Source organism: Acipenser ruthenus, chromosome 2 (assembly GCF_902713425.1).
Source record: "Acipenser ruthenus chromosome 2, fAciRut3.2 maternal haplotype, whole genome shotgun sequence".
NCBI classification, from domain to species: domain Eukaryota; kingdom Metazoa; phylum Chordata; class Actinopteri; order Acipenseriformes; family Acipenseridae; genus Acipenser; species Acipenser ruthenus.
In genome coordinates, this window is record NC_081190.1 from 55,257,476 (window position 1) to 55,389,784 (window position 132,309).

The window sequence follows — 132,309 nt, forward strand, 5'->3', positions numbered from 1 at the left end:
ACAGGAATTTCTGTTGCCAGAGCCCAAGAAGAGGGAGCCGTTGGCTACAGAGAAGGGGTGGGTGTGATGTGGAAACCACTGCCACCACAGCCCGGACCACCACCCCTGTGCCACAGTCCAGCGCCTGGGGGTTGGATCCCTCAACCTGGGCTCCTAGACACCCGACCTTCGTGTCTGGACCTATGGTCACTGGGCCTGACTCCCAGGTCACTGCGCCACCAGGCACAGTTGGTCCTTCCATAAAGGCACCAGACTGTGAGCCAACCCTCCCTCAAGAATGGGAAAAGAAGGACAATATGGGACTTGAGGGAGGGAGGTGGCCGTTGGGGCCATGTGTGCTGCACACAAGGGGGGGATATGTAATATTTGGTTTGGCAGGGGCGATGTTAGCAGCTCGCCTCTGCCAGACTACATTCCGTGGGAATGCGTGGTCGGCAGCTAATGAATTAATGACCACACATAGCAAAAATTTCATGAAGAATGTGGCCATCTCCAGATTGATTAATTTATTGCTAATTTGGAGATGGTCACGTATTAAAACCCACAGCTTTGGCTGAACGGGGTGGGTGATCAGAGAGGAGAACGAGAGAGAGAGAGAGTGAAGGAGGTACAGATTTTAAAACAAGAAAATAACGATTGCTACTCGTGCTGGAAGGACCAGCATGGTACTTGTTGGTGTCAGTGTTGTTTGTGTGCGAGACTTGTTTTGTTCAGACTGTTTATTTTTGGCTCTGTGAGCTTTGTTTTTGTTTGTCCTTTTGATTTATTTTTGAATAAATCCGTGCAGCAACGCATCAACCCGCAGTACTTGCGTATGTCTGTCTGTCAACTTCCTGGTCTGGGGACGTCATCCACGAAGCCGTCCTGTCACAGGGGTCCAATTGCCTTTTATCATTAACAAGAAATAATAAACAAATGGATCTGAGTTGGGGCGTAAAATGGGCAACAAATACCCCAATCCCAGGTGTTCAGCATTTATTTATCTGCCCCAGATCAGGGTAATTGATGTATGTTATATTTTATATACTTAAATATAGTATAGTACTAGTTCAGCTCCCCAGCGCAATACATTGGGTTCCACTAATTTGGGTCACAATCAAAAGCAGATTTCAGGTAGGCTTGAATAAAGAAACATGAACAGAACATTACAGCAGCAAAAAAACAAAACCTGTACAGCTTTATTATATTCTAAGAAACATAATAACATCTACAACCTCGGGTCAGAGGCCTTCATGAAAATTACAGAGTTATGATTCAAGTGAGAATCCACTTGTGAGTAATATAGGTTCTCATAACATGTAACATGTTTTTTTTTTTTCATGTCAATGACATTCAGTCCATGGACATAGAATAAATATAGTTATACAACTGAATGATTGAAGTGGATTCTTTTGTTTTCAGCAGAGTTTGCTGATCTGAGCTTTGGTGCAGCCCCACTTGCAACACATCCCCGCCACGCCCATGGAGAAGTCCCGTTTCTTCCGTGGGGACTTGATCCAGGGGGTGCCAGGGGATGCAGCACGGGCATTGCCGCTGTAACTTAGGGCCATCTGCTGCTTCCTCATGGCTTCAGCGACCTGCCGGACGTACTCGTTGAAGTCGTTGGACATGGGCTCGTAATCGCTGTAGTCGTCATTAAGGTTAAATAGCTCCTTCATGGATCCCTGTTCATAGGGCAAGTCAGCCTTCTGTAGCAGTGACCCTTGCAAGATGGGCCACAGTTTAGCAAAGTCGTCATTGTCTTTGGAGTAATCTTTGAAAGTACCACCCATAATAGGATCTGTGAAAAAATAAAAATAACATGGAGATGTGTTTGACAAGACTTTTTGATATAAGAAAAATGTTCAACATTATTATCAAACAGTCATATATAGTAGCCACTCATTGAATCCTCGTATTAGCATATGAGAAGTAATATTAAATATTAGCATCAATTGGCAGTAATGAAGATTTTAGAAGGTTTTTTGTTTGTTTTCATGATATTGTTTCAGAAAACACTGATGACAGTAAGTACAACTATTTTCAGACTTTTAAATGTATAGATGGCACTTATGTTTGTCTTTAGTATCTACAGAAACAGTCATCAAAATGTGACAAAACACTGCATCTATTTGTGGCTCCTAGTACTTGCCATATATATATATATATATATATATATATATATATATATATATATATATATATATATATATATATGTATGTGTGTACCTAAATGTAACCTAATGCTGCATGCATTGTATGTTAGATGCATGAGAAGTATCTAATTATGCCAAGTTTTGTGCTCTTGGACTGAGATGTTTCCACGCAACCGCTCCATGAAAATATGGACATTTTCCCATTTTTGGAAGGCATAGTTATATTTTTCCATTTGTTTTGTTGATGACATCCATAAACCAACAGCAGCAGTGTTATTGTTTGGCTTCCAGGGTGACAAAGGCAAGCAGGTTTTAATGGGAAGCTTAAAAAATATATGCCTTGTTGACAGAATGTTGAGCTTTGGACTAATGTAGACATCAAGCCCCAAAGAATAATATATTCACTGCTGGCAGCTGGGCAGAACCATGATGTGCATGCTTATGCACAACACAACTGACAGTGGAATGTAAAGAATAAACAAGAAGCAGACATGGAGGAAAACAAGTCTGTTATATCATTTTTTAGATAAATGTGATGGGCAGAGAAAGGTCCGGCGACTTCCTGGCACTAGTGGGTGCTGAGCAGCCCGAGTGACACTATTTGGGAGGGCTGAACAGGGACTGATTCAGTAGTACTGGAAGTCGGCCATCTTAGGTAGTGGCAGACAGTGATTTGTGTACAGAGAACTTTCCTATGTAAAGCAGCCATTTTGAACACGGGACAATTTACTATTGGTGTTTGGTGATTACAGGGGCGGTGCCCCAGACATAAATAGGGAAGTCTCTGTCTTATAAGGGTTGGCTGGAGAACAGAAACAAGGAGAACAGAAACAAGAGTAAGTGCGGTGCGGTATTTTGTTTGTTTGTTGTTCTGTATTAATGTGTTTTGTTTATCGTTTAACAACCTTTCTAAAGGGAGATACAAGGTAGATGCCGGACAATATTCTGAATTAACAGAATACTTTTATCAGCGCTAAAGCACGACCAGCACATCTGCACAGAACACTTCACAAAAGGACCAGCATTTTCTTCACTTTGTTGTTGTGATCGTTTGCACTATTTTGATTTTACTAAAAAGACTCTAAATCAGTGTGCCAAGAGTGTTTCTGACCCATCACAATAAACTAGGCAAAATATACAGAAGCTCTCAATTACAAGAGAACGTAGCACGCACATAAATACACATTCCTCACACTTCAGGAAACGCCCTGCTAGATCATCTTCTCACACTAAAAAGCAGAGCAAATTGACTAAACTTTTTTTCATGGCAAAAAGTTTGAAAGCCTTAACACATGTTCACAAGACCTCAGCTGTGACGATCCCGTTTGTGACGTAACCTCACACAACTTTCTACTTGAGCGAAAGTGCCCGTCGATGAAGGCTCTACTGTGTGGGTAGTTGACTGTTATGCATCCCAAGACTTTGTCAAGAGGGCACTATTGCTATTAGAAAATTAGTCAGACTCAGTCGCATTTTTTGCAACTCGAGGCACGGCCGCAAAAGACTTGGACTCGAACATTCGGACCGTGACTTGGAGATATTAAGGACGAGCCTTTTTTTATTTTATATTATACAAGTAATATTAGTTACCAGGAAACTGCATAATAAAAACCCACCAAACAAAACATTATCCAATCAGTGGTTAGCCCTGTTCTCTTTGTAGCCAATCATAGTAAGAATAAGAAATTGGAAGCGTGTTAGGTTGTAGCGTAAACACCGCAGACCAAGTTTTTTTTTTTTTTCTCTCTCTTTTGCATTACGTTTTATAAGGAATAAATAATGTAATAATTTGGCTTTTAACAAGCCGTTGTCTTTACTACTTTAAACCGTTTAAGCACTGTGGATATACATTTCTAAAACTGCATTCTTGAAAAATATGTAATTTGATTTTGCTGAGCTCCCTGAATCTCTGGACTATAATTTATTTGTTTGCACTGGAAAAAATAGAACAGGAACTCGCTGTGTGATTTGCTTCTAATCTCCACTCGTTCCCAGCTCACGCCATCACTGTTTGCATGCAATGTCAATTAATTCACCTGGCAAATTCAGTGTAAAGCTAGGCACTAAAGTCTCAAATTGAAAATTGCCTACCGTCAAACAGGCAAATATATCAGACTGATATGACAGAAGGACTGATTGACAGCAAAAAAGAACGGCAGAATAACTTAATACCACTTCATTTACCAAAATGAAAATAATTTACTAAGGATGTGGGGAAAACACATTAACAATATGCTGTGCAGCGTCAACCTAGAAATCTCTGTCTGTGTGTTACTTCATGTTTTCATTCCATTATGAACCTACACAAAGGAGAAATACAGAAATAAAACGTGTTTGTGTAAAAGAGAAAAGATACAAAATACATGATCTGAAATCAAATGAACTGAAGCACAGTCTCGTAAATGCATCATTGTATTACAGACTTAATAAAAGTGCAAATGCAATGAAAGTGAAACATAATGTTTCTGTCCTGCAAAACAAATAATAACATAATACTAAATGTACTATTTAAGGACATAAATTTAAGTCAAAGTAGATGCTATAGTCAAGAGGTGAAAGAAACTTTCATTTCTTACGGGTGTAGTGTTTTCTTCAGGTACCCGTTAAAAAGTTGTACTCAGCGCACTTTGCTTGCTCGCGCTTGTCTAAACAACTTCTGCTAAGAAAGCAGGGAAGCACCCATTCAAATCAGGAGCGTTATGCTGTTTTAGGTCTTTTATATATTTCTAAATTGAATGCATCATATTATCCAGTCTTTTACATCGTTTTTACTCTATCATATTTTTCCACCATTATGAAAATACAGTGGTATGCAAATATTTATCATATGCAATAAATACATTGGGTCTTGTGTATTTTTTTTACTTGTGCAACTTTGCGATGGACTTCTCCAGAATTGTTTTTTTTTCTTTTTAGAGAAATTGATTGTATGCTTTTCAGTTTAAGTTTGCAAAAAAATAATGGCTAATTAATGATAAATGTACCTCTTTTTGACAATAGGAAAACACCCCATCCACCAATCTTAAAACTATTAGACTAACTTTCAAGGACATCGTTCTTAATTAAACAAATAAACTAACAATACCATGTATCCAAATGGATCGTGAACGTTATTGTAAGTATGCATCAAGACAGTGGGCTATCAGTCACAGAGGAAAATGATTAATCTAATATTTTCTTTGCAAACAATGTAAACAAATTGGCGAGATGTGGTGGTTAAAACTACTTGTAGGTATTTTATTATTTATTTATTGGTTGATGTTGTGTCATCAATAAACCAATATAAATATTTTGATTCAATCAATTAACACTTGGAACTATTTACATTTTGCAATTAATGGATCCAATCAATTTAAACTGGCAAAAAAAACATGAGAAATTAAAGTCAAGTTTTTTGACAACGTTTATTGTGTTCGTTTCTGTAACATATACGACTAATATCAGAGTGCATTCAAGCACATATTGTAACTGTTATCGACCACACACATACACGACATAAATAAATCTGTATGTATTTATAGTTTCTTTTAAATTGAAATATATGTAATACAGACATTTTGTAATATTTGTAATTTGAATGTTTTTGATGAAAAACTTTAAAGCACTATATATGTAAATAAATAAATATATGTAGGCCTAATATTAATTGCAACTTTTACAAACTTACCAAATAGGTTGAATATAGAAGCTCTGAATAGTGGGCATATGTTTTAGAAATAAATAAATCCAATAAGAAAATGTTTATCCTCTAAAAAACAAACAGTGGCACTATTAGTTTATAATGTCACGTTGTAGCCTACATAAACACCCTCCTAAATGTAAACAAGGTATCATTTGTTTAAACATATTATGGTTTAACAAACATGAAACTACGTTTAACTTTGAATAACTATAAAGTAAACACTTACTGTTCACGTTTTGATAGGGATCCACGTCCAAAGACAACCGTTTCCATCGGGACCCTCCACAGGTGAATATCACAGCTCTAATAAACTCCCTGCCACAAAGCTTCACCCCATATTCACCTGCTTTGCCTTTGTTCCCGCCCTGAGCCATGGCACATAGGCACATGCTGCCAACACACACCAGAATCATTGAAAAAAACCTCAGCATTCTGCACAATGTTTACGAACCTCTGTGTTTTGGTTAAAACTAAAGTTTCCCTTTCTACTGTTACTGCACTCTTACGTAATGCGAAGGTTGTCTTAACGGACTGAGCGGAATGTTCAGAACACCTGTATAGATTTGAATATAACTTTGTGTTCTCCTCCAACTCCTTGCAGTAGCCGCTGCAAAACAAACGATCAATCAGTCTACCAATTATTGTTTTTCTAATATACCTATTTTTTTTACACTGCGTCACCCCCTTTAAAGTTTCCCTATTTTTACTATAGAAGTGTCCCTACCTCTGTTTCTCACCAATCTGCTTTCCATGATCTCTTCCTTTTTATAGGACTCAGTCACTTATGCTCTGACTCACACCAGCCCACTTTTGCTCTGTGATTTTTCCCTTGTACTTGTTTCTCCTAATGACCTCACTGATTTCCTCCTGTGGAAGTTTGAGTAGAGATCAAAGATCTACTCCCAGCAGCAATACAAAGTTATTATATTTTTTTATTACGTTTTTAAAACAGATCAATAATAATACAACATCTATTCTCCCCAGTAAGAATTTTTACCGACATACATTTTTTTATGTTTAATGTGTTTTTTAAAGTTCTATATTATGGTACTTTAATGTAATGTATTGGTAACATTTCAAATGTAATTATGTTCCGATGACCGATTAATTTGTATCTATATATTTATTGTTATTCATAACATTAAACGCTACAAACCAGCTGTAATCAATGAATCATGAACATGCCTCCAGGCTATAGGAACAGGTTTCATCATGAAATGGACTGCAATGTGATTTATAACTCACACGTTTTTGTTTATGTATTTGATAAGACAAATATAAAGCATATAATAGTATGCCAGTACAGTTCCCTTGGACTCACTATATCGTTGTACAGACGTTTCAGCTTTAAAAACTCATCATGGCTTTAAAACTAAGTATTTTTTTGAAGTGTAGTATTCGACACTGTTTTTTGCTACTTCCTAAATTAAATTGGTTATAAAAAGTACATATCAAGAATGTGTCATTTTATCAACATTTGTGTAAAAAGTGATTGCTTCCTGAGGTTTAACAATTGAATGTTCTGCCTTCAACTGCCAGCAGCAGCAGTATGGATATTATTTGGCTCTGGGGTGTATACAAACTGTACTGCCAACAAAGTATGTTTTCTGTCAAAGGGCCCACAGAGATCTTAATGTGCTTGAATGTATTAAACACATACCAATTAATTCTATTTTAGTGTGCAATTGAGGGGCACTGCAGCTTAATAATCGTTTTATTTAAAAACATATATATTTTGTTCTGAAGGGTCATGTATTAAGATATGCCTAAAATGTGGAATTAAATCTTCAAATACATGTAAATAAATATACAGTATAATGAAAGGTTTATACAAATGTCATAGCCAGATCAAATTGTGATGCTCCTACACTGTCAGCCCTTCAAAGATAAATTATAACTATGCAATTGTTGTCATAAGTGGCACTATTGCCATCATTTATCATTGTAAAAAAGAGACCCCAGCAACCGCAGTGGGCCACAGTGAGAGATGCGTTAATGTGAACCTCATCACCAATTCACCCTAGCATAATGAAGGATTTTGAATTCAATTCTAAATGTTTTCATCTGGATATTTCTCTAAAACAGGCTTTAGCCCAATATACCACAGGTTGTTCTTTGCTTTTATGAGCAGCAGGGTACAATAGCATATGACCTTTTTTATTAAGATCATATCCAAATTTATCAAGGGCTATGGCTCAATAAAATGTGAAATATATATATATATATATAGATATATATTGTCTATTGTCTATGTCATTATCCATTTCTCCAGTTTCTCTGAGATACGAAAGTACCAACTTTACATCTTTTAAACTTATTCTCATTTTGTTGATCATTAGTGAACATTTCTGTACTGTGAGTGTTGTCGAGTGATTGAAAATGAGACATTTTGTGTTTGAATGAAAGTGATGTTCTCGAGGAGTCGAATGGGTCAAAGTTCAAGTATATTTTCCTCTAGAGGCATTATCACTTTTTGACGTCATTACTGTGGTATTATGCCTTTTTTTTTTTAGAATGGCTCAGGATGCAAATATAGCCTTCATCCATGTAATATAGCCTTCATCCATGTAATATAGCCTTCATCCACATACATATATATTATAACCATTCTAGACTGGTTGTTGCTTTTCAATTTCTGCTTCTCAGGGCTGTAGCCAGCCATGAAAAATCACTGAGGCACTTGCCCATGCACTGTGCATCTGATTTTAAATGTAGTTTGCCAATCTTCTTGTGACCATTGGCATCAAATTTCTGCAAAATTTCTGTTCTGGAGAGATCAATCTCATCACTGTGCAGCAATGCAAGACCACAAAGCTGATCTTCAGACATGGAAGATCTTGTCCAGTCCTTCAAATAATTAATAATAATTGCGATGATTCATTCTTTGTTTGCATTATAAGAGCACTATGTAAAATGCAGAGCAATTAATTTTATTCCACCGGCTTCATTCTGTTCATTATTCGCTGGAGTAGTAAGAAGTCTTAGTTAATCGGCTCGTTTAACTTTTTAATAAAAACCGTCGAAAAAAAAAACATATTTAAAGGCAGGTATATTCATAAAACACAAGAAAATACTGATATTAAACTGAAATACAGACAGTTCTAAACACATCAATCAAAGCAACTGTCTACATACCTGCCATGAAAGAAGCAAAGTGGGGGCTATATACAGAGACTTGACATACAGTACTGTGCAAAAGTTTTAGGCAGGTGTGAAAAAATGCTGTAAAGTACGAATGCTTTCAAAAATAGACATGTTAATAGATTATATTTATCAATTAACTAAATGCAAAGTGAGTGAACAGAAGTAAAATCTAAATCAAATCCATATTTGGTGTGACCACCCTTTGCCTTCAAAACAGCATCAATTCTTCTAGGTACACTTGCACAAAGTCAGGGATTTTGTAGGCATATAGTCAGGTGTATGATTAAACAATTATACCAAACAGGTGCTAATGATCATCAATTCAATATGTAGGTTGAAACACAATCATTAACTGAAACAGAGACAGCTGTGTAGGAGGAATAAAACTGGGTGAGGAACAGCCAAACTCAGCTAACAAGGTGAGGTTGCTGAAGACAGTTTACTGTCAAAAGTCATACACCATGGCAAGACTGAGCACAGCAACAAGACACAAGGTAGTTATACTGCATCAGCAAGGTCTCTCCCAGGCAGAAATTTCAAGGCAGACAGAGGTTTCCAGATGTGCTGTCCAAGCTCTTTTGAAGAAGCACAAGAAACGGGCAACGTTGAGGACCGTAGACGCAGTGGTCGGCCAAGAAAACTTACTGCAGCAGATGAAAGACACATCATGCTTACTTCCCTTCGCAATCGGAAGATGTCCAGCAGTGTCATCAGCTCAGAATTGGCAGAAAACAGTGGGACCCTGGTACACCCATCTACTGTCCGGAGAAGTCTGGTCAGAAGTGGCCTTCATGGAAGACTTGCGGCCAAAAAGCCATACCACCGATGTGGAAACAAGGCCAAGCGACTCAACTATGCACGAAAACACAGGAACTGGGGTGCAGAAAAATGGCAGTAGGTGCTCTGGACTGATGAGTCAAAATTTGAAATATTTGGCTGTAGCAGAAGGCAGTTTGTTTGCCGAAGGGCTGGAGAGCGGTACACGAATGAGTGTCTGCAGGCAACAGTGAAGCATGGTGGAGGTTCCTTGCAAGTTTGGGGCTGCATTTCTAGAAATGGAGTTGGGGATTTGGTCCGAATTAATGGTCTCCTCAATGCTGAGAAGTGCAGGCAGATACTTATCCATCATGCAATACCATCTGGGAGGCATCTGATTGGCCCCAAATTTATTCTGCAGCATGACAACGACCCCAAACATACAGCGAAAGTCATTAAGAACTATCTTCAGCGTAAAGAAGAACAAGGAGTCCTGGAAGTGATGGTATGGCCCCCACAGAGCCCTGATTTCAACATCATCGAGTCTGTCTGGGATTACATGAAGAGAGAGAAGCAACTGAGGCTGCCTAAATCCACAGAAGAACTATGGTTAGTTCTTCAAGATGTTTGGGCCAACCTACCTGCCGAGTTCCTTCAAAAACTGTGTGCAAGTGTACGCAGAAGAATTGATGCTGTTTTGAAGGCAAAGGGTGGTCACACCAAATATTGATTTGATGTACATTTTTCTTCTGTTCACTCACTTTGCATTTTGTTAATTGATAAATATAAACTATTAACATGTCTATTTTTGAAAGCATTCTTACTTTACAGCATTTTTTCACACCTGCCTAAAACTTTTGCACCCTTGGTGCCACGCTGCTCCAGAGCCTTGGGACCTCGGTGCTTCGGTATCCTCGGTGCCTCAAGAGCTACACGCCTAGGAGCTTTGACGCCTCGAGGCCTTTCGAGCCCCACGCTTCGGCACCCTCGGTGACCTCGGTGCCCCGATGCTCCACAACTTCGGTGCCTCGGTGCTTCGGCATCCTCTGTACCTCGAGGGCTACACACCTCGGCGTCTCAATGCCTCAAGGTTTTTCAAGTCTGTACAGTGGTGCCTTCGGTGGCACGCGGCCCCAGAGCCTTGGTACCTCAGTGCTTCGACGCCCTCGGTGCCTCGAGAACTCTACCCCTCGGCGCTTCGACGCCTTGAGGTTTTTTGAGCTCTGCACATTGTGCTCTCAGTGGCCTCGGACCCCTTGCGCTCCATAGCCTCGGTGCCTCAGTGCTTCGACACCCTCAGCACCTCAAGGACTGTACCCCTCAGCGCTTTGACAGTTCGAGGTCTTTGTAGTCTTGTGCCCCAGTACCCTCGAGACCCTTGGGCCCCTGATGCTCTATAGCCTTGGTACTTCGACAACCTCAGTGCCTAAAGGACTCGAGGAACCTCGGTGCCTAGAGGAGTGACCATGGGTGCTTCGACGCCCATGGCGTTTCACCAGCACACTCATTTCCCGGGGGGGGGGGGGGGGGGGGGGGGTTCTGTGTCTCAGCCTTGATGCCTCGGTGCTTTGGATCCATTGACGTTCAAGAGCTGCACTCGGATGTCTAATTTCCTTGACTCGAATGTCTAATTTCCACCCATGTGTGTCCTGCAGGCGGAAATTGCCTCCGCAGGACAAACACTGGACAAATCTCCCTCGAGGGACAGAAAGAGAGCCAGAAACACGGACCAGGCAAGGGATATTTCCGAGTTAAAGGGCCAAATGGCCCAGATACTCGAGCACTTAAGCAGGCAGCAGGTCCCCCCAGCGCCTGCCCCAGCTCCACCAGCGCCTGCCCCAGAGCATACCCCGGCTTCACCAGTGGTTGCTACAGAGGTTGAGCAACAGGACGTGGTGATGAGCGAGGAGGAACAGGATCCTGGTCAGGCTGCTGGATGTCCCTGCACATAAATGCGCTAGAGCTGACAGCAGTCCACCTCACGCTACAACATTTTCTCCCTGTGCTCCGCAAACAAACATTTCCTTGTCCGCATGGACAATGTGTCAGTGTTTGCGTGCGTGAACCACCAGGGAGGGCTTCGGCTACTAATCTGGGTGCAGAGGCACCTACTGTCCCTCCGGGCTGTACATCTTCCGGGAGTGGTGAACTGGGCAGCGGACCTCTTCTCCAGGGAGGATGCTCACCTGTCAGACTGGTGACTCACCCTCAGGTGGTGCAACGCATTTGGGAACGCTTCAGGGAAGCCCAGGTTGACCTCTTTGCCACTGCAGAGATGACCCATTGCCCCCTGTGGTTCTCCCTCTGCAGCTGTGGAGGTCCACTAGGCGTCAACGCCCTAGCACACGAATGGCCCAAAGCGCTTTTGTACGCTTTCCCGTCTATACCGCTGCTCCCTGCCTTCCTCGAGAAGGTCAGGAAAGAGTAAGCAACTGTTCTCCTGGTGGCCCCCAGATGGCCCAGGAGAACCTGGTTTTCAAACCTCTGCCAGCTGCTGCAGGGCCAGCCCTGGGAGATCCCGCTGTGCATGGATCTCCTCAGCCAGGCAAAAAGCACCCTCTGGCACCCAGAACCGGGCAGACTCCAGTTGTGGGTCTAGCCCCTGAATGGGACCATCTGTCCGCCCTAGGGCTTCTTCCATAAGAGTGTTGTACGTCTATAAGTGGAAATATTTTCAAAACTGGTGCATGACCAGAGGCCATGATCCGGTGTATTGCCCTATCGCAGTTATTTTACAGTTTCTGCAAGATCTACTAGAGGCAGGTAAATCCCCCTCTACATTGAAAGTGTACCTAGCAGTCATATCTGCTTGCCATGTTCCCATCAACTCAGCGCTCATATTCTGGCGACCCATTTTCTAAAGGGTGCTCGGTGGTTACGACCTCCTTTAAAGTACGTCCTCCCCAAATGGAGTCTAGATGTGGTACTAGATGCTCTCATAAACACCCCGTTTGAGCCCATAGGTACTATAGAACTGAAATATCTCTCTATGAAGACAGCCTTTCTGTTAGCTATCACCTCCGCTAAGTGGGTCAGTGAGCTACAGGCACTGTCTGTGCACAGTTCCTTTATGCACATTTGGGAGGCTGGAAACAGGGTATCGTTGCGCAGGAATCCTGCTTTCCTCCCGAAGGTGATTACGGCATTTCACTTGAATCAATCAGTGGAACTAGAGGCTTTCCATCCCCCTCCCTTCACGGAGGAGTTGGACAGGAGATTAAATTCCCTCTGCCCGATTCGGGCATTGAGATGCTGTGTGAATAGAACAAGAGCACTTTTGTCATGGTGAACGGACCCGAGGTCAAGCCCTCTCTAAGCAGCGACTATCCCATTGTATTGTGGACACGGTTTTGACTGCATATACTAATGCCAGCCTACCCCCCACCTGGGAGGGTGGCCGCACACTCAACCAGAGGTGTGGCTACGTCGTGGGCCCTCTTCAGAGGTGCCTTGTTGACTGATATATGTACTGCGGCTAGCTGGACTACCCCGCATATGTTTACCAGGTTCTACTGACTTAATGTCGTAGATCCGTCTATGCCTTTAATAGGCACTAGGGTCCTTGAGGTTGCACGCTCACACCACCAACACTAGATGGCAGTAGCGAGATGTCCCTCAGATGCTGTCCACTCATTCTTTCTCACAACGGCTCTGGTATACTTTCCCAAAAGCATTCAATTTGGCGGTCATCTTCGAATTGAAAGGGAACGATAGGTTACGGATGTAACCCCGGTTCCCTGAAAGAGAAGATGACTGACAACCTTGTGAGGTTGCATCACTCGCATTCGCAGGTTCAATGACTATTTATTACCTCGGTGAGGCAGGACCGAGGACATCATTCCGTGGAGGGGCCTATCGGCAGCGTTGATATAAAATGCTCTGCGAATACCTGACAAGAAGGCATATCCCAAAAGTATTCAATTTGGCGGTCATCTTCGCTTTCAGGGAACCAGGGTTATATCCAACCCTGGTCCTGGGGACCCCGTGTCTTCTGGTTTTCATTCCAGCTGAGCTCTGTTACTTAACTAGACCCTTAATCAAACTGGTAGTTTGCTCAGTTAGACCTTTTTAATAGTTTACAGCTCCTAAAAATATGCAGAGTTCAAGTAACTTCAATAGTTCAGCTAATTTGAAATCTGCAACTGGTTGAGCTGCAACCAAGTAAAAAGTTCTAATTAAGTAAATTATTAGTTTAATTAAAAGTCTAGTTAAGTAATTGAGAGCTCATTTGGAATGAAAACCAGAAGTCACAGGGGATCCCCCAGGATCAGGGTTGGGAACCACTGCACTAAACTATGTATAGTATTGTTAATGTGCATAAACTGGGTCCGCTAAACTGCAGTTTACAAGCCGCTTCCACTGGCGGTTTAGAATTGGAATATTAATAAGCTGGGTTCGCTAAACTGTGGACTATCAAAGGAAATGTTTTATTCCTTATTAGGCAGATGTATACTTCTTTGTAATCAACATTATTACTTTGCCTCAACTTGTAACAAAATCGCTAATAAGACTTGGTCGTTTCGAGGCAATTCGAACACGTCTAACTAACAGCTGTGGTGGTATGAATTGAGCTGTATGTTTTGCTTTGATTTGAGCCTACTGGTGCTAAATTATCAAACCACACCCTAATCAAGCCCCCCTCCCCCTCAATTTCAATTCATTTTTTTCTTTATGTGGATGAGTGAAGGTAGATTATGTGAGTAGTCCAGACCCAGTGAGAAACTATCATCATCTATGGTTGCTAAGGAATACAAAAAAATTAAACAAGTCTACTGGCGTCAGAATTTAATGTAGAATCTAGTGCCATAGCTCCTAATTTGCACCCGAGTGGGATGGGAATTCATGTATGCACACAACGAGGGATGACATGCATTTTATTTTATGGCAAAGCAACATGTAAGAGAGCCTTAATAAATAATTATTAGTATGATTTTTACCGAGGCCCGTGCCTCATAGCTCACTACAGCCTTGTTTCTGCTATTCAAAAGTGCAGCATTTGCAGAGACCAAACTCCTGAATTAGGAAGAGTTTGCATGGGAAGTAATAGTGAAACCCATGTCCTTCAGATGTTATAGTTAAACCATCCTTTAGAATACACAATTGACACAACTGATCCAAAGATACGTGGATCTTAACAGTGGGGGTTTGTGATCAAAGCATTCCCTCAAGAGGATAAGCCCCTTACTGACCCTGATCAAACCTTACATGCAGTTTTTAACTTTCCCTTTGGTTCTGTGCAGAAGAGCATACATCTTTCCCGGAACAAGATGAAAGCAGTTTTAATGTGGGATCGTCAGGATTAGAAAAATCTGTGCTTCCTAGAAATCCAGGGTAAAACCGTTATCTCAAATGATTACCCTCTGCAGTACAAGGAAAGGCCTAGTTTGAAATGAAACTACCAGAGTTCATTTATGTTTCAATTATATAATTCTTATTTAGTAATCATGAATTTTACCCCTTTTCTCAAATTTGAATGTTGTCATATTGCTGCAACCCACCTACCTTGCCAATCGCCTCTTTTCACCTTGCACCTGGCTAAGAGGATTTTGTCAAGCTGAGCTCAGAGGCAAGAGCTTGCCACCTGGTCTGCTGTTTGACCTGTAGCGGTTTGTGTGCCACTGTGAGGTAAACCAATCCAGCTCTCCCTATAGGTTTCCAGCCCAGATTAGCAATTCTGCATGACCGATCGTGGCAGTACAGGATATGCCACTCGGGACCCACCCTTCATTCAAACCACTTGGCGCAAAACAATGTTCCTAAGGTTTCATTGTTATTTGGATCCTTGTGAATAGATGCTAAAAAAAATCACTTTGTATAATTATACCAGTTCTTGTAAAAGAATGTTACATGTGCAGTTAAGAAATGTTAATCCTGCAGGGTAGCAGCCTCTCAGATGTGTCTGTGTATTTGTTTGCTGGTGAGATGTCAGTAGATGTCTGTTTATAGATTTTCCATGTGTTTAACACATCTTGTATCACTTACTATAAAACACTCAATGGTAGAATATGAAGTGAAACTAGAAGAAGCTTAGTAAACGTATTGGACAAACATTTCTACTTTAAGTCTTGTGAAAGATATTGAGAATCACTTGCAGTTGAAACATTTGTCAAATCATTTTACTAACCTTCTTTAAGCATTACTACATCAACACATTTTTTGTCAATGACATTTGGATTGTGATTATTCTTTGCAAAATTGTAAGCGTAAGCGTGGTTATTTTGGGGATATTAATTCAAAGGCAACTAGTTCTTCAGCGATGACATTGTAACTAGTGTGCATTAAATATACTGCCTTGCTTTATTGTTACAATGTTGCAGTAATGTAGCTTCGATCACGACTACCCATTTTCTCAAATCCCTTCACTTCTATAAAGTGAGTGGTGAACTCAGGAAATGAAAGGTAGGTTTTCACATTAATGGCAAGTTTTTGTTGAAGTCCTCACCCCCAAAAAGTTATTCTTTCTCGCACTCTCCTTTTCCCCCAAATGTCAATGAAGAGAAGGCTGCAATATGGTGTTTGCCTTTTTATGGTGCCTATCTTCTTCCTTTCCAAGCTCAGAGGCCTGGGCTACGGTTTGTTTATGAATAGGGTGGAGTGTGTATCAGTCTGTTATAGTAAGGCCTGACTCTGCTTGTGTGTTGAAGGTTGTTTAGGACATTCTGTCATCACCAGGTTGTTTGCTATAAAGAATTAATACCTATAAAGAACAGCGTGTGGTAAAAGGACTAAGAGAACAGTTTTGAAACTGTGAGTGAGCATCTGTAAAAAACAATAAAGATTAGGTGTGATTCATGTGCTTTCTTGTTATTACGAGAATATCTAATATTTATTCCAAAGAAGGAGAAACAATGCCTATGTAAAAGCTTACAATCTTGAAGGTTTCAGTATCGACAGTTTCATTAGATCAGCCAAGGTCTCTTTCATCAAGGTCACTCTACACCCCATCATCCTTGTAATTTCTCCTCATAAACCACTGTAATCGTGGGCACAATCCGTCATGACCTACTTGTGATCAGCGTTGTATTTTCTGTTGGTACTAGGTGATTGCGTGGGCGCCCACTATTATGCCTCTTGTGAAGTCACTGCTTTCCCATAATTATTCCAATAAAAGTCTATTGGGTCATGTGACATACTTACTGCATATTTCCGATTTCTATGGCCTGACCATATAGGTTGAAACTGAATGATGTGGGCAATAAGAGCTCACTAAGAATGCCTTAATGGTTATAAATGATGAGGAGGTGCAGGTGTTATTTTTGGGGTTTCATATGTTCAGTTGGGAAATAGCAGTTACGTCTTTAAAGACTGTTGTGATATTCAAGACACTGCCGTAAGACGAGTTGTTCGTTTTTTCAGTCTTGACGGCTTGTGGTAAAAGGACTAAGAGAACAGTTTTGAAAGAGTAACTGAGCACCTGTAGAAAACAATAAAGAGCAGCTAACATTTACGGTTACGACTGAGCCCTGCATCTCTATTATTATTTGTTTATTTAGCAGACGCCTTTATCCAAGGCGACTTACAGAGACTAGGGTGTGTGAACTATGCATCAACTGCAAAGTCACATACAATTACGTCTCACCTGAAAGACAGAGCACAAGGAGGTTAAGTGACTTGCTCAGGGTCACACAATGAGTCAGTGGCTGAGGGGGGATTTGAACCGGGGACCGCCTGGTTACAAGCCCTTTTCTTTAACCACTGGACCACACAGCCTCCTATGGCCTCTATAGTACAGCAGGCAGAATGGAGTCAACCAAAACAATCAGAGTCTCACTGTCTCATTTGAAATATATCAGAATGTGAGGCGAGTGCTCAGGTTAGAACATCTTTATTTCAGTGAGTAATACAAACATGAGGTTCAACACAATCCATCTCAAGTATTTACAAGTCAGAATAATACCTTTGTAGACCACTCAAGACATTTCATTATTATAGTCTTTTTTTAAATTGGTATAACAATTTATTATTTTTTTTCCCAATTAAAAAGACACAAATTATAAGCCACACGGTAAAAGATTACACTGAGAAATTATTGTGTTGTTACGGCAGCTATTTTTCAATAAAAAATGTGCTTTGGGCTCGTCTAGCTTTCTCAATGCTCTCAAAGGTGGGGGGTCCGTATGGCAGCGCCAGCCTCTCGCTCTCATTCTCCAGTATGGTCTCTGCCTCAGCTGGAAAATACAAAATAAAAAGTTAGGACATTGTTTGGTCTATTCATTTTTCTAAACAAGAGCAAATATAACTATAGCCACACCGTATTGGTATTGTGTTGCCATTGCACATTAACTCAATGGCATGCGGGTGCATTATTAACAACCTTGGTTTTCTCTAAGGTGGGTTGTACATATTATTCTTTATATATTCACTGTGCCACTTACAGCGTATATACGTGCCTCTGAAACTACAGCCTCCACAATGAACAATACAAAACCCGTACCCATATCCAGATCGTGTATTTTTAAAAATCTTTTTTTCTTGTGTTGGGTTTGAAAAGTTTTATTTATTTTTTTTAAATACATTAAACAAAAACACATTCTTTTTAATTTTTTTAAAAAATAAATATATAAATAAATGTGCAATTGCAATGTGTAGCCCACCATTTTTGTGAAAGGAAAGATGGCAAATAACTATTCGTATGAGTTGTTCCTAATTATGCAATATTATTGCTTTAATTTATTTTTCCTTTAATCACCATTCTGTTAATGTTAAAGTTAATTAGAAACATAAACAAAACTTGTTAAACAAACGTACATATAATTAAATACAGCTATTGTACAAAGAGCCAAACATGGGCATGTGGTGCAGAATGAAATAATGGATATCAAAATATAATGGCAGCACAGCTCAAATATTTATTGTTCATTATTATTTGACTTCTCAAAATCTTCATAGTCTATAACAATGTTTTGCAACCGTAAAGGAATACCCCTGTGTTTTAACAGTATCAAGACTGTTCTTGTTTAAAACAGCTAAAGGGAGAAGAATAATGCGGATCACATGAGGGAAGTATGACATAATCCTCATGGCGTTGTTTTTTGTTTTTGCCTTCTACTGATTCTCTGCAAATAATTTTTCACCTTCATATGTGCACAGGAGCTGTGTTTAATGTAAACACTACAGGGTGGTCTGTAACATTTTAAGTAATTGAAAGCATCATGTACTGCTGAGTAGTAAATATAAAGTACTTTAAAATGCCCAATTGTAAGGTTATGCACTTATTATTACTATTACTATTATTGTTATTATTATTATACCAATAATTTGTATGTTCAGTTTACCACTGGTGGTTTTTTGTAAACGTTTACACGTTACCAAAAAACAAAATGTAAATGTGGCCCAAAAATGGGAAAAAGACAAAGACAATGTTTCTTTGGGCACTTAGATCAGTTAAATATACTCCCTTATACAGGAACATGTCATGGTTTATTGTGATAAAAGTCTCAATATGGAATAAAATTACCTTTCATTCTGGTTGCTAACGTTCCATAGCCCAGGTCCAGCTGGTATACTAAAACAATGCTTAGCGGAACTATAGGCAGGAAGATTTGAGGTTTTCTCTTTTTCATAGCACTAGAAGAAAATAAAATGTCACACTGTAAGCACTAGAATTGAAATATGCATGTATATAGTCCCTTTGCTTTCACCCCCTGTTGCAGTTACATGAGGAGCAGCTGGACCCGGTAATAAATATTCAGGTAATCAAAATATTAATAGCCAGTTTAATACAGTATACTATCGTTTTTTAGACAATTGAATATTACTGTAATATACAACTGTGGATTTTGTTGCTTTTTTTGGTCTGAATTGGTCTGAACTGTCTCAATACTATTTGGTGCCACTGTATATTACTTGTGAGGCAGGTTACTTATTTAAATGTTTTATCTGACGAGGAGACAATTGGAGATTAATTCAGGTATACCAGGGTATTTAGCAAAAGGGGGGTTGAGCGGTTCTACATTTATTCATCTGTCAGCAGAGCGTGTGTGTATATACAGTGCCTTGCGAAAGTATTCGGCCCCCTTGAACTTTGCGACCTTTTGCCACATTTCAGGCTTCAAACATAAAGATATGAAACTGTAATTTTTTGTGAAGAATCAACAACAAGTGGGACACAATCATGAAGTGGAACGAAATTTATTGGATATTTCAAACTTTTTTAACAAATAAAAAACTGAAAAATTGGGCGTGCAAAATTATTCAGCCCCTTTACTTTCAGTGCAGCAAACTCTCTCCAGAAGTTCAGTGAGGATCTCTGAATGATCCAATGTTGACCTAAATGACTAATGATGATAAATAGAATCCACCTGTGTGTAATCAAGTCTCCATATAAATGCACCTGCACTGTGATAGTCTCAGAGGTCCGTTTAAAGCGCAGAGAGCATCATGAAGAACAAGGAACACACCAGGCAGGTCCGAGATACTGTTGTGGAGAAGTTTAAAGCCGGATTTGGATACAAAAAGATTTCCCAAGCTTTAAACATCCCAAGGAGCACTGTGCAAGCGATAATATTGAAATGGAAGGAGTATCAGACCACTGCAAATCTACCAAGACCTGGCCGTCCCTCTAAACTTTCAGCTCATACAAGGAGAAGACTGATCAGAGATGCAGCCAAGAGGCCCATGATCACTCTGGATGAACTGCAGAGATCTACAGCTGAGGTGGGAGACTCTGTCCATAGGACAACAATCAGTCGTATACTGCACAAATCTGGCCTTTATGGAAGAGTGGCAAGAAGAAAGCCATTTCTTAAAGATATCCATAAAAAGTGTCGTTTGCAGTTTGCCACAAGCCACCTGGGAGACACACCAAACATGTGGAAGAAGGTGCTCTGGTCAGATGAAACCAAAATCAATCTTTTTGGCAACAATGCAAAACGTTATGTTTGGCGTAAAAGCAACACAGCTCATCACCCTGAACACACCATCCCCACTGTCAAACATGGTGGTGGCAGCATCATGGTTTGGGCCTGCTTTTCTTCAGCAGCGACAGGGAAGATGGTTAAAATTGATGGGAAGATGGATGGAGCCAAATACAGGACCATTCTGGAAGAAAACCTGATGGAGTCTGCAAAAGACCTGAGACTGGGACGGAGATTTGTCTTCCAACAAGACAATGATCCAAAACATAAAGCAAAATCTACAATGGAATGGTTCACAAATAAACATATCCAGGTGTTAGAATGGCCAAGTCAAAGTCCAGACCTGAATCCAATCGAGAATATGTGGAAAGAACTGAAAACTGCTGTTCACAAATGCTCTCCATCCAACCTCACTGAGCTCGAGCTGTTTTGCAAGGAGGAATGGGCAAAAATTTCAGTCTCTCGATGTGCAAAACTGATAGAGACATACCCCAAGCGACTTACAGCTGTAATCGCAGTAAAAGGTGGCGCTACAAAGTATTAACTTAAGGGGGCTGAATAATTTTGCACGCCCAATTTTTCAGTTTTTTATTTGTTAAAAAAGTTTGAAATATCCAATAAATTTCGTTCCACTTCATGATTGTGTCCCACTTGTTGTTGATTCTTCACAAAAAATTACAGTTTCATATCTTTGTTTGAAGCCTGAAATGTGGCAAAAGGTCGCAAAGTTCAAGGGGGCCGAATACTTTCGCAAGGCACTGTATATATATATATATATTTTTCTTCTGTGCAAGCTTACCCTACAATACATCCAGCAGCTGCGATTCCAAAAAAAGCCCCATAGTACTTCAGGAATTCTCTGGACCATGCAATCTGCATTGCCACCTGTCTCTCTCGCATCTGATTCTGCATCAGGATCTGTCTTTCCAGCTGAGGAGCACAGAAAAACATAAATAAAATCATTACAAATCAATACAATTATTCGAATATCTTATTATTCAAAATTCCCACCCCTAGAATATACCAGTATTGCAAATGAAAGTACTAATAAGCATGTCCAACTTGTACTATTCTGAATCTTGACACTGACCTTGAACGAACCAGACATAAGCTCACCATAGACAATCGCAATATTATGGAGGCAATTAGACATAATCCAAAAAAAAAGCTAATATTAAAATGCTAATATTAAAGAAGATGAGGTTCAGTAGTTTTTTTTTTAAAACAGTGTTTCAGTGCTGTACAGACGTTCTATATCATTATCCATTCGTGCTTCAGCTTTATTTTGATGATTGCCTTTACCTTGTTTCAATTTCCTGTTCCTCTCCAGTTTCTCTGAGATACGAATGTACCAGCTTTACATACATTTTTTTTTTTTTTTTTTAAGTATTCTCATTTTGTTGATCATTAATTAACATTTCTCTACTGCGGGTGTTGTCGAGTGATTGAAAACGAGGGATTTTGAGTTTTGAATTGAAAGTGATGGTCTTGAGAAGTTGAATGGGTCAAAGTTCAAGTATATTTTCCTCTAGAGGAATTATTACTTTTTGACGTCACTACTGTGGTATTATGTTTTTTTTTTTTTCTAATGGCTCAGGATGCAAATCTAGCCATCATCTGTTGTGTCCCTGACAACAAGTTTCTTCTTTCATTAACTGGTGATGAAGTGCTCCCCGCCTATTACTCTCAACAGTATAATGCCTGCTCATATTGTCAGACAATGTGCAATTTGGACGTAATTGTTTCTCACTGAACTTTCAGCTGCACGGTCCTATTCTGGACAAGATTCATAGGAAAGAGGAAATGCTTCATTTAACAAACAGCACAATTCAAAAGGTTTTGTCCATTTACATATAATTCAACAAGGTAGAAAATTATATTCTACATGAAATCTCAAACAAAACTGACACCTATTTTTTCTCTCCGTTCCTCTTCTGATGAATTTATGCTTGGTAATTATTTTTTTAAGAGACAACCTTCATGTTACAAGCTATTAATTTGTCATAATTATGTGGCCTACAAACCTCTTACTAAAATATCCATTCTGACACCTATTATTCATGTGCAAACTATAAAGTGCATGATGACGCTGCTTACTAATTGCACCCATTGTGGTCCTTTATTTGAAGGGTTTGGTAATACAGAGGTTGGAGTAGGAGATGTGACACAATGGAAATCAATTTGCCATAATGACCTATTTAGTTTGAATTGATTTGATATGAGTGAATGAAGTAATGTGATTGACTGAGAAGGCATTCTCACTTCATTCCTCTGTTGAACATCTGTGTTCATCATTGCTGCCAATCGGCCTCTAGGGTACAACACCTTCAATGCATCAATAAGCTACTATCATTTCTGTGTTGTAGTTTGCTTGGGCTAAGCTATAAATGAATTTCCCCTTTATCTTCCTGTAAATGTTATTTCTTGTAAACCACTTTGAGCAACAACACAGGTTTCTGTTTTTACTGATAATATAAACAACATGATCAGTTTTTTTAGGTTTTCTTTCTGAATTTGACGGAGAAGGAAAGGAGCCACAGCTGCAATTTATCTGGGTGTCCTTGTTCCACAGGGGACATAATTTAGACAATAAAATGGAATCTGGATCTGTTGACATGTTTATGTAGCCTAAATTAGACAATAACATACAAGATTTTTTTAATAATTTTCTGCCCCCCGTGTTAGAGTGAAGGATCTAGGATTCTCAGCAGCTTTACATGATTAGGCAAAGTCAAAGGCTCTGAAGGTAATTCATAGTAAGTTAGTAATTTTGTTAGTTGTATTGATTTCTTTATATTTAAAACATTTCTGTGATGTCACCCTTTGATCTTTTGATTGATTAATTCTACAAATCTTCTAACTAAAAGTAGCTGCGTGGCTTTGAGAAGAGCACTGCAGGGCAGATATATTGTTGATTAATGAATCCACAGTTTGTGCTATGAATCAATAAAACCACTGTCAGAACAATTCAACAGAAAAGCGAATACCATTTTATTACTAAACAATCACTTCAACAATTACTGTAAAAAAACTTTGTATAAGTCTATTTTCTAGGTATTTTAGGGGGTCCTAAAAGGGGGGAGCAACTTATACACCGGTGTGACCTATAGGCTTTTTCCTGAAATTGTTATCTCAAAAAGGAGGGGACGGGGGGACGGGGACAGGGGGACAGGGGGACAGGGGGACAGGGGGGTGGGGGGGGGGGACTTCTACACCTTTGAGACTTATACACTGGTTTTTACAGTAGGCCAGTTAATAATTCTAGTATTACAAATTTCGAAAAGGGTTTGCAATTTCAGTTTAGCATTTCATATTGTTTGCTAAAGTTACATCGAACACAGTTCTGGGTTCCTAACAATGTCTTTGGTGGATAAACCACTCTCGACAACAAAGGATGGATTTAAAACAGGGTGGTACCTGTATGTTTTTTTTGTTCTGCTGTGTCCCTTTTCCAGTAGGAACACGGATTCTTTTAACAAACAATATAAAACAAAAATAAATCCTAGCTCCTGTTTTGGAGTGCTAACTAAACTTAACAGGATCCATAATTTAAGTCAGACCGCTAATCCTTGAAATATATTATTCACAAATCACAGATTTAATATACTTTGTTTTAACATACACCATATTCAGGTCTATAAACAGTTCATTACCTTCACACAGAGCTATTGTCTTTGAAACCTGTCCTTTTATACCTGCCAGGCTTGTTAAATTACAAACAGGTGTATTAGCTTAACTGATTGCCAGTCTGTTCTTGGATAGCTATGGCACTATGGGAGATGTAGTTTTTCATTTCTCATTTAAAAAGCAAGAACTTTGTTTCCACCCACATTTACATTCCAGGATAAAGACTGCATACTAACCAGGGTCCTATGTATCTCCCTTCTACAATATTACCCCATATTTTACAACAAAATTCATTTCCACATAAACACCCCCCTTATAATTTTTAATTCTATATATCTTCTGGACAGGTTCAGGAACAACAATCTCATCACCACTTTGTAAATCTCCATAAATTACACAGACGTTAGATTTATCCTCAGCTTTTGCATTTCTTTCCTGGCTTTAACCACTGTTCAAACTAGCTTACAGCCCACTTACTTACTTCTCGAAAACCGATCACTGGCAGTGATATTTAGGTCTTTATCTGTTTTAAGTTTGGCAAAACTATCAATAACTTTACTCTCCGTGTTCACATTCCTTAGTTTTTTGCATTTTTATTTTTCTAATGCCACTTTCATATTCTACATCTCAAACAGTCCTCGCTACTATCTGCATTTAAAAGCCCTGTCATCCAGCACACACTTTATTTTTACACCTTTTATTTACAAACCCCACCAAACTATATTTTATTTATAAACCCAACACAAATATATTATTTTACAGGGGCAGGCCTCAATCCTGCCACAGCATGCAGTAATGTTACCAACTTCGTAGACATTTAATTTAGGCGCTTTCAAGTGCAGTAGTATGAAGTTCTTTCTTACATATTTTAGAATAGCATTTTATTTTTTCTCCAGTTTGAAAATCTAGCTTGGTGTTCTCCTTCCCTTTTTTTTTTTTTACTTACCCTGATTGTTTCTTAGTATTCTGTTTACTATTTAGAAGGATACTTTCTAGACAGCTTTCTATATTATCTGCACCAGTGGTACTCAACCCCGGCCCTCAAGATCCAATCCAGTCCTGGTTTTTACTCCAAGCAAGTGCTAATGAAGCTGCTAAGAGGCAATTAACTAATTTAGGACCTGGTTGGAATAAAGACCAGGACATGAATTGATCTCGAAGGCCAGAGCTGAGTTCCACTGATCTACACAATGCCATCTTTTCGCTAATGAATATATATATTAATTTATTTCTGTATACTATACCAGTGCTACTGCTTATATTATTTCCCCTGTATTAGTAGTATAACTACTACAAATTCCAAATTCTCTGTTATTCATCCAACCAGCCTTCTCTGTTGCATGGTTTGCAAGCTTTTTATGTCCATTTTGTTGTTATTTTATATCATATAATCCTTGCTTTAAATGTAATAGTATTATAAGATGGCTGGTTTTTAAATAGCCCAGTTCATTGACAAGTTTTGTTTTATCTATCATTAGGAATACAACACTTAACTGTATTGCTGTGGATAATATAAATGTTACAAAAAAGCAATAAGATAAACCATTGTGCAATGACGTCTGCTGTTGAATCTTCTAAACAAATTGCAGATGATTTATGGGGTTAAGGAATGTTTATACAAAAATATATTGAATGACAAAACCGCATGATGAGATCGTTTTTGTGTTTCATTTTTTCATTATTTAGCTATGAGGGATCATAAATCTTAAAAATGAGGCATCGATTTTACACTCCATTCAGAGCACAGCACCTTAACATTCTGGATTTTGTTTTCGAGTAGCTATACTGTAGGTTAGGGTTAATATTGGGAAGAAAAGATCTAACTTTGTTTCCAAGGCAAGTTGATGTTAACGAGGATACAAAACAGTTTTTTGTGTCTACTAACAAATTGATTATTTGAGTTCTTCCGTGAAGAACCATTGTGTTTTCTTTTTATACCAAGCATTAACCATTTACTCATTATGAAGCACTGTCGTGGCATCACTGGTAGTTAGTCATTGACATATAAAAAATAAATACCCTTTGGAACACTGTGGCAGCATGGCAGGTTGAAAGCCCTGCCAGAGCATGGTATCTGTTGTGTGGGGAGTATTGGGTGGCAGGGAGGGAGTTAAAAGCCTGCCTGCAAACACACGTGGGAATGTGGCTAGAGCCTTCAATTGAATAAATGTTTAAATAATTAAATAATTAATTAAGGCTCCAGCCACAAGTGTATACACAGAGTGATCACAGGTGTTAGTATAGAATTGTGTTGGTGAAGGACTGTGGGCTAGTGTGCAGTTTGTTGTTTTGTTTGTAAATAAATAAATTAATACATACATACATACATACATACATACATACATACATACATATATGCGTATGAGTGCTTAACTGCAGTTGTATGGTCTCTGAGTCTCCTTGGCAACACGCATCTTGTCACAAACTTCCACACAGATACTATAAAAAGTGGTGTCTACAGAGATATAATTTCCTGTTACTACAGACACTGGTGCACTTTACCTGTAGTGCACTAGACCAGTAAATTTCATATTAGCGGAATAAACCAAATTTAGTCATAACCTCAATGGGGCCAGAAGAGGCCAATTTGAATGACTATACCAGACAGGGTGTGTTGTCCAGTGAATCTATAATATTCACATCACATTCACAACACCCGATTTTATAAAAGATCACAACATTGCTATTGTTTTGGTGTAGTTTCAAACTTTTATTTTAGACAAAGGGGTGCTGCAGCATGTTATCCAAGAGTCAAAATGGAGCTGTTTTCCAAAGACAGTTAAAGGGATTGGTTGTGAAATGGCTGTTGGAACAGGAAGACGTGTTGGAAAGCAGTTCTCGTCGTCAGGCTCGTCTCCTATACCGAGATAACTGCCACATTTATATACAGATTCATTTAGGGGAATTTTAACCCCACCACAGTTTATTTAGTTCATGTTAGGATGAAGGTTCCTGGTGCGGGACCTCCCTGTGTAGCGCACAGTCCGAACTTGGCCACCTTTTAAAACAGCTACCATTATCACAGTAGCTGTCCATCTCTATGAACGTCCTTATTCCCACCCTCCCAAACCATTGATTTGTCAACATTCAGACTGAACCCGCCCATAGGATCCGTAGCAAACTGCTATTGGTTAAAAAGCTGACTAAACTTATCAAGTCATCCTTTCGTTGTAACTGCAATGCAATATTATGTGTGTTCTTGAATTTGCCAAAATGCATGGCAATCGCAATGCTGTAAAAACAGTATGTGACTGGAGATGAAACAAAGGCAAATTTAAATATGTCAAAAGAAATATGGCGAAAGAAAATAGGTTAATACTGGTGCACTATTAATTATTACTTTTTAAATCCATTCAAGTTCCACTTGTCAGTGGTTTACACTGTTACTACTGGAATTTACAGTAGTAGTGTTATATCTTTAAGTTGATGTATTTTGACATTGCACTTACATTTACTTGAACCAATTATTTTGAAATGCTGAAAAACTGAATAGAGTTTCTATTAGCAGGTTAACTAAAAACGAAAAACAACACTGTCAAATTATTAATGGAATAAAATGTTGGAGATGGTGGTTCTCATTTTGCATTGTGGAGCACCACATCAGTCTCATAAGAACATAAGAAAGTTTAAAACGAGGGGCCATTTGGCCCATCTTGCTCGTTTGGTTGTTAGTAGCTTATTGATCCCAGAATCTCACCAAGCAGCTTCTTGGAAGGATCCCAGGGTGTCAGCCTCAACAACAGTTGGTTCTAGACCCTCACAATTCTAAGTGTAAAAAAATGCCCCTTTATCTAAGCTCCATTTGTGACCCCTGTCTTACTATACTCTGGCAATGTAAGACTCTCAACCCAGTTAATGTTGTTCAAGCAATTCATGCTTCATCACCACATTATGGTAAAAGACCCCTTGACATCAAGACATTTCGCTTGCATTGATGGCACTTTCTCTCATTCAACTGGAAGATTTGTGGCTATTCATGAATGGAACAGAAAGCCCTTTACAGTGAAGAAAAGGTCAAGTTTGCTATTGTCAATCCAGTTTCCTGTTTAGTGCCATCTGACAGAAATAAAATATTCCTCCAGAATATTTGAGTGATCTCATGTCCTGCAAAGAGAAGGTAGATTTTTTTTTTTTTACTGACTGTTGTTTCCTTTGCTTTGTTGTGTAAGTGACTAATATACCATATATCAGTAATCAGTAGTGGCATTTGAGGAGGAATAATCATGTACAAATGCAACCCCTGGGTTACAAAATATTACAATTAAAAAGACAGAAATTTGGATTTTAATACATTTTTATGGAAATATAACACAGTTAACATAATCAGCGACCGAAATTCATTACAATGGTTTTTATATTTTACATAAAGAAAAGAAAAACAAGATAGTGAATCTCTGCAGCCCTACTGGACCAACATTTGAATTGCTAGTTTAATTGTTTTTGTTTTCAACTTTGCAAAGTCTACATACATGAGCATATGAAGACCCATTAGACAGTTAGTTATAAAACAGATCTAAGTGGATGGTTGCACTTTGAGTCCTTAAATTAATTTTGTGAGTTGCTTATAGAATACATAGTTGTACATTATATATTAATAGTTACGCCCTGCTTACCTTATAATGGCATTTGCAGTTGTGATGAATAGTACTGAGTGTAATTATGATTTTTCTAGATGTTTTTTTATCATCCTGAATGTATCAGTTGGAAAGCAATTACACTGCTCACATTCAGTCAGAGAATCAGAGTTTGCTTAGAATTCAGAATTCAGTCAAAACAAATAGCTCAACAGAACACATACCCTTTTTAAAATATTTTAAACAAACCACTTTGCACTTATCAAACACTAATTAATTATAACAATGGATCCTTGCTATATCAAATGAATACAGTATAACGCTTGCAGTGTTAAAAAAAGAACCCTCATCAGAAACCTTCCCATTAAAATAAACACATTTCAATAATACTAAATGTTAGCTGGTCATGGATTTGATTAGTCACATTTACAAAGAGCACATTTGTATATCGTCGATCAAACCCCGTTATTGCATTTTAGTTTACATCAGCTTGGCCTTTCCATTATTAAAAAAGGAGTATAAATGTTTGCTCCTCTGTTATTTTGCTCCAAACTAAAACAAAACAGTAAATTAGTGAAGGGGGAATGTACAATCCCAAGCTGAAATAACCATTTAGTATTTATTTTTTAATAGCTGAAGGACTGCTGTTGACCTCACACCTAATGGGTCAGCCTTGCCTTGTCCTTTGCCACAGTAATGACCTGGAGTTGGTGTGGTAGAGACTACTCCACAAGATGTCTGAAGGTGTCTAGCAGGATCGTGGCCCATTCCTCCAGAATATATGTCCCACAGCTGGGCAAATTAGGTATAGCAGGCAGAGGATTTGGACAAAATCCTATAAGACACCTTTTAAATGGAACAGCTGCAGAAGTTTGGCCTTATATCCATCTAACTACTCTGTAACCAAAAATAATCTATGCATAAATTGGCGGCAATATGATACCACCCATTGAAATGCATGACCCTTCTATAATTAACATCTGTAATGATCTTATTTTTGTGACACCAGTGGTCAACCAGTTAACTTCTTTTTATTGTTATAATTATCAATACTCTCAATTGTCACTGTGTTGAATTCATTCACATTTAATAAGGAAGAACAGACCACACTGACCTACCAGCAAAACTACTAATAGGACTGCTTATGCTTTCAACATCACACTTCCCATTTTGAATGATCTCAGTTCTTTTACACACACACACACACAAGGACAGATGAAGAAACAAGGATACTGTGCAAGCAGTACAGCACTGATTCACAGTGACAAGTCTGCAATGTTCTAGAAGGGATTGACACCTCTAAATGATGGTGGAAATATCTATCCAAGTCTGTTATCTAGACTGAATGAAAGGAAAAAAATAGAATAATGAACTTAGAGGAGAGATACCACATTGCACTGCGAGACTTTGAAAATAATGACATTAGCGATCAAGTTCCCCTGTCTTCCTTCCTGGAGTTGTGTATATATATAGCGTTGATTCAGTAGTATCTGCTAACCTCCACGGCAAGTCTAAGCTATACTATTGTTCCATTTTGCAATTCTTAGCCCGCAGGGATGTGAGATATTTAGGTCCTACTGCACTGCAGGGATTAGGAGATGGATGCTTACAATCTGCACCTGTAACACCTGATACTACAGCAGCTTAAAAGCTTCTACCCAATATCCGTTCTTCAAAGAAAAAAGACCATGGCCTAAATTCAGGCCATCCTCTAATTACATATTGTAACATAGCCTTACAGCTGAGGATTGTTTTGCCCTTTTGAAACACAGACCCAGACACCAGGGGCTGGTTGTACTGACAAGATCAGATCCCAGATCCGGGCTCCGATCTTGATCTTGATCTTGCGTTGTACTAAACGGATCGCAGCTCAAACTGAGCTCAATTCTGGCTCAAATTCTGATCCTGCTTTTAGGCAGGATTGTTTCTTGATCCTATTTTTTTTTAAATGGAGGAATTAACAATCCACTTGAAGTTTTTGATGAGGAGGAGGGCGAAAGTGGTACCGCCTCACAACCATGTAGGGTATTTAAAGTTACTGACATGATTGATCCTGTAGTGGGGCCAACGACTGAGCGCACCATGCCCTGCCCACACTTTTAAAAGTGTGTTTAGCACTGCGATTTTTTGCCGCAGGTAGTAGGAGACATCATCGGTGTTGACAAATCCACTGCAAGCCGTATAACCCACTCCGTCTCCGCTGCTATTGTTTCTCTTATAAACAAGTTTATTCACTTTCCGTCAGCAAACCTCAATCAAATTAAAGAGGGATTCTTCAGAAAAGCTGGTATGAGAACCTATATTTAAATAGTCATTGGATCATTTTGTAACGAGTGCTGTGCACCGTATTTTAGGGCAAGTCAGAATAAGTATGTATTTTAAATAATACATTATTAAGAAAACGATTGAGTGTGAACAGACAATCAGCTTCCAGATCTAGTGGGCTTCTATTTTGCATAGGTGCCCGCTGGAACGTTGAAGTGCTTAACTGTGAATTCAATTTTAAATCAATCTGTGCATAAATACCGGCTTTTTCCCTTAACATTCTAATCTACAACTAATCTGATAACATAAAAAGCTACTTAAACATTGATACTTTCTGATGCTGGTCTAGAGACAAGGGAAATCATTTTTGTGACAGGACACCGTAATGAAGGCTCAATTCGCAGCTACTGGACAGCAAATCAACAGGAAAGACACGATTGGTCCACAATTCTGTCATCAGCTGGATCCAAAAAGTGTGTTTAAAAATACATATTTCAAAGAGCGTTTGCTTCAAAGCTTTTAAGGCATGAAACAAAACCACTAAGGAAACAGTGACCACTAAGGAAACAAAAATCCAACAGATAAAAAGAGGATTAAAAGAAAGAGTGTCTATATGAAACTGACAATTAGAGAGTGGTACACCCATTCCCTTATCGCTTTCATTGATTATTCTTCAGCCAGTGATGTCAAAGCACGAAAGACTGCACGAAAGACTTGAATGTTATTGATTAGCATCTGGCTGGCCAAAATTGATCATCTGCAGTAATTTAATTGACTTTGACAACTACCAGGCATTGGATTTTAGTGACTTTTTGAAAGGTTGTATCATGCTCTCAAAAGATAGATTTTGGCAAATAAAAAAAAAAAAAATGCATGGTTACAACTGCACCATACTGTAAACAAAGTGAAAATAACTTTACAGGTTTAAAAAATGTAGTAATGTGTAACTTTAGTAATGTGTTTAATCTCACTGTTTGTGTTCACTCAGGCAAGAAAGTGTTTTTTGTGTAATAACCTGATCAATATGGCAACTGATTTCACAGTCTCCAAGGGTCATTTGTAACCTTATGCATAAGAAATCTGACTGGGAACACAACATTAAAATCTTTTTTTTTTTTTTTTTTTACTGCTGCACCCTGATAATACATGTGGATTCTCATGTACGATGTAAAATATCTGTAACTATTTAGATGAAAATGTAAGATTAAAAATACATTTTATATTGGACTTTTTGCATGACAATTTATTTCACGTAATGTTTTTTTTTTTTTTTTGGTTTGTTTGTTTATTTTTTCCTAGGAATACATTAGGAAAACAAACTTTAAATTTCACATTAAATCTGGTTGTATAAAACATTTAGGGCCAAATTCACAAAAAGATTTTGTTGCTGTTATTTCTGACTTAATATCAGTGCTAATATCCTTCTTCAGCAAATGATCTAACTCACAAGGTCAGTCTGTGTGCCTGAATTAGTGCTATTAACAAATTTTCTTAATAGCACTTTGTGAATGCATCTGGGGCGTTCCCGTGTTAATTAGATAATCCATAAAAGATGCAATATCTGTTGAGTCATCTTTTATTATGGTTATAACCTCCCTCCTGGTAACGCTGCCTAGCGATACGCTTAAGCATAGGTGAGTGGGCTGTGAGTGGGCTGTGTTCACCAGGATAGAGCCTGCAGACAGTACTGAGATACTGTCAGCAGATGGCCACGATTCAATACAGGCTGAAAAACCCTGCTGTTGAATCAGCCTTGGAGATGGCACATGTGTAGAAGACCCAAAGAAAGGGTCTGGGAAGCAGTTTCAAACTTTTATTTTAGACAAAGGGGTGCTGCAGCATGTTATCCAAGGGTCAAAATGGAGCTGTTCTCCAAAGACAGTTAAAGGGATTGGTTGTGAAATGGCTCCTGGAACAGGGAGATGTGTTGGAAAGCAGTTCTCCTCATCAGGCTCGTCTCCTGCTAGCGCCAAGGCATTATCTTGATTATTATTTTTTTTCTTTTTTTTTTTTACTGATAACAAGGATTTTATCAGTTGTGCCCTTTAGTCCACAATCTACTAAAAATGATTCTCTGTTTCGATTATTTTCTTACTGATTTCAGCACTTCAAGTGGTTTATGCCATGTAAAATATTTCTTCGTAATTTGATACTTCTCGTTCTATAACGAGATTCAATTAATTGTTAACTTGGTAACTGGATTAGGTTTTCACTCCTATGTTAGCTTAGTTCAAATGTCTCTCACATTGTGGGAATGTTGTCTGCTAAATAATTAAATAATAATACATAATGATGTCATGAGTTCCTCAGAACTTGAGTTTGAACTCCGACTTACACAGAGAAAAGTGTCTTTTGGGAGGCTAGACCTCCCTGCCTGCTTAATTGAAATCCAATGTGCAGCAGGTGGCCAGGTGTCAATTGCATATTTGATGACCAATTAACACTGGTCACATACCATTAAAAAGAGGCTGAAAAGTCTGTCTTTAGTTTTCTATTTGTTCTGTGCTTTGTTACAAGCTGAAGGCCTCATGACTGCGTGTAAATCCAGGGTGAGCAACCAAAAGAACCAGGGTTCTGGTGGATGGAGATCCCTCACCACTGTGTGTCCAACCAGGGTGAGCTGCAGGCATCAAGCCCAGGGGCCTCTGAAACGTCACTACTGTGAGCTTTCTGTTGGGCTGAAAAAGCTTCAGATAAGCGGCTATTCTCCGCACTCTGTCTTCTGACAGAGTGGACAACATGGTCTTGGAATCCAGATGCACTCCTAAATAGAAGGCTGTCTGTGAAGGTGCAAGCTGGCTCTTGCATTGTTCACTGACAGACCTGACCAAAGCAGGTGGTCTGTGACGAGTTTCGTGTAAGCCCTTGCCTGCGCTGGAGACTGAGCACAAATGAGCCAATCGTCCAGGTAATTGAGCACTCTGATGCCCGAGTCTCAATGGGGCCAGAATAGCTTCCATGCACTTTGAAAAGGCAAGGGGGGCTAAGAGAGGCCGAACAGCAACACCTGAAACTCGTATGCTATCCCCTGGAAAGCGAACCTGAGATACTTCCTGTGCCCTGCTCTTATGGGGATATGGAAATAAGCGTCTTTTAAATCCACCGTAGTGAACCAATCGCCTGGCCTTATTGACTGCAACAGCTGCTGCATGGTTAACATTTTGAACCTCCGTCGACTCAGATATGGATTTACCTGTCTGAGATCGAGGATTGGTCTGAGGCCACCATCCCGTTAGGGCACCAGAAAGTACCTGGAGTAAAAACTTTCTTCTAAGTGAAGAGGATGAACTGTGCAAATAGCCCGTTTCTGCAGCAGGGCTGTCACCTCCTGAGACAACACCAATGCGTCTCGAACGTTGTAGTCATGCCCTGATATGGAGGGAGACCGTGTCTGAATTGCAGAGAATAGCCGGTCTGTACAGTATTAAGCACCCAGGTGTCCGAGGTGCATTGACACCAGTACTCCAGGTGACTCCCTGAAAAGGGGCCCTGGGCCTGTGGCAGCAAAATGCTAGGGCGGCTGCTTTGTCTGAGGCTTAGCCTGAGGCTTTTGCCTATGTGCTTGACGGCAGAACTTATTGAAGTTCCCCTTTGTGCAGCCATGGGTTGGTTGTGAAAACCCCCTCTGGCTTTAGCAGGCGCTGGCTGTGCCGGTCCTTGAGGCTACTGGAACCTAGGTTTCCAGTTTTGTACCTGTCTACATATTATTGGAGGTGGCCTCTTTGGCATCAGGCGCACCAGTTCCTTAGTAGACTCAAGCGCCTGATGAGAGCGCTGCAGCATGTCATCTACTGCAGGATCAAAAGTGTGTCCTGGAATAATGGGAGCTAGCGCAGCCAGGTTCCTACCCACTGCCTGCCCGTTGAATTAAGATATACGGAGCAGGTTTCTATTCACTAGCCGCAGTTCTTCGAGCTGCTGTGGTGTGGATCTGTGACTGTAAAATAGACTTTAATAACCAGCTCTGGTAAGCCACCAAGATGCTGTTATAATTTCCCAGCCATGCAGTAAAGGCACCAGCTGAATAAGGCTTTTTAAGCATGATCTCCGAAACCCGGCACTGTTTATTCGGGCAGGTAGCAGCCTTGTTTAAAAACGCTAGCTTAGCGGCTTGCACCAATGATGCAATAGCGGCACCTACTGGTGGAAAATCAGTCAAGCCAAGTTTATGCAGGCTGTACAGCGCTCCCAAGGAATGTGAAGCAGCAGGCGCTGTAGCCGGGTGACCCCAAGATGAATGCACCTCAAAGAGGAAATCCGGGTGTACCGGAGGAGACACTTGAGAGAGAGCGGGACCATCCTCAAAAATTGAGTGTTTCCACTTGTCAAGGCCATGGAACATTCAAAACGTCTGTGGTCATCTTAAATCAGGGGGAAAAGCTCTGCTGATAGTGACACCTGCGCTACTGGTGTTGCGCTATCCGAGTCACCTTCTTCAGAGGGGAACTCTCAATCAACTGCATCATCAGATGCAGGGATAGACAGCAGATCCTCTTGTTGCCATTCCGCCTGTACTACTCCCTGTGACTGTAATGGTGCAGAGGGAGCAGGTGTAACAGTCCGTTACAAACAGTACGGTATAGTGCTAATAATATTATAATGACCAATGTACAGTATATACAGACAGTGCTGTGCATGGTACCCTTGGTACGGTACGGTACGGTAACCTTGTTCACTAGGAACGGTGGTAGATCAGTGACCTACAGTTACCGAAGAAGCAATGTGCAGGGATCCCCACCTGTATAGCTTCTGGCTTAACACAACACAGCCCTAAGACTGGGGGAAGCCTGCTGTCAGCCGTGACAGCCTTCGCAATGGTACTGCAAGCAGAGACCAGAGCGGCAACGAAACACTGCGGGAAGGATTGCGAAGAGTCAGACCCGACGCACAGCTGAGCCCAGCCCAGAACAACAATAATACAATCAAATATAACACTATGTATCACTTATCTGTTCGCATATCTCTCTCTCTCTCTCTATGTCAGGTCAGTGAAAGGAAAAATTGTGAAGTTTTGAGTGTCAACAGTTTCTTTTATGCCCTTGGGGGCAGGGCGCGTCACTGGCACTGGCACTATGTGCAGCTCTGGAATATCTATTCAGGTTAGACGGTATCAAAGGATTAATACCCATGAGGTAATGGTTACATTTCGTACTTGAAAGAGAACCAACCTGATTTAAATTTGTGATCCGGATATCAGATCGGTCTGTCACATAAATGACTCTGTTTATGTTGTAGTGAGAGATTAATTTGGTAATGTTTGAAACAATGACCAAACAATTTATGGATTGGTTGATTACCCTGTTAAGTTGGCTACACAAGTAAAAAAATAGGCTACATTATGATGCCCAGTGCGTCATTTATTACATTTTAATTTCATATACATGTACTTGTGGACAACCCTGTAGGCACCAGAACAAGAATAGTTTTAAACTTTGTAGGAAAGGAAAAGTGTGCTTGTATTACATAGCCTATTTAAATAAATCTGGAGACACAGTACATACCATTAGTGACTGTCTGAGGACTGAATGCTATATCTGTTCCCCCAACTCTATCGATGCTTTTCCATGTTCACAATTGAATGGACTTTTATTTCTAGAGGGGGTAAGACGGCCCACCACCCAAGCAGATTTTTTTGCTAATGAAATCAGTTTTTTTTTTTGTTCACTCACAGTTCTTTTTGTTTGACCGCCAGCATTTATTTTCTGCCATACTGCTTTGCAAATGATGTCTCTACTTGATTGGCCGTGTTTTGTTCCTTGTATTCCAAATCAAATGTTAAAATTATGAATAATCTCTTGCACTAAAAGCAATTCAGCTGTAGCAGCACTTATGTTTTAAATGTGAGTGACTAAAAACCAGACCAAGACACACCTGCCTGGACAGGGCACCAAAACAATGCAAAACACCTTAAAAACTATACTACTTGATTAGTCTATATTATTAAAAATAATTATCATTATATGAGTTTTTAGTGCCCCGTCTGGGCAATTATGTCTTGGTAATTTATTAAAAAATCTGAAAAATCATATAATGGTAATTATTTTTAATATGTGGAACATGTGGTATAGTTTTCAAGAAAACCATCTGCATTTGTGCCCCCATCCAGGCAGCTTTGTCTTGGTCCAGGTTTCACCCACTCCTTCTTTTAATATACAGGTAGTACAATCATACAGTTGAGTGTAAAGGATATTGGGAAATATATTACTTGCATCCACATTAGTGCCTTTGTACTGTGTTTTAGTGCTGTTTAGGGACTACAGATTGTATGATGCATTTTCAGTTGCCACAGTGCTCATGCAAAAACGTGCACTATCATTGCAGATAAAACGTGTTGAAAGCGATGGAAAATGCACCACTCTACAAGAAAAAGAAAGATGTTGCTGCAGATTTCAACATTCCCACAAACACTTTGTCAACCATTCTAAAAAATCGGGGTCTTATGAACAGCACACTGTGGGTGCAAGTCGTCAATGTTTCTGATTTGCTCAATACCCTGATGTTGAGGACGCCTTGCTTTTGTTGTTTAAAAATGCCTGTCATCAGAATGGGACATGCAGGTTTCAAGTGTAGTTCATTTGCAACGTATACTTTTAAAAGTTCACTTACAGCCGTATTTTCAATAAAACTCACAGTACTTTTAAATATACTTGTCATTGTTCTGCAATTGAAATTTGATTTAAGTGTTACTGTAACTTCAATACAAACTGACAGGATGCATTTGGCTTTTTTTTTTTGACTCCCGATAATAAGAATTACTGATGACACATTTATTTTTTTGCTGGTCCCTTGAAATTTGTATTAACAAGAATTGACTGTAATTGGTGCACTAATGACAAGATGAAGTAAACTGCTTATACATATAAAGTATCTGGAAAACCAATTGTCATGAAAGTTGGTATTAACATTATTTAGTTATTGAGAATATCCTGGGATATAGAGGAGTGTCTCTGTCTGTAGATCAGTCCATCTGTATGTCACACTTACAGTGATCCACATAATGGGAAAACCAATAGCCAATTGTCATGGACCTTGGTATAAATATTATTTTGCATAAGTTACAATAAGAGTTTTTTAAACATAAGTTAAGAGTATCTGTATCTACTGTGTGTAACATTGTGGCAGGGCTGAGGTCCTGCACTTGTAAATAATTTGTTTTTTGTTATAAAGTTTATTTATTTTGAAAAGTAAAATTAGGCAGGGATGGGGTTAAAATCCCATTCCTGCCAAATATGTGCAGAATGTGGCCAGGCTCTGATTGATGATTGATTGATTGACGGATTGTCAATCAGCTCTTGCCACATGGTATATACAAGCATTCAGATCCATTGTTCTGGGCTCATTTAGTTTAGACTGAGCAGCAGGTTGTGCTCCCTGTTTCTGCACTGTGCTAGCTCTGCTTGGGTGAATTGACTTATTTCGTTTTTTTATTTGTTTGTTTGTTTGTTTAAATTTAGTGATGGTAAAAGTGAAGCCTCGTGAATCACTGAACCCTTTGAACCATTGCTTCACCAAAAGGTTCACTGATCATGGGGCGTTGGAACTAGGGGTGCTGGGGGTGTGGCAGCTTTGCATGGCTTGCATATGCAGGGGTTACAGTTTTGTTCAATGGCTTTCAGTAACCCCACTTTAAAAATTGTTCCAGTGCCTCTGCACTGATCCAAATCACATGCAGCGCTTCATGCTCTTTAGTGCCATCTAATGGTAGCTCTGCACAACCCAATGTCTTTAAAGTCAAGGCAGTCATTTAAAAATGTGAAATGAATACAGTATATATAAAATATACACACCCCCTTGCTGGATTTGAACCAGAATGTGGACCAAGCTTTGCACCAACATGCAATACACTACCATTAAAAGCAGTCATGCTACAAGGTTCCCAATACTTTGCATATGTTTTTCCCCTTCATGCATTTGCACATAAAACAATTCATATAAGATTGTACAGCCTTCAAAAGTGAGCAATGCCACATTAGGTTATTGTATTTATTTGGAGTAAAATATTATAATCAAGATGTTTTTCTACGCTATGCAAAATTACAAAATATTTGTCAGTACCAGCAGGGAATTTAACCCTATTTGCTATCTCTGTGCTATCTCTAAAGCAGGTTACAATTTACCCCTCCACTAACTGGGGACATAGGCAATGATTCCCAGTAGGAGTACATATCAGGTGTAATTTCAGGCTTCGTTTATAATTGTGTCTATAAAAATATTGCAATAACTGGGTTTTTGTGGCTTGCCTGAAACAGTGCAATGTGAGCACTGTGCTAGAAATTGGACAGTGTAGGTAAAAATCATTTTGTTTCATTACCTTTAAGGTCTGATTCCGAAAAGGAACATTTACAGGTCACGTGTAATAGTTCAACTGAACAAAATGAAGCTTTTGCTATTCCTGCTGCTAGCCAGCCTTGACCTAAACACTACCCTATCACGTATACATGCTTGCATACATCTACAATTAAAAATGTTATTGACATTTCTTATTCTATACTATCCTGTACATACTGTTGATTTTTACATCATGGTCATCATCTTTTTCATTTTACTGACAGCTCTAATTCTGAATTTACAGTCATGGCAGGGGAGGGGACATGCAAGTTGAACTGGGTGAAGCCTATTTCTCCTGCAACAACACAGTATATTTACTCCCTGTTGGATCTGGACCCAAATGGAGTTAATCTGTGGTTTCAGGTTAAATGGACTTCAGAGTCAAATTGAAAATAAAAATTGGGACTACAAAATCTGTAGAAAAACTGGTAAGTCTTAAACAAGTACATTCAGCAGACCTTGGGACTTCTGTGTTGGAGCGATGTGACTCCAGACATATAAAATATATTTCCAGTCCAACAAATTGACCCTATTTGAAAACTGACTGTATCGTAACAAAAATGTTCAGGAGAATGCAAGCTATAATTGCCTAAATGTCATTAATGGTACAGAATACATAAAATATTAGCACAACGACGCAAATGGTACTGCATACTACTGCCGTCAGACGATCTGTTTCTGACAGTATGATAAATAAAGGTCTGTTAGACACGATAGGACAGGTTTATAATTTGCAGTTATCAAACATAATAATACACATTTCTGCTACGTTCTAAAATAATGGAGAACAGGCAGTGTTTACGCACTTTCTGTTGCAAAGCATGGAGATAAACTAGTCAGAGAGGGATGATTGCAGTCTCTTGAAATGAAATGGAGAGATTAGGATCCTATTTTTTCAACAATCACTTTTATGACCTTATGAAATTCACAAGGTATGGAAAACATGGAAAACAAGACCGCTCTTTGACCTCTGTGTTGTCCTAACAGTTATGGTTATTGCTTCCCATCCCAGGGCATTTGTTCTTGTCAAGAGATAAAAGGAATCTTTTTGGTAGGAAGCAACTGACAGAGCACTGTTAGGTGATGTATCCAGGGTTTGTACACTTATGCAGACTTTTCCAGGCCACATACACATTTTTCCAGGCCCACCTTACAAATCGAAAAATAAATACAGTACTTACCAAAATTAGAAGTGTACGCATTCTGGTTAAGCCAATTAAAACATACTTTCTTGTTCACCAAGCTTTTTTTTCAGACAGCTATTTGGGATTCAAATAACAAGATATACAATATACTGAAATTAAACAAACTAAATATATATATATCTTAGTTATTGTATTTCTTGCTCTTATTGTATTACTTGTATTGTAACACTTAATGTATTTGCTTACGAGTGTAAGTCGCCCTGGATAAGGGCGTCTGCTAAGAAATAAATAACAATAATAATAATAATAATAATAATAATCTTGTATATCTACTAAAACTGAATTATGGTTTTGATTTTGTACCTGTAGATTGTTTTCCTGGCCATCACAGCACCTACAGTGTTTCTTATTATATTAATATTTCATGAGGCTGTGTGGTCCGGTGGTTAAAGAAAAGGGCACGTAACCAGGAGGTCCCCGGTTCAAATCCCACCTCAGCCAGTGACTCATTGTGTGACCCTGAGCAAGTCACTTAACCTCCTTGTGCTCTGTCTTTCGGGTGAGACGTAACTGTATGTGACTCTGCAGCTGATGCTAGTCATGCATGCTAGTGCCTATAGAATTTAAAAAAGATTCTGCCTTGTGGATACCAAGTGAAAGCAGATTATGGTCTTAGAAATGTCAACAATATTTTAACAGATTGCAAAACACAAAACCCTAGAAGGGCCTGACTAACAAAGGTTAGAGGAGCTTGAGGTGTCAGGCAGAGAAGACTTCTGGCTTTGTGAGACAATAAAACATTGAATTGCTGCTGCTAACGGCTAATACATTTATTTAGATATATATCCCTGTCATACATACACACTTACTCATCGTAATTTCATAAGGCACAGTAACAGAGAGAAAATGGGTTTAACAGGACAATTTGCTCTTCCTGTAGTTGGATGAGTGTAGATACCTGTGTATAGGAGAGTTTCTGCCGTTTCATTTCTAGGCAGTTTTTCTGCATGACATATATACAGTACCACACAAAAGAATGGGCTTGATTCTCAAAGATATTTTTTCCAAATTGACATAAATGTAACTTTTCTTCTGAAAGAAGACCATTTTCAATTCTACTATAAATATGAAACAGTTTAATACTTACAAACCTCTACATTTTGAATGGCTTATTTCTGGTATTGTAACTGTGTTGAGTATGTTTTTACATTCTGAAAAAAACATGTGACAATAGATTTGAGAATCAAACTCAATAGCTTTGAAAGGCACCTGAATGTGAAAAATTGTAGGGAAGAAACAGTGGGACTCCACTGGTCTGAATAAGTAAGGACTACACAGTAGCCTTGTCACTGAAGAAAATTGACGAAGTACTCTGGCAAAGTAATACATAACTGTAAAAGCTCCTCTACCTAGTGTTGAACTGTGTAGTACATACATATGGAAGGAATGGCATGGCTGACGTTAGATATTTATGTAGCATGTTTATTTGGGGCAAGCATTTATATTTCAGGTAAAGTGAAAAATAGTTGAATTCAATTTGCCTTGATACAATTCTGCTCTGCCAGTCTACTTTATCTTCAAATTAAGACACCATTCATATGAGCTCTGGAGTCTGGAGCGTAAAAAAGGTTCCCAAGAGTGACCTGAAAAGGGAAGGAAACAAGCAATAACCTAAAACCCTTCCCTTGTACACAGTGCAAGCACCTTTTTGGAGTGAAAGGTGTATGCGGCCAAGATGTCTGACTCTTTGATAGAAACAGTTTATCTGAAGTCTTCCCACTGACAATGGGAATGAGAATGTAGAGATGTGAGTCCAGCTAACAAGATTTAAGTTTATGCAGGTATCAGACTATTAAAGACTGTCACCCACACCTGTGAGCAGAAACTGACCCAAGACTGTGACAGCTACTGGAAGCAGGCTGATCTTTGGGAAACAAATTGAACATTTGTGAAACTGCAACAAATATTGTAATGACTGTAATGTGTTTTAGAAAATGTTTTTAGCAGATGTGCACAGGCCTGTCGTGGTGTTCGCAGAACCAGTCCGAGCTGAGCCTGGCGCAGAGTTCGAATCCTGTTGGGAATGTGCCGAGCTAATGGATGATTTAAACTAACCTGTATTGATTGAAATAATATGATATATGTCAATAATTATAATAATACTGTATATGTTCCTTTCAAAAAGATCTGTATACTCAGTAGAAAACAATGGATAGCTGTTGTGTGTAGTATATGAAAGCACCTGCTGGAAGGAGTCAAACTCGGCAGGTTCTTATCATAAGGCCTTGTTAACATATTCCAGTTTTATGAGAAAAAGTAGCTTCTTTCATTACTTTACTTTCATTACTTCATGTCTCATATTAATCAACACCAAAAAATTGGAAAAAGGCTAGAATTAAAACCTGCTTCAACTGGATTTTGTAGAAACAGAGAAAGGGGTCAGACTTAATTCAGTAAAATAATATTAGCAACTGTTATACTGAAGTAACTGAATTAGAAATACATGTTACAAAAACATTTAAAGTTAAACTGTTATACAAATAACTATTACTGTTGAAAGAACATATTTCAGTTAAAAACGAAAGTAGTTCAGTACTAACTGACACTGTCAGAATATTGTAATAATTGTACTGTGTTTTAAAGAATATAAAACCAGCATAAATAATATTGCAGCAAATTATGAACAGGTTACAATGCTTTGAACTAAGAAAACTGAACAAGTGGTAATGTTAGAAAAAAAAGCTTGTCTATGTGCCTTTGTTATTAGTGCACATACACTGTAAACCTGTAACCTTGAAAGGAGGCTAGGTATTAGTCAAAACAAAAGGGTAACCCTTTTTAGACAGAACGATATTTGAAACTAAAAAGACCTATTTGATTTTATTTGATTATGTTGTTACTAAGCATAGAGGTTTTAAAAAAAGTATTCTGATCTAATAATAGAGTGACAAAACTCTCTGAAGAGAAATAATATGTTTTAAGTATTTTGATCTAATAAGAAACATAATATTTAAACTAACAAGTGTTTTTGCTTGTTAAGGCTCTACTGTAATACAAATAGACTGTAAAAGCAGGAGCGAGCATTTAATTTAATCAATTTAAGAATTAGTTCAGTTTCTTTCTCCAACTAAACAAAAAATCTTTCAGACATTACAATATCCATTAAATTAAAGAATATAAATGTTTAGTTTATATAAAGGTTTTACTGCAATAAAAAACAGGAACTGTTAGGTTGGAATATTAGACAAATAAAGTGTAACTGTATTCAATAATTTTAGTACACAAAAAACCTACTGAAAAATAGCCTTGCCCTTATCTGCTTGCATGCAGAGCGGTGCTAGATATGGAAGGTTCTTTTTGGCAGTCACAGTGAGATTTACTTGTAGTCAGCAGTTCTGAATCCAAGGTCTTTCTATAATAAGAAAACCTCATAGTAGAAGAGAGCATTCCATAAATTAGGGGAGTTGGGTCCAGTCACAGTTCTTATCAAATAGCGACTTTCTTTGGGAGAAAACTGATTTCATGCTGTGAATTTGGAGAAGTGCTTACAATGGTGCTTCATATTAATCAAAACCATAGTCTTGGCAAGAAAACAGGGTATCTGAATCCTGCTTGAGCAGGCAACTTTTAAGCCCGCCGCACACAGCCCGACTCAAGCCGTCCCGACTCATCTCATCTCAACTGGCCGTACAGAGTTTGGATGAATCGTATCAGTGTGCGTGCCCTTAAAACCAAGATTATGCAGATTCCAGTCGGGATGTCTTCAGATTTGAAGATTGAACATGTTGAATCTTTTTCAGACGCAGTTTCGTTCATATGTGATCAGTCTGTCTGTGTGCAGCGATTGCCGACCAAGACTGACTGAGACCGATTAGTCATAAGGGTGTCAACCAATGGTGATGCAGGTTTAAGTGACGTAGCTTGTCATGTAACTTATCATACAAGATGGCGGAATATTGACAGCTTTAGTTCCACAGGTAAAAATACATTAGTCTTGAATTGCTCTGAGTGTCCTGAATTCAAAAATATCAGATATGTGCACATTTGAATAGGTTTTTTTAGGCGTTTACCAATCAAAGGTAAATTATCAATTTACCTTTTTATTATCAATCTACTGGCAGCCTATATTTTCTTACTGCGCTAAAAACAGAAGTAACCGGTGTGTCGATCTCCAATAGGTCACAAATCACAAGCCCCTAGATCCACTCGCTGAGAAAAAAAAACCCGCCAAAGTCAAATAAAAAATCAACAGGTTGGATTTTATTTACCACAGGCTAAAGTGTAGTAGACAAGCTATACAAAAAGTCAAACACTGCCTGAAACGTTTGCACGGTGTAAATGGTCAATTAATTAATAGGCTAAGCGCTTCTTTTGGTTGCCTCGCAGCGCTGTCTCCGCCGTTTAATCAGCATACGATGTCATGCGTAATATGAGGGTCGCTATCTTGGGCTAAGTTAATACAAAAATGTGTACTGGGCAGTATTAATTAAATCTGCATACATAGTAATCACCAGGATCTAGTTGTGGTCCATCTAATTCAGTCTTAACAGTGTGCGACACCCAGTCGGGAAAAACTCAATTGTGACATCAAACCAAAGCTGAGCACAACTGATCGCAAAATCTGTGCATACTCAGATGAGATGAGTTGAGATGGTTTGAGTCTGGCTGTGTGCAGCGGGCTTTAGAAACAGAGAGGTCAGGCATAGTCCGAGAATGGCACAGTTTAATAAGGCTGTTATACTTAACATGTTTATTATAGCTTAAATTTAAATGAAACTAATTGAACTGACCACTGTATGCTTATTCAAAGACAGTCTTTGTCCCATATTTTGTTAACACACATTTGTATATGAAGTTAAACTGGCCCATTGACAACACACTGAAAAGGTAACATAATATGCGGCTAAGAGGGACATATATTTTTTGACCCAGCTTAATATAATCAAATAGAGCTGGAGTTACATATTAAAAACATCTCTCATATATACACATATACTTGTATTATATTATAGCAAGGATTCTGTGAACTTTGGTCCACCTGGCTTTTTAGAAAAAGGAGGAGTTGGAAAAAGAGAGAGCGATGAAATCATGTTCCAATATTTTTTGGCAAGAAGTTATATCCATCAGTTTTGAAAAAAAAGTTGACCAGATCCTTCTAGAATGTATAATTAACTTAAGGATAAGAAATGTCAAGGCCGAGTGACGATTAGATTTAATTGGGGCTCCTGATGTATTCAGTGGAGGGAGAATCCTATAAAAACCAAGGTAAAACCCCAGTCAAGTATCGCTCAACTTGCTAACTACAAGCTGATGTGATCCATGCTCTGAGGATCTGTGAAAAACTGGTTGCTGTTTGGTCGTATTCACAAGTCTCTGCCTTTTGAAGACAGTTCTTATTTTTCAATATATTCTACACTACACTTCCACATACTGGAACATAAGCATATATTTGAATTTAATATCTCTTTTATGTTGATGCATTGCTATAAGGTATAGAAATATGTTTTAGTCTTAAGAGAGTGATACATATACTGAATGTTCTAGAATTTAGTGGTAGGCGTTTTTTTAGCTTTTTGCATTTTATAGCCTAAGAGCTAAATATATGATAACCATATTAGTATTACTGTACTAAAGTACTAATGCTGTTAAACCTGTAAAGCACTGGATCGCCCAGACCGCTTTTTACTTGGGATTTATGGTGGTCTGCACAACCAAACAATCCAAGCATTTAATAAACCGAAAAGAGCACTACTACTGCTCTGATTCGTTAAAACTTCAAATTAAATGAGTCTGTGTGATTTTTCTTGATCATTAAACAGTCATCTAGATACGTTGCAAGCCCATTGCACGAACGATCCACTTACAGGAGTCCAAAACATCTTAATGTCCTCCTGAACGTCTCCCCTGAGTTTAAGTGTGTGCTCAGAGCATATACATAAAATAAAAAGAGTACGTCGCGAAAATTCTTGACATTGTCCCCTAGTAAAACAGGTGAGTACCCTGGTCAGTCAAGAGAAAAATGATACCACAAGCTGTTAAATACCATCCTAAACTGCAGTCTCCGCTACAGTATAACTGTCAATCACTGACAATTGTATCTCTTATGGTCTTTGTGGAGGCATTCAATCCTTTTTGATGAGACATTCATTAATATATTTCAATATTTAAAAACATTCAACCATGGATCATACTGCTAATTTACATGCACCTGCTGTATATAAAAAAGTATGTTCCACTTCAATAAAATATATAGTGGCATATACAGTATAATTGATGTGAACCTAATGGGAAGCACCATCACTGACAGATTTCAATGTGCTTCCGACTTTGTGTTTAATATTAATACATAGATCCAGGTACTCAATAATATTATTTAGTCATCATCTAGATAACAGTCAAAGTGGAAGTTAGCAGGTTTAAATCTATAGATCAGAGTAATAAAGGTGACAAGGCATAAACAAAATCATCTTGAAGGAGACAGAAGATCACTGATATTTTAAAGGTCAAGAGAACCTGTTTGAAGTTAACCAGTTGTAAAGTTAGCATTGCCAATTCTGCCAGGAGGATTTGTGAAGTGGCCCAGCAACAAATGTAGGTAAGAAACTCTGAAACATTCCATGCAACTTCAGTTATGTTTTAAGAAATAAAAGCTTGACATACAGAGGAGTGTAAAAGATATGTTGAAGTCCAGAAAAGTGTTTAAAGAAACCGTGTTCAATAAATCAATTCAGGGTTTTTTCAGAGAAAATGTAGCAATATTATTATTATTATTTATTTCTTAGCAGACGCCCTTATCCAGGGCGACTTACAATTGCTACAAGATATCACATTATTTTTACATACAATTACCCATTTATACAGTTGGGTTTTTACTGGAGCAATCTAGGTAAAGTACCTTGCTCAAGGGCACAGCAGCAGTGTCCCCTACCTGGGATTGAACCCACAACCCTCCGGACAAGAGTCCAGAGCCCTACCCACTACTCCACACTGCTGCCCTCATAATATAAAACACGTAACATACTTTGTGCGAATTCAATTACAATCAGCATTTGACAAACAGAATTTAAAGTAGTTAGAAACATTAAAAATACATTTTTAAAAATAGAAATTCTGTGTCACTTTTTCTCTCTGTCTTCATCATGGGTAAATTGTCTGTTAAAAAGTTCAACTGAAGGACAGTATCATGGTACATTATGCCGCTTACAAATTGTACTATGTTTAAGTACAGTGCAAAACAATGTTATAGGTTTCCAAGCAGTGCCGCTATAAAAAAGGACTTGGCTTTAGATAAAACCTGAGACACCAATGTTGTATAAACATCAATTTTAAGATGAGAAATAGTATTTTCCAACATGAATGTCTTGGCCAAGATGACAAGGAATATGAAAGCTTAAATGATATTTAAAAAGGAACCAAAACACCCTAAAAGAAAATGAAATAGACATTTCCACAATGACTAGAATGAGAGAGAATTATACATAATAAGGTAAGAGGCTTTTAAAATGTTATAAGAATTTTACTTTTAAAAACCCAATGACATTTGAGTGAATAACATATAATTTAGATTTTTGTATTCTGATAATGGATTTTTAAAATAAAATAATGAGGTTAGAGATTCTGCTTCCTGGCTGCATTTGTTACTGAATTCATAGCTTCCAAAAGACTCAATCAATTTAGAGATGTTGAACAGAATGTGGGGTCATTATTTGTCATTATTTATTTAGTCTCAAGCCATACAACAAAATAGTCAAGTATTAATTCTTTGAATCCGCCCTGTCCAAATGTAGTCATTTCTGACAGCACTCTTGTGACCGGGAAAAAAAGATTTTACAATATATTTCTATATGATCTTATTATAGAGCAGTGATGAAAGGGAATTACCCTATAACCAAGAGTGCCCACAATTACGCTTAATAATGCTGCAGTGACACAAAACAATTACTAATTTTTAGCCAAAAGGCACGACATTGATAGCACCATTAATTTATTTCTAGGCTTCAATTCAACTTTAAAACGACTTTAATTCAACCTTGCATTTATTTTGTGTAGGTCAGTAAATCTTATTCATGGCTTTTAATTGCACCAGTAAATGAATAGTATACTGCATTGGTTGTGTGAAGTGTAACAAACTGTACATTGGAAAAACAAACAGTGTTTAGCTGATCGCTTCGTGGAACATCTACGAAGTATAAGAATTAACACCTCGACATCTCCTGTTGCCAGACATTAACACAAATGACCACACAGCAGAAGACATGGGATACAGGGTTCATACACTTGTGCAACATCAAAATTCCATACTTTTTCAAGACTTCCATCTGTTTTTCCCAGACTTGTGTTTTAGTTAGTTTCTACTAGTTTTTCGATAGTTATCCAAATAGGCGGGCAGCCGCGGCGCATTATAGCTTTTTGATCCACAGCAGAAGTTGCTCCTGGTTTTCTGAAAGTATTTGCCAGAATCTGGAGCTGCATATCTAGCAAGAGACAATGCAGGTATGCAAAAGAGAAGTAAGATACAATCTAAGAAATGTCCAATATTTGAGAACTACGCTGCATTACTTACAAAGAGAATATAAAAAGTTGTATACTGCAAGTATACTTGTGCCAAAATAGGATACTATAATGGTACCAATAGTATACTAAAACCAGACAATTTTGGCACAGATATACTTGCAGTACATTACTTTTTTGTAAGGGATGATATTGGATTCTGATCCAAACTTCTCTATACCATCTGTTAAATGCTGAACACTATGGGAGGTGAAAATTAAAAAAAAATGAAATAACAAATGTGCACCCATTACATATTAAAATGTGCAAGTGTCATATATTAAACATACAAGTCAAATACTAAATACTGTTGTCTAGAGACTGTTGCACTCGGTACTGTAAGTTACAAGCAAGCACCACACACTTAAAATAAAATTACCTGTACATTTTATTAATCACATTAAAGAAATGAAAAAAGTGATGTTAACATGCTAAGTTTATACACACCACAGGGGCTACAAAAAGCGTGTTTTTTTTGTGTTGATCAGTGGCAAAAACTCCTAATTAAATTCATTTTGATTCCATGTTGTAACACAATAAAATGTGGAAAAGTCCAAGAGGGGTGAATACTTTTGAGAGCCACTGTAAATGATGACAACTATACATGCAATACTGGCAAAATACAATAAACGTAGCTTTGGTTTACGATGGTCTGTACTGTATAGCAAGATGTTTTTAAATATTTGACCCATAATATTAATGTTATAGTTTATTATATATGATGTAACTACTACTTGGAACTTTTTGTCTAAACAAAATCTCCACAATGCACAAAATCGCTGTCAGCCAAAAGGCTCAAATCTGTTTATGTTCCACATCGAACAAGCTGAACATGTCGGAGTCTTCCTGCCTTACAAAATTCCATCAAATTTGAATATTACTAATGGATGGTCAAAATTCAGTATTTAAAAAAAATACATGCTTTTGCGATATTAATTTGTTATGTCTGTTCATAGAATGACGTTTTCGCTTACGAATGCATTTGTACTGTGGGCTAGACATGCATGTGTTTTTTTAATTTTTTATAGAAATGTTTTCATACTAACTTTTGTACTTGATAACATTAATTTAAAAATCCAATTGATGTCTATGACTAATACGTTTTGGGACTAATTTGAAACTTAGTATGTTTCAATATTAACTAAATCGAGTTATTAAATCAAATTGATTCATCTTGTTACACAATTGATTTATTAAAATGTGTGGATTTAGTTACTTGACCTATTCAGATTTTGCTGCTGATGTATTTATTTTCAAAAGGTTACACAGATAATGCAAGACATCCATCATCATGGTCCACTAGGTGTATGAGGTCTGCTGCCATGCCAGTGTGTTGGGGGTCGTGTATATCTGGGCACTGCTTATGCAGGTCTAGTAGGGAGACAGATGCATAATAGTGGCAACAACATCACACTGTACCTCTATGAATTCCATATATACACAGGGGTTTGCAGAAGTATTCACCCCCTACAATAATGTCACATTTTGTTGAATTACAAATAATGTATGCACAGTTTTTCAAGCAAACTTTTTTTTATTCAAAGCTGTAGTGGTTAAACTGAACACTTATATGAGGAGGAGGTTAAATGTCAGCAAAACTTGCAAAGAAAATGTACAAAATGAAATTTACTGGTTGCATAAGTATTCAGCCCCTTGTCAGCACTTGGTAGAAGCACCTTTTGCAGCAATTACTGCTATGAGTCTTTTTGGATAGGTCTCTACTAGCTTTGCACAGTAGGATGGTGACATTTTTGCCCATTCTTCATGGGAAAATTGCTCCAGTTCTGATAAGTTTGTTGGGGATCGTCGATGGACTGCAATCTTGAAGTCTCGCCATAAATTTACGATTGGATTCAAGTCAGGACTTGACTGGTCCACTCAAGAACGTTAATTCTCTTCTTGTTCAAGAAGCAAAGTTTTATATATATCTATATATATATATATCTATATATTTATATATATCTACACACACACGGTATACCATCTACATGTCCCTTAACTAGCTTCCCCTGGCTTTTTACTTTAGCAATGTAGTCTGCTAGGTTTAGGGCAGCAGTGTGGAGTAGTGGTTAGGGCTCTGGACTCTTGACCGGAGGGTCGTGGGTTCAATCCCAGGTGGGGGACACTGCTGCTGTACCCTTGAGCAAGGTACTTTACCTAGATTGCTCCAGTAAAAACCCAACTGATAAATGGGTAATTTTATGTAAAAATAATGTGATATCTTGTAACAATTGTAAGTAGCCCTGGATAAGGGTGTCTGCTAAGAAATGAATAATAATAATAATAATAATAATAATAATACCGTAGACCCCAACCTAACTTACAGTAAATTAGATATGGAGTAAATTGATGATGTAATGCTTTTAACTGCTTAAGATAAGAAAGTGCATGTACATGTTGAACATATTCATATAAAAATTGCACGTATATCGAATTATAGCCAAATGCAATCCAAAATGTTTAGAGGAGGGACAGGTGGACATGATCAGCATATAAGGGTCCCTAAAAAACAAAAGAATCTTTGTGAAAAAAAAAAAAAAAACATTGTAAAAACATGTTGGTAATTTATATCAAATACACAATTTCACTGAATAGGTGACTCAACACAGTCCAAAAAAACAAAACAAAGAGACAGTTTGTTAATTTCTTATACAGTTGTTTGCACTGTGCCTCGTCCTCCTGCAGAAACAGGACCATGATGAGTCTGCAGAGGTTACTGGCCTTGCACCTTCCCAGTTTCCACATTTTATCCCCGTCACGTCTCATCACTGAATGTCTTAATAAGCCTGTAAGGTTTATAATGTGTTTTGCAGAAGTTATTTAGTAAAGTTTGGTATGTGCAATATGTTATTGTAACAACATCAACCTGATATATGTTTGCAATAAAACCCCTTTTGAATTTAACTTAGGATTAATGATAATTTACCTCAAGGGAGGTTCATTAAACACAACACAAAAACATTTTACACAGGACACATTGTACACTTCTCATATTAAACATTCCCTGAAGCGTATCCCTCGGATAATACCAACAACACATAGTTAATGGGCACCTAGTTACAATGTTTTAATAATTATCTGACAAATTCCAGCTGTGACCATAAAAACAAAACAAAGAACATAATATTGTCAGGGAAAGCAGTCAACACCACAATTGATATTTGTGGTCCCAAAAAATGCACTTTAATTGTTTTATCACTGTGCCCTCCCCTTTTTATCATGTTCACGATTATGAATGGTTTAGAAGTCTGATGCTCTTATATTGTTTTCATCTTTCTCTATTACTGTCTATACCTGGCTTTCAGTTTGCTAATAGGCTAAACCATGTTTGTTATGAGAAACTATGAGTGTTCAACACTATGAAAATACATTTATCTTCAGTTTTATATACAATGGATACTCTATTTGATATGTAGAAGGAGAGTTCTAAAATACAGAATAAATGGGATTCCATTGTTAGAAGGTAAGCTGAGCAGTTCACAAATCACATTTGAATCCGACATTCAATGTGCAATTAGGAGATGTTAATGTAGAACTCTTCATAAGCCTCGCAAAAGTTCAAACAGAACTAGTCAGAGAATTGGAGCACACTGAATTGTAAATAAAAATAACTAACACTGGAACTTACTCATCCTGTGGTTACTTCAGAACCCCGACACATATTGACATCCTTATGAATGACTATGTCTTAACTCAATTTTAAAGGAGGAAAACACTGCCAAGAATCAATCACAGCTTAATATTTCTGTCAACTTACATAGCCTCTAGCATGATATACAGAGCTCTGCTTCCTTGAAACACTGATTTTAGACATTGATTGCTTATTTATTTTTGCCCTAAAAAGATACTGTAGAAAACATATTGGACAGCAGAGATCAGGAATGTAACTTCAACTTATTTGGTTTAAAGCATGCTAAAAAGGGTTAATTTAGAATGGCATTGCACAGAAACTACAATTAAATGTCTAAAGTATACTGGGGTTATACTGTAAGCAGCAGTTATCAAGGATTTGAAAATTAAATGCGCCTGCCCAGTAATGATCCCTGTCTTTCAAAACATAACCTAACATGGCAAAATATCAAATGGGCCTGTGTCGGTGTCATCTGCAGTCTACAATCCAATCTGCAACTGGACACTACAGATCAAAGCTCACAGTATTTGCATCACATCTTTCGTAGAATTCCCATTTATTAATTCCTTCACTTACTGTAGTAATATTTCCAGAACAGTATAATGAATTGAGTCTACATGTTTATTTTTTTCAGTCGAAAGGATTAACACCCACCTCTAGAGGCCTTTGCATTGGACACCCTAACCATCGTTCCTTCCTCCAAGTTTTTTTATCAATCTTTATCCCACTTTCAGTATGCAGGATATATAAAACGATGAACTTTGAACTTTTCCCAGCAGCTGATGTAAACAATTCATTAGTATATAAAAAAATAAAATCTTAAAAATGGACTACAATTTCAACTGTGGTTATAATCTGCAATTCTCTGTGTTAACCAGACATATAAGCTATGGCTGTACAGAAAATCTACATTAAACAGGAGTAAGACTTAAACTTCTGGGTAAACGGTCGTTCACTGCTTAAACTGTCATACGCATTTTTGATTAGTAGACTTGATTTTGTATTTATTATAGTCAGTTGTATAGTTTATACTCATATTTTTACATTCTGTATTCAGTTACAGTAGTTTACAATGCATTCAATGTATTACAAAAAGAGAAAATCAACCAAAATCCTTAGAGAGCATGGCATTTTGTAAAATGCTATTTTGTTTAGCATATAAACCTTTTAAAGGTTTAAATCTTTACAGCCTTAGAAATAACTTAATAAATAATACTTTCTAACAACTACTGTAAAAGTAGCCTACTTGATACAGTATGTCCCACGTTGTTGCTCTGATTGTGTACTATATCATTTGCTATCTACAGGCAGGGATGTGCAATTTTTGAAAATGCTAGAAAAAAACTACTTGTCCTTCTTAAAAATCTACTTGCCCCCTCCCCATCGCACAAAACACACATAAAAAAGTAGACTATAACTTGTAGGGTTTTGGTTTTATTTAACAGTGAACACAGTCGATCAATTAGTGATTAACAGGGGTGGATCTAGCCTTGTAGGTTGACTGGTTCACTAAATTCTTTGAGATACACAAAAGGTTCCCTGTGACCCCACCTCACCTCAACAAATTTATAACATACTTTAAGGAAATGTTACTTTCAGTGCAGTTTGGAACACATTTGCTTGAAATGCTTCTAAACAGTAACATATATATATATATATATATATATATATATATATATATATATATATATATATATATATATATATATATATATATTATAAACATCCCAACAAGTACACGCTTGACCATGGTGTTATAAATTACAAAACGATTTATTCTAATCTGCTAATACCTTAGCTTTTTTTAGGTAAAAATGTCAGGTTCATGTATTAAGAAAGCAGTATCACTTATTTGCTAATTTACAAAAAAACATAAATACCGGTAATACCTTAAATTTAAAAGATTAGTCTGTGCATTGCCAGAAGCTCTCAGGCACCACTTCTGGATTTCTTTGTAACACATAGAAGATCAGCTTCTTCCACAGCTAGCCAATTAGAAGTGATAGGGGTGGGACATAAACACTTCCGCAATTCAGTTTTCTGAAACTTGCGTGGCTCTCTATAAATATACCCAGAGTCTCTTTCTGGCAACAGAATGAACACAGAAAAATAAATACTAGTAAATAAAAACTACTCTTCCGATGGGCAAAGTATAACGACAAAACTTCTTGTCCCTCACACAAATCTTCTTGTCCCGGGCGATACGGATTGCACACCCCTGTATAGGCTACACATTTTAGTCACTTCTTTGCAGTTGTGATTACATATACATTGTAGTACTTGGGACTAATGGCTTCAATTTGAATTACTGGTATCCAAGAAATAATCCATGACAACAGACCATTTCCCAGTAGGTATTCATTAACAGGTGATTGATGCCTTATAACTACTGTACAGTAAAAGGAAAGTACTGCACCTCTGTATTTTGTGGTCTTTGCTGTGTGCATTAATGTGCTTGCTAGCGTGAATTATATGTTTGTCAGTACAAATTAAGCTCCAGAAAAAAAAAAGAAATAGTTCCCTAGTCTTGCACAGTAACTATTTGCTTTTCCTGGTCAAAAGGAGTGGACTGCGCGATACCAAATGGGTTTCATAAACAGAGAACCCAAGGGCAAAGCAATATTACAGAGTAATTTCAATTTCAGTTGATACTGGAAGGTACATGTAGGTCCATGTAATTGTATTTTGTGAAACATATTGGAAAAGAATGGTAAACTGCAAAATATTTTTTACTCCCAACTACTGAAAAAAGTGAACAGTACAGTAGCACAAGTTCACACTGTCGAGTTGTTTTTTTTCATTTAATAATGCAGAAAAGGCGCCCCCACTATATAGTAGATGATATTCTGTAACATTACTGGTATTTTTTTTTATTTTTATTTTTTTTATTAATCAGAAAATGCTTTCTCACATGAATAACTACAGTACAAGATTTGCTCCTGAATTTTTGGAAAGCAATTGTAAAACTTAATAATTCTTGTCACTTCAACCTACTTGGAATTTTTGCTGTTTGGAGCAAAATTCTTATAAAGTCAACTCATTAACCTTTAAAGAAGTCAATAACTTATTTGCAAAAAATAGTTTCACAATTCACTTAAAACAAAACAAAAGTCTGTAGTACTGTGGGTCTTTTTTTAGCATTACAAAAATACTGAACCTTTTCCTAAGTTGTTTCCTGAAAACTGTGCTCATTATTTGTGTTGTCACATGAACAAATTTTAACATGACATAGCATGTTGAAAAACAAACACATTATGCAAGGTTGCTATGTAAAAACACCAGCATATCAACGTGGCTAGGGCTAAGGCTGGCATGTTTTCTTGTCACAATAGCACCAGCTGCTGAAAAAAGCCTTTTCAGATGGAGCAGAGGTAGCAGGGATACTGAGAAACCGTTTAGCTAGTTTGGCCAGGCGAGGAAGGTGATGCATATTGTTCTTCCACCACTGCAAAGGCTCAGTATCTTTGAAGCTATTTAATTAATTTTGAAAGACATTTAAAAATGGCAGATTTAGTTATTTTTATTATTAATGTGTTTTTTTGTTTTTTTTTTAGCTTTTAAAAACATATAAGTATAATTAAGACTCCATATAGGTAATAAGACACTAACTGTCCAGAGTTAAGCTTTAAAAAAATAAAATGAAATAATAACCTGGAGTAAAATTGTAAATAGTGTTTATTATACCATTAACTAATAGTGTAGAGGATTGATACAAATTCAGCAAATCTGTGACTGATGCAGCGTGTTTTTTTTTTTTGACAAGTTTGATAGTGCTGGTAAAAGTCTAAGATTAGACCAATACTTGGTGTTAGCACTTACACAATAACAGATTATAATATACTTGCTGTATTCAATAGCAAGTGCGAAATGTATAGTTTATTTTCATGTGCTAAATGATCACGTAATTCCTCTTATCATAAAAAAAACTGCATTTGACAAAAACAGCATTGTACTGTATATATCGACTTACTTTTTATATGAATAATATTACTTACCAAGTGAGAGACGGTTGGGTGCCTCCTTTTTAGATGTTGCAGCAAAGCTATGGTGATATTTCATCTTTCCTTTGCATATTATGCACAGAACCTGTGAATTGTTAGGTTGGCCAAAGAAATCCCACACAACGCTTGTGTCTGGCGATTCTCGCAAATTACTTGGCACCGGGCCTCTCACTTCCATCACTTTCCAAACTCCTTTTCTTTCCCCGTTGTTCTGTACTAGTAACAGTCTTGCTATGTGCATCCGCCATATTGCTGTGTTCCCGCGTGCCACTCTCAACACGTCGCCACAAAAACGTTTTACAGACTGTTTTGTTTCATTAAATTCTTCGGCCAATGAAAGCGCTTTGCTAACGTAACAACAACATTGTTACGTTCTAGCGGGAGGTTAGAGGTTCTAAACAATATTGCGACAATGCTGCTGCTTGTAAAATAACAATAAAGAAGTACCTACACATTAGCAAAATCATGTTTCGAATAGGGTTGCGTGGGTATTATTGAAGAAATACATCTGACTTGCAATTTGATGCAAACAGGTTTTATTTATCTAACAGAGAGAACAGGGATAGTCACAGGATACCAGAAGACGTATGTGTGTGGGTTTTTATTTCTCTTAAACACAAAACAAAATAACTGTCATCTTCATTTTTTTTTCTACATAGGCCTAAGTTTTTTTTGTCATCTTTTACTAATACATCGCCTTCACTCTCTCAACCAAATCAGTAATAGCGATCTGCTGTTCAGTATTCCTGCCTAGATCAGACCGAGCGAACAGCTGATCGGAATTATTATTTGAGAACACACCTGGCGTGAATGTATGCTTATATTAAGGCGATTACTCAAATACCAAAAAGATCGTCGAGTATTAAAATAATCGGCACAACTCGAGTAACTCGATTAATTATCCCAGCTCTATTCAACATGCAACAAAACCATGGTTACCAACATTCTAACTGAAATAAAGTTTGGTCACAGCAGAGCTACACCTTGTAAAGATAAAGATCCTACACAAATTAAAAAATTGTCTCAAATAAACCATAGAAAACACATCATATAAAATAAGTGTATTACAGTCTTTTATAGCATAGATTTACGAGTACAAATAATATGCACAGAACAAAACATTAGACAGTTAAACAGAACTAAATGAAGTTCATAACTAAAGCTCAGAAGGAGGGTCAGACACCAATCTCTGCGTCACCAACTTGAATCATTCAATTTACACATTAGCTAATTAAGATTGTTAGCACAATAAATACCCCTCTTCACTTCCCTCTCATTTGCGTTTCGATTTCATCGCAACCCACCACCTCCCCATCTCCACCTTTCTTAATAACAATTTCTAGGTTTTGTCAATGGGGGTCTCCGCCTCGTCCAGTTCGCCAGGCAGCGACCCCTCAAACCAAGTTAGGTTTGATGCCAAATTAATGTGTATACACAACATACTTGTCTGTAAAATCACATACTCCACTTTCTTCACAATAAATATTTTTACTAAAACATTTTGTGATTGGTGTTTGTCCTGAACTACTGAACTTGTACTGATTCTTCAGCACAGCTGGAGTCACTGGAAGGTAAGGCAGACGGGCCGCTTCGTCCTGCGTGGAGACGTCGGTCAGGGGATTGTGCACAATACTTGTTTTCCTCTTGCGCCCCATTTTCAAATCAAACAAGTAACTGTCACCGTATACCTAGCAAAAGCCTACCTACACCTTGAGGCACCTTTAGCAATAAGAACCTCTTTTAAACAACTGATCTTTTGGCATGATTCTTTAGTGATTTTTGACCGTTCTTCAATACAAAATTGTTCCAGTTCGTTCACTTCTCTTGTGCTCAGCCTTCTTCAACTCATACCAAAGATTATCAATCAGATTTAGATCGGGGCTATGACTAGGCCATTCCAGAACCTTGATTTTATTCTTCTTTAACCATTCTGAAATATATTTCGATGTGTGCTTTGGATCGTTGTTATATTGGAATGTCCAGTTGCGCTTTAAACCAAGTTTTGTAGTGGAGGGTTTCAGATGATTGGCCAATATCTTTTGGTATGAAATCCATTTTACCATGTGTTGGAACTAACTTTCCTGTGCTATTAGAGGAAAAACAGCCCCATAGAAGGATATTACCACCTCCATGTTTGACTGTAGGTATGGTGTTCTTTACTTTGTACGCCTCACCAGACTTTCACCAAACCTAACGACTATCAGCGTGATCAAATAGCTCGATTTTTGTTTCATCACTCCACAAAACCTTTGACCAAAACTCATATCCATCGTTCAAATGTCATTTTGCAAACTTTAAGCGTATCCTTGTGACTTTTTCCTAAGAGTGTCTTTTGCCTTGGCCTGCGACCATTGAGACCTTCGACCTATGGTTCAAATGGAAACTCCAGTCCCACTTGCAACCAATTCACTTTGAATATCTTTGGCAGTCAATCTCAGATTGTTATTAACCTTCCTCACAATTCTTCTACTTGTTCTTGGTGAAAGAAACTTCATTCTTCCAGAACGAGGGAGCGTTGTGACAGTACCATGAGTCTTGTACTTCTTGAAAATAGAAACAACAGCTGAAATTGGGATACTCAAATGCTTGGAAATCATCTTGTATGCTTCTCCAGCTTTATGACAATAAATCATTTTCTGTCTAAGGTCTTCAGATAGCTCTTGACTTTTTTCCCGTATTGACTTATTGGTAATGAGGCTGTGTGATCCAGTGGTTAAAGAAAAGGACTTGTAACCAGGAGGTCCCCGGTTCAAATCCTACCTCAGCCACTGACTCATTGTGTGACCCTGAGCAAGTCACTTAACCTCCTTGTGCTCCGTCTTTCGGGCGAGATGTAGTTGTAAGTGACTCTGCAGCTGATGCATAGCTCACACACCCTAGTCTCTGTAAGTTGCCTTGGATAAAGGTGTCTGCTAAATAAACAAATAATAATGACAGCAATCGTCCTATGCCTAACCCTTTTATACACTTGAAGAATGTTCACCTACAATCCGGCATTTTCAAGACTTTTCATGAATACTTTTGAATTAGCATTTTTGGAGTTTTGCAAAAAAAATGCGGAAATAAATAATTGTAGACATCTATTTGTTATAACTTTTTTTCCTCATCCACAACTGTGTCTGACTACAACTGTGTGTGTGTGTGTGTGTGTGTGTCTATATATATATATATATTATTGAAACTCAAAGTTAGTTTGGAGTAAATCCAAGATGGACTTCTGGTTAAATAATGAGCAGATTTGTGCGCATTAAAGGGCTTTGTTAATGGTTTAAAAAAGTTTTTTTAAGTTTTTGTTTCAGATATACAGTATATATATATAGAGAGAGAGAGAGAGAGAGAGAGAGAGAGAGAGAGAGAGAGAGAGAGAGAGAGAGAGAGAGAGAGAGAGAGAGAGAGAGAGAGAGAGAGAGAGAGAGAGAGAGAGAGAGAGAGAGAGAGAGAGAGAGAGAAAAAGTAAGTACACATCTGATCCTACTTAACAGAATATATACTGAAATTACATCAACTATACACTCTACTTTATTAGTAGGGCTTGATTTATTTATTTATTTTGTTCAGGGGATGAAGTAGTCTTATTATTTGGCAAAATCTGTTATTTACAGTTATTAAAAACAAACAATTTTCAGTTTCTATAATAAATTGCATGTATGTTTCACTAATACACTGTGACAGGCTAGCTGCAGGGATGACTTCAGGCTAGAGAGAAATACACGGACACAGGCAGTACTGATGAAACTGAGTCGCGGCAGAGCTCAGTGTTTTAATAAACAAATAAATGAACGGTTGAACAAAACACAGGACACGGCACTTGAGGCCCAAATAAATAGACAAACAAAACGGATTAACACTTAACAGACGAACAGACAAACAAACACGGTCAGTTTAAACACTTATTATTTACTTTATTTTACTTTACTTTCTCCTCTCCACACCCATTCTCCACTCACCGAACACACAACCCCGAGTGAATGAAATGTGCATCTATATATACTGTTGTGCCGGGATTCAATTACTAATTAATTATTCACTTGAATCCCAGCACGTGAATTAATTATGTGCAACCTCGTGCTCACATATTAAATACTTTAAATGCACGTGAAGTGCAATCCTTGTGCCTAAATACAACTATACATTTTAAATAACTTGTGCTGCACACACCCATTTATATCCCGTGCAGCCATATCTATACACCAACATTAACACACCACACGCAACATACAACACAGAAATGCACTCAGGGGTGGGTCACATTGCCACATACATATACAAAGGTTAACTTACTGTGTTGCAGTCAGGATGCACAGGATTCAGGTAATGTAGAACTCTGGATGCATTTTGAATCAGAGAATTGTGAAAAGTAATAGATTTTGTTTTATGCCCAAGTATCTATCACACTATAGTAGAATTGTTGTTTTTTATTTATTTTATTTAAGCCTACCCCAGTCACTAGTAGAAAGAGAGTGGTGCATGGTTGACATTATTTAAAATACAGTATACTGCCAAAACCCAGGTTTATCGGTTTAAAAAAATGTAAAAACGAATTTTCTAAACAGGTCTTCAGGGGTGTTTTTTCGGTTATTATTGGTTAAAACCGAAAACTTCAAGCCCTAACTATTATTAAAACAAACAACAACAAAAAAACAACCTTGGGTTATCTTAAGCACTTGAGACATCTGAAAATATTGTACAAGGTTTCTTTACAAATGAAGACAAAAAGATCCATATATGAAGACTGTGGTGTTGTCCTGTAGTCCTCATTTTTACTGGCGGACCACCCATTTTAAACCGGGTATGTACCCTATTTTACCTTTCAAATATATTTAGACAGCCTTTTGGAATGATAAAGCCTTGCTAACACAGCTGAAGTTACAGCTAATGGATCCCTGAATACAGTAGGAAGATTAATTATATAGTATATACTACTTTAGAACAGCATTGAAAAGAACAAATGTTCCATTTTGGAATGTATATTGAAGATAAGGGTGTATATGCCACCTAGTGGTGAACTGGTAGACATTGAGGTTGTGGGGACAGAATATTCTAATGTATGGTGATATTTTAGATCAGGGGTACTCAATTACATTCTCTGGCGGGCCAGATAAGGCAATGTCCAAACCTTGGGGGGCCACAGGGAGCTCAAGATGTGAGTACTGGTGGGGGGTTGTTTAAATGGTCATGAAAAGTTGACTATCGAATCGTACTTTACATACAGTAACAGAACTTTGCAACACTACACTTGCACCAATCAACTAATACATGTCAGAAATATCTACTAACAATGATAAAATGTCTGATCAACATTTAATAATAAAAATAGAAAGCAAATATATTTTTCCCTGACATTTTTCTGACTATTCAAACATCTTGCAAACACATAATTATACAAATTCCACTGTAATGCTATTAAAACAGCATGTTAATAATTTTAATTTTATTAAAACTAGAAAATGTTCTGAAAATGACTGCACAGCAAGCATTCAAGGTAACTAATGAAAGCACGTCAATTAGTGATCGCTTCATTTATGTTGTAGAAGCATCTTATTAAGCGCCTGATTAAAAGTGTAGCACAGTGTCTAAATAAGCAAGTTCTAAATAAAATGTGTTTAAATGTAAATGAAAAGTTTCTAAATTAAATACATGGCATGACAGTAAACAGAGGGGAAAATAAACTTAAGTGCATATCCAACATGCCATCTTTGAGAGGTGTGCTGTAGGTACATTTCTTACTGTTGTTTTCTTAAGCCCAAATAAAAGATTTTTGACCGGCTCGGTTTCTTCTGCCAATTTCCTGTGCCTGAACACTTACTGGTAGCTGCATTGCTATTTTTTCCAAAAAAGGGCAGTTTCAAAAGATCGAAACTGCCCATGGTACACCCTCGAACTTCGAGTGCTTAAGTCTGCCTGCCGCAAGCTTGAGCGCAAGTGGAGGTCGTCTGGACTAACGGTTCATAGAGAGATCTGGACCGACCATCTCGGGAGCTACAGGTGTGCGCTCATCGCGGCCGGGGTGAAGTACTTCTCTGAAATCATAACTATGGGACACGGTAAACCTAATGTTCTCTTTAAGACCACTGACCAAATTCTACATCCAGCCACGGACAGATCCAACTCCCGTTCATCCTCCTCTCTTACCTGTCATGATTTCTCCTCTTTCTTTCGGAACGAAATTGACAACATCTATTCTATGCTATCCCACCACAAACCCAGTTTACTACTTGATCACCTTGACGCTCTTCTGGTTGCCCCTCCTGTCCTCTCCTCCGTCTCTCCTCTATCCATTGCTGATGTTTCCGGCTTACTGTTGAAATCAACTACTGCCACGTGCCCCCTGGACCCCTGGCCGACTAACTTTGTCCATCTGTGCTGATCTTGCTCCTTCCATTATGCACACTCTCAACCTGTCCCTGGACTCTGGCTCGTTTCCTGCTGCCCTTAAGCTTGCCCGGTATGCCAGTACTCAAAAATCCTCCCTTGACCCGGCAGACTTATCTAACTTCCGTCCCATCTCCAATCTCCCTTTTCTCTCAAAAACTCTCAAAAGGGCTGTAGCCAGTCAGCTGATGCAACATCTCACAAATAACAATCTGCTTGAATCTCTAGTCTGGTTTCCAGCCACATCAGAGTACTGAAACTGCTCTGCTCCGGATTGTGAATGCTCCCTCTGTGCTTGTCCTCATTGACCTAACAGCCGCTTTTGACACCATAGATCATGACATTCTTCTTGACCGCATTCAGAAGTATGCTGGAATCTCTGGAACTTGTCTCTCCTGGATGTCCTCTTACCTATCCGAACGCATGCAGTCTGTTTTCTATGCTGGACGCAGTGGCGTTGCAAACCCAGTCACTTGTGGTGTCCCCCAAGTACCTATTCTTGGGCCCCTTCTCTTCAATATCTACATGCTTACCTTAGGTCACCTCATCCGCCAAAGCAGCCCCATGTTTCACTCCTATGCTGACGACACCCAGCTCTACTTAAAACTGGACCCTTGAAGCCCCTCTGCCATGGTCTGGCTCTAAGGTTGCATTCAAGACATCAAGGCCTGGATGTCTGCCAATTTTCTTCAGCTGAACACTAGCAAATCTGAACTCCTTCTAGTAGGATGTAAAACTCAACTTAAGAATCTAAATATACCTGCCCTGAACCTCGGAAACTGTCTGCTGCTGCCTTGCTGCTGCTGCCGTACTGCCCCACAGTACGAAGCCTTGGTGTACTTCTTGACAGCAATCTCTCCTTTGATGCCCACATCTCCTCCGTGGTCAAATCTTCTTCTACCATTATTATTATTATTATTATTATTATTTATTTCTTAGCAGACACCCTTATCCAGGGCGACTTACAATTGTTAGCAGATATCACATTATTTTTACATACAATACCCATTTTTACAGGTTTTTACTGGAGCAATGTAGGTAAAGTACCTTGCTCAAGGGTACAGCAGCAGTGTCCCCACCGGGGATTGAACCCACGACCCTCCGGTCAAGAGTCCAGAGCCCTAACCACTACGCCACACTGCTGCCATCTTCAAAACATCTTCAAAGTCCGTCCCTACCTTTCCCTCCTGGATGCGGAGATACTTTGTCATGCATTTGTCTCCTCTCGACTCGACTACTGCAACTCTCTATATGGTGGTCTCCCGGCACGCACCATAAACCAACTGCAGCTAGTTCAGAATGTCACTGCCAGGATCCTTACCAGAATTAAAAAACGTGATCAAATCACCTTGTCTTGCCCAGCTGCACTGGCTACCTGTATAGTTCAGGATTATTTTCAAAACTCTCCTGCTCACCTACAATGCCCTTCATCACAGGTCCCGAGTACCTCCTCAACATGCTGACCCGCTATGTCCCTGCCCGCAAGCTGAGGTCCTCCGACTCTGGCCTGCTTGTTATCCCCAAGCAAATGTGCACCACACTTGGAGAATGCTCGTTTAGCTTCATGGCTCCAACTCTTTGGAACTCTCTCCCAGCTTTGGTGCGTGATGCTCCCACCGTCACTCGCTTTAAATCAACTCTCAAGAGCCACCTGTTCTCTTTTGCTTTCCATGCTCTTTAAGCCTGATATCTGCTATTAGCTGCTGTGTTGCTGCTACTATTTCATGTATTATGCTACTATCATGTATTATGCACTTTCCAATGTATTTAATGTATTATGCATTGTTTTTTGTTTCTGTATTTAAAGTATTATGGATTTTCTTGTTGTTACTTCATCTTGTAAAACGCTTTGTGATGGTGGTCCACTATGAAAGGTGCTATATAAAATAAAGACTGATTGACTAACTGATATGAAAAATAAAGAAAATAGACATATGCACTTAAGTTTTGCATGTATTTCTATAATAAAGCCAAACTGTTTCTCATTTTAAAACATACAGCAGCCCCTGTCAGCTTCAAGCTTTTCTATAATAAACTGGAGACAAAAATCTGGTGTTTTGCAAGACTAAAAAAAAAATGATCTGACACCAGGTCAAACATAATAGGTTAATCAATCATATAACTTAATACAATAACTAAGTTAAAGTATATTGCTAAAGTATTTAAATTAAATTAACAGAAAAACTACTTTCACTTTCCTGTTCCAATCACATGCTGCACAATTCCCAGCTAAATCTAGCGAAATTAAAGCGATTTCCAATACTATTTATCTTAAAACTATATATAAAACTGTAATATTCCAGAATAGGTGGTGAAGGCTTTATTTTGCTCCACTGAATTAACTATAAAGCAGAGGATATTAATACTTAAAATTATACACTTTTTCATGTGTGTTTCAGGCAGAACAAAAGCAGACATCACTTTTTTCTTTTTTTTACATCCCTGCCATTGTAGTTTCTTCACAATAAACAAAGTGGCAAATGACACATTTTCATAAAATAATAGCGTTACAGAAGTTTTTTTTTTTTTTTAAGTTGTTAAATTTAACTTAAATAAACAAGAAATAAGTGTGGAAAAGAGGGCATTACACAAAGAAAAAAAAAACACCATTTTGGTTTTTGTTTATTACTCTCCTCATAACAGAAAATAGGATCACAACAAAACAAAACATTGATCACTATACTAACGTTTACCTTGCTAGTTTGGCCAGTTGTCTGGAAAGTGTAAAGCATCTGTATCCCCCGATTCTGACTCACTTGCCAAATCTGAAGCATCACTTTGCTGATGTTGTGTTAATGCCACACATCACTTGCCATTTTAGACACAGGCGTGGATTTTTGCCTTCGAATTAATGTGCAGCAATGTTTGTAAGAATATTCAGATTCTCCACACTAAAGAAAATAATATTACTCCATACCGCTGTTTTCATATTGCACTAATACTAAGCTAAATGGGCAGTGATTTGTGACATATGATAAAATTAAATCTCATAGAATGAAAGCTGGCCAATCAGCTGACTTGTTCCAGATTAGGTTGCCAAAAAAAAAAAAAAAAAACACTTGTTAGGGGGCACAAATACCCTGTAGATTGCGGCGGCATTACAATCTTGCATATCAAAAGTTCAGCTTTTGTAATGAAGGACAGCTGACGCTCAACGGGCCAAAAAGGAAGACTCTGCAAAATTACAACTCTGTTATCATGTACACATATAATGCATCACCTACACTGTAATATTATAATGAGTCATTAGTAGACTTTCTACTTTGATATTAATCGGTAAAGCTTGTTAAACGTCGAATTCCCAAAAAATATCAGTCTGACTTAAATAAATTTATATACGATAAACATCGGTAAAACCACTCGCTATTTTTTATTTTCTTTCCAAAAATAATAATTTAGAAATCATCTTTAGTTTGTGTAGTTTTTATACTTGCTGTCTGTCCCATTTCTGTTCCGCTCTGAATGGCTGGGGGTCGCTGTCAGTCATCTCAGTGGTCAGTTAGTACTGTAGTTTCATCCTGTTCTGACAGATCTCGTTTACTGAAGCAGTGCTAGAATATCGCATTTGCCAGCTACAGCACCTGTCATTCAAAGCACCTACTTTGAAATTAGCAGGTTAAGGTGTATGTAAGCTTGTGCTTTAGGTATATGGTGACAGTTACTAGTTTTATTTGAAAACACTTAATGAATATTGTGCAGAATACCCTGCCCGATGGCTGAAGTCTCTGCGGCAGGACAAAGCGGGCCTGTCTGCCTTGCCTGTGACTCTGTGTCCGGCTGTGCTAAAGCAGGAGAGGGGGAGCTCAGACTCTGAATAATAAGTTAGTTCTGTTCAACTATCTAATGTTTTGTTCTGTGCATATTATTTTTTACTGGCAAATTTATGCTATAAAGGTCTGTGTAATACACTTTTATATGCTGCGTTTACTACGGTTTATTTGAGACATTTTTTAAATATATAGCGCAGCTGTGACCAAACGTTATTTCAATTAGAATGTTGGTAACCATGGTTTTGTTGCATGTTTAAATGAATACGATAAAGGGGTTTCGCTAAATGAGACATTTTTTTAAGCATAAAGGCTGATTTCACCCATTCTCTGCTTAAATTAAAAAATAAAGATCGAAAAAACAGGAAATTCTTTCTAACATAAACATTGATATTAATCGGCGATTTGGCAAAAAAATAAAAATCGAATAGTAGCAAGCCTAGTCAATAGTTTGATCTCATTCATAAAAATACATTTGCATTTCAAATTACCATGTTTAACACAATAGATGAGGACCCTTCCAGGAAATGTACAAATAGTAAGGTTGAATACTACATAAACATTGGGGTCCTCGAATGGCTCACCTGGTATAAACATAGCCACGTGGTGTGCAGGATGAGTCATACAGCACAGGTTCGCATCCTGGCTGTGCGGAGTTGCCAGTCTTCGCTGGGGATTCTGAAGGAAGTGTCAGTAGGTGCTCTCGTGGGTTAGGGACGCAAAACTGGCAGGGACTACTACTCTTCATTGCGCTACAGCGAACCCTGCTGGCCAGGCGCCCAGTGAGCTCAGAGCAGACACCTGCAGAGCTGGCCTTTGCCCTTCAGAGGCTGGTAGCTGGCTGACATTCGTTCGAGTTTCTGGGTGTAAAAGAGGAAGCTGGCTTGGTCGTGGGATCGGAGGACGCCCACTGAAACTTCGGATTACTTGAGTTGTGTGGGGAATTGGGCACACTAAATAAAAAAAATACTTTATCATAAATATTGCTTTCATGTTTTCACTTCCCACCCTCCTTTTGGAATATGACAAAGAGACCCCTTTCCAAGGAATACAACTTTAAATTACTATTTTCAAAAGGGTCACTAAAAGGTAACAGCAGTTTACATTCACGCCTTATTATTTTGCTAGAACTCACTGGCAATAACCTTTTAAGAACATAAGAACATAATAAGAAAGTTTACAAACGAGAGGAGGCCATTCAGACCATCTTGCTCGTTTGGCTGTTAGTAATCTCATCAAGCAGCTTCTTTAAGGATTCCAGGATGTCAGCTTCAACAACATTACTGGGGAGTTGGTTCCAGACCCTGACAATTGTGTAAAAAAGTGCCTACTATTTTCTGTTCAAAGGGCTTGAGCTCTTGAGTCAAAGGGCATGGGCATTGAAATGTATAAGACACCTTTATAGTTTTTAAAATTTGTACATACAGCTATGGCCAAAAGTGTTGCATCACCTAGAATTTTAGGATTAAGGATTTAAAAAAAAAAACATATGACTACCATTTAAATCAAAGAAACTACAAATTTGTATCGCAGAAGTCTACCTGAAGCCATTATTAGTAGTAAAGTAGTTTTTTCATTAAGTATATGGAAAACTACAAAGCGATATCTAATTCAATATGTTAATGTAACATTATTCAGCAGGTTTCATTCGACTTTATGAAGGAAAATGTGTTCATTCTATAGGGTGATAGAAACCTTTTGGCCATAGCTGTATTAAAGAGTGTTACAGTATCTCATTATGTCATGTTAAGGCTATACACTGTAGGCGTTTTTATGCAAAATGTTATCAACGCAAAAACAAGATAAACCTAAATGTGCAAAAGAATTTTTCCATATGGTTCCAAAACCGTGGAATAACCTCTCACTCATTATTTGTTTTAAGTTAAAAACATTTTATGAAGTACAATGTACATATGTATTTTATTTTATTTTTAAACTATCCTTAACATAACAGCTAACTTCTTAGTCTGGAAAACAAACCCTTCACAAATAAAAAATAAAAGAAATGGGCATTTCTGAAAATGTTTGTTGCTTTAATGTAGTTCACATTATTCATTGAGTGTTTCTGGACAGGAGCTACACAGTTTTTAGAACCAAAATATTCAAACAATGTACATCTAATACCTGAATACTCTCACCCCCAAATATTGTTTTTCTGTCTTTCATTTGTTTCCCGTTTGTTGCCATGGCAATGTGAAACCTTGTCCAATGTGCACAAGCTCTCTGCAGTATGTTCTTGGATTTTAGTCCTGGGGAAAGATTAGACTATAAAATCATGTTGAAAAAATACATGTCCCTATATGCAACACATGATTTGCACTGCCCGGAATTCTGTTCTAGGTTGGTGCTATTAAAAAGCGGAATTTTTAGAATTGCTCTCTGAATGGGGCTCCCGAGTGGCACATCCAGTAAAGGCGCTCCGCGTGGAGTGCAGGATGTGCCCTATAGTCTGGACATCGCGAGTTCGAGTCCAGGCTATTCCTTTGCCGCCCGAAGACGGAAGCCTCCAGGGCGGCGGCGCTCAATTGGCTGAGCGTCGCCCGGGGGGAGGGAGGGTTAGGTCGACCAGGGTGTCCTCAGCTCACCGCGCACCAGCAACCCCTGTAGTCTGGCCGGGCGCCTGCGGGCTTGCCTGTAAGTTGCCCAAGAGCTGCGTTGTCCTCTGACGCTGTAGCTCTTGAATGACTGCATGGTGAGTCCGCAGTGTGAAAAAAAAGCGGTCGGCTGACGGCACACGCTTTGGAGGACAGCGTGTGTTCGTCTTCGCCCTCCCGAGTCAGCGCACGGGTGGTAGTGGTGAGCTGAGCCTAAAAATAATTGGCCATTTCAAATTGGGGAGAAAATAATAAAAAATTATTGTCAACGACTAAATTATTTAAAAAAAAAAAAAAAAGAAATTCAGACTTTTCGGCCAAACAAATGGAACACATTCCAGAGAAGTTTTGCCAAATAAGATTATTCAGGTCTGTTATATCTCACAAAATTAGTCAAATAAATAAGAATTTACCAAAAATGAATAATAATTACCTAAAAAAAAAAAAAAAACCTTTAAAAGGAATTATGTGAAAAATGATCCAATATGGAAAGGTACCAACACGCCAACACAGCTCCATACAGGAACACACACTGCCACTGGTACTCAGCTGCTTCTAATTAGGCAGTCTGAGCACAGCAAATGGCAAAGACACAGAGACAATAGGGACTGAGATTGCTTGCAAATGATGGTGATGATGCAGCTACGGCACCTCTCTGGAGGCTAGGGTTTAGGTCAAGGTGCATCCGGAGGGCAGGGAGGACAGAGTCATGCTTTGTACCTGCCCATGCTGCACCTGACCTTCAAAACAAATAACACAGTAATACATTTCTGCATCTTAATGACTGCTCTTCCCTATAATACACACACAAATCAATAAATACCAATAGGTTTAATAGTGAGACCACGTGCACAGGTTCCAGATGTCAATAAATCTACATTATTTTTCAAAGAGAATAGGATACAAGAACTGAACAGAATATTTAAAAAGGACAGGTATTCTCTCCAGTACAATCTTTTTCAGAAGTTTCTTTCATTTTTGGTTTGTTTAATTGAAAAAGACATACTGTGTGAACTCTTAAGTTAACAACCTTAGATTTTTTTTTTTTAAGAACTGTAAATATAATATTTCTTTCATAAAAAGAAAGGTACAAATGCTACGCTGCTCGCAACAACCCTTACACAAGATGTTCCCATTTTCCAGAGTTAGTTTCAATTTGCATATTAAGACCAAACCAGTTTGACGGCACTCTGTATTACCCAATAAGCAAAAACACAGTTGCCAGAAGAAACCAAGGAATATAATCAATATTTATTTATATATTGAGGTGATAGTTGACTCCTGTTTAACATTCGGTTGCAGACTGTACTGTTGGATGGAACTGGCCCTAGTTTGATAGTGGAATAAAATCTAAATGTCTTCAAGTTTATAAAGAAAAGAATAGTCTAAATGTACAGTAAGAGTGAAAGGGAAGTCTCCTACCTGAAGTCGAGAATTCATCAGCATAAACTCTTGCTGTTTCTTCATGTTTTGATCCAAGGATTTGGAAATAAAAAAACCCATTTTACTCCTAACAATAAAAAATAAAAATAAATTTATATTATGGCTTTATTTACTTGAACTGTATTTTATTATACTTTCAACCACCAGGTTATCCTTACATTAGACCAATGTTAAACAAGTGTTTGGTATTGTAACAGAACTGCTGTCATTTCCTCTTCTATAACCATTGGTTAGTGAATTACTGATAATGAATTCAACTATAATTAATGGACACTGTCTGTTTTTTTAACAACATTTCAGGATGAAATAGGGTTTGACTCTAAGCTTCCTCGATGAAAACCTCCCAAATAAAAGTAGGAGAAGTTGATAGTCGAAAACAACAAAGCATTACTCACTAAAATTGTACAAATAAAAGGTGATGAAAATACAGGATAGACGTGTGCTTTCTTTCTTTCTTTTTTACCTTTATCAGTGCATGTAACTGCACACATTAACCTAAGTTTGCAATGAAATGCACTTTATTGCAAACTAAACACATGCACTTTATTGCAATCTAAACATAGAGCTGACTCAGATTAGCAAGGGGGAAGGCACTGGGAGTTTGGGAAAACATGTGCAGCCAATAGCTAATTTTCTCCGACTGAACTTCCCTGAAGGGAACTACAGTAGCACTTCTCAATGTCCACAATGTTGATCGACTACTGGGAAGTTCAAGGGATTTCACATATGGGAACTTTCTATTCTTCCTTGCAGGTATTTTGATCGATTTCCCCCCTCAGCTTTTCAGTTTTAATGTGATGACCAAATGGTTGTTTTTGATAAACGGTTCAATCTGACTTAGTTACTTATTTTATAATCTGAAAAATAAATTAGCCTGCATTTCTCCTTTCAATTTCCTGGTATGGGGTTAATACAACAAGTTGAAATATACGGTCAAAGTGATCTAAATGTGTCTTTTACTGACTTTCACAACATATTTATTTTAAGTGAGGTGCATGTATTCATAATGGAATCCTTTTGCTAATCACATGCTGTTCACTATCAACCCCACCACTCAAAATTGTGGGGTGAAATACTTTTGCAGCTAGCAGTTCATCATTTACTGAGTGGGATGAGCCACCAAATTTGCTTTACTTCAGCTACAATGACCCTATTGCTTAGAGGCACAATTTATAATGTTTTCTAATTATTTAATACCATTTTTTTTTGTTTGTTTTGTTTTTTTTAATAAAAAGGTCAGTAACCACAGCTGTAAATCGAAAAAAAAGAGTATAGGTTAATGGCCATTACCTATACGAACAGTACTACAGAACAGTATAACTGAAGAACTTGCAATGAAAAATGTTTAATCGCAATTTGATAAGCAAAAAAATGTGTGATATACAGATGGATGTACGGACCGACAGCCACCCTTAAATACTTCCAGAATCTGATATTCTCCATAACTTAGTGTTTATACTAAATTCCATGACAATTCAAAACGCGCTTCTCCACATAAATGCAAATATGTAGAGAGTGCACACATGTAAAGAAAACCAAACAACACGTATATCCCCAGAATCTGACATTATCAAACTTACGATAAATAAAGTTAATAATATCAAGTTCCATAACAGTTGGATAAGCGGTTCTTTAGATATATGCAAAAATATGTTAGTGACATAAGTGCATACTGTGAGACGTAGGACCACCTCGATTACAGTTTATCCTTCGGCGGGGGACAATAACATAATACTTATTTTAGAAAAAGGAAACATGCAACCCAGACAGCTATTGTTTTATTTTTCACTTAAATGCATTACATAAATGTGGCATTGGGACTACAAGCTTTCCCCTAACGAACGTTCAAGGTTATAGAGCTACAAACTCTGGATCAGTAGACAGTCGTACTTACAAATGTGGATTTCAAAATGGGTTGAGAATATCAACCTTCATACGGCCTAATGGGATTTTCAAAGATGCCTGTATGATAACAACGTGAATACAACAAGTCGTAATCAGATAATCCGCGTGTCTTCTATTTTTAATAGTGCAATTCTCTGCGTATTACTAGATGACTGCATTGTATCCTCTGTGTCTATATCGTAATGACGTGATGTACTATTGCCAACATCAATCATTATTGATATGAACATTTTGCAGTGTTCATAGTCGTCGTAATTTAACACATCCTACCCAAAACTCCTATCCATACCCTACTATACGTTATTACAAATAATATAAAATACCGTACTTTTTAAAACCTATTTGCAGATACTAAAAAATAGAAAGCGTAACACTAAAGCAAAGCACCTGTGTGTGTAGGTACCGTAGTCGCATATGAGTGTTTTGTTTTGAGTAACTAACCTAGTACAAAATGCAATTATTGAAATATACATACCGTTTTCTGGCGAATGTCTACCAAAAAAAAAACAATTCTGTATTAAAATACCTTGTTTGTACGAGAGCTGAGTTCAGAAAACACTGCTACGGCTACGTAAACTTAGGAGGTGGCTTAGGCAAAACTTACACGGAGTTAAAACCCATGTTTGTATTCTTACACATTCAGTAATGGGGCTCCCGTGTTGAATACGTAGTATATTTGGAAACCAGCTCATGTTGTTTTTTGTTTGTTTGTTTGTTTTAATTTTCAGTAAAATGCATGAAAACATTGATAGTCCATGGACAAAAGTCACTTGCATTTTTTTATATCTATACATCTAAATAAATGATAGCAAGAAGCATGTGGTAAATACATTAAAAAGAATGAACTTAACCACTATCCAAAGAATGTGTATCCATACATTAATACATACCAGTAATGAAGTTACATTTCAAGTTTGCTAGTAATTAAACTGTTGTTTGGTCTAAACACCACGAAAACTAAATGTGATCACATCCTGCCCACCACTGATCAATTCTGAAACTATTTCGAGTTTAGTCCCCTGGAACTTACCTTGAGAATTTGGTACCGGTACCTTGTGTCAGATGGATCATAGTCCAGGCTACCTAGTTGTCAGGCACTAGGTGGGAAAAGCGGCAACACATTTTAAATGTGCAGACAACCCCTTTATGTTGCCAAAAAACAATGTTGACCCTCTAAAAGTGTATATGAATGTGGTTCTGTGGAAACAATATAACAAAATGACTTCTGCTACCCAGAAGCATTATTGAAGGGTCTATATATTTAGATTTTCAGGGTGGCATGGCATTCACAAGGTCAAGACATTGCATAAGGTCAAACATCACATGGCAATGCAGTTATAACAGGTATTAAGGGCTGTCATCAATGTACACAATATCTAAACATTGAAAACCTGACCTTTCAACCATGCTCATGCGTACCATAGATAGGAGCAACTTTGTGAGTGTCAATGTATTTCATTATTGTTTCCAAAGAACCAAAATCCATACAAAATATGGAGGTAAACATGTCATTGTTTTTTGGGTGCCTAATGGGATTGTCAGCCCGTTTAAAGTGTTTTGATGCTTTTTTCACCTAATGCCCACGGGAGCTTGGAAAACAAAATGTGCACCTCAATTTTAGGTCTCACAGCACTACCTAGTGGGGAATTAAAATGAATGACTTGACATTTTGCATGGCCTAGAATTTTAGGATTGAGACATAATTAATATATATATATATATATATATATATATATATATATATATATATAATGTGTCATTATACTTAAAAGTATAATTATACACGCTTCCTTCCCAATGAATCTTGCCTGCCCCAATCTCTTTAGCAAATGTTCTTCTTTCACAAGTTGAGCAAGTTGAGTTTTTGTTTTATCAATAATATTTTACATTGGAATAGGAGGTAAAGGTAAGTAAAAACAGAAAAAAGGGAGAAGGCTCAATATTGAAAGTGAATACAATAAAAAGCCAATCATTTTGGCCATACGTACCAATGCTTCATTACTATTGCACATTGTGTGTTCCATTGTTCCAGGGATGCACATTGCACCATGGATTTGTTTTAGTGTCCTGAACAAATTTTATAAATTATATAGATATTAAATTAAAAAAAAACAGTGAAATGGTGAGGTATCCTTCACAATAACATATGTGCCTGAGAATTGCAAAAAGATCTACTAACATATTACCGATTCTATTAATTTTGTCAGGTAATATGGCCCCCACTCTCACTCCCACTACTTCTTAGTTTAATTTTTGTTTAAGATGGTTCTCTACAGTTTATGATTTCCATGGAAATGTCTGTATTTTTATGATGATATTTTGTAAGAAAAGCAACAAATAAAACATGTTTCCAATGAAAATCGCCTCAAAATTGAGATGTACAGTATCTCAATTTATGCACTAAAAGCATATTTGTTTACCTGCCTATTGAAAAATATATAAATATTGATCTTTTATGGTTATTTAATATTTTCAATGTAAAAAAGCAAAACGATAGAAAAACACCAAAATACATGTATTCATTAAAAACTGAACATATGCCTCCAAAGGCAAAAACATGGAAATCCAGTAAGTTAGTTAGAAAATGGGAGTGTCCGTGCTAATTTTGACACAGATATGGCCAATCTACATTGTTAATTACAATGCACTGGATTTTCCCCACACAATTCTAAAATAATAGTTTTGTGACATTGTTCTCCCCTAAAAGATACACAGTATATATTGCATTCTACTACACCAAGGCCCTATTGCACTCCAAGGCCCAAACTGCTGCTCCACACAAGGTATACATATACATGTGAGTGAGTTCTGTTCAAAGCTGCAGTGACCAGCAGTCATGTTATTCGTCTGTTCATTAAACTAAACGTTGTTGACCAGGTTGTTAGTCTGCAGTACGTTTGTTTATATCTTTTAAAGATTCTTAAAGGTGGTTTTAGCTATAATGACACACACTTCTTTCCCAATGAATCTCTTTAGGGGATTTTCTTCTTTTGTTATATTTATGTTATATTGTTATATCTTTTGTTATATATTGAGTTTTTGTTATATTTATAATATTTTAAAGGGAACTCCTCTGGAATAAGAGTTAAAGGTAAGTGTGGCAAAGTGCCCCGCCCCTGTGTGCATTTGTGTGATCTGTGTTGTATGTTGCGTGCGTGTGTGTGTTAATGTTGGTGTATAGATTGGTACACGGGATATAAACGGGTCTGTGTTTCACGTATATTTAAAGTGTAGATTTGTATTTAGGCACGAGGAGAGCACAAATCACTTCACGTGCTGGTTAAATGTAATATGTGAGCACGGGGTTGCACAGAATTAATTCACGTGCTGGGATTCAAGTGAATGATTAATTAGTAATTGAATCCCAGCACAACAGTATATATAGATGCACATTTTCACTCAGTCGGGGTTAGGTGTTCGGAAGAGGAGAACGGGTGAGAGAGAGAGGATAGTTAAAATCATTAAAAGTAAACGTAAAGTGTTTGTTCTCACCGTGTTTGTTTGTCTCTCCGTGCACCGTTTGTTTAGTGTTAGTCCGTTTTGTCTGTCTTTTTATTTTGGCTACAAGTGCTGTGTCCTGTTTTTTGTACTGTTAAACCCTTTTATTTGTTAAATAAACGCTGAGTGCAGCCATTGCACTCAGCTCCTCATCACCACCGTCTCTGTCTGTGTATTCCTGTCTGGTCTGACGCCACCCACTCTGGCCGTCTTTGTGACACGTGGTGTCATCGTGGGATAACAGCGCCTCCAAGCGTCAGACCAGGAGAGGGGGTTTTGTGTTTAAAAAAAAAAAAAAAAAAAAAAACCACAGGACTGGTTTCAAAAAAAAAAAAAGTGAAAATGGAAGGCTGGAGAGACGGCTGCCGGGACCTGGAGGACCTCCTCGGGGGCCTCGAGGACCAAGGCTGGTGCATGGCCTGTGGAGTCTACGGACACACGGTGGCGATCTGCCCCTTCCAAGGTGAGGAGGAGGAGGAACCGGATAAAGAGGTGAAGGACAGGGAGGAGGAGTGCCGCCTAAGGGCCAGGCATCCACGGCGATGTAACAAGCCATCGCCGGGGTGCCTCCTCTGCGACCAGGATCACCTGTTCGCCCACTGTCCCTTCCGCAGCTATGGGGAGGAGCCTGAGCGTCCACAGACCAAGCGGGAGGAGCCTGAGCGTCCACAGCCCAAATGGGAGGAGCCTGAGCGTCCTACGCCTGAGTGGGAGGAGCCCGAACGTCCTACGCCTGAGTGGGAGGAGCCCGAACGTCCTACGCCTGAGTGGGGGGAGCCCGAACGTCCACAGCCCAAGAGGGGGGAGTCGGTGCGTCCACAGCCCAAAAGGGAGGAGTCGGTGCGTCCACAGCCCAAAAGGGAGGAGTCGGTGCGTCCACAGCCCAAAAGGGAGGAGTCGGTGCGTCCACAGCCCAAAGGGAGGCAAGTCGGGGCTTCCACAGCCCTGGGACCCAAGCCACCAGCAGAGGGAAAATGCCTGCTGGTTCAGCCCCAAGGGCCGGAAGGGGAGGAGTTACAGGCCCAACCCCCTGGAAATTTTTGGGGGGGAGAGGGGCAGGAGGCTGGTGTCCCCCAGCAGCCTCTATTCATGCTGCTGAAGGCAGCACGGCGCGCACCAGCCCAGCCGCCACAGCGGAGGGAGCCAGCGCCGCCAGGAGCAGAGGAGCTGCCTCTGCCTCCGCCACCTCCACCGCTTCCTCCACTAGGAGCAGAGGAGCAGGAGCTGCCTCTGCCTCCACCACCACCAGGAGCAGAGGAGCAGGAGCTGCCTCTGCCTCCGCCACCTCCACCGCTTCCTCCACTAGGAGCAGAGGAGCAGGAGCTGCCTCTGCCTCCACCACCGCCAGGAGCAGAGGAGCTGGAGCTGCCTCTGCCTCCACCACCGCCAGGAGCAGAGGAGCTGGAGCTGCCTCTGCCTCCACCACCTCCAGGAGCAGAGGAGCTGGAGCTGCCTCTGCCTCCACCACCGCCAGGAGCAGAGGAGCTGGAGCTGCCTCTGCCTCCACCACCTCCAGGAGCAGAGGAGCTGGAGCTGCCTCTGCCTCCACCACCGCCAGGAGCAGAGGAGCTGGAGCTGCCTCTGCCTCCGCCACCGTCCGGAGCAGAGGAGCAGGAGCTGCCTCTGCTGCCCGTACCTCCGCAGGGAGTACGGTGGCCGGAGCCCCAGAAAGGGGAGCTGCCGGCCACGAAGAAGGGGGACGAGGTCTGGAGACCACTTTCCCCAGCAGCAGTTTCGCTGCAGGAGTTCTTGTGGCCGGAGCCCCACAGGAGGGAGCTGCCGGCTACGAAGAAGGGGGAGGTCGGGGGACCACCTGCCCCCGCAGCTTTTTCGCTGCAGGATGGGACCAACAGGCTGTCAGCCGTGCCACTACCGGCAGGGGTGCTGACAGCATTGCCAGCCAAGGGCCCACTGAAGCCTCCCTTCCCAGCCCGAGACTTTGTTCTGGACTGCTGGGTTTTTAAGGGGGGAGGTGGCCGTTGAGGCCATGTGTGCTGCGCACAAGGGGGGGTATATGTGGCAAAGTGCCCCGCCCCTGTGTGCATTTGTGTGATCTGTGTTGTATGTTGCGTGCGTGTGTGTGTTAATGTTGGTGTATAGATTGGTACACGGGATATAAACGGGTCTGTGTTTCACGTATATTTAAAGTGTAGATTTGTATTTAGGCACGAGGAGAGCACAAATCACTTCACGTGCTGGTTAAATGTAATATGTGAGCACGGGGTTGCACAGAATTAATTCACGTGCTGGGATTCAAGTGAATGATTAATTAGTAATTGAATCCCAGCACAACAGTATATATAGATGCACATTTTCACTCAGTCGGGGTTAGGTGTTCGGAAGAGGAGAACGGGTGAGAGAGAGAGGATAGTTAAAATCATTAAAAGTAAACGTAAAGTGTTTGTTCTCACCGTGTTTGTTTGTCTCTCCGTGCACCGTTTGTTTAGTGTTAGTCCGTTTTGTCTGTCTTTTTATTTTGGCTACAAGTGCTGTGTCCTGTTTTTTGTACTGTTAAACCCTTTTATTTGTTAAATAAACGCTGAGTGCAGCCATTGCACTCAGCTCCTCATCACCACCGTCTCTGTCTGTGTATTCCTGTCTGGTCTGACGCCACCCACTCTGGCCGTCTTTGTGACAGTAAGTAAAAACAGAAAAAAGGGAGAAGACCCAATATTGAAAGGGAATACAATAAATATAAAGCAAATGATGTAGTAAATGGCCTCCTTTGCTCCCTACAATTTGAGATTAACAATATTATTGTTTACTAGTTTGCTATGTTGTAATTTTATAATCAAGATTTTTTGGACTGAAAAAATATATTTCGCTGATAATGCAGTAATTGGGACATACTAACCCAGGGGTGTGCAATTCTGGTCCTGGACGGCCGGTGTCCCTCCTGGTTTTTGTTCAAACTGTACCCTAAATTACTTAATTGTACCAATTAAGTGCTTATTAGAAGCTTAATTGGTCAGTTGGAACGAACACCAGGAGGGACACCGGCCCTCCAGGACCGGAATTGCCCACCCCTGTACTAACCTGATCATAGAGCAATGCACAGTTGCAGTAGAGAATTTTACTGCAATACCAATGCAATATTATTTAAATACTGCAGTATATTATTTATATACTGCAGTATTATTGTTAAAGTATTGTTTTCATAGTCAGCTGATGTTATGATTGCATATGTATTTATTTATTTTGAGCATTCCGCTCATGCGTCCCACTCATGCATACAGAAAAAATCTGAAAAGAGGATATACAAGTAAATGTGGAGTGTACTGTTTGTAATTGCGTTCTACTTAAAAACACAAGATGGTGCTAGGTTTCTTCAGTACACAACTGCCTTCACTGCAGCTCATGTTGTTGTGTTGCCATGGAAACGCTAGTAAAACACCAAAGGGTATCTGCATAAGAGCTTGGTAATCCATTTATAAAGCTGTGGTTTTTCAGTTATTTAAACTCCTGAAGCTCCTGCAGACACCACTCAGCAATGCTAAATACAAGTAAAGCAAAATAATTGACAAACAAGATATCTTTGTCAATGTCATTCATGTTGACAAAAGGCCCAACCACAGGCCTCAGCATTTTACTCCAGTCTGTCATGTAATCCACAAGTGGGCAGATTTGTTTTGTAAAATTATCAGAGTGTTTTTCACCTTTAAAGAGGAAACAACCAGAACAGGGTATGTATTGGAGGAATCAGAAAAACCCAACTACTCCTTTACAGATAATAGGGCTGCCAATGTTTTTTTATTTTGTTTTTATTTTAATTCCTTATTAACCTGTTGCAGTCTGAATTGCTTTCTAATGCTCCTTTCTATCTGCACCACCAAATTACTGTGTAAAAATTGTGATTAAACTTTTCATTGTTATTTCATATTCTATACTATATGATACTGTAGATATGTGTCATGATCATCCACATTTTCATCATACTGATAGCTCTAATATTTTAATTTACAGCCATGTCAGCAGAATATGTTTCTGACCCTGGAAAGGGAGTGCCACTTTCAGACTTTTTTTTCTTTTTTTACATATTTTATTAGGAAGCCATACCACTTAGGCTGATTGAAATTCAAACAGGTTAAGTGTACACAGCCCTTTGTAATCAGAAGTAATTGACTAAACAGGGCTTCACTATATAAGAGGCTGGGTTGCATTAGGGGGAAAGAGAGACCAGGAGAAAGCTTTGCTGTGTGTAGTACTCCAAGAAAAGGAAAACAAAGACTGGTAAAAGAATAAACATAATTTCTTTGTGAGTTGGAATTATAGAAGCTTGCTTGGTTGTTTGAAGTGCAGTAAGGTTCTGCTTTTTCCAATATTTAGGTAGAGAGGACTATTCGGCATGGTAGAGACTCAGGAGGAATTATCGTGTGGTACAGAGGGGGACTCACCAACTCCATCCATCCAATTCAAAGAGGAGACACACATATATGGCTGAAACTAAACAAAAATATCACCTCTACCCAAAAAGATATATACCTATGTGCAACATACATCCCCCAGTCTGACTCCCCCTATTACAATGAGGAATATCTCCCAAACCTCCAGACAGAGATCTGCCATTACCAGGCCCAGGGTAATGTGCTGCTCTGTGGGGATTTCAATGCCAGGACAGGCAACATGCCTGACTGCATCAGCACACAGGGTAACAGCCGTATATTTGGACAGACCCCTCTGTACCTCACACCTACATTAATAAACAGAAACAACTCTGACTGTGCTCTAAACAAAAACGGAAGGCAATTAGTGCATCTCTGTCAAGCCTTAGGTCTGTACATCATTAATGGCAGGATCAGAGGCGACTCTTTAGGCAGATTCACCTACTGCTCAGCTCTTGGGACTAGTGTAGTTGATTATGGCATCAGTGACATGGACCCCTCCTCTATTAATGCATTCACTGTCAGTCCACAAACCCCCCTGTCAGACCACAGTCAAATAACTGTGTTCCTAAAAGGAACAGGCCAGCCCAGCAACACACCGACACAGCAAAGCAAGCTGTATGATCTACATACTGCCTACAAATGGACACCAAACACCACAGAAGGATTTATTAATGCAGTAGGATCTACTGAAATTAGTAACCTCATTGACACATTCCAAAACACACAATACCAAACTAACATAACAGGCGTAAATCTAGCAGTTAAACAAATTTATAAAATATTTTAAAAAATAGCAATAAAGGCAGAACTCAAACAAATCAACAAGAAAAACAATCAGAAACACAAACCCAAAGAAAGAGAAAAACGGTTTGATGATGAATGCAAAACTGTCAGGAAAAAACTAAGACAAACATCCAACCAAAAACATCATCAACCACACAACCCAGATTTACGCCTAAAATACTGCAAGACCCTAAAACAATACAAATACACCCTGAAAATGAAAAAAGAAAAACACACCAATAATACACTCACCGACATAGAAGAATCTATCAACCAAAACCAGTTCTGAGAAATGTGGAATAATATAAACTCAACCAAAAAACAAGAATTATCAATACAAAATGGAACAATTTGGAAAAACTATTTTGAAAACCTCTATAAAGAAATCCCACAAAAAGACCAAACAGCAGAACAAAATGTAATTATAAATAAACTTAAACAGTTAGAAATGTCAATTAAAAACAATCAAAATCCACTCAACATCCCAGTCACTCTGCAAGAGCTAACAGAGAAGCTCCAGGGACTCAAACCCAGGAACGCATGCGGCCCGGACAGCATCAGCACTGAAATGCTCAAACACAGCAGCCCCAAGCTGCAAGAGGCCCTGCTGAAATTATTCAACCTGGTACTACAGGCAGGATGTTTCCCTGATATCTGGAATCAAGGGCTTATAACACCCATATATAAGAGTGGAGACAAATTCGACCCCAACAACTACCAGGGCATCTGTGTGAGCAGTAATCTGGGGAAGGTATTCTGCAGTATCATTAACGCCCGGATACTGGCCTTCCTTACCGAACACAGGGTCCTGAACACTCTAATCAATAAACACGTTCACCAACAAAATAAAGGAAAAATATTTGCCTGTTTTACAGATTTTAAAAAAGCCTTTGACTCTATCTGGCATAAAGGACTGTTTTATAAACGCCTTCAAAGTGGTGTAGACGGTAAAGTCTTTGACGTTATCAAGTCAATGTACTCAGAGTGAAAACTGGCAACAAAAGAACAGAATTCTTCACTCAGGAGTGTGGAGTGAGACAGGGCTGCAGTCTGAGTCCAACACTGTTCAACATCTACATCAATGAGTTGGCTACAGTGTTGGAGCAGTCTGCAGCTCCGGGCCTTACTCTACATGAATCGGAAGTCAAGTTCCTGCTCTACGCAGATGACCTGGTCCTGCTGTCACCCACTGAACAGGGGCTGCAGCAGAGCCTGTCACTGCTAGAGCAGTACTGTTAGACCTGGGCCCTGGCAGTAAACATGAATAAAACCAGAGTCATGATATTCCAGAAAAAAGTACTGCTTCACTCTAGACAACACCACCCTAGAACACACCACCAGCTACACCTACCTGGCAGTAGGTAGCTTTAACCTGGCAGTGAATGCACTAAGAGAAAAAGCCTGCAGAGCTTTTTATGCCATCAAAAGGAGGCTTTACAAAATAAATATACCTGTCAGAATCTGGCTAAAAATATTTGGCAGTGTTATCCAGCCCATTGCGCTGTATGGAAGCGAGGTGTGGGGTCCACTCAGTCAACAAAACTACACAAAATGGGATAACACCCAATCGAAACCCTGCATGCTGAATTCTATAAAAACATACTAAAAGTACAACAAAAAACACCCAACAACGCATGCAGGGCTGAATTAGGCCGATACCCATTGCTCATAAACATTAAAAAAAGAGCACTAAAATTCTGGATGCATTTAAATAAAAGTGAATCAGACTCCCTCCAGTACAAGGCCCTCCAAACCCAAGAGCTCAGCCCAGAAAAGAACCCCCTCAGCCAGCTGGTCCTGAAGCTCACTGCACCGACACACAGCCACCAGCTTCAGGACAGCACTGCTAAAATAATGCCAATTAGATTAAAACAAATGAAAAACGCCTATTTAGAACACTGGGACAAAGAAACAGAAACACAAAATAAACTTAATTGTTATCGGGCCATAAAACAAGACTTTTCTCTTGCAGAATATCTCTTTACTGTCAGAGATACAAAGCAGAGGCAGATCATTGAAAAAGGTCGACACAGACAGACCTGGCTAGCCAGGGAGAACAGGCTCTGTGGTCAGTGTGAGACAGGAGAGGTCGAGACAGAGATGCACTTTCTCCTACAGTGCAACAAATATGCCCAAACAAGAGACAAATTCCTTAAAGGAATTATAATTTCCCACCCACACTTCCCACAAATGACTGACCCAGAGAAACTGGCAGTCATGCTTGGAGAGGGACACACAGCCCCACTGGCTGCCCAATATGTAGCAGCCTGTCAAAACCTGAGGGACACGCAGTGAGCACTTTTAATTGCACTTATTAATTGTTGTTGTTATTATTATTATTATTATTATTATTATTATTATTATTATTATTATTATTGTTTTTATTCATTATTATTATTATTATTATTATTATTATTATTATTATTATTATAAATATTAATTGTTACTGTTCTTATACATTGTTATATGTAAACAATATTGCTTTGGCAATACCTAAAGTCATGCCAATAAAGCACATTTTGAATTTTTTGAATTTTTTGAATTGAGAGAGTATTTGTTTCAACATGTTTAGTTAGTGCTCCCTGTATGGAGCTAGTGTTTATATTGTTGTTTGTTTATGGTTAAAGGACCAGCAGCCTAATTCTTTGTTTCAATAAAACTTTGAAAGAGACTTTGTCTTTGATGTTTTTTCAGGCACTTATTAGAGAACTGGATCATGCATGTGACCTACATCCTGACCACTAGGGGCACTGTTTCCCTCAGGGTAAACTTATATTTGAAGACATTTCAAGTTACTAATTGATTTTAAGCGTTTTAAGGCCAGCATTCATAAATCACTTACTTTAAATTAGAATCATAAACAACAAACTCTCAGCCAACACTATACTTGAATAATTAACAGTCAAGGGCTCTGGACTCTTGACTGGAGAGTCGTGGGTTCAATCCCCGATGGGGGACACTGCTGCTGTACCCTTGAGCAAGGTACTTTACCTAGATTGCTCCAGTAAAAACCCAACTGTATAAATGGGTAATTGTATGTAAAAAATAATGTGATATCTGTATAATGTGATATCTTGTAACAATTGTAAGTCGCCCTGGATAAGGGCGTCTGCTAAGAAATAAATAATAATAACAATAATAAAATATAGTACGCAGTATGTTTATGAAATAAGCAAAGGATGTCATCCCACAGGGTAGATCACCATATTCTCGTAAGGTTAAATAGTGTGGGGTGAAATCTGGCTGGTTCTTTGGCTGGCTGATTTCTGTATTGTTGCTCTAGATAACAGCTGTGTGGCCTCATGTAAACTTGTATTCTCTTCATGGGTGTATTACTTCTCACTTCCTTATTTACAAAAGTAACAACATAACTTGAATAATGACTTTAGCACAGTGGAAGTGCAGTAAATTGGCTCAAACAACATGAGTTTGTATTTAAAGTATAGTTTAAAAGCATGTTAGCTGACTATGTTTTTGGAGTAACAAAGTTACTGTATTAACGTGCATGTTGCAGTGTAGTAAAATCCAATATACCTATATTGATAGACACTGTGGTGTCTTAATTATCATTTGCTATAGTAGAAAGACATATTTGAAAGCCTTTTTGATGGTCCACCAAAAATGGTAATTCGTGGGATTGTTAATTTATTTCTAGCTATTTAGTATAATAGGGCGGTTGTTGCAAGCCTCTTATTTTAATTACTGTAAACAACTAGCTCACTAACATGTTAACAAATGTTCATTTTTTGTTTTTGTATAAATTATGAAACTAGTGAATAGAAATGTGTAGATCAGAGATCATCCAAATGAGTGAGATTTGAAAAAAAATTAAGAGTGGGATTTCAATAAAAATGAGGTGGTGAGACTGCTAAAATTCAGATTGAAAAGTTCCTTAAATGAGTGAGACTTGGCATGTCAGAAATTAGAAATGTTTTTCAAATGTTTTTTGGGAAGAAAAAATTATGCAGAGGTAAGAACTGGCAGAAAAGTGGTAATTGTATGTCTTTTTACAGTGACTAATATTAAACATTTATGTTTAAAACATGTTAGTTAAAAATATTGATCTCTAAAAATCAGAGTACATAGCTACCAAGCCTCCTGGAAACCGTTATCTATTACATATGGGTAAATGTTCAATTTTCCAGCTATTCTGAATGGAATCAGCTATAGTATACCAAAGCCCCTAATCCCCTAGGGTGCATTACCCGGCTACATAAGGAAGAATTGTCTTAATTCCTCTATTCCTACAAGTGTCCACTCAACCCTGCAAGCACAGCTACAAAACATTATTATGGATAAAGGTTCACTTCAGAGAACTTTTGCTGCTACACAACCCTTCATTCCCATTCCGATATGGAACCATATCAGAGCTGGAACCAAGCATAGTCAAGATACTTGTACCAGCCTAGGTTATATTGTGTATAACTCACATAGTAATATCAGATTGAACCGTTATGCAGCTATAAAACTCTTATCTTGCCTCTAACAAGTATATGTTAAGCATTTTGAGAGTCTCTCTTTATTTAAAGTATTACCCTTGGCTGTAGAGCCATGCCATACAAATAACTGTTCATAATTTGACACTTTCTAAATAAACATGTAAAGCCCTTACAGGACACAAATAAAGCAACTATGTCTGTATTATATCCTTGAGAGGAGGAGCATGGAAAGCCTACAGCCTAATAGTCTGGTTGATGTGGAAAGAGACCTTTTTCAGAAGAAAGGCAGGATTGTTCCTCAGGTGGTTACAAATACAGTATGCATCTTTTTGACACAGAGTCTGCAATTCACTTACTCGCTTGGCTGATGTGGTTGACAGCAAAAATGCCACTTTCATTTACAGTAAAACTAAATTCTATCGAAGCCAAATGTGAAAAAGGAGGCTTTAAAATCCCTTCCAATACAACAACCTCCACTGGGGTAGCAGATCCTTCAATGAACCATCGATTTTAGAGTGGAACACAGAAAGAATAGCCAGATAACCTTTCAGAGTTGAATATGCTGTATTATTATCTTGCAGATTCTGCAGATAATACCACACACTACACAAAATAGGGTCGATATTGTGACTAACTATTGACAGAAAACTCCTTACTTAACTTCATATTGGGAGTTTGTGGAAGTTTCCAAGCCAGCTGGAGTGTATCCACAATCTTGTCGGACTGTCCTAATGCTGTAGACCTGATGGGTTGTGGTGACATAATTGCCCCTTTGCCTGCTATAACAGGTCCGCTCTGTTTGATAATTTTGTCTGTGCAGCATCTATAGTATGTCTGTGAACCACTTATTCCTGGGTCACCTGGGAGCAACCAGTAGTACTGAATCAGGGCTACTGGAGGAAATGCATACAGCAGACAGTTCGGCCATGTCTGTGCCAGTGCATTTTGGTCCTTCTAGAGCGAGAACCCTGTTGGACAAAGTGTGCATTCCTTTGGCAAAATGGTCCATCATGAGGGCTGCTTTCTTGCTCAGTTGCCAGTCCACATTGGATGGCCATATCCTTGACACAAGGTCTGCAGTGTTCAGAACTCCCAGGAGATGTACAGCCACGTAAAGGAGTTTAAACACCTTTATGTCCTCCTAAAACTAGAAATAAAAGAAGTACATGTATCGTGACAGCCTGGTCTGGTAAACTTGGAGCCGAGAATGTTATGAATCTCGATTCGGAACCACAGAAAATTATTCAAAATACAGTATTTCGTAATGACCATCCAAACAGTAGTGCCAAATATAGAAATGTACCCTATGTATCTTTCACCCTTGTCAGAGCATACAGGAATAACAGGTATAATGAGCAATTAAGAAAAGCTAGCGTTGCTATCAGTTTTGGTATAGTAGTTGATTCATTCTGGTCAGAGCAGCTTGAAAATTTAACATTTCTTATATGTGATGGATATTGGTTCCATTGGTTATTGTTTTTCTGAAGTGTGTCCATTATTATTATGTGTTTATTTAGCAGACACCTTTATCCAAGGCAACTTACAGAGACTAGGGTGTCTCACTCAAAAGACGGAACACAAGGAGGTTAAGTGACTTGCTCAGGGTCACACAATGAGTCATTGGCTGAGGTGGGAGTTGAACTGGGGACCTCCTGGTTACAATCCCTTTTCTTTAACCACTGGACCACATTACCCAACAGGCAAACCACTGCCTCAGTACCTAATACTGATATATAATTAGTAACATGGAAACAGTATCTCAGGGGAAAGGCAGACTGAATAATCATCAGTAAACAAAGTGTCTTTTAAAGACTTGTTGTATGTTAAGAAAGCATTGTCAGCTATTCTAGTTTGGCAGTGGAAAGAGAAGCCACGCTGCGTGCTGTCAATCATCACATACTTTTTGTTTTGTTTTATTTGTATTTAAGGGGAACATAAAAAAAATGTGAATTGATATTGTATACATGCTTTGGCTAGGTTCTTTATTTACAAAACCGTGGTCATGTTATTAAAACAAAAGATAAAGCTGTGCAGCTTTTTGAGGCTGTTGTTTAGTAGGCTGATGTATTGTTTGGGTAAATTAGTTTGCCGAACTATAAAAATGCATTAGAGATGCAGATTAGGTTGATCATTTGACGTAACATGTCGTCTCTAACGCACTATAAAGCTGTGAGAGCAGCACAATTGCAATCAGTCTATCAGAAATGGGGAAAGATCTAACCACATTTGAAAAAAGGCTGGTGGTTGCACAGGTGTCACAGCAGCAAGGACAGACATGTTGGTAGACTGTTCCAAAAAAGCATAATCAGAATGTACCACACTGAGACCCATTTTCTTGGAATACAGAATGACTAGGCCTCGGATTTTGTCTATTTACTATTAGCCCTCAGACCCCATGTTTTCTATATATTTTGGTATCCCTTAATACATAATTCGGCTGAGGCACTATCCATTTACTACCATTGCTTGAAAAAAACTTGTGTTTCTGCAAAGGTGACTGCCAAGACAGGTGTCCCTCTGAATGTTGTGCCAGCCTTTACTGTTCTAAAGCACTACACCAACTTTCAGCAGTAATTACAGCACAACAGTTCACGGATGAATCCTGTCAATTGTATTTAATTATAATGATCTTCTTCAATGTTGTTAAAATGGTATGTACTTCCCTTTAACTTTCCTTTTGACGCGATTAAACTACAGTAATAGAATAAGAAATAATCTAATTACAGTAACCTTACTACAATGTATACAGTGTAACTATGAATTCTGAAACTATTCATTTAAATGCTCGCTTTGCAATCGGTACTGAATAAGAACTGTGATTCAGTCAGAAAGATTAAACAAAACCAGCTTCATGTTATCAGCTCATGCTTTTTATTCTAGTTGTTTGTTACTCTTAGGTTTTTCCCCCATAACAAAACCAAGAGTGTCTTTTTTGGCAAGACACATAGCAAAAGTGAAATACTTGCCTTAAGCGACTCCCCTGTGCTTGCATCATTTTGTTACTGTACATTCACAGAACAGGGAGATCGAGGGGGATTGTTTAGGTGCACAGCAGGGAAAATAAAAGTAATCATGAGGACCATATAGAGAGTTCCTCAGACTTTAACAAACTTTCCAGCCTGTTAATTCACCAAGCTGTAAACACATTTATTGAGGGATGATTTACCATTCAATAAGCATGTTTACTCCGATGTAAGAAATATAGTTTCTTCTGGTGACCTTTTGCCTTTTCAAGATTTTTTTGAGCACCCCCTATTTAATTTCCCAGTAGCATTTTACTGACATACTACAACCCCCCTGCACATTAAGGTATTAAAAAAAAAAAATTAAATAAAAAAAAAGAATGTGTGAGATGTTTACTGTAAATGTGACTCAGGAAAGGAATTTAGGATTCAGCCATTTTTTATATATATAAATTTAGTTGTTGCCAATTATTTTTTATTATTTTCTCCCAATTTAGAATGGCCAATTATTTTTTAAGCTCAGCTCACCGCTACCACCCCTGTGCTGACTTGGGAGGACGAAGACGAACACACACTCTCCTCCGAAGCGTGTGCCGTCAGCCGACCACTTTTTTTCACACTGCGGACTCGCCATGCAGCCACCCAAGAGCTACAGTGTCGGAGGACAACACAGCTCTCGGGCAGCTTACAGGCAAGCCCGCAGGCGCCCGGCCAGATTACAGGGGTCGCTGGTGCGCGGTGAGCCGAGGACACCCTGGCCGACCTAACCCTCCCCCCCCCTGGTGATACTCGGCCAATTATGTGCCACCCCCTGTGGGCTCCCGTCCACGGTCGGCTGTGGAATAGCCTGGACTCGAACTCGCAACGTCCAGACTATAGAGCACATCCTGCACTCCACGTGAAGCGCCTTTACTGGATGCGCCACTCGGGAACCCCAAAGTATATCAGCCATTTTTTTAAATATGTTTGTTGCTTTTAATCAGGAGTTCATTTATTAGATCCACAGATCCTTAAAAGAAATCAAAGTTCACTTAAATCACTTATATAAAATATACTGGTAACAATCTAGGGTTCATTAACCTCCAGATGTGCCCTCCTTTTATGAATCACACCTTGTGCTTCTGTAGTACTACTTAACAGTACAAGTCATTTTTCAAAAGTCAATTCAGTAGTTGAGACAAGATGCAACAAAGCTCAACATTTCAGTAATGCAAGCAATTGCACACAACTGAAAAGCTCACAAAATAGGTTTGACATTACATTCATATTCAAAGCAATATTAAAAGAGTGCTAAACAAGGTTAATATTAGCACTAGCAATAATATGACGAGTCACCCTTTTCTTCTGTTCAGGATACTTCATTTTTTTGTTTGTATTTTAGTCAAAGTAACATTTACAGGCATGTGGTACAAAATCACTTCCTGTGCTGTAGTTTAGTTTCACTCGAATGGTCTCGATACAATCAGCCCATGTGATCTACTGACCAAACTGACACAATAAAAGGGGACAAGTGATAATGCTGCTAATGCTAATACGAGGTGAGGTATGGAAATTGATTATAACACCTTTGCTTTTCTAAATTTCCAGACTTTAACAAAAGAATTCATAAAAATATTTGAAGAAGGTGATTTTCTTGTGAATGCTGGGTTTTAGTTCAAAGGAAAATTTGTTTTTTTGTTTTTTTTAGAATCAGGGGAACTTTTTCAAAGTGATGCCCTTCAGTACATTATTATCTTTGTAACCATGGGGGAATACAAATAATTAAATATCATAGTAACTATATTAATCTCAAATGTAATTTGCCATGCTCCTTTTGAAATATTCCTTTTACAACGTTATCAATGTTAAACACTATGTTACAAATTGGCAGGGCTCAGATAATAAAAGGACAGCTTGAGTAACATAATACGTCTCCTCAGTTGGTTTGGGAAAAGAAGTGATATCAATTCGTTATTTAAAGCTGGAGAGTGTATCTGGCGAGTAAAATGAATCACAGGTGTTAGACACTAACAACACAGTAAGCTAGTTCCACTAAGGCACAGTGTAATGTCAATCAGTGCCAAAAATCAAATAACTACAATAAGCTAGCCAGGTATTTATATAACGCTCCACATCTGAAGTATGTATCTCAAATGGTTTGTGTTTATTTCACCAGCATATTTTACCTGTATTTATTGTTACAAGATTGTTAATATCAATCACATTTATTAGTCATACAACACTCTGCCCCTACTTGATGTAAGAAATACATCAGTAATTACATGGTATTTCTTGCATACACTGTTGCAGGGGGGCAGGTTAATGATTACAGTCTGGCATGCCAGCTCTAACAGGAGTAATAGTTCTCTTTATCTGCAACTCATGCAACAACTGCTCCAAGTCAATTATTTTATGTCTGTACGGGAGAATTTCTTGCTTCCTTTTATAAAAGGCTTCCCCAAACACCCACACAGTATTGCAAAAAACAGAAAAAAGGCTGTCCAAGAAATACTGAAATGCTTTCTAAAAGCTTACTATATCACAGTCATTACTTGCTTGGGCACCTTAAAAAACTCCCCTCTAGATTTGCAAAAGCATAAGTATGAGTTTTCATGCAATGCAGTTTGGCAGCACATTAGATTACAGGGCATGTATAATCATGTAGTAACACGGTAATGACTGGATAATGTAATAACTGGACATGGTAATAACTGGATGTGGTGATAAATGGACATGGTAATAACTGGGTAGCTACCAATATTTTCTGTTCTTGCATGTTAACCGCTGGCGGAATAAAGGTATAATTTCATGGAAATTACCTGTGCCATGGTGTTACCATGTGTAACAAAGAGAGAAAGAATCTAATCTGCAAATCTCCCTCCCGATCAGAAAGGGCGCTGTGTAAGGTGGACAGTATGCTTCCCTGTAGACTGGTCGACGGTAGGCAGAAACCGGAAGTCGTCCACCTAGGCGGAAGAGCGTAGCAGCGCATACACAAAACAATCCCTTGCGATCGGCTACGGGGCAGGCAGCAATTAAAGAAAGGCTGGCGTCGGGCTGATTGCAGGGAGGAGTTGGGTGGTACAAAGAGGACGCTGCTACTTGAGTACTTCCCCTTACGCTGAGACTGTACAAACGTCCGGAGCCTCTATTTGTATTTATTTTTGTTGTTTTGCAGAGGAGTAAAACACCGATCGGGAGCTGCAACCATGGAGTCAGCTCACACAGCCGAATCGCAACTTCACTGCACAGCACCACAGCCACAGATCACAGACACACGCACCACCTTCACCAACATCACAGAGCACAGTTTCATGCATGGAGGAATTGTGGTTATTGGAGTGTTTGTTTTTGTTTGGGACTCCAACCCACCGTGTTTTGGATTCCCCTATAACATTGCTGGTATAGGGGCAATCTGTTTTGTTTTTGTATATATTCATTATTAAAACACTGACGTTTTTGGGACTAAAAAGTCCACCCTATCACACCTTGTAATTAAACTGGATATCAACACATCATTGGTAATTACCCAGTTGTTGCAATAGATAGATAGAGTGATAGACAGATAGACAGCTATTTGCAGCTGTTGGGAAATCACTGAAAAAAACTTTAAATTAAATCAAATTATATCTGTTTCAAGCATTATTGTTCATTATATTATGTTAGATGTCATTATGTTAGATTGTCACATGAACAGTTTGTAAATTTTTTAACCTCCCCTGTTAACTCTCCCAAAATGTATATCATTAATGGAATTTCCATAGGTGCTGACACAAAAGAATAGTCTACAATAAACAACTTCAGAAGAGTGACACTATGATAATCTATTGAGTTCCTCGTTGTGCTTTTTTTTTTTTTAAATTTAGTCGTTGCCAATTATTTTTTATTATTTTCTCCCAATTTGGAATGGCCAATTATTTTTTAGGCAGCTCACCTCTCCCACCGCTGCGCTGACTCAGGAGGGCATAGACGAACAGACGCTGTCCTCCGGAGCGTGTGCCGTCAGCCGACCACTTTTTTTCCACACTGCGGACTCACCATGCAGCCACCCAAGAGCTACAGCGTCGGAGGACAACGCAGCTCTCGGGCAGCTTACAGGCAAGCCCGCAGTCCTCCGGCCAGACTACAAGGGTCGCTGGTGCGCGGTGAGCCGAAGACACCCTGGCCGACCTAACCCTCCCTCCTAGCCGGGCGACGCTCGGCCAATTGTGCGTCGCCCCCTGGGAGCTCCCGTCCACGGTTGGCTATGGAATAGCCTGGACTCGAACCGACGACATCCAGGCTATAGAGCACATCCTGCACTCCACGCGGAGCGCCTTTGCCGGATGCGCCACTCGGGAGCCCCGTACTTTTCTATCAGGATAGAGAAGATATATTTTAATTCACAGAATGATTAAGGGAAAAATAGACAGCTATAGGGTTTATAATATTCCACTTTTAGCCATAAATTAATCTGTGATTGTTCTGGTATTTTTGGTGATGCTGAATAGGCCCCTTTGTAGAGAGCATGAATCATTCATAGTGTAAAGAATTTATTAAGAAAAATCCACAACAAATGTTCTTTTACTGAGAAAAAATTGCTTTCATCCAGAGTCTGATGCACCTCTAGCAATAGATCTAGATCTAAATGTGAAGTAGGATATGTTTCTGATATAATGTAACATCTAAAAAAAAGTGTACGTAAAAGCATGAAGCTTTAACAGACATAAAAAGTATTTGATAGGTGATGACCAGAACCATTTTTTAGTTTGGGTTGCAAGGTTCAAAGACCAAGCAGTCAAATTGTACAATTATGACTCCATTAAGGTGATGGACTCACCCCTCGATTAACTCTTCTGGGATGCTGGCATCACTGTAGGATCACCTTGAAGTGTCATGAACATGTGGATAATGAGCGATGGGTGGTGACCCTGTGAATTCATCCACCAACCCTGAGTTGAAGGTTAAAGAAAGCTCAGTTTACATGCCAGTAGTCTGCTACTCTTCTTCAGTCAGTGTACAGGAAAATTTTGCTCTTCATGTGAAAGGAGCCATGAAAGTAAGGCAAATAGAGTTTACTTTAATCTAGTATAATACCAGATATGTGTTTGTTAAATGAAAACGTGCTGTACATAGAGAATGTAAGTGCAAGGTAAGATTCATGTAATTAATCAATACTTAAAAACCCCTTCAACTAATAATGCATGATAGTCAGCATTTGTATTATTAGTTAAAGCGTTATAACTATGATTACAATTATACAATATGGGTCAGCTGTGGGCCCACTTACCAGGTAACTGCAAGCCACATTCCCAATAAACCACATATTAAGTACCAGGGGACGGGTAGTAAAGTATTAATTATATAATGATTTGTACAGTGTGTATGTTAGTATTTTTTCACAGCACTTGGTAGGAATAGTCAGATTATGCATTCTTTGATTGAAGGTCATCCTGACAAAAGGTTAGCGTATTAGTTTGTTAGGAGTAGCAGATTGTGTGAGACTCAGTGACAGTATAGTGTCATCAGCATTGCCAGATGTCCCTGATTGTAGATCCGCGTTAGCAATTGCTTACTGTGTCAGAGCATATATGCTTTCTAGTAAAATATAACAAATCTCTAAAGAGGGGTGGATACCATCTGAAGACCCCTGTACTAAAAGGCCTGCAGTGCCAGTAAAAGTTTGTGCTGTTAATAAATATTAAGTCAAAGATAGGGTTCTTCCTTTTGTATATTAATGCTCTCCCACACCCACACAGCTTGGAGTAGTTTTGTTATGTAATGAAATCAGTATACTAAATCAAAAAAATTAAATATTTCAAGGAATCCAAACACAACTTCCAGCATGCAAAAAATAAAAAGTCACCAAGTGTAGAAAGTCAGTTTCTTGGAAGAGTAACTGAATTTAAGCATGACATCAATAATTTAAGAAGAAAATAGCATTACTAGCCTTTAATTGGAAGTACAGCATGAAAGAAAGTTTGCTACCATGACCTTCATTAACTGTATGTTTAACAACTTCTTAATCAGGACAGGAAGCATGAATTAAATCAGTCACCATGGCCTAGATTCAGATTATCTCAAGAATTTGTGCCATGTCCATACCATCTTTCATTACAAATGCATGACTGATTCTTCTACAGATAAAATCATTAGACCCACCACTATACTGGGGATACACATGTTAAATCAATTTCTGTATATAAGGTACATAAGATGATCATAAACAGCAATGGACTTCTGTAAAAATCTGCAAATGTAAATAGAATTCTACTTTGTAAAACTTGATGGGAGTGTTGTTAAAAAAGCCTTACTCAGCCAATAATACATTTACTGCTAGGGTCAAGTTTCTCTTGAACTTAATTCAACCTGCATCTGTTTTCTAAACAGAACACTTTCTTAAATTCTGCTGATCAGTTACAGCATGCCTTCCTGTGTGTTTAAAAATAAAAAAAACACACACATTTCCTTACTTTTGGTGAAAAAGTCTTGATCATCGCTGCAAATACGTCTGTGTCTTAAAAATTAGGAATATTAGGGTGTGGGGAGTCATACTGCAGATACGAATGAGAATTGGTTGGTTTTTGAAGATAGTGGTATTTATGGTGGAATTCAAAGCTGTGAATGCCCAGTACCTGTTTCTGAGATGTTCCATGTGTATTTCAGAGCTGGGTGGAAATTGGCTACAGACTGAATGAACTGATTTAAATCTTCAGTTGAAATTCCAAAGATGTTGTCATGTTTTCTGGAAGATAGTAACCAACTTTAATAAATAACCGTGTGTAAATGCTTGGTTTTTCAGAATACACAAAATATGCCAGGGGTTTATTGCAAGTACAGTAAATGTGAAATCCTTTCAATTTTTCCAATGGTATTTCTATAATAATAATAATAATAATAATAATAATAATAATAATAATAATAATAATAATTAAAGGACAATTGTACTTTCTCATTTTAAATGAGAACTTGTTCTCAATGTCTTTACCTGGTTAAATAATGGTTTGAATTGAATTGAATTTCTCTTTAGATGTAGAATGACATGTATCTAACATTGATGTATCTAACATTGTGCTTGGCTGCAGTGAGTACAATCTGGGGAAGTACATTTAGGGAGCTACTTCACACTGTCACTTCCTTAATCTCCACTTAAGAATGAGAATGTACGGTATTGCACCATCCTTACATAATTTTCAATTTTCCAAGGGACATGCCCCTGGGCACCCCCCAGCTTGGTTCATGAACCCCAAATATGGTTATTATATGCTGGCCTTGTACATTTTTAGTGTAGTGTGCTGGTGTGGGTTCTAGGGAAAATGATGAACATGAGTCAGTATGATAGCCTGTGAAGTTTAGAAGTTGATATATTGATAAGATGGGTCTCCCAGGGTTACACATGTAAAGCTGTTTTGATCCAGGGCCAAAGTGAAATAAGAAATATTTATGACTTTACTTTTCTGATCAGATCACTTCCCAAGTTGCCAAATACATACTACCTTCTTGATGTCATATGAATTATTTTAATGTATTAGGACATGTTGCATAAAGTCATAGGGCTTTATTTATTTTGCCACAGCTATGAAAGCAAAATGTGATTTATTGGCCCCATTGCTAGAATCACAGGATTCTTAAAATCACAACAATATATTGAAGGTGGTGATTTTAATAATATATTCACACTACTTATATGATGCACGATCATGTAATTGTGGATAAAGTGAATGGCAATCACATAATAACGATGGGCAGGCTGGTTCCATGTTTATCCAGGCCAGAAACAGTATAGAGTCCAGACACGGATGGGGGCATTGGAAAGCACAGCGCACATTTATTTCATGCTTCAGACCATTCATAGCCTAGTTCCACAGTACAGTTGTATAACATACATGTCACAGAGTCAGGTATGTATTTCTATTACAGTATTTAGCCCATTAGTTATGCCCTATTACTCCAGATACATCTGAGGCTCTGCCCTCCTCACAACTGAGAGATATCCCACAGAGTACAATCCAGGAGGATGCACAAATTCATTATATATGAACTCGGGGTGCTGGGGGTGCGGGCTTTGCATGACTTCCATCATATACAGGGGTTACAGTTTTGTTCAATGGGTTTCAGTACCCCCACTTTAAAAATTGTTCCAGTGCCACTGGTTGGTTGTGCATTTTTTGGTATTGTGGGTAGGGTATAAGTCTAAGGGAGGCAGTTTTTGGATTGTTTTACTGAACAATATAATCCAAATACTGTTTATTGAATCCTGAAACATTCTCACACTTTAGTAATTTACAATAAATCAATATTTTCATTTTTACTGAAAGGAAATAGAAAACAACTCAAAAAACCTCATAACGGAAACTTACCTTAATAGGGAAGAGAAAAAAAAACGCTTTGTCATTGTAAATTTGCTTACTCATGTTAAATCTTCCCAACAAGAGGAAGAGCCTTACTGTAACTTGTCTACTTCTGTTTCCTGGCATTTCCTGGCATCTACAAAATTGCACACTTTTTCTTTTAATTCATCTTGAACACAAATTCTGATGAAGTGATACTTATCTGCACACGAAGAACAATGCATTACTCACTGTTTTAATATCCTTTGCTGTACTTATTAAACAACTGGGCAGAGGAGGCCTAACTCTCCCTAAAGTGACTAATAGGGGCCTACGTATAACCCCAACCCCAACCCCCTGTCACCAGAACAACACACAAAATTGACTCTCCCCAGCTGTTCTGCCGCTAGTTAAAGTGAATACCACAACATGCTGAAGTACCTACGTTTACTAAGGTGCTTAATTTAGCAGGTATTACCTTTACGGCTGGTTCCACAGACCCTGATTAGCACTAACAGTATACTACCTTATCTAAGGTAACATTAGGTAGTCCGAGATTAGTGCTAATCAGGGTCTGTGTAATCAGCAGATAAGAAACTAAGTAGACAAACTTGCGGAGAAAAAAAAAACATGTCACAATCACTATCCAGCCGAGTGGCCATTCATCCATTTCTGTGAATTCCTTCCACTTTAAATGCCCAAAACACTGGCCACGTGCTGCACCTAAAGTGTTTTTCGCAGCAAATGGCAGCCACTTTTAACACAATAAATGACTTAATTAAATTGATACAAACACGTAATCGATTAATTACATGCTGGATAAACAGTAAACACCATCATTCTTTGAGGATAACACCAAAATAATCAATTCACAAGTAAATACATCATGACTGTAACTTGGGATTTCGTCACTGTGTCTTCCTGAACTGATTCAATATTGTATCCCACTTAGAACCATGATGTTTGTAAACACCATACTGGGTACCTCTGTGACACACAGCAATACATATCTTATCCTCAAGTTCTAGTCAACATCAATGCTGCCAAGCATATTCCATACATGGTGTACGCTGGAAAAAAGAAGTAATGGTGTTACAGCTGACAGCCACATTGCTGCTGTAATATATGGACAGAGACTCTAAAGAGCAGCCATGTTTATCAAAAAACATACTGAGGAGACGTTAATGGCACCTGCAATCTTACTATATTACAGTTGTCGTGCAGCAGCTGTAAATAATAAGGATGTAAACCCCTGTAGTTGCTTCAGCTGTACATGTTTTCTACTGATTATATAATAATACTGATTTGGTAACTACAGTGTAATTAATGCAATTATAAGGCAATTAAATATTACTTGGTAATTACGTAAGGGGTAACAAAGTCATCAACTGTACTACCATATCATATTATAGCACTAACCAATTACTACACTATATGACATGTGAGTGTAATGATTTTAAGGAGATAAGACAAAAACACAAATATGTTCACATCATACATACAATATGAATAATATAATGTGAATGACAGTATGGTCATTACTAAGTAATGCCAAATAATGAGTATGTAATGATTAATTCAAGTATATTAATCCTATAATACACAGTTGTTTTGGTAATTATAACAGTATGTAATACATGCCGTGTAGCTGAATTAGCACTGTATATTACAGGGAAAGATTGGTCATATAATTACATAGTAAAGTAGGTAATTGCATAATGGATCATGTTCTTACATGGTAATTACTATGCTATTACACACAACTGTTTTTTGAACAGAATGTTACCTGATGTAATTAAAGGGCAGTTTAATGTAATATGCGCTTATTACACCAACAGTTATCACATAAAGCATTGGAAGTTTTCCAGCTATTATGTGTTATATACAGAAAAGTGCTGCACTGAATTGTTTTGCATTTTTGGTTTTTATCTTTAATATATATATATATATATATATATATATATATATATATATATATATATATATATATATATATATATATATATATATTACAAATACTGTATTAAAATAAGGATTGGTAAAAAAATAATTTTTTATTTAAATATCTGTAAAAATCGGGGGGGGGGGGGGGGGGGGGATTCTCAGTATACACACTTTACATGTGGAATATGATACTTAGCAGTTCTGATTTCTGATTACGTTTCATGTCCCTGGCATGTATGAAGAAGTAGAATCTGTGCAAGATGAGGTCATATTTTCCCAAGTTAGCTGGTACTTTGCGAATGTTTGGGTATTCACTGTGCTGACAGAGCTAGAAGGTATGATATCAGCACAAAATAAGCCAGGTTTATTCACCTTGAAATCATAACAAGAAAAGAAAATTGACAGAACCGGACGGTCCAAGGTATCGGGGGACTTGTCAAAAATCACAGTGGACATAATGCTTTCCATAAGTTTACCTAATAAAGCATCATAATTTTCTGTCAAATATTTAATATTAAGATTGTCAGCGTTAGGCAGTGTTTTAGCTGATGGACAGACAGTACTGTCACACTAAGTCACCAATACACATCTCTGCAATAAACAGTGGCTGTCCAGCAAAGCACAGAGCTGAGACAAACTCATTAACACAGTCATTCTGTGCTCTATTTTATTTTAAAAAAAATGTGTAAATGCCACATAAATGAATTGCTTGTCTCAGTTCACTTTCTTATTTTAGTTTAATGTCGTCGCTTATTTTGCAGTATGTTTTTTTTATTCTGGCAGCGCGAACGTGTACCTTAATGCAGCAGTATTTGCAACGCTATGTGTCCTCTGCATCATCTGACCCACTTCTGCTATTTGGCTTTTTGTATACCTTGAAACATTAGTTTTCTTTTGAATATTCATAAACTGATTTATGTTTTCTCCCCATTCTTCATCCACTCAAAATATTATATTTTCGTGTAAGTATTTCAATTTAGTTTTTGATCAACCTAGCAACTACACCGATCACATGACACAATAATCAGACTTTGGTTGGCCATTGGCCAACAGAATCAGGTGGTAATGTGTTTGTGATGCAACAAAGAACCAATGTGTACGTGCTGTATCCTATGATACAGTGTAGGGCTTCTTATTACCATGTTGGAGTCAAAATAAAACAGCATTTTAATCAAAATATTTTGTATTTCCTAGAAAATAAAACAGTAAAAACCGAGGTTCAGTTAAAAAAAAAAAATCCTGTAATTTTTCGGTAAAATTCGGAATAAACCGGAAATGCAGATCGCTAAGAATAACTCATTGATGTATGTTTATTCCATAATAGTTTAACTTTATTTGCACCAAAACAGACTTCAGGTCTTCTGGAGAAATGTCTCATTTTGATAAGGTGTAAAAAAATGTATTACTGTTTTTTGCATTACTTGGATTTTTCAATATTTAAACATAAACTTACACAGTACATTTTACAAGTTTAAATAATTGATTTCAGTATATTTTTGTATTGCATTGCTAGTCACATGCTGACTCAATTGCATTCAGGATTTGTATGGATTTGTTGTTTGTTTTTTTTTTACATATTTTGCTGACGATGTTATGAAACTGCTGTCTGCTCAATGCATTCTGCCCCATCTAAGGTATGGGATACGTCATGTGTTGATGAACTCGAACATCCATCAGAATGGAGGAGCTACTGATAGCAGAAGTTTCTCAGCATCCCGAGCTATTTGATTATACAATTAAGAATTTCAAGGAAGTTGGTTATGGGTCTATTGAATGATCCAAAACAAATATGAACCGCTTACACCCCGCATTAATCCAGTTATTTGACATCCTGTATCATTTGTCAGATATACACGTCAAGTAATTAACCAGTTGCCAGCCAACTGATTATTACACAATAATCAGTTGGCTGGCAACTGGTTAATTACACATGCAATTGCGAGAAATGTGATTCCTTAATAGCAGCTCCTATACAATGCATAACTACAGATGCAGTACCACAGTCTAGTGTTGTTAAGTGCGGTGCTGGATATATAGTAGCTGTTTCTTTGTAGAAAAAGGCTTTCACATTGTATCCCAAAATAAATATAATATTTTACATACATATCCATAGGTAACTAAAAGGCAAATATTTCTGAGTGGTGTTCTGATATGGCAACTATAACATTAGATCCTGATAAAAATTTCTGGAGATGGACATGGTTGTTCACTCTGGGTTCAAGCAGTAAAAGTCCAAGAATGATATACATTTTTTGGGTTGTTGTACAGTGGTGGGAGGTGGTGGGCTGTCTTTCTTTTTTTTTTTTTATCGTTGCTTCACAACGTTGGTGTGTGTCCACCAAACAAAGCGGTATTGCCGCGCACCGCCCCCACTCCGCTCCCCGCAAGCAGTGCCGCGCTGCTCAGGTGTGTCCTATTCTTAACAGTGCTCACCAAGGTCTGCAAACTCAAAACCTGTGCCACTTCGCTGAATTACAGTTGTTCATTTGTTAGATAATTAAAGCTGCAGCTTCCCAATATGATTCCCAGTGGCCAGTTTTGACATTAATATACAGTTTGTGCTTCTGGCTTGTTTTTTGTTACCTACAATTCTTTATGGGAGACTGCCGCTTTAAGCTTTGTGACCAATTTGTCAGCTGCTTAAAAGGAACATGGAATGTAATTAATTCCAATACAAATCCAGTATACATTTAGAAAACACGTTTACAAATACTGCATAACGTACTTTGAAGTAGTTCAAGTTTGTAAGGTTTTATAGGCCTACAATACTTACCTTTACGCGTAGGCTGTTCATACAGGTAGATAAGGTTATCGGACCAGCACATCACTTCTACAGCTATATTATGTATGCGTGTATCAACTATCATTTGGTGGCATCATTTGGTGCCATATAAAAAATGATTCACCGTGTTGTGTAATACTTGCGTTGGTATGTAATTCTGAAAGTTCTCACTGAAATTGAAAGTGAAAGCGTGATACAAAACAGCGTGCCTAGCTGCTGGAGTTTATTATTCAACACCAGACTGAGCCAGGAGGGAGAGAGAGAGACTTCTCGCCCACTAGTGAAGGTAAGCAGTTACAGTACGGTATTATTAGGGTTATTAGTCCTATGTGAAATGCATTTAAAGGACACTATAATTTTTGGTAACATTATACATATGTATATATACATATAGTACACTTCTAAAGTTACAATGTATTACTGTGTAAGGATTCTTTGAAATAGTGTATTTTATTCTTCTGTGATTACTCTCAAGGGCTGTGAAATAAAAATTGATTTGATTTAATCCACAGTTATACTGTAGATGGTTAGTTTTATGTAGCCTGTACAAAATATACAAATATGTATATAAATCTTTATGTACATTATGTTATGTTTAGTGTTTTCTTACAATATCTAACTGTAATGAATTTTACTGGACTTTCACCACTGGTTTTGTGTAGAATGGTATTATGTTTTTTGTTTTTTTTTTAATTACAGTATGACTCTTTACTTACATGCACTGGCAAAACCATGTACTGTTATAATGTCGTATAAACAGTTACGTTACATGTATGTTAACACACTATACTGTGCATTTTATTGTAATCAACAGAAACAGTATTCTGTTATTTTTGTATTGTTTTAAACGTTAAAGGTACTGTAGCTGCAGTTTTATGAAAAGAATAACGGTGTTTCTTTTCTCCTTACTGCAATTTTCAATAAGCAATGGCATATTTTTGATGGCAATGTTGAAGTTGTTCTTTGTAATCATCCTCAATAAATCAAAAGTATTATTTAAAAAAAAACCTTTTCATTTGTTGTAATATGTCATGACCTACCGTAATATGAGTTGGCGTTTCAAGGAAGTTTTGTTTATCTTCATTACTCGTTACATTACTTTCATACACCCACTCTTTGGTGAAGTACAATATACTCTTTTAATCTCTGCTTCATACCTATATATAGCCAGGAGGTGAGGCGAAGTAGCGATTTCCATGTACTGCAGGAGTTTACTTCGCTTAAGATAACACGCTACATTTAATTTCTACATCACATTCATTGGTTATGTTTTACATTTTTCATGGAAATCCACCTGTATATGAAGTTTTTCTTTTATACTGTTTTTTTTTTTTTTTATAAGACATCAATGTGCAGAACATAAGAACATAACAACATAAGAAAGTTTACAAACGAGAGGAGGCCATTCAGCCCATCTTGCTGGTGTGGTTGTTAGTAGCTTATTGATCCCAGAAACTCATCAAGGTTATAATAGAGGCAAGAATTAAAATAAAAAAGAAATAATATTAATAAAAATGTACAAGAATAGAAATTTGCATTTGTAGTTATACCAAATTAACAAGCAACGGTGCTCTACACTTAGAGCAACATTTTAACTGACATACTGTATTTTCACAATTCACTGTCACCAAATATGTCATTAATGTTACTTACTGCTCCAAACTTTTGTACAGTAAATACTGAACTATATATGGCTGGCAAATAACAAGACCATTTAAAACTTTAGAACTCTACAGACCTGTATATGTAAGAAACGCAACACAGCAGACTGCTATTGCAGTATAGGATTTTCAGGTTTATTTAGTTTACACTGAAACTACTTGATAAAAGTAGTTATTTTAGGGTTATCTTTCTGTAATTTATTTAGAGATGAAAGATTTAAAAGGGGTTGACAGGTGCATGGTTTAATGAGAATATTGGCAGTCCAAGCTGCTGAAATGAGAGCTATTTATGTATTTATTCTTGTTAAAAGTAATGCCTTTTTCACTTCCCCTGTAAGGTTAACCAAAGCAACAGACTGTACAATTACAGAAAAAAATGTCACAAACAATGCCCACCACCACCACTATACAGACAACATTAGAGCAAACATTACATGAACTAGAGATATTACCATGCCTAATGTCCTAGATTAAGTAAAAAAAAGTACAGATTCTGATACTCTCAACAGCTTGTGATAGTCAAGCAGAATCAGTTCCAGCAGAATTAGACAAGCACTTCTCTAGGTATATGCAAGTCTCTTAGGTGTAAAATACATATACAGTGCCGTGAAAAAGTATTTGCCCCCTGTCTGATTTTCTGCATTTTTGCACATTTTTCACATTGTATTTGGTCAGAGAAAAAATGACACCAAAGTTTAGTGCTTCTTTCATTTGTTTGGTGTGCAAGATAATCAAACATGCAATCTTCAGGTGTGAAAAGGTTATTGCCCCCCCCTAGTTAATTCAACCCAATTAAAGGGATAATTAGGGTCAGCTGTTTGAGTACTTTGGTTAACAACCAGGCCTGATTTGGGCCAGCCCTGCCCAATATAAATCTGACTAACTTTGGCCCTTACCATCAGAGTGAAGTTGTCAGCACACAGGTTCTAGAGGCACATCATGCCACAAACAAAAGACATTCCTGAAGACCTCCGGAAAAAAGTTGTTGATAGCCATCAGTCTGGAAAGGGTTACAAAGCCATTTCTAAGGCTCTGGGGCTCCACCGAACCACAGTCAGAGCCATATTGTCCAAATGGAGAAAGTTTGGGACAGTAGTGAATCTTCCCAGGAGTGGGCGTCCTGCCAAAATCTCTCCCAAGAGCAAGGCATAAAATCGTCCAGGAAGTCACAAATAACCCTAGAACAACATCCAGGGATCTGCAGGCCTCTCTTACCTCAGCTAAGGTCAGTGTTCATGACTCCACCATCAGAAAGACACTGGGCAAAAATTGGATTCATGGCAGAGTAGCAAGGCGGAAACCATTGCTCACTAAGAAGAACATGAATGCTCGTCTCAAGTTTGCCAAAAAGCACCTGGATGATCCTCAAGAGTTCTGGAACAATGTTCTATAGACAGATGAGTCAAAAGTGGAACTTTTTGGCCGACATGGGCCCCATTATGTCTGGCGAAAACCAAACACTGCAGAATGGTTGAAGAACAAGACATTTAAAGTTTTGGAATGGCCTAATCTAAGTCCAGACCTAAATCCCATTGAGATGTTGTGACAGGACCTGAAATGAGCAGTTCATGCTCGAAATCCAACAAATGACACTGAGTTAAAACATAAGAACATAAGAAAGTTTACAAACTAGAGGAGGCCATTCGGCCCATCTTGCTCGTTTCGTTGTTAGTAGCTTATTGATCCTAGAATCTCATCAAGCAGCTTCTTGAAGGATCCCAGGGTGTCAGCATCAACAACATTACTGGGAAGCTAGTTCCAGACCCTCACAATTCTCTGTGTAAAAAAGTGCCTCCTATTTTCTGTTCTGAATGTCCCTTTATCTAATCTCCATTTGTGACCCCTGGTCCTTGTTTCGTTTTTCAGGTCAAAAAAGTCCCCTGGGTCGACATTGTCTATACCTTTTAGGATTTTGAATGCTTGAATCAGATCACCGCGTAGTCTTCTTTGTTCAGGACTGAATAGATTCAATTCTTTTAGCCTGTCTGCATATGACATGCCTTTTAAACCCAGGATAATTCTGGTTACTCTTCTTTGCACTCTTTCTAGAGCAGCAATATCCTTTTTGTAACGAGGTGACCAGAACTGAACAATATTTTCTAGGTGAGGTGTTACTAATGCATTGTAAAGTTTTAACATTACTTCTCTTGATCTAAATTCAACACTTCTCACAATATATCCAAGCATCTTGTTGGCCTTTTTTATAGCTTCCCCACATTGTCTAGATGAAGACATTTCTGAGTCAACATAAACTCCTAGGTCTTTTTCATTGATTCCTTCTTCAATTTCAGTATCTCCCATATGATATTTATAATGCACATTTTTATTGCCTGCATACAGTACTTTACACTTTTCTCTATTAAATGTCATTTGCCATGTGTCTGCCATGTTGAAGCAGTTCTGCATGGATGAGTGGGCCAAAATTATCAATAACTACAGGAAGCGTTTGGTTGCAGTTATTGCTGCTAAAGGTGGCGTAACCAGTTATTTTCACACATTGGGTGTTGCATAACTTTCTTTAATAAATAAATGAAATATGTATAAAATGTTTGTGTTTTTTGTTCACTCAGGGTCCCTTTTATCTAATATTAGGTTTTGGTTGAAGATCTGATAACATTCAGTGTCAAAAATATGCAAAAATGCAGAAAATCAGACGGGGCAAATACTTTTTCACTGCACTGTATGTAGGTCTGCCTACGTCTGCCTCCTCTATATTCCACGGAGATGTGTTTCCCGCCAGTGTAAAATAAAGGTGACAAACATTCTCAATGCAACCTATGCGTGGAACTGCTGTTAAGTTATCTAAATGAAGAAAGCAAAGAGCAGGTTACAGCAGTTTGACTAATGTTCACACCAAGGTGTGGGTGTGGAATATTTGAATGTTATGCTGCCATCACAGTACGAATGCACTGCTTCCTAGGCTTTGAACTTTTTTTTTCTTCAGAAAATAGTTGCTTGTATTAGCATAATTATCAGCAGACAGGCCCGATTCTTATTGTTTTAGAAATACAAATGGTTCCCTGGTTTAGGCATTTCCTTTAACAATGACCAGCAACATGAGAGGCAAAGACATTGTAAAGCAAAACTAATTACTGGTTAATTAATAAAAAATGACTATTGATTATTCAATATGTCCAAATGACTAAAACCTGAATAGTCTGTTTTCCAACTTATCATTTTAAGTCTAAAGCGTGTTCACTATATAATCCTTGCTTTTTCTGGATAAATGAGTCATAGAACAGAGATAACTTTATAAAGACAGTTTTACTGATACCGACAAATCAGACCATATATAATATTGTATTTTACTTTCCTCAGGTAATATGAAGATAATTCTACTTGTCATTGTGCTTGAATTCCATTGGCCAGTTTTGCAAGGTATGAATCTTACTTGTTTAAAGATTTAATAACATGTATCTTCTTTAGTTTACTATCAACTTGGTATGGGTATGAAATATCACACTAATGTATTGTTGTTATTCAGAATGACTTAGTATATGATTTTCTGTTACAGTCATCACATCCTGGTGACTTTTGAAGCTCAGAAGTTAAAAGCCTACCTATGGTCTTGGACAGATTAAGGGTGACAGTCTGCTTAAACAGCTGTACAAAAAGAGAAGACATTGCATGTTTGATAGCTGTATTGAGGCCGCAGGGGTGATTTTAACATTTTTCAAAGTCACCACAATAAGGTGACTGAAACAGAAAATGATATGCAATAAATCTACACAAGAAGAAAAACATTGTTCATTATTAAAACTGTGATACACCATGTTCTCCTTTGCATGTTGAAGAAACATTTTCATGCATGACATGGTTCATTGATTAATTTCCATGTCATGACATAATTCATTGATTAATTTCCATGTCATGACATGATTCATTGATTAATTTCCATGTCATGACATGATTCATTGATTAATTTCCATGTCATGACATGATTCATTGATTAATTTCCTGTCTCCAGTGATCATGTCTGGTGTTCTAAGAACGGAACTGAAGTGTGTTTAGTTCTTATGTAAACACATTGCTGGCATAAGGTGCCATGTAAGTGCTAAAAGTAGATACACTTCCTCTCAGTGACAATGACGAATTTGCATAAATCAGTTTAACAGAATTGTTATGCAAAACCATTTTTATACAATAGCAGCAGTACTGTAAAGAGAAACTCATAGTGGTCATATAACCAGTTTTTTTTCTCTAAGGAATTTACAGTCATTTATTTGGATACTCATTTATTTCACCATGCATTCACATAAAATGGGGCATTTTCAATGTCTTGTTTAAATAATTAGGAAAGGGCCCCAGGTTAAGAAAAGTAAATATACAGCAGTCCATGTTTATTTCCTCCTTTGAAAACATGACATGCCTCAGGTTAATAATTGAATGATTTTAGTGATTGCAGTACGTCAGTGGTAGATTGACCACTGTATAGATCCAGAGTCCTGTTACAAATTGCTAGTTTATGCTTAGTCACATTTAAACAAACAATTAAATACATATTTTGTATTTATTTTTATTAAACCATATTTAAGTTCTCACCTTTTAAATACACACTTCATGTGTGTTGTGTAATTCTCTATTGCTTCTGCTCAGATCAATAATAACCAGGCAACACATATGTCCTTTTTCAAAAACTGGGACTGCTTGTGAAAACTGAGGTGGTTTTAGAAAGGACCACTAGCTGTGTGCAACTGTATTTCGGTCATTTATTCCCTCTGTCCAATTGTGGCATCAATGAAATCAATATACAAAAGCACAGTTTCAGTTTCAAGCCCATTTAGCTATTAGGAACCTTATAAGAAGCAGACCCTGGGGTGGAGGACATTAGTTAGTAAGCAGTTGCAGTACTAGCCTACTTAAAGTGGCAATCAGGTTTCATACAGCTAACAAACTACAAAAAACAGATATTGAAGGTCTTTTTCTGAGAGACCAGAGGGTTTATATATCTAGGAATATTTTATACAGATACCATTGAATTACATGTTTGTGTAGCATTGACCATGACTATGGGACAGTGCATCTTTTGACATACATTGTCTATTTTCCAGCTCTATTCACTGTGGAAATGGCTAAAGCCTTGTATCTCGCCGAGTTTGGAAACACTGTCAAAATGGAGTGCAGATTCCCGACAGGAGGCAGTCTGGACAGTATAAATGTGTATTGGCACCGCATGCTATCTAATGGCTCGGAGTACGAAGTGTATACGCTGTTAAATGGGAACGAAGACCTGCAATCACAGCACCCTGAATATAAAGGGAGAGCCCATATGAAGCCAGACCTGCTCAGGAAGGGGCGGGCGGAGCTGGAGATCTCCAATGTTAAGATTTCTGACTCTGGCTCATACAGGTGCCTCATCAAAATGGGAGGGGCTGACTACAAACAGGCCACCCTTAGTGTTAAAGGTAAGCAGCAGCTCTCTGTTGAGTGGAAGTCATGCAAACGCAGTAATGCTGCAGTGCACAGGTGCAGGTAACATCAAATATTGGCACAGACTGTTAGCCCATGAAACATGACACAAATTTGATCTTTTTTTTTTCCTGGCCACTGTTGAAGCTAGTTTATTGCAAAAAAAGATTTTCTGTTCAACTTAAAAAAGAAATCATTCAAGAACCAGGTTTTAAATTAGGTAGTGATTCAAGGGTAGTAAAAACACAAACAGCTTTGCCAAGTGTTTATCACAAACCAGCTTGGAGTTGGTGATACCCACGGCAAAACACATTCAAATGAACGATTGCAATTGCTTGTAGACATTGGTATAAAAAGACCCCATCAGTTCTTGCCTGCCGTAACTATCTGCTTGTAAACCTAAAATAAAAAAATAAAATACGTATACATTCAGTTTCCTTTATCATTTCTTTCAGCACCCTACAAGATAAAAACCCACGTAAAGGAACTTCCTAAAAATGCTGATCATAAGGATGCAGAACTGTCTTGTGAATCTGAAGGATATCCCCCAGTCCAGGTGCTCTGGAGGGATGGGAATGACCAAGACCTCAGCAAAAAAGCTTCCAGCAAACATTCTGTCACTGCAGATCAGCTGTTCCACATATCAAGTCTCCTGATTGTAAATGCGAGCTCCAACAACACATACCACTGCATACTCTGGAATGAAACCATGGAGGAGACTTATAATGCCAGTCTTAGAATCCCAGGTACTGAGATATTTTATATGTGTTTTGTTTTTTTTGCTTCAGTTGGCTCCCTATATACTGCTGTGTTACTATGCTAAGTGTTGGATGCAGTGACTCTACTGGTCCACATCGCTGCAGGGTCAATCCATTAAAAACAGTATGTCCGTTACACAACCAAGTCATTAATATCAGGCTAATGGCCTGCCGAGGGCTATTGTGTAAATGGGTCTATCCCGAACACACAGAAGTTTGATCATCTAAAAGTATTGTCTTAGCAGAAATCTGTTTTTGATTAATTATCCAATGACTTACTGATCAAATCAAAACTCATCCAAACATTATATTTTCATGGAATGACCCTTCAGTACTTGGAACCAAGTCCTTAATTATTTCCAGCAAATTGCAAATTAAGGACCTGGTTGCATCAGTCTTCCATTGGAATGGGCTGGAAGAGCCAAGGTGGCCTATCCCTGGGTCTTCTACCTATTCATTTACCCTATGTCTCCAATTAGGACAGTTTTGGAATTAATTTAAACTCACATTGCAATGCATTTTGGTACTTGTAGTCTTGCATTTCTTAAAGAAAAGGAACAGTTAAAAGTTAGCTAAATGCTTTGGGATGTGAACACTTGGGAGTTTTATTTTCTGCATTCAAAGTCATATACAACATTTTTCAGATGAATATGAAACTGGAGCTGTCCTGCATCACTTTATTTTTGCTTTTTTCTCATTTTGCTTTTATGAGAAATATTAACAGGAATAAACAGTCATATATTATTTAAAAACATATAAGGATGTTCAAGCTTAAAACTGTTACTGACTAAATTATGACTAAGCATACATTACACAGTAATGTCATACTTTATTATTGGAAATGGTATTTCTGTAAATTACACAATACAATTAATGTCTCTCAAATATGACTCAGAGTCAACTGAGCAACTGTGCTTTTCCAGCTCTCAAGGGAGATCCGAGTTTTGCTTTATGGAAATGTACCTGTACTCATGATAGTGTTTTAAATAATTACTAAATATTACATTTTACAAACTCTCGTTTGTAGAAGTACAGCATACCTGGCATATGGTGTGTAAACTTAGGTTATTTCCAGCTTTTACTTATATCCTCAAACCCTGGTTTTAGATGAGTCATGGCTGTGATCATGTGAAATATAAATCTGGTTAGCTTGGCTGTTAGTTCGAGTGACTTTGCAATTTAGACTTACCCTTTGTTCCACAAATTTCCTAAGTTTTGCTTGGGTAATTGTGCAGCGGTAGTAGAAGTAAATACTTGAATGTACTGTCACAGCTCTTTAGCTATTTGACTGGTGATAAATGGAAACACAGGATATATGGAGACACTTGTCTGGACTGATAGACTTTAATGGTAGAAGTCCATTCTTTTTATATCAAGTATTGAAAATGTAAGTGTATAAAACCAATATAATAATGCAACTCATGGTAAACAGATATTGGATTAATACTTTTTCTGATTTGCTGAAGAAAGGTGAACATTTCCCACTGGGGATGTGCAGCTAGCTGTATTTCTTTTCCCTCTGTAACTGTGATTTTATGTATACACCAGATTTACTAACTCGCAGTTGCAGAGGGGGCAGGAATAACATTTCTTAAACCACCAATGTTGTTTCTTACTACTGTAATTCTTAGCTAACATTTTTTATATATCTATATGTACCCTTCTCATTGTGTTTTGCAGCGGATATAAAGACTGTTGATCCACCTATTGCAGATGGTGTCTCTTCAACTGCATATTGGGCCACGGTGGCTATCTTGCTTGTGACCATAGTAATGGTGGGATTGATAATACTAATGTGGAAGAAAAAAATTAAATGTTCCCAACTACGAGGTACCGTCATTTTTTTCCCCTTACTTCTGTATCTTATACTACAGATGGTTGTGAAGGAGAGTTAATTAATTTGGAGTACAGTTTGTAGTTTGGTTATTTGATTGTGTTGGGTGAAATACAGGACAATAGTCACATAAACTGTATAGTTTTCGGATTTGAGCAGCTCGGTGGTTATACAGGATACATCATAAACATGAGTCATGAAGTAATTATTCTTAGACAGACAAATTCTAGTTAGCAGGTTGTTTATGGTTATCCTCATGAGTAAAATAACCACAGCAACATACATGGAGTATTTTGTTTATATAGGGATAATATATGGACAAGAAAGTATGTTTTAAACTTAATTAAATAACTGAATTTAGATCAAACTGCAGATTGTAAGCAATGCAGCATAATGTGGAATAGTGCAATTTGCCTAGTCATATAGTTACACAGCCTTTATGTTATATAAAGAGAAAGCCCCTCTTGGAAAGAGAGATTTAAATGGTATTTTAATTGTGTGGATTTCTCTGGAATTGGGAAGTTCCTTGACTATTTTTAAACTGTAAAGCACCTGTACAGGTAGCTGATATATATGATGAATAATTGACTCTATAGGACCTGTCAACATGATTCCAAGTGAAAGATCTGTATTTGTTTTTATGCAATCAGTAATCTCATTTGGTAACACAGCGCCTATTAGTTTTATAGTTGAAACCAACTGCAATCTAACTGCCACCTGTGCAGTAGATGTACTGTCAAAAAATGGTCTGCTGCAGATCTTCAGTCATATATAAGGGATGATCTTGTATGTTATTAAGTAAGTTCTTTGTTTTGGGGTAGATTTTGGAGACCCTCTCCTAGGAGACTGTTTTATAATTTTATGTGTGGTTTGGTCACATAGACAGAATACTGTAAATACATGGGATGGAAAACAGAACTGAAAAAGGAGAATAGAGAAAGAAAGACAGAAAGAAGCAGATGGAGATGGATGCTGGCGATATACTGTAGTAATGTTGGTCATTCTAAAAGCGTTGTTGCTCCTTTTTTTTCTCAAAGCAAACTTTAGTTTTATTTTTGGTACCATACTATAATGAAAAGTCACATTTGTTCAATTTCCCTCATTCATATGTATGCAGACATTATGTGGGTCAAAAAATAATGACATTACTTGTAATATAATTACAATCAGAATACAGCTGCAGTATGCTTTCTTTTTATTAATATTTTATAGTAAAGGTTTTTGGTCAGGTTCCCTGTCCAGGTTTAATGGCGTGTAGACTAGCAACCACAGGTGAGATCAGTCCTCCTTTGTTTAAAAACATTTACTTTCAACACATATAACAATGGCATCCAGTTTAAATCTTTCTATTGCGTAATTCATGGTTGCTGAGATAACAGAACAGAACAATCTCCCATTATCTACAATGGAGGCACAACATTTTGCAGAAGCAGCTTTGATTGAAAATCCTGTAGATATGTTTTAAACATGAGTAACAGCAAAGGCTAAGGAATTTAAAGTAAAGATACTGCAAGTATATGCCTACACAGCTATGGCCAAAAGTTTTGCATCACCTATAATTTTTGGATTGAGACATCATATAGATCTTTTATTTAACATCATGTAATCAAATAAACTACAAAATGATATCGCAAAAGTCTACCGGGAGCCATAATAGTAGCAAAGTATTTCATGTTTGATTTCAAAATGTCACATTTTTCAATTCTTTTTTTATTGTGTATGGAAAAATACAAAGCAGTATGTAATTTGATATGTTAATGCAACATTATTCAGGTTTGATTCGACTCCGATTAATTCTATAGGGTGATACAAAACTTTTGGCCATAGCTGTAGAAACAAATGTTGTGAAAAACTACAGTAGCTACAGTAGCATTGAGAAAAAAGGAGATTGATATTCTGAATATTACTAAAAATCACATTGGGAAACCAAACAAATGGGGGTCTTTGCAGTTACTCTAAACCAGGGCTTCTCAAACCCGGTCCTGGTGACCCCCTGTGTCTGCTGGTTTTCATTCCAACTGAGCTTTCAATCACTTAACTAAACCCTTAATTGAACTAATATTTTGCTTAATTAGACCTTTTAATTTTTTCAGCTCTAAACAGTTGCAGAGTTCCTTATAAAATGTTTCTTCTCATGTATACGTATTTGTTTAACCTGCATGAATACCTTCTTGTGTACAAACACGATTGTTAAACTATTCTATTGTTTACTCGTTATTATTATCAAATGTCATTATTATTCTCTAGTCCCTAACCATTACCACTTCATTGAGGGAAGCACCCTAATCTATATACAGCAATACAACCGTCATATATCAAATATACTTTGCTCACCAACATGCACGATATATAATAAACCACTGCTCTATCGCCAGTAGAATAACATTAACAATAATAATCACAATAACAGGCATTAAAATCTTTTTTGGAGCGTTCACATATGAGAAAAGGCTGCCCTGAGCCACCTTAAATCACAAATGTGAGCTTTGTCATAGACCTTTTAACATTAACTAGGCAGCCTGTTAATGTTTCATTTATTATTATTATTATTACTTATTTCTTAGCAGACACCCTTATCCAGGGTGACTTACAAGATATCACATTATTTTACGTACAATTACCCATATATACAGTTGGGTTTTTACTGGAGCAATCTAGGTAAAGTACCTTGCTCAAAGGTACAGCAGCAGTGTCCCCCACCTGGGATTGAACCCACGACCCTCCAATCAAGAGTCCAGAGCCCTAATCACTATTCCACACTGCTGCCCCAGGCAAGGTTTTTATACTATAAAAACCTTGCCTCTCCAAGGCCTCAATTGTTTTTAGCTTGGCCATGAGTATTTCCTGAGGCTTTGGCTAGAACTACAGACTACAGGCCAAGCTTTTAGAGAAACAGAGCAAAAACATCTGAATGAAACAAATCATAGATCTTATTGTGGGGGAATTCTGCTTTTGAAAATTGCTTATATATTTTTACCATCTAAAGTAGAATACATTCTCCTGGCGTGAATCCAACACTTTTAGGTTGAAGTTATTCTTAAAACAACCAAGGTCTATTTCAAAATGATTCAGCCGATTAAAAACGGTGTAGAAATATATGATCTACTTAAAGACTATCAAGCTACATGTAACATAATCTGCAGGTTTGTCAGTCATTAATAATAATGTACTTTGTTGAGTCGTTACAGTGCAGCAATATATGGCTTTTCTGAACACCTTTCTTCCATGCAAAAAAATCCAAAGCACCCGTTTATACTAGTTAATCAAAACTTTGATGAACTGTATTTCATATCAGATCAGCTGCAGCATAAAGATAGCTACAAACATTGCACAATTAAATTTAGCAGACATATAATACTGTACTTCTGCTTATCAAATCTCTGTGGGACTTTCCTCAAGTGATCAGTACATGACCCTGAATGGTACTTACTGGAAGAAAAAAAAAACTCAGTAAGATATTTTAGTAAATCAAATAAAAAAAAAAAAAACGCCACAGTATACCATGTGAAATCACAGGAAAGTGTAGTAAAACATAATACAACCACAGGAAACCATGAGAAAGCATGGCACATCACATATAAGTATTGTAAAGCATTGTAAAAAACAGTTAAAGAGGGCTCCCAAGTGGTGCATCCGGTAGGCACTCTAACGGGTGCACCCTAAGAATCCAAGCTATGCCACTGCCGACCATGGACAGGAGTTCGCAGTGGGTGGCGCACAATTGGCCAAGCGCTTCCCGGGCGCGGTATGGGTTAGGTCAGCTGGGGAGTCCTTGGCTCACCGCGACCAAAAACCCCTGTGGCTGGCCCGGGCAATTCAGAACTGTGTGGTCCTCTGGTGCTATAAATTCTGAATATGGCTGCATGGCAGGCTTGGGCAATAATTGGCCATTCCAAAATTGGGAGAAAAAATGGAAAAAAAAAAAATTGTTTAAAAAAAAAAAAAACATAGTTGACCATGACAAAGCTGGGTAAATGCATAGTACAAGCATGTTAAAGCAAGGTAAACTGCAAACTTACTGTGCACATTTACCATCTTAAACCATAGTAGCACACCTATAGAATGTGAACAATTGTGATAGTATGGAGGTGGCACAATTAAAACCCCCTTTCCCAGCACAGATGGTAATGACAGAAATGTGCATTGTACCTTCATGTCTCTAGTTTGGGGGATTTGTAACATGTAATATACATATCCTGGATATACCTTCATTATTTGGAGAAATGTATTTCAAAGGCCATTTTCAAGTGTAATTAGCTAAATTCAAACTTAAAAAATAAAAATAAAAATCCAGTAAAAGGTATTAAATGTACATTTGTGTTTTTTTTTGTTTTTGTTTTGGTCTGTTATACAGCTATGTCACAGCGGCATCCTGAAGAAGAGAATGAAGTGCACATCCACATTAACACCAATGAAGACGATGGTATGTTCACCAAACATGAATCTATTGGTATTTTTGTTCACACCAGTGTTTTATACATTATATTGAGTTTGTTCTATTGGCTTTGCATTAAGGTGTGTGTATAAAGCCCCTGCTGTGAACTTTCTATGGTAGCTGACTAAATTGAGTGAAGTTGCACCTGTCTCTATTTGTTAGTATGTTAGCATGGACAAAATACCATAGTTATTAACACTATCGCATTTGCAAAACTGTAAAATTATTCAAATCTGCATGTCTCCAATGAATATGTGTTTCAATGATACAAATATGTTTAGCTATTCTGCGTGAGGTAAAACAGACAATTAAATCATTCTGTGTTTATTCCTCTATCACAGTACTTAGAGGAGGGTTGTGTATACACTTATATACTAAGAGGTTGTTTAATACACTAATGACACTGCGTTACAAAAAGGACATTGTGGACTCAGAGTAATCCCAGCGATATAAGGTATGAGTTACAAAGCTAGGTTGATATATTTAGCCAAGAACAAACAAGGGTTATCAAATTAGTTGATACAAAGGGGTTGTTTAAGAACAAACTAGTATCAATCAGCTACTAGGAACCAAACAAGCATTGATGATGTTCTTTCTTAAATTAACCTTAGTTTGAATTTACTGGCAGCTAAAAAAAGCTTTTTATAGCTGATAGAGGGATATCATTTTCTAACCAAGTAAGAGGGCTGCATCAGTGTATCATATGTAATAGGATGCATTCTGTGAACATTTTGACTTGACGATTATTTAGTATGTATAATAATAATTTAGGGGAACTGAAAGATAACTCTGTCTGGTTTTGTATAATTTACGTCATGAATTAAGGTACTGTACATGCTGTTTGTTTAATGGTGCAAAAAATGATATTGCTCAGCCAACAGCACTGAAGTGTGACAGTTTTGGTTCATAGCTTATCGGACTCGCTGCCATCCAATACAATGTCATGTGGCCCAGTCAGTGTACTGGTAGTAAACTGTCATGTGATTTCTGTTAATCAGAAATCTGCTGACTTACAGATAGAGGGTTACAATAATTTTTTTTCAGTGAAGTGTCACTAAATAATTATACAGGTTCTGTTCCATTACTTTAAATGATGCATTTTGGAAAATGATGGGGGGGAAATTGTTGTTTAAGCAGGACTAATAAAGCCATTGTATAGCAGATGGCCGACTTCCACCTAACCCTGGGAATCCAGGGTATTCTGTTCCCTTTACACCGTGCCCTCGTAGGTCAGGAGGGAGATCTAAGACCAAGAACCATTTGATCTCTGTCACAAAGTTCACTCATCTGTGAGTTCTGGTCATGCGGCAACATTTAGCAAATTTCTTGCCTGACTTGCAGGATTAAGTGATCATTTACAAATGTAGCTGTTGGAGTAAAAAAAATAAAAATACAATTCTATAACAGGTTATTGCCATACTCAGTGGGTCCTATTTTAAGCCAGTGTAAAAAGCTATTTTTTTTAAAGGGAATAAAACAATTCTACACAGCGGTATTAAATTAGAAAGAAACCTGTTAGTTAAAGGAAGGAGCAGTTAAATAAATGTAGTAATTTTGGTAGTACAGTCATTATTTAACTTTTTTTTCCTCTCTGAAAACATGCCTTTACACCTGCACTTGGACTTATTCAAATATATATCTTGTAGATTATGTCACTCAGACCATTTTGCCGAATTAACAGCTCAACACTAGGTTCCATAAGGGGCTCAAAGTGGCTTTAACTCCTGGTGCCCCCTCCTTTGTGTTGCCCCACACTTACCGACTGAACTGTACCAACCTTTATCAAAGAATCAGAACAAAAAATGTTTAGCAGTTTCTTTATTATAAATCTTACTGATGGTAACAATTGATTAGAAAGCTGTCCTTATCTGATTGATACCGTTATACATACATTTGTAGATGCAAAATTGAATTTGTAATCTATCTTATTGGTTAATAAACAACGCTAAGGTGTACACTTTCACAGACACTGTCATTATTCAGTTTGCAGATAATGCACCAGCCCGTGTTCATTGTTTCCTATGTATATTCAAAATATACATGATGAATGACAATCTATAATTCCTGTTGATGATGATGCTATTGACTGGTAACCATGACCATAAATAGGCATAATCAATCATTCAAATATATAAGTCCCTGTCACAGGATGACACGAGTGGAAGGTCTGTCAGACGGCAATGTAGGGAGACTCGGAGACAGACGGCAGGTGAAAGCACTACGGCGCGTATTTATTAAACAAACACAACAAAATAAACAGTTTAAACAAAAACAGATCTCGCACACACTTTAACAGAATCAGAGCTCTACACTCTCCAGAATCCTAACACCAACTAAACCTGTGCTCTCAGTGCTCCCTTATATACACACCTGTGCAGCAATTTACACCCACTTAATCAATTAAACCCTCCACCACATTCTCACATTTTTTTAAAGTGCCAGTGAATTAACTATTTAATTACCCACCACCACTACAAAACACACACATACACACACACTATAAACATAGGGCAGTACCCTCATTCTGCCACAGACTCATAAAGGTATCGTTGCCTAAAGCCTGCTCCCTTCAACCCACTCCCCTCAGCCAGACACATTTAATGAATTCATGTAAGTGCCACTAGAAAAAAAAAAGAAGTTTCTATACAAAACTGTTTTCAGTTATTTTTCAAACATGACAACAAATCATTGTGTTTTTATTTCAGGTAGTTTGCAACAGATTGAAAATCTCAGGGAGTTATTGAAAGCAAAATACACAGCAAGTTCATTTTCAGACTGGGCGATTGGGGAATGGCATTCAGGTTTCTGTGAGCAGTTTTTGCCTCAAAGACTTGTTAACAGGTATGCTTTGTAATACATTTGAAACACAAAATACATACATACTAAAAAAGTCTAGAATCCACTTAGCCTTGATGTTCAGAATGAATTTTCTAAGCCAATCCCTCAATACACTTGTGGTGTATTTTTACTATTAGTCCATCTACAAGGATGAAACTACTGTTTTGCCATCTGTGAATAAGTCGGTGGGTGTATCGTAGTGTAAAAAGAAGAAACAAGATTTATCAGAAAGCATATCTTTGCTTCAAAGTAGCACTAAAGAAACTGTGCGAAACTTAGTGACAGAACACATCATACATTTCAATCAAGGCAGTAGGGAATAGATGTGTTGTCTTTTGACTAAAAAAAACAAACAATTGCACTAGTTGGCTAAATTCAAGTGATTCACTGAAACGAATCAACTGCTGTTATTACTTTAAGCCTGTAATAAGGTCAAGGTCAAATATAACATGTCTTTGGTATGCCCATATACAGTTTTGTATGACTTATTTCAATATAATATACTGACAGTATTTAATCAGGGTGGTCTTTTTGAAAACGTAAAGCTGTTAGGAATTTATCTTTATTTTGTATGTCACAATATATTTCCGTTACGTATTGAGAATATCATAAATATAAAATGCATCCTGAATATTTATACACAGTACTGAATAGTAAATTTGAAATTTTCATATTACTTTCTGTGCTCTGCATACATTGGTAAACCAAGGTAAAAGCACATCAAAGTGTATTCAAAGCATAAAGAAAGCATGATAAAGCAAAAGAAAGCATGGTAAATTGTGTTTTTTAAGCAAAGAGCTGTAAAGTGTGAATTATTGTTAGTGATTAGAGTGGTGGTTATTTGCCACAAGGATATAGATGCTCCCTTCCCAGATGGGATATCAGCTACATTTTCTCAATACCTCATTTATTTCCTATTTTGTTGTGTCTTTTTTAAACGTCACTTTAGATATTCATCTTTTAGGAGCCTTTTTAGAAGCTGACCCGGTGGTTGAAAACAGTTGTTTGTATCTGAACAAACTGAGTAGTTAGTAAGCAGGGCAAATAATAAATGAAGTAGAAGCAACAGCAGAGTATATGTTTGTTTGTCTGTATGTCAACCGTTATAAAGGTTTACCATAGTAACGGCACAGCAAGGTGTAGTAAAGATCAGTGAAATAATGGTAATACATAGGAAAGCATTCTAAAGACCACAGACATATGGTAAAACATATCAAAAAACGAACCAGGGTAAACTATGGTAGATGCATAGTATAATCATAGGAAAAGCATGGTAATACTGCACAAATACCATACAAAAATACTGTGGTAAACTTTTATGAGGGAAATACTTTGTACATACAGTATACAGTGTATATAGACATATAGTGTTCTACTTTTTTTTATGTTACTAATGACTATAATTTAGAATTTATAGCCATGGCTTGTTCCATTTAAAATGACAAGTTAGCTTACAGTTCATGTTAGAATGATGCTTGGTCTTCTTGTTTACTTTACAGTGATGGGCAAACTCAACCACTGACAACCTTGATACCGCAGCCAAAGGGGGCGCTGTTGCTGGAGGGGGATCCTTTAAGTGGAAAAAGTCGTTTGTGCCAGGCCCTGGCAGCGATGTGGGCTGACAGCACTGGCGAAGACACCTTTGGTGCGAGGGAGTGTGAGCTTGTCGTGTTGCTGCAGTGCGAAGGCTCCATTGGGAACATTTATGAAGAAATGATAAGGCAGCTGTTACCGGAGAAGAGGTTCAGTGAGGCAGACCTGGAGGCTGTTCTGATGGATCACTTCAACACTTTATTGATTCTGGATGGGTACAGTAAAGGAAATACAACACTAGATGAGTCGTTGAGGAGCCTTATAAGGGAAGGGTATTCTATACGCATTCTGGTTACAAGCCTTCCTGAAGGATGTGAACACATTTTAGACTGTTTTGGATCTGTTCTGAAGCTGCAAAATGGAGTCGCAGCTGATATCTTTCTATAATATGCTTTTTAGGCCTTTAAGCTAATAAAGAAAACATGTACAATTTATTAAACAAATCACAAGCTTACTAAAGGACATTTGGACATCTTATGAAACATTTCCTAAAGACTACTATATTTGCACCTTTTACTGTGCACTGCAGAGAATTCTTAAAAGATCAACATACTGTTCTGCACTTCTGTTATTTTTTTCAAGTGAAGATTTGCATCGGAATCGATGCACGGGTGTTGGGAAAATCTACAGGCCATTGCTTTTCAAGGGTAGCCTAATGATTGGGCTGCCTATTTGCTTGTGCAGTTCCCTTTACGGTGATTTCTAGATTCCAATGAACTTGGTGAGGCACAGCCTGTGTTTCTCTTCTCAGGTCATATAATATCTTGTCTCTAAAGCTTTAATTAGATATATCATTGACTAATCCTTTTAGTATTCCCACACACAATAGAAAGGAATTTCCTAAGGTCATATTTATAACCTAGGGGAAGGATTGTCACAAGCATCTTTAAATTTAATGGATTGTAAACAACTGAGATATGATTAAATGGACCATAAGAAAGCACTTAGTCTCATAAAATATTCCATTTACATCACATACATACTTCCAATCGAGAAGTTATGTTTTTATTAACACTGGGTGACATAACTGGTTCTATGGCCCTAGTTTACTGTTTCAAATTAAATGATCACCTTGTGCCTGTTGCCTGTTAACCTGCATTCTAAATCAGTCTTAGTGGACAATACAGGGGAATACCACAGATGAATAAAAATCCTTTATAAATAATATATTATACAATAATGCATTTTAAGAAAATTGTTTGAAAAGTGTTGGTGTATAAATAGGGGACTGCCTGGAATCAGTTTTATGCCACATTGGATGGCTCCTCATCTGTGGCATAAAACTAATGGAAAACAAGTATACCATGCTCCATAATTAACCATATCCTGAATAATTCACCTCTTCAGACTGACTGCTACTGCCTAATGAGCATTTCATGATGTTGATTGTTTTTTTAATGCATTTATGCTGCCCTCTGGTGAAGACATGTTGGTAAAGAGACACAGGTCTCAGTGGACAAATAATTGAAATACACATTACTTTATCAAGGCCTTGTGGCCAGATTTTGAGCTGAAGATTGGATTCTGTAAGGTGTTGGGTACTATCTCAACATCTGACCCGTTATGACCCTTTACTTAAAACTAAATGTAAAAAATGGTTCAATGTAACTAACCTTGAACTTAATTTTACATATAGACACATGGTCATGTGATATCTGCTTATTTATACAGTATAAGTTTGATAGTGAGGAAATGAAACTTTAATCATGAACCTGGTCATAAATTCCAGGTCTAAGTAATAAATTCCTTAAAGCATTACAACGCATCCTGTGACTTTGATATCATTCTCCCTACTTTCAGTGGTTGCCTCCTGTGTGTTACGTTTGTTTCAAGTTTATTTTGCAGTTGATTTAAATCTTTACTCACATATTCTGGGTTAATCAATGTGTGCATTTGGTGACCTGATAATTCAGTTTGTATTGTACTGTACATTCTTTTTGCTAACACCTCTGTTACCCGTACAGGGCACAAGAATTGCAATGCTTTTGTGCACATAGATATTAAGAAAAATGCTCTAACCTACATGTCTCTGGTATTGACAGTACAGTGCAATATATAGGTTTCTTGATTGGAAACCTATATTAATTGGAAATGTCATATTAACATTTTTTCAGTTTTAATTTGATTGTCCAAACAAATTGATTTAACAAATTAGGATAACAAAAGTTTCATTGTATAGATCATAATCTGTACCATAATACAATTGCCTTGTCAAGTTGTGTTTATATTTAATCAAAAGTCAGTAATAAACCTTCGGGGAAAAAAAAAAAAAAAACCTACAGAGACTGTAAATGTTTAATGCTAGAATTATGATATTGCAGATTTGTATTTCTGTAGCTGCTATCAGAATAAATTTCTTTATGATAGCGTTGTTCTGATTATATGTCAGTTTAGACTCTTTGGGTCCGGATTTGCAAGACTCTACTGTATATGTTTGTTGAACTTTGAAAGTATATGTTGTAGGTTATTTTGAACTTAGTGTGAAACTTTTCCTGAAGTTCCCCAAACACAGATGTTGGTAAGGATGTCACAGGGCCTTAAACAGATTACTCCCAAAGCAGAACAAACAGAACAAAACAGCTGTGTGGATAAGTGGAACTTTTATTCTGACTGAAGTACATAGCAATATGACATTTAGAAGGCAGCTAGACAGTTCAGTAATGGGGTACTGAAATTATATTGACCATTACTTACTGACCCAGCACATGTGGATACAATCCAACACTAATAATTGTGATTGTGGTTTAAAATGTTTTAAAAATGTGAAGTACACTGGAGGCAGAATGTTATGAAAGTCAAGCAAATGCAAGGGCAGAGGCACATTTTACAAGATAAATGCAATTATTTTGATGGTATAAAACAAGCAAAAAGGTCAATAACTGCTCTTACCTCAAGTTGTTTCTACAATAAATTTAAAATGCACTTTTCATATTTTGTCATTGTGTATACTGCTGTTATTTATTCATTTATTGTAAATACTGTATAGAGATATTTTTTCTATATAAAAGTTATAAATACCTGGACATAATTATTCATTAAACAAAAAGATGTGATTTACACAGTTACTGTATAACCATTATAATCATGCATCTATAAAACTATGAACTTTTTACTCAGGTCTTGATTAAGAGGGTCTGAGAAGTAGATCTATGGTATTACTGTAGTCGGAGCAAGGATAGCAAAAGTGGTGGAAATATTGTCATCTTGAAAGGCAATAAGCAGGAAAGCCCCATTAGTACTTGCCATTTTTTACTTGAGCAAAATAAAAAATATTTTTGTCAAACAAAACTGCAGGAAACCAGTGAGCTGATAACCCAGTTTGTTTATTAAACATTTATTGAGCCTTAGTCAGCATTCCATTGACATCTACAACATAGGGATAGAACACAGATAGAGAGGAGATGAGTGTCCATCCTGAGCCAGATTGAAAGTAGTTATTCACATTTGCTTGCATTAGAAATGAAACCAATTAGTAATAAAACAATTGCCAAACCTCTCACAGACAGTCTTTTGTTCTAGTTGAGCCAATCATTTCAAAACTAAAGAGTACAACTTAGGTAATTTATTGTGGATACACAGGTGACTGTTGTCAAAAGTCTTTAGGTGTAAAGTGTTCATTTCCACCAAGCAGGATACAACAGCAAGCCACTTTTCACTGGATAGAGGAGAAGATCTTTACTGAAAAATAGTACATTACATATTTTTATTTAGATGTAATAGGTGTTAATTTAGAGAAATTATTATTATATTTTAGGTCCATATTAAACCTAATTTTTTAATTTACTCCAAAACATTAGTTAGAATAAGAACTATTACATTAAAATTAATTCTTCACCACCTCCCAGTCAAAGTCTCCCTATCATCTGCTCTGACCTGGTATATCTGCCCTAACATATTTCCCCTTCAATGTCAGAACTCTAGAATACTCCCTAACTAATTATAACCCTCCAACATGTGTTCCCTAGTGACATAGCCCAAAGCAACCCCAATAACAAACTAGAAGGTAGGGACCTAATTTAACAAGAGGTGCGTTTACACTTGTAATACTTCCCAGAGGAAGTATTCTAGAAGATTTTGCGAGTGTAAATGCTGCCAAACGTGTTCTGGAACGCGTCCTCTCATCCCCTCAAAAGTTGGGGTTCTTTGATTCCAGCACAGTCGGAATATTTGCCAGTAACCACACTGAGGACACGTTCCGGAACGATTAGAGAAAATTCCCAGCAGGCACTGCATGCAAGCTGGCTACGTCACCACCTTGCTGCCTTCCTGGGATTAACTAGGCGGTAGCATTAAATACCATGATTAATGTATTACATTACATGAACATAGTAAAAGTAAAATAAGATGAAATATATGTTGCTTACCTTTCCAAACGTTTTACTAATCCTCTTCATCAATGTCCACCACAAGCACTGAAGAAGGAAGAATTTTCAAATGATGTCGCTCGATGATGTCGTCATTACACCATAGCGTCAGACATCTTCACCTTATTAAGTGCGCATGCTCATTCCTCTCGCGAGAAGTACCCCCAGCTGTTTCATACAAGTGTAAAAGCACCCTTCTGGAACAGAATGTGTCAAAATCCTTTTAAAATGATTCTGGAACGCATGTGTAAACGTAGCTCCCAGATATGGCTAATCATGAGCTGACCATGTACATCTAGGCCAACCAGCCAACTACACAGAAACGTCCCCACCAGTTTAGTTCAGACTACCTGTGGTGAAGAAGCAGGGGTGGGCACAAAATTAATTTACTCTTTACAAAACACATATTTTTAAATAGAAGTATTTGTAGAGACTATTTCTATTTCTATTTCAGATAAGTTTTTAGAATAGTAAACTATTTTGTAAATCGTTTTTTAAAACAGAATTTTTTTTATACCAATTTGACCTTCACATCTGAATAAAAATATAACATGCATGTACAAGTATGTTTACATTGATTCAGGGGCCTTGGAACATTAACCTGTTTTTTCCGATTATTAACCAGAAATAACTGGTTAATAACTGTGCTGCTTTGATGGGTCAAGTAGTACAAATAATTATTTGAATTAAGGTGTAGTTAGCACATATTGTAAATAATGTAAAAGGACTACAATTTACATTGATAATTCAGAGGAATGATCCCTGTTGTGTTCTGCTGTACCTGAGTTATGAAATTCCTGCAGACATCTGATCTGTCCATCTGTCACACTTACGTTTTTACATACATCTAGAGAACCGCTTTTCCAAGTGTCATGAAACTCGGTAGTAACATTTTATAGTAACATATATAAGTTATTGAGAGTATCAGACTCTCAGTATATGATGGTCAAACACTCTTTCTCGATGAGTAGTTTCTCTCCCGGGGAACCATTTTCTTGCTCATATATAAAATTGGATGTTCTACTCTGTCTACTTCCGGGGACAGGACAGCCCCATGTCCATCAATCTCTGGAAGGTCGCTGGGGCTCCATGCAGTCTGAACAGCATGGTCTGGAAATGGAATGGCCCATCTGGGGTAGAGAAAGCAGTTTTCTCCCGCAAGCTTTGAGTTAGTGGAATCTGCCAATATCCCTTCGTCAGATCCAAAATTGAGATATGCCGCTCCTTCCACAGTCTGTCGACTCAGGGCATAGGGTATGCATCAAACTTGGAGATCGCATTCACCTTATGAAAATCCACATGGAAATGAGTGGAGCTGTACTTCTTAGGAACCGTCACTATAGGACTGCACCACTCACTCCGGGAAGGCTGAATGACTCCCAGCTCGAGCATGGCCCTCACCTCCTCGCGGACTGCATCCCGGCGACTTTCCGGGATCCAGTGTGGTCTCTCCCTGACCTTGACAACATTAGTTATACCGGGTACATCAGAAAAAACATCACCAAACCCTTTCACCAACTCTTGCAGCTTTTGTTTCTGACCAGGAAGTAACTGTTCCTCCATCGGAATGTTACTTACCCTAAGTGGATCGACACCGGGGCCAAAATCCTCTTCCGGTTTGTCAGTAGCTATGAACAGGGCCTCTCGTTCTTTCCAGGGTTTTAACAAATTGATATGGTAAGTTTGGAGTTAATTTCGGTGATTGGGTTGTCTAATTTCATAATGTACATTACCAATGGCCCAAGTGTGGCCCTATGTGGGAAGTATCAACAGTACCTGTGTCTCCAGGTCGAACGTGCCAAACTTCTCTTGTGCCAAACGACCAACCAATCCCACGTGGACTCTCAAAAGTAGTACATGTTTCACTACATTTCTGGAATTATTAGTTTGGTCTTCCCACCCCTCTCTCACAAGTTCGAGGATGCCTGAGGTTGTCTCCCATGCAGTAACTCAAAGGGAGAAAACCCTGTTGAGCTCTGCAGCACCTCTCTCACTGCAGAAAGGTAGGGAAGAAGTTTAGACCAATTTTTCTACTCTTGATTGAAAAACTGCCCCAGCATCTGTTTCACGGTCTTATTAAACCGTTACACTAGTCTGTTCGTTTGTGGATGATAAACGGAGGTCCGAATAGAACGGCTTATTAACAATTTATACATTTGATTTAGACAATTTCAAATATAGTTAGTCCCTTGATCGGTCAGAATCTCTTTGAGTATCTCTACTCTCCATACTATCTGCACTAACTCTCAGGTGATTGCAGAAGCACAAGTGGATCTCAATGGCACTGCCTCTGGATATCTTGTTGCATAGTCCAACACTACTAAAATGTGTGTATATCCAGAGTCAGAAGGGCTCAGTGGACCCACTATGTCCATTGCAATCTTTCCAAAAGTGGTTCCAATCAGGGGCAATGGGACCAGCGGGGCCTTGTGAACCCACCCCGGCGCTACTTGTTGGCACTCCGCCACATATTTCCTCACGTTGTCATAAATTACCATCCAATAAATCTGGGCCAATATTCGATCCAAAGTCTTTCCATAGCCCAAGTGTCCAGAAAAAGCAATATCATGGGCCAACCGCATGCTGTTGGGCTGGAAAGACTTTGGAAACAATAATTGGGTTACAGGCCGTTCTGGACCTGGGTCTTGGGATTCTCTATACTGTATATACCCTCTTACAATGAAATGAGGGAATGTGAGTGATTGGCTGCCTTCAACTTCCTTCCCCTCAGTAGACCGAACCTGCCCCCGAATGTTCACCAGAGTTATCATTATTCTGCTCCCACTCCAGGTCAATATTCCGGTCCCAGAACTTTGGTATATTGTGTGGGACTGCAGCAGCTTGTGCACTAGGGGTCTCGGTAACTCCCCCTTGCAGGTTAAATTTTATTTAAATCTCCTTCCCCTGGTGTTTAGTAGACATTGAGGATTCCCCTACCAAACCGCAACCTTGTCTCATTGAAATCATCAGGTGACTTTATTATCCAATTGTGTTTCATGCAAAAATCCCTATCTATCTGTGAAGACATTGAGAAGAGTTGGAGATACCGCAGCAAACAATCAACGATCTAAAGTATATACATAGTATTTCATTTTATTATTTTTGCAGTTTTGCTTGTTTACCTTTATTTTATATTGGTATTTGATTGCAAAAAAAATATGGCAGCGTACATTAATTCTGAGAACGAGAGCGATGAAGAGTTTGAGCCGTGTTCAGAGGATTATGAAAGCAGCAACAGTACTTGGAGTATCTTTTACAGTGCTACGACAAAATACTGTAAACCCATAAATATTTGTAACCAAAATATTTGGCGAATCACACCCATAAAACCTATTTTTCTCCAGAAATGTTGACGACCTGTTGCTATATAAAAAGTATGTATTGTTAGTGGAATCTGATTTCGTGCCAAAAATGTTAGCTTTTTATTCTTACACAAAAAACGGATAAGGCTCGCAAATATTTATGGCTTACAGTACTTACAAAATACAGCACTGGATATGAGGCTGTGAAGCAACTTTCTAAGGCAAGCAGATCACTTGCAATGCCTGCGCCAAGTAGTGCTGTACACTGCTTTGTTACAATCCCTCCCGCACAAGGTAAGTGGAGACCACAGAAAAGGTGTAGGCTCTGTTATGAAAAACAAATCCGAAAGAATAGCAATCCCTGGGTTCTGCTGCCTCCATCACTTCTATGATTAACACAGAGTGAATCACTAACCCTACAAAAAATATGTAACAATATTTCACAATTTTGTTAATAAAAATTACATGTCTGTTTTACCGTTTACAAAAAAAAAAATTCCTTTTATATAGTGTGTGCGTAATTTTGTACATACTTTACATAAATAAATTTAATATTTGTGTTATGTCGTTCTGTAAGTAAATAATATTTACTTTGTAAAGTGAATGATGTTGTAACGTGAGTGAGTTGTGTTGGTGTAACAATTTACCAGCTCGCACAGGGCACAGCTGACTGGATTATGATAATTTGCAAACAATTGTCTGCAGCACCCAGCTCTCACTCAACCTGTAGGGCATTATATAAGCACTGACACTAAGCTAGTGCGCCAGCACTCAGCGCTAGCTCACTGAAGGGCCTCATCGCCAAAGGGCCGGTAGTCTACACTGTGGTAAGTTCTCAAGGGCCTCATCACCAAAGGGCAGATAGTCTACACTGTGGTAAGTCCTCAAGGGCCTCATCACCAAAGGGCTGGTAGTCTACACTGTGGTAGTCCACATGAGGACAGGCCAACGTGGACCGGCTGCAAAATTTTCTATCCAAGCATCGAACTGAAGGCTCCAACTCCAGACCAGGTTTGCATGCATTTCTTTATTTTCTCTTTATTATTTAATGCTCTTGCTCCTCCTGTACCTTTCTGTTTTTCGCCTCCCTGTCGGCACCACCCTCACCCATAGTTACCATGACTAACTTTAATATCCCTGTAATCCTGTCCTCTCGTTCCTGTCCTCTGGCTTCTCCCTGCCTCTGCAAATCTAACTACTCTAAGTTAGAGTTTTTGCCACTGATCAACACAAAAACCGTCCATAATGTCAAAGTGAAAAATAAAATCTACAAATTGTTTTAAATTAACTACAAATACAAAACAGAAAATAATTGATTGAATAAGTATTCACCCCCTAAAGTCAATATTTGTTAGAGGCACCTTTGGCAGCAATTACAACCATGAGTCTATTTGGATAAGTCTCTACCAGCTTTGCACATCTGGACACTGCAATTTTTGCCCATTCTTCTTTGCAAAATTGCTCAAGCTCCGTCAAGTTGGATGGGGACCTTTGGTGAACAGAAATTTTCAACTCTTTCCACATATTCTCAATTGGATTGAGGTCCGGGCTTTGACTGGGCCACTCCAGGACATTGACCTTTTTGTTTTTAAGCCTCTCCAGTGTGGCTTTGGTTGTATGTTTGGGGTCATTGTCCTGCTGGAAGATGAATCTTCTCCCAAGTCCCAGGTCTCTTGCAGACTTCAGCAGGTTTTCCTCCAGGATTTCTCTGTACTTTGCTGCATCCATTTTGCCCTCTATCTTCACGAGATTTCCAGGCCCTGCAGATAAGCATCCCCATAGCATGATGCTGCCACCACCATGCTTCACGGTAGGGATGGTGTTCTCAGGATAATGTGCGGTGTTAGGCTTGCGCCAATCATAGCGCTTAGCGCTGAGGCCAAAAAGCTCTATTTTGGTCTCATCAGACCATAGAATCTTCTTCTACTTGGTCTCAGAGTCTCCCACATGCCTTCTGGCAAACTCTAGTCGAGATTTGATGTGAGTTTTTTTTTCAACAATGGCTTTCTTTTTGCCACTCTCCCATAAAGGCCAGTTTTGTGAAGCACCCAGGCTATTGTTGCCGTATGCACAGTGTCTCCCAGATCAGCCGTGGAAGACTGTAACTCCTTTAGAGTTTCCATAGGCCTCTTGGTGGCCTCCCTGACCAGTGTCCTTCTCGCCCAGAAACTCCGTTTTTGAGGACGGCCTGTTCTAGACAGATTCACAGTTGTGCCATATTCTCTCCATTTCTTAATAATGGACTTTACTGTGCTCTGGGGGATATTCAATGTCTTGGAAATGTTCTTATATCCTACCCCTGATTGGTGCTTTTGAAGAACCTTATTCTGGATTTGCTTTGAATGTTCCTTCATCTTCATGATGTAGTTTTTGTTAGGAAATGTACTAACCAACTGTGGGACCTCCCAGAGACAGGTGTATTTAACCTGAAATCATGCGAAACACCTTAATTGCACACAGGTGGACTCCATTCAACTAATTATGTGACTTCTAAAGCAATTGGCTGCACCAGAGCTTATTTAGGTGTGTCATAGCAAAGGGGGTGAATACTTATGCAATCAATTATTTTCTGTTTTATATTTGTAATTAATTTAGAACAATTTGTAGATTTTATTTTTCTCTTTGACATTATGGACTTTTATTGTGTTGATCAGTGGCAAAAACTCCTAATTCAATCCATTTTGAGTCCATGTTGTAATACAATAAAATGTGGAAAAGTCCAAGGGGGGTGAATACTTTTGAGAGCCACAGTAATATATATATATATATATATATATATATATATATATATATATATATATATATATATACAGTTGTAGTCAAAAGTTTACATATCCCAATGGAAATTTATAATTTCTAGAAATTTCTCGAAAACAAAATATTAGGACAAATCTTTTGTAGCAAAAAAGTTACCTTTGATGCTATGATAGTATTGTCTACAAGGTGCTAGAAATTTTAATATGATAATGCAGAACCTAATTCTGGAAAAGTCTAGAAAATGCTGGATTGTAGGATGATTGTAAGAGCTACCTAAAGACCTTAGGCAGAAAATGATTTATTGTCTTAAAGCTGGAGAAGGCTACAAGAAGATTTCCAGGCATTTGAGTATCCCAATTTCAACTATTGTTTCTATTATCAAGAAGTACAAGACTCATGGTACTGTCACAACGCTCCCTTGGTCTGGAAGAAAGAAGGTTCTTTCACCAAGAACAAGTAGAAGAATTCTGAGGAAGGTTAATAACAATCTGAGATTGACTGCCAAACATATTCAAAGTGAATTGGCTGCAAGTGGGACTCGAGTTTCCATTTCAACCATAGGTCGAGTATTGCATGATGAAGGTCTCAATGGTTGCAGGCCAAGGAAAAAGTCACTCTTTGGAAAACATCACAAGGACAATCGCTTAAAGTTTGCAAAACAGCATTTGAATGATGGACATGAGTTCTGGTCAAAGGTTTTGTGGAGTGATGAAACACAAATCAAGCTATTTGGTCACACTGATAGTCATTCACTGATAGTCATTACGTTTGGAGAAAGTCTGGTGAGGCGTATAACCTACTGTCAAGCATAGAGGCAGTAATATCCTTCTATGGGGCTGTTTTTTCTCTAATGGCACAGAAAATTTAGTTCCAATACATGGTAAAATGGATTCCATAGGATACCAAAAGATATTGGCCAACCAAAAGATATTGGCCAATCAAAAACTTGGTTTAAAGCGCAACTGGACGTTCCAAAACAACAACGATCCAAAGCACACGTCAAAATCTACTTCAGAATGGTTAAAGAAGAATAAAATCAAGGTTCTCTAATGGCCTAGTAAATGGAATTGAGAATCTTTAGTATGAGTTGAAGAAGGCTGTGCACAAGAGAAGTCCTCAGAATTTGAATGAACTGGAACAATTTTGCATTAAAGAATGGTCAAAAATCACTAAAGAATCATGCCAAAAGCTCATTGACAAATATCCTAATTGTTTAAAAGAGTTTATTATTGTTAAAGGTGCCTCAACTAGCTATTAATTTAATTTTCCTTGTCAGCGTAGGAATACTTTTGAATTAGCGTTTTGCAAATAAAATTGCTGAAATAAATAATTGTAGACATCTATTTCTTGTAACTTTTTCTCCTCGTCCACAAAAGAAAAACTCCACCCCTCTGAGTTAATATTTGATGGAAGCACCTTTGGCAGCAATTACAGCTGTGAGTCTGTTGGGATAGGTCTCTACCAACTTTGCACACCCACCTAGATTTGGCAATATTTGACC

The 132,309-nt window shown here is 38.0% G+C and overlaps 3 protein-coding genes across 4 annotated transcripts; 1 reads left to right on the plus strand and 2 right to left on the minus strand.

The window, feature by feature from the left end:
• Positions 1 to 1,151: 1,151 nt before the first annotated feature.
• On the minus strand, positions 1,152 to 6,556 carry LOC117408348 (relaxin-3-like). The gene is made up of 2 exons (XM_034013266.3): positions 6,044 to 6,556; positions 1,152 to 1,780 (listed from the first exon to the last, which is right to left on the minus strand). Exons 1-2 carry the CDS (start codon positions 6,246 to 6,248, stop codon positions 1,398 to 1,400), a joined length of 588 nt encoding a protein of 195 aa, XP_033869157.2. The 5' UTR covers positions 6,249 to 6,556; the 3' UTR covers positions 1,152 to 1,397.
• A 10,970-nt stretch (positions 6,557 to 17,526) lies between these two features.
• On the minus strand, positions 17,527 to 73,396 carry plgrkt (plasminogen receptor, C-terminal lysine transmembrane protein). 2 transcript variants are annotated; one of them, XM_034015872.3, is made up of 5 exons: positions 73,302 to 73,396; positions 70,850 to 70,937; positions 21,373 to 21,503; positions 19,175 to 19,284; positions 17,527 to 17,885 (listed from the first exon to the last, which is right to left on the minus strand). In XM_034015872.3, exons 2-5 carry the CDS (start codon positions 70,928 to 70,930, stop codon positions 17,764 to 17,766), a joined length of 444 nt encoding a protein of 147 aa, XP_033871763.1. In that variant the 5' UTR covers positions 70,931 to 70,937; positions 73,302 to 73,396; the 3' UTR covers positions 17,527 to 17,763. The 2 variants fall into 2 exon arrangements, with proteins under 2 accessions (XP_033871763.1, XP_033871762.1); XM_034015871.3 differs by having other exon boundaries at positions 73,251 to 73,396.
• A 28,706-nt stretch (positions 73,397 to 102,102) lies between these two features.
• On the plus strand, positions 102,103 to 123,356 carry LOC117408825 (CD276 antigen-like). The gene is made up of 8 exons (XM_034014158.3): positions 102,103 to 102,143; positions 106,837 to 106,896; positions 108,570 to 108,923; positions 109,383 to 109,673; positions 111,366 to 111,515; positions 115,874 to 115,942; positions 118,660 to 118,795; positions 120,292 to 123,356. The coding sequence occupies exons 2-8, from the start codon at positions 106,842 to 106,844 to the stop codon at positions 120,770 to 120,772; spliced, it is 1,536 nt and encodes a 511-aa protein (XP_033870049.2). The 5' UTR covers positions 102,103 to 102,143; positions 106,837 to 106,841; the 3' UTR covers positions 120,773 to 123,356.
• Positions 123,357 to 132,309: the final 8,953 nt, after the last annotated feature.

What these genes read in the sequence shown, in the direction of transcription:
- LOC117408348 (XM_034013266.3), bottom strand. Translation starts at nt 6,248, where the DNA reads ATGCTGAGGTTTTTTTCAATGATTCTGGTGTGTGTTGGCAGCATGTGC. An exon ending in TCCCTATCAAAACGTGAACA is followed by an intron (nt 1,781 to 6,043) that starts GTAAGTGTTTAC and finishes ATTTTTTCACAG; the next exon opens with ATCCTATTATGGGTGGTACT.
- plgrkt (XM_034015872.3), bottom strand. Translation starts at nt 70,930, where the DNA reads ATGGGTTTTTTTATTTCCAAATCCTTGGATCAAAACATGAAGAAACAG. An exon ending in TGATGAATTCTCGACTTCAG is followed by an intron (nt 21,504 to 70,849) that starts GTAGGAGACTTC and finishes TGTGCTCCTCAG; the next exon opens with CTGGAAAGACAGATCCTGAT. An exon ending in GCTGCTGGATGTATTGTAGG is followed by an intron (nt 19,285 to 21,372) that starts GTAAGCTTGCAC and finishes ATTTTCTTCTAG; the next exon opens with TGCTATGAAAAAGAGAAAAC.
- LOC117408825 (XM_034014158.3), top strand. Translation starts at nt 106,842, where the DNA reads ATGAAGATAATTCTACTTGTCATTGTGCTTGAATTCCATTGGCCAGTT. An exon ending in CCATTGGCCAGTTTTGCAAG is followed by an intron (nt 106,897 to 108,569) that starts GTATGAATCTTA and finishes TCTATTTTCCAG; the next exon opens with CTCTATTCACTGTGGAAATG. An exon ending in CCTCAAAGACTTGTTAACAG is followed by an intron (nt 118,796 to 120,291) that starts GTATGCTTTGTA and finishes TTTACTTTACAG; the next exon opens with TGATGGGCAAACTCAACCAC.